At 41.1% G+C, this 144179-nt stretch overlaps 2 protein-coding genes across 2 annotated transcripts; both read right to left on the bottom strand.

Moving 5' to 3' along the window:
* Positions 1-32568: 32568 nt before the first annotated feature.
* Positions 32569-33240, bottom strand: NOG (noggin; the record flags this gene model as incomplete). The annotated part of the gene is made up of 1 exon (XM_082294186.1): positions 32569-33240. The coding sequence occupies one exon, from the start codon at positions 33238-33240 to the stop codon at positions 32569-32571; it is 672 nt and encodes a 223-aa protein (XP_082150312.1).
* Positions 33241-59578: 26338 nt separating this feature from the next.
* Positions 59579-118397, bottom strand: ANKFN1 (ankyrin repeat and fibronectin type III domain containing 1; the record flags this gene model as incomplete). Its single annotated transcript, XM_082293967.1, has 17 exons — positions 59579-60375; positions 62536-62755; positions 65963-66129; positions 69534-69702; positions 71491-71641; positions 73063-73229; positions 75308-75523; positions 78759-78875; positions 79509-79641; positions 80789-80888; positions 86696-86803; positions 90089-90179; positions 90815-90912; positions 104734-104847; positions 106353-106547; positions 110970-111180; positions 118212-118397. 17 exons carry the CDS (start codon positions 118395-118397, stop codon positions 59579-59581), a joined length of 3240 nt encoding a protein of 1079 aa, XP_082150093.1.
* Positions 118398-144179: the final 25782 nt, after the last annotated feature.

Raw genomic sequence — 144179 nt, 5'->3', positions numbered from 1 at the left:
TTTTTTAAATTCAATTTTCTACTGAATAACAGTTTTGGCAAAATATTGGTGAGACATATTGCCTTTCCAAGGTGCTGCGCTCGCCCATGCCCAGCGACGCCCATGCCCAGCCCTCGAGAGAAACCCCGAACACTCGGGGCCGGTGCCTCGGGGCCGCTGCGCGAACACCGGGGACCCTGGGCCGGGGGGAAAGCGGGCGGCCGCGGGCGGGAGCGGCCGCGCGGGGCCGGCACCGCTAGAGGGCAGCGGCGGAGCGGCCACGGGGCAGCGCCGAGCGGGGCCCGCGCCTCGGCACGGCCCGGCTCGGGTGGGACCAGGTTGGCCCGGCTCGGGTTGGGCCGTGTCGGCTCGGTTAGGCTCGGCACGGCACGGCAGGGCAGGGGATGGCACAGCCCGGCTCGGCGGGGTCCCGGGCATATCCACCGCCTTGGCGCTGTCAGAGGGTTCCGCTGCCGCGGGGACACCGCGCGTTCTTCGCGAGCCCCGCGCCGGGGATGCGGTGGGAGCGAGTCCCGACCGCTCCCGGCGCCGCTCCCACTGCTCTCGCGGTGGCGATGCGGTCCCAACGCCTCTTTTCCACCCGCCAGCTCCGCTGATGAAAGCACAGTGCTTCGGTCACTACTGATCTCCCTGAAGGAATCGCTACTCTCAGGCTGGCTCCTGGCTACTCACGCACGCCTATTCCCATCGAAGTTAACAGGGAGAGAATTAGCCCGGCACCAGCCTAAGTGCCGGGATGACTGATGTAATGAGCCGCTGATGTGAATAAGGCATTCACAATCCAGTGTCGAATTGTAAGATGCTTGGCTACTTGGGAAGAAAAGGAACAAGATTCCTCTGGTCAGGAGAGAAAGTCTGCTTAGTTCCAGGGTGTTCTCTGCCATTCTTCACAGAATAGCAAAGAAGACAGAAAGATTTTGCCAAAGTCTTTCTTAAGTATGGACAGGGACTTTTAACTGATAGTCAAGGGAAAAGAAAAATAAACCCCAAACTACCTGATACTAAATGCAGTATTTTAGAACCTTATATTCATAAATACATATTCAAGTTCAGCGAAGCCAATCAGAGCACGGTGGGCTGTTACAAACTCTGCTGCACAGGTAAAGGCCAAACTGAAGCCTGTGAGCTGTGCACTTCAGGCAAGCAGAGCCTGAGCCCAAGCACAAGGGCCACAGCTTTTACCTTATGGCTGTTCCAGTGCCAGAGTCTCCCAGGCACTGCCTGGGGAGCTGTAGCAGTGACTGGATTGTGTGTCTGCTGTGGTCCATGTTCTTTCCTGGTGCTGATCCACCAAATTCAATTCACGAGCAGCACTGATTTGTATACTCCAGCACAGAGCATGTAACTGACCTTCCTCTCCCTGCTCAGGTGGCTCAACATTATCCAGCCAAACTAAAGCCAGCAACAACATCCATTCCCTCCCAAAGATAGGGCATTGTGAAGCACTGAGATCCTGGAACAGACATGGCCAAACACACGCACAATACACTTGACATGAAACAGGTGGAGTCATGTTCCACCAGGCCTGTTGTCCACCACTGGCAAACCCAGCCAGATGACTGGAATGTGGATGTGGTGCACAAGACTGTGGCATGTACACAGTGTGGTGGCTGTCACTCCTTCTTGCCACTTCAGGAGCCTGGCACAAGGCAATTACCACTACGGCTCATTTGAATAATTCCCACATACATTCCAGATGTTGACCACATGGCTTGTCTTCTTAGGGCTTCAGAATAAGGAAGGGGGGAAAGGAAAAGGGTGAAGTATTTTTTTTTCCTTCAGTGTCCATATTTGTTTTCTACATAGATGTTTGTAGTTTTACACAGTAAATAAGCGTAAATCAGCCCCCCCTCCCCCTTTTTTTTTTTTTAAGTTCACTATATGATTCATATTTATGGAATGTGCATGGAACTCAGTGGAGCTGACAGACCTAAGCTGTGGGCTGTTGACCATTTACTGTCCTATAAAAAAGGACTATATACTGGTTTTAGGGACATGAAAATCTTAAAATAACCCCACTGATCAAAAGTACAAACATCAGTGTTGCTGCTCTACTCACCCCTTTTCACACAGTGGGCCTGACCCTGGCAGCTTCTCTTCCCGCACTCTGAGCAAGGTGTCTCTCTTTCCTGGGGTGGGATTGTGTTGGGTGTTAGGGCACCAGGAGCAGCCCTGCATGGACAGCAGGCAGAGGTGTGAGGGCTGGACCCTTTCCCTGTGCACAGCTCATGCTTCAGGAGGTGAGTCCAGGCTGGACGTGTTGCTGCAGGACTGCACAGCAAGTGCTCGAGATGAGGTGGCTTTGGGTGGGTGGGTGAATTTCTGTTCTCCCAGGAGCTGGGACAGGTCTTTAGTGCTGCTGCCAAAGACTGGCTGTTAACAGAATAAATAAGCTCAGCTCAAATAAAGACAAGCTATGGGCTCCCTTGTTTCAGAGTTTTGTCTTTTCCTGCCCAATTCAAGGTTTTTGTAAGTCAAATATGCAAGCCAGGGGAAAGGTTTAAGACCGTGGAGGGGAAATAATTTCCTTCCAGACTGCAATTCTGCATCTTAACCTGGAGAGGGTGGAGTGGAATATGACAAGATCATGAAACGTCACCACCCCAGAAGTTCTGTCTCTTCAACACTTACAGTACAGGAACCCCCAAATGGTCTTCTCAGTAATGCACTCAGTAATTGCTGTGTATCAGTCTTTCACAGTCCAGCAGTGTAACAAACATGCTTTGGCCTCAGGAGAAGCAGCTTTCAGGGGAAATCCTTTTTCTCCACAGCACTGACTGAGCCAGCAGCAGCTGACAGAAACAGGGGCAGGGACCTACCTAAACACAACACTGGAGCCATTCTCTGGATTTCTCCTGAAGTAATGTGACTTTTATGCTGAGCTGTAGCTGTTGAGGGCAGAAAATGGATTAGGTAACAGTGCCATTAAGGTGAAGGCTGGAGGCGCTGCACCATGTCAGCCCCTCCACCATGGGCAAGTCAATGCCCACAGGGCTCACAGTCAGTGGCCAGATTGCCACTCTCATTCTTTTAGGGATCCATGAGGTTCCAACACTAACAGCAAGCAGCCAACACTATGAGAAAGACCACAGTATTTTTACTAAAAAAAATTCTCTGTTTTGTTAAAAGTACAACGTGTTGTTGACCAAAGTATAACACATTGCTGAACAGCTAGAGAAGACGTTAAGCTCTCACCTCATTTCTCTCTGCTACTTAATTAATTTGCTTTGAAAGCAGAAGAGGTTAAGGTGATGCTACTGAGACTTGGATTGTGTGTCCTGTGCAGGCTTAGAAAAGCCAACACCTATGCTGCTAATGCAGCCTTTCAGTCCTGCTGAGCCCAGCAAATAAGCTACGCCTAGTCATCCTAACTGTGAGAGTCCTCTTTTGCATAACAACATCAACCACAACTTCTCTCAAGATGTTTTACTAGGGGGAAACTACAAAATACAACCAAGACCACAACTTCTGTCAGCACATTAGGAAATAAAGGTCATAACATGGGTGATTTTTAAAATACGTGAATCATAGACTTAAGGTTTTTCCATGAATCACAACAGAAATGTGAAGAGTGGGATAGCATATTAAAAACAGAAAAAAAGAAGAGGTATATAAAAGAAGAGGTATATTTTTAGTTACTGCTGGTTTATATGATGAATAAACTTTAGAAGGTCCCAATGTCTCAATCCAGAACTAACACCTAAATGCGTAAGGGGTCAGAAAGATTTCCTGAGGTGCTCAGTGTGGTGTATGGAGCAGTAGGACCAAGGGAAGGGGTTGTCAGACAGGCCTTTCTCTAGACTGAGAGCTGTTGTCTCCCATTTGCCATAGATAGAGCCTTGAGAGATGCAGTCAGGCCTGGAAAATACAGTGTCAACATGAGGCTGATACATGGGAATAAACCTCTGCTGATAAATGGATAGCACTAAACATAGTTCTTCATTCACTCATTGCGGGTTTCTGCTATAACTGGCACTCAGCTGTACCTAAATTAACCTAACCAAGCTCCTTAGCCTGCGTTTGAAGCATGTCTGACAAGGGCTTTAGAAAAAAAAATAAATTAAGCATCTTCCACCGAAAGTTTCAGGAATCCTTATTCCTCAAAAGTGTCCTCTGCTCAAGGCTGTCTTGTACTACTCACATTCACCATCCAGACTCTGGGATCAGCATTCACGTTACTCAATCCAGCACCAATCCCAGCTCAGATCCATGCTCATCATGTAGGGAATATTGTACCTTTAGGCACAGCCTCCAACAAGGGGTTGAGTGTTAATCACACTGTCTTGAAGATAAAACCCAGGGTGTTCACCCCAGGCACACAGACACACCTCTGAGTCACTACGGTCATTACTTTCTCTCAGGGGTAGAAAGTTACTGGTGATTTACACCAGCAGCAAATTACAACATCTTCCTGCTATGCTGACCTTGCTGTTTTGGCTACTGACTCTTAAAATAGAACCAACATTCCTTCCTCGCTCTACCTACTGGAATAAGGAAGTCACTTGATGAGTGAATCCTCTTCATCCCATCACACCCAGATCTGAAGCTGAAGGGTAAATTTTCTGAGTAGCCCAATTCATGGCAATGGAATTATCTGTTGAGTGATGCAATACCCAGTCAGAGGCAGGACGGCAAAATGCAGTTTATAGCTTGAGATCATGGAATGAGATGACAGGAAAAGCACTTTAGTGTTGCCAGATAGAATGAAGGCCTATCATAGAAATAGACCTAGAAAAAGTTGGGTAAAAAAACCCCATTGAATCCTTTGGTTTGCAGCTCACATTGGCTATAGGAAGAACTATCAATCATTACATCAGTTGAAAGTAAGTTTCTGGCTGTCATTCTCTCCTGAAACAGCTGAAATCCAGAGTAGCTCAAAATGACAGGAATCCTCACTAGATCTGAGATCAGATCTCCATCAGGTACCAGTCTCTTAATACCCAGAGTTTAATCTTATTTAGCCAGGACTGAGAGCAAAAAGACATCTTCTATGTCACAGAATATCACCACTTTAGCAGATGCCACTGAATCTATTTCCTTCAAAGTAATGAAGTAAGATTGTTTATGTGAATGTTTTCAAAGAGCTGAACCTGCAAGGTCCTGCTCACAGTTCAGGAAATGGCAGAATATAAATCTGTCCAAATTAGCCAAGCTCCTACAAAATTCAATACTGCAATGCAGCGACAGCAGCAACATCTTGTTCTTTTAGTGTAATGACTGTTGATGCTGGGACTTAGGAGGATTATGTTGATCTAGGAAAAAGTGGGGAATATTAATATACAAAATTGTTAAATGTCAAATCAAATCCTTTAATAACCTGTGTGTCTGGCTGAGGACGGGAGTGCTTTCAAAACTAGCTACAAATATTCAAGAAATCCATTTGGCAAGTTCAAACAAATAGCCTGAATCAATTACACACGCAGTATTCTTTAGGGGGCACATTTTCAGCATAGTCTGTAGAGAATTAAGCTCTCTGCTCCCATTATTGTTAATGGGATTGGCACACCCAATTCCTCATACACATGGTTGTGAAAGCCAACAGATAAAATAAGACTTTGAAAGAATAAGAACATTTATATATTATCTAGTCTTTCCTGTATAGTGTAACTTCTGTGTTTGCTAAGAAATCTCAGTTCATACAAGTAGGGCTCCTTGGCCTTACACATACTCAAAGCTGAAACTGGGATGGAAGAGTGAAGAAACCCTTCTGGACAGCTATGTGAGAGCTTCAGACAGAAGTCCAGGTTAGGAAATAAGAACTGTACTTTGTAGGAATTGCTAAATAATAGCAGTTACTCTCAAGCCTTTCCTGAAACACAAAAATAACTCCATCTGAATTCTCATGCCCAAAAATCAGAGAAGAAGCTGAAGAGGTAACAATTCCAGAGTAATAATTAGTGTTCAGCTGCTGTATAAGCTTTAAATCTCTGAATCAGAGGGACTAGAAGCCAGTCAAGTCATGTTCCAAGTAACTGTCCCAGTTACCACCTTCCTCTCTGTTTTGAAAAGGGTGGATGTAACAGCTCCTTTCACTCTTTGTTTTTCTCTGATTTTGTTCCAAATTTCTTCCTAAATATCAGAATGTTGAATTAAAATTAAAAATCTGCTTTGATAAACTGGTGTTTTTCCATGGAAAAATAATAGGACAGTTGCAGTTAGTGCTTGTCACTGCCTATTTTCCAAAGCACCAGTGTCACACACTGCGTAAGGAACCCCTGAAATCTTTCCACTGACTGTAGCTCACTCTGTTGTGTGCCCCTTTCTATGGGCTAAAAACACCTTAAGTGTAGCTAGAGATCCTTATCACAGCAATGCTTGGGCAAAATTAAGACTTGAACTCTCGAAATTTAGTTTTAAAATAAGCAGATTTGGAATGCTCTCATCTGCCCCACTGCAATTACTGGTAAGAAGATGGATTAAATTCTCCTGACCAGAATCTGGTGAAGTTCAGCAACATAGTCACCAACAGTTACCACAACTCTCTAATACTTCCAGTTGCTGTGTGTTGGACAGCTGCAGTTCTTTGCACTAATAGCCATGTATTTGTCTAGAGTTTTTCTCTGTAGGTGCACAATTGCTCAAGGGATAAAGAGGAATTGTCTGTATCTAGAGGCTGGAGCCAGTTAACTTCAAAGTTAAGTACTCTACATGCAAAGGACTCCAGAAGTGCTCTGTGAACTTGGTGAAAGAGCCCTTCAAATTCCAACAACAAAGTTTTGCTCCTGATATTCTGGCTAGCTCTCCTATGCTGAGTTTCCATTGATTTAGTTTACAACTGAATTCAGCTTCTGAATTACATCCGTGTAGTCCAGTGGACAGGGCACTAAGAGAATGCTGGAAAACCTAAGTGCTGTTTCTGGCTTTAGAGTTTACTTGCTCTGTGCTGCTGTATTCCTTACTCCCTCCTCTTTCTTCATTAGGTGTGGTCTTCAGCAAAGATTCTCATTTTTTTGTAGCCAGGTGGGTGACATTGCTCCTGATTTTCCCTGGCGTTAACCAGCAGCAGACTGGGCCTTGACAAAAAATGCTGTATGTAGACAGGAGTTACTGAAACAGCCATGACTCCCTTCTGATGCATGAATTATCATATTGAACACATCTTCTGGAGCTCATAATGATGAAAGGGAAGGGCAAAACAAGGATATCTTGGATATGGATCCAGAAGCACATCCAGAAATTACTTAAATTCCATGAACCCTTGTACTTTGGTTCTGACTCAGAATGTTTAAGAACAGGGTGTAAAACTAAGGACTGGTTCCACAGCTGGCGTAAATTGGCATAAATCCATTTACTTTAATCTGAAATGTGTTTCTTAAAGGTCACAATACCTGGGGAGTGTAAATAATTAGGTCTGCGGGTCAACAAAACCTGCCGGCTTGAATTAGGTGTTGGGCCACTTGAGTTTAAGCCAAACATTGACTATTCATTGGAAAATGCTCTTCACAGTTACTGAGACATCAACGCAGGTAAATATTTTCTCTGCAAAGTCCAATCTGATGGTCACTCCTTACACTTTCCCAAGGAGCAAGTGTTAAATTCTTTTGTGAAGATCCTTCTTTGTTTACCAGGTTTTAGATTGGAGTGAAAGCCAGGAGGAGGAGCAATGGAAAGTTCTTTATGGAGCGCTGCAACAAGTGTACCTACAATTCAGTGCAGACAGCATGATTTTAACCAGGAAAAAACCCATTATATGATCAATAAAGCTTTTTCTTTTTTTTTTTTACTTAATCATACTTTTACATAATATATTCAACTGGCATTTAATTTGCCTACTGGAACATTCTTCATAAGCAATTTCCATAATGACAGCCTTGCAGAACATGGTGTGAATAAATTAAAGACAATGTGTAATAAAGTTTCATCATCATGAGATAGATTATTTCAAGCACTATATGAAAGTCATTTATATAAGATCCTAGAAATAAAAATCCTGTTTGGTATCCTGGGTTTATAAGGCTAGATTTTTGAAAAGGGAAAGAAAATGTGGGTGCAATGTACACACATTTATTTATTTATAAAATATGCACTTATGGTAGCCACTTTGCTACTTACTGCAGATACCTACTTGGCCTAACATTAACTGTTTGTGGTCAGGAAGACATTGCTGTATTTTCCACATCTAAGTAGCCACTTCCCTATGATACAGCCTAAAATCTGTGCCGAAAATAATGCAGGAAGCACATCCCAGAGTGTACCAGGGGTCCAATGGAGTCTTTCAATCCAAGAGCCTCTGTTCAGTTTTAGGAGTGTAGGTGCAGTCCATACTTCAAATTCCATCATCACCCTGCAGAAGCTGATTCCATGAGCAACCTCCAGCTGCACCAGCATTGATTCTGGTGTCCAGGGAATACCTATCAATTATTCCAATGTTATTGGATCAACTGCTGTTTTCTAAAAACTTCTCAGCAACCATTCCTGGTCTCACCACACAGAATTAACCAGCATACTTTAAATCTGTGCTGACTCTCATTAGTCTTACATTAGACTTTTCATTAGATTCTTCTGGACTGCCAGAACTCTCTCTGGGAGAAAAATTCAAACCACAAATAGCATTATCAGATGAGTTGTGTGAGGCTTGGCTAATTCTGGTCAAGCGGCACAGGCATTATTTACACACTGCAGTTAATTACTCTTCATATAACTGTATCATCATTTCATTCTGTCCAGAGCCCTTCTTGCCTCCTGATGGTAATTCATATCTATTACAACATTAAAAAGTGTGTGAAGAAATTATTTAGCAGACGCAGAATTATAATGGATTTTTTAGAAAACAAATCAACTCTTATGACAGTTTGTAAATATTTATTGGCCTCTATTTGCCTTCTTGTCCTAAGAAAAGTGTCCAAACTGCACAACCACAGTAGTGAGAGATATATATTTTAAGTATAAAACTTGACAATTATTATTCTAATGTCTTCATGCAAATCCCAAAGCCAAGTCTTTATAAATGCTAAGTATTAAGTGGGCTGGGAACACTGTTAATAGAAAGTACGCGGTGAAGACAGGGCCTATTCTATAAAAATGTAACAGGCATGTAAAGAGAATATGATAAAGACTGTCAGAGTTAAAGTGTATTTGAAAGAAATGTTTAAAGCATTGGACTAAACTCTTGCTACTGGAAATGTACATTTAACTAACAGTGCTACTTGAGATTGTATCAGCTGAGGGATGATGTCTAAAAATAGGAAAAGAAAGACTGGAACAGCTGTCACAGAGAATTCTGCTTTCTAGAAGTGCTCTTTTGTGACAATCATTGTAAAGGTAAGATTCCTTTCCAGAGGAATAAAAGGGCTTCTGTGAGACAGCAAGTATCAAAGAAGAAGTAATGCTCAAGACTATGTTCTCAAAAATCCTGCTGAGTAAAGCTCAGACCTGTACCTTTCAGAGCTGGTATAACTTCACATTTTCAGTATCAACAAGACTTGTGAAGAGTTGTGAAAGAATTGTATTATAGCCATGCAAATCTATGTGCATTTCAGGACTGGGAAGGATTTTCTGGTAAACCCACTGGGCATTACAAGCTTTTGGAAATGGAGCTATTCCTACAGTTACTTCAGGTCATGTTGCCATAGATGCCTAGTACTTGCTTGAGTTCCTCGGAACGCACAAAAAATATGGGATTTGCAAGGAATAGTGGGTAAGGACTAACAAGGGAATCTTGTTTATTAACTGCCTAAATCATGCCTTAATATAGACAGATTAGTGATATGCTGATTTCTAGTTTGTTAGGCCTTTATCTCAAGCCTTTGTCATTCTTACCTCCCCTGTCTTACTGTTTCTGCTGGTTTTAGACCTTCACAGGAAAGAAATTACTTCAGCATGTGCTTGACTTCAAGAAGATGACTCTCCTCTTAAAGACAGTAAGTATTTACATCCTTGAAATTATTCAGGTCCTGAAGTTTCAGCCCCTCTCCAAGGGACAGGAATGTTGGTCTCCTCTGTGCTTCCATGGGAGTCAAGCACAAAGCTCCTAGCTGGGTTCTCCTGTTGTTGCCCGTGTCTGCACCACGGATGTCAGTGGCAGAAACTACAGGACCATGCCAGCCACTGATACTCCAGAGGAAAATTCTTCCTTGGTGGCATGTGATGAAAAAGCCATGCCATGTGCCCCAACTATCACACAACTGGCCAGCCCCACTCTCCAGGGTAAAAGTGGTCCAGACCAAGATGCTCTGGCAGAGCCATGAAGGGACGTTTGCACAATGCCTACCCCACTAAGTCTGACCTGAGCCACTATTATTAATCATTCGCTTTCATGAGCAGTAAATTCATCTGACACAGATCTGTGCCACAAATCAAATCTCTCCTGATGGGAGAGGGTGTTTTAAAAGTCCTTGCAATGGAGACTTTCCTGGAGTTTCACTGCTGCTAGATAGCTGTTTATTAAGTCTTATCAGAGAAACAGAGTCACCAGCGTGACCCAGGCATAACACAGAGCAGAGAATGCAGGAGAAAAGTCTAATTATCAAGATTCACACAGCCTTTTGAAGATGATTTAACCAATGGTTACTAAAAATGTGTATTATTTTCACTTTCCTACCAATTATTCAGTAACATGGCCAGGAACTGCGGAATTTTTTGTCCGATCATCCCAAATTACTTTTACTGCAGAATATGGAGTAGTAGAAGAAGAAGAAGGTTTGGAGAACAACAATCCTCCATTTTGATGGTTTTTGCTCTTATCTCTTTATTACAAAGAGAAGCCTAAAACCTCTAAATTTTTCACCCTGTGACAATCTTACCTAGTAGTCTATCAACTAATTCACACCATTTTATTTTCTAGTTCTTTTCTGATCGTTGGCAATTTTTTCCAAGGTTGGAGGTCAAAACAGTGTTGTTCAAAGGGGTAAAACCCCTTCAAAACAGGCAGAGAAATATTCTCGGCACTCTGGGTTCCTACATTCATCCATAAAATTTAATTAGAAAGAAATTTGTAAATGCATTTTAAAAATACGGCATAAAATAGAAATGCCCATTAAAGGAGTGACATAAACACCCACTCGGTGCTTTACTGGGGAGCCACAGAGGAGGGTTTCTTTCTTGTTGTTGTTGTTCTGTAGTAAATTTTAAAATACAATAAAAAAATAAGCATCAAGAAGCATTGTCTTGAAGGGGTGCATTACACACCTTCTGAATGAGATCTCTGTCAGCTCAGTACCCAAAATTGCACATGCTGTTAGCAGATAAAACAGTAGCACAACATAACTTTGTATCACTGGAGACCTCCCATATATTTGCCTAGAAGGGAATACTCTGCGTTGACTAAGCCTTTTTCCTTCTGTGCTAAATGATAATTACATTTCTAGAAGAATTCAGCCCCAAATATTAAGCATTCCTGCCAGTCTTTCCAAAAGCAGAGGGAGCAGTTGTTAATCTATAAATACTGCTGCACTCAGCAGAGGTGAGCTCTGCAAGAGTCACTCTGCACTGATGACAACCCTCTGCAGATCACTGCTGGCAGGAAGGGAATAATTTGGGATTGTGTCAGAGTCCTGTAACGGAGTGCTGCTGTGACAAGGATGAAGCATGTCAAGAGACCTTTTTGGCCAACTTGCCGCCCACCCCCAAATCACTGAACTTTGTATTGCTTGTTTGTACTGCTCAAGGCGTTTGCAAAATAAACTTTTTCATAGATGATTTATATGCAGAGATGCTAAAAACAAACTGACCTTTCTCACCCATCAAATAGACCAAGCTTGTTCTTGTATCTGATTGCCTACTTAAAGCATTTGAGATTGCTCTTTGTAACGCATAGGTCTGCTTTTGTGTGTGTCCCCTTGTAGGAGTCCTGGGAGGGAAAGGAGTGAGGGGATGTTAGTCCGTTTACCAGATGGAACTGCTGAGAAAAATCACTACTTATTTTTTCTGAAAAACAATGTTACATAAGCACTTCTGTAACTTTTTCTGTTTCATAAGTAACCTGGCAAGTTGAGTAATTCACATTCTGGGTATCATTCTAAAGAAATATTTCTAATAATCCTCTCTGTGTACAAAGCAGTATTGCCTCATCCTGCTTTGGCATTTAATCTACAAGTTACTATTTTCAGAAAGGCTATTTCCCAATTCAAATAAAAACAACAATCTCACACTTATATAGTGCCTTTCATCCCAGAAGATTCCAAAGAGCTCTGCAGAATTACAACAAAACACACATGTTGGACACAGGGTGGCTTCATTCATCACGGAAATGCAGCCAGTTCTGGGGTGAAGCGTGTTCAGCAGCAGCAGTAGCCTGGAGCTACACTGTAGAGCAACTTCCAATAGGGAGCATGCAGAGCCTCATTCTCTTCTGCCCTATCTTATTGCAGTTAGTGGGAATTCTGTGCTGTTATTTGTGATTTACGCATGACGTTAAGCATTCTAGGCTGTAGCTCAATAGGGAACAGAAGGAAAACTCAGCCACCTGCTCCCTTGCCATCTCAAGAGCCAGGGATGTGACTGTGTTAAAAGACTGTAAGAGGTGGAGAAGGGGGAGAACAGCAGTGACTCAGCAGGCTCCCCAAAAAAAGGATGGAATGTAGGTATCAGTGCCATGAAAGTCCCATACAAAATAAAATTTCACCCAGCCTGCATCCTCTTTTCCAAACATCTGAAGGCCAGAACTGGGAAAGATCTACTGAGCCCAGAGCCAATACAACAACTGTACAGCTGCATCTTCAGCTGGATCAGAAATCTCTGGGATAGTCCTTGAAAGCTCCTTGTTATGGGAGCAGCGTGGGAGTGTTTGTGAGGCAGCCACCCTTGATGGTCACCACAGGTTTAGTGCAGCCTGCTGAGATTTCCCCTCAGCACCTGCAGAGCCAGCTGGAGCACCAGGAATACCTGCTCTGGAACAGCCTTTTGTAACGTGGAGGCGAAGGTCCATTTTCTCTCCTGCCCTGCACGCGCACACACACACACACACACACACACACTTACCAACTTGATATGAAATATTCTGTAAAGTTTTTTTTTCCCAGGCTGTTTTTCTGCTGCCTCCAAGTGTCACAGCATAATTCAGTCAGGCTGTACCAGGATCCAGAGCTGGCCATATTATAATCTCATTTAAAGATACGAAGCGATAATTAGTGAACTCTGAATAACCATTCTGTATTATGATGTCTAATACTTGTCTTGGCTAATGCAAATACAGGGGAAAAGGTATAATCTTATTTATATGTATCAATGTACTGAATATATGTCTTTACAAAACTCCTGCAGTACTTTTGCCTAAACAATTTAATCTGTGGCACTGAAGTTGCATATTAACTCCTTACACTAACTTGTGCCTTGATTTAAAAAAAACCCGAAGGGAAGGGAAGCAAAGCACCAACCTTGTTAACCCTCTTACAAGGCTAATACTTCATTGAAAATCCCCTTGGTTGTAATGGATTTTTCTTTTTATACATACTTTATACAGCACTGTATTAAAGTGGCTTTTTATAAACACAACACATGAGGTTAATAGCTGTAGCCTGGGTTAGGGGTTTTTTGTACCCTAAATCTCTACCAAGACTGTTATATAAATGCTACTATTCTAAAAATAACTCCCCAAATAAGCAGGGAAATGTTACATTATTACTCCCCATATCAGGCTCCCCATATCAGGCTACTAATGATGGCAAATCAGGGCAGGCTATTCATGGATGAAATAAAACTGTTACAAAAAGAATCCATCCTCACCTGCTCAGAACTACCTACCTGAGTACAGGAAATCTTTGAAGGGCATCCTAAAATACAGGCTGGTTGCATCGACAGGTCTTAAAGGTTATACATTTAAAAAAATGGACTGACTAAATGGAATATCTGCTATTTTACAATAATGCCTGCACTATACTGTCTCCAAGAAAGGAAGCAAAGAGAGATTGGTATGTTTCTTGCAGATTTTTAGGCCAGAAGATTTTTTAAAATCTCATCTACTTTTAAACCACAGTCCAAATGACTGAAAAGGCATTAGCAGTGTTTGTAGAAGCCTCAAGGATATTTTACTGTTTCTGATGTAGAACTCCTGGTGTATCCTTCAAAAGAAGCTGCTTACCCTCCCCCACCCCATTTTATGGACATTTGCTTGGGCACTGTTTTGTCAGGTACTTAGAGTAATTGTGATGGGAAAAAAGGTGTAATTTAGAGCTATAAAATCAAACATCATAAACTAGTGCACCTTGATCTGCATTTCATCACTTAAAATGAGTGCGTTGGCCCCAGGCTTTGACCTTCAGGAAGTGCAAAGGAGCAGCCAGAGGCTCCTTTTCTCTCCTGTGTGATCACCGTTGATCCAGAGGATCCTTCCCATGGTGGAACAGCTGCTCTGGGCCAGGATGCTTTGCTGTCCTCTGACCTGGCACTGCTTTGCAATGCAGGGACTGACAGCAGGGTCTGTGCAACTCCTGTTTTTACTGTGAAAATATTGCACTGCATTGCATCCTACAGGGCAAAGCCAAAGGGTTTCTATGCTCTTGGTACAGCTTTTCTGAGGTGTGTACCCAGACCAGGATTTACCCAGAAAATTTACAGCTCACTGTGCTGGCTTTGTTTGGGTCACACATTAGATTTTACTGGCTTTCAGCAAAGTTTTGCATGAATACATAGGAACACATATTGTAACGTACCCCAAACTGTTGGGTATAAATTGTGTCCTAGTTGCTTTTTAATAAATGAAGGATATGATTTCAATCCTTACATATGATGTAGTCTTCAGCACTTCTGGACTGGCACCTCACTCAGAGTACTTGTGAATAAAGACTATTGCAGTACACAAATTCGTCTGAGTTTTGGAGACTGAAGAGTTCTGGTTTGTCTTGTTGATATCTGTCACAAGCAGCTTCATAATCTCTCTTCAGCATGGTGAAGTGGATATTTTCACTTCAGAGTGCGATGTGGTTCAATGGGAAGAGCATCTATTCTGGCCTTTCCTTGCTCTGTAACCTCTGACTGACAACAGGCTTTGGTATCTTAGTGAACCCTCTGCAAATGTCTAGAATTATGTCTGCTTTAATAATAGTAACATGATCAGGAATTTCAAAACCTCCATTCAACTTCAGCCCAAGATTTTCAGAGCTTTTCCCTACTACTTGATTTTGCAACTTTACCACTCAACACGCTACGACTAGAACACTGCATTCCACGGAAATAATTTAATTGTATCAGTTAGTGATCAATAGGCTCTGTGTTCAGTCCCACCAAAGACTCAAATTCCCATTTGACTGGGCACTTTTTGAAAACACAGTACGAGGCCTGACCATTTCAGATGAAAGGAGAGTTGCCCAAGGAAGCTTGTGGCAGAGATGAAAATTTAACTGAGCTCTCCCCAAAGCCCAGGATCCTATTTCTGATGGAAAATCATGTCCCTTCCCATCAGTGCCACGTCTGATAGCACAGGCCCATCTGCAGTGGGATCTGAGTGCCAGCTCCTAACTGCTCTGGGAACTGATAGACCACAGCTGGTGATTTCCTCATTTTATGAGAAATAAGAAATATTTTCAGTGCTTGTGGATCTTTCCACAGGCTGAGATATTCTATCTAGACAGCTTTTATTCTAGTAGAAAATACTCTAGGCATTTTCTTAATAATTTTAGCATTGCTTACTCATTTTTCTTTTTTCTCTCTTCAATTCCTCTCTGTCATGAGAATAAAAAAGAAAAATTCCATTTGAAATGGAACATTTTCCTTAATCCTATAAAGAAAGAGTATAATTGATTCAACTATAAAATTTATAAGCATGGAATCAATGCTTATTATAGTCAAAACATGCCAGGTCACTTCTTTGTGGCTGGTTTAAAGCTGTTCCGTTAAGTATAATGTTAAATGAAAGTGCTTTAGTCTAAACATGAAAAGGTTAGATTGTGTTACATCTGCACAGCTCTGTGTGCCTGTTAGGATCTGATTTCAGGGTTTCACGCAGAAGACCTTCCATTGTTTCCTTTGTACCTTCTCTCTGGAGTAAAACTAATTTTTGACAGTCACAGTAGTAGCTGCTATAACGTAGATATTAATTTAATCTGGAGCTGCATCAGTCCTTAAATAGTTAAGACTTTGCCTCTATGTTTTTGGGGTCTGGAAAACACTGAGAAATTGAATATGAATGGGGCTTAATCACAGCATTGATGGTGAATCTTTTCAGTCTCTTAATTTTTCTGTTCTCAGACATCTACCTTCAGGGCTAATTGAAAAGAAGCAAGTGCTACGCAGGCACAGTCACTCCGACAGCTCTACTCTTCTGGCTATTAAACATTTCTACACACTTTGCAATTAAGCTACTAAACTTTTCAGCAGATGTTTTTTTCTAAGCAGCAAAGTGTTTCTAACTTTTCTGTTGGCACAGAACAATGCCATCACAGAGATCTAATGCTGGAACATTTAGGGAGTGTATTTATTAGGGCTGGATCCAGTCAAACTGACTGGAGAACCTCAGATTGAGCAGATTTCCCATTTTTTTACTACTTTGTAATTTCATCTTCTTGGTGTGCCTGGTGTTGATGCAGTATTTCTGAGACAAGACAGTGCTGAGGCTGCGATTGCTCGGGGTGGCTGTCCCCCAATGCAGCAGCATCTTTCAGTTGCAATTCCTGGGCCAAAGTTTGCCTTTGGCTGAACAGGTGTAATTCCTGTTGAACCAAGCAGGAATTCCAGTTTTAAATAAAAACAGCTCTTGGCCCATTATCCACTTACACGCACTGTGCCCAGGGGCCAAGATACACAGCATTGACAAGTGATTGGGGGCTCCTCAAGAGCTTGAAGCTTTACTACACAGGGCTCAAACAAAGCAGTGTTTCAGACAGCAGGGAGCACATGCCAGTTTCATGTGTCTGAATTTCGTCACTCAGAATAAAGGCCTTTAAAATCACCAGTCACTTTCCAAAAATCCAACCCCCCCCTCGCCCCCCCCCCAGTTATAAATTCTGACAGTGTAAAAGACTAAATAAATACATACAGCAGCTGCCAGGATCCTGGATGTCAGTTTTCAAGGCATATATTGCCCCAGACTAGCCTGTAAATAATTTTTATTTTTATTCATGACTTTAAAACCACATCACTAGTGGGCTGGACTTGTGGTTCTTCATTTGCATAGTATATGTTTTGACCTAAACTGAGTTAAATGCAGAGGGAGAAGAAATGAGTGTCAAATTTCATCAACAAAATAAAGCAGCTCATGTGAAATCAACATCTAGTGATGGAAAAATATGCAACTGAACTGAGCCCTTCACTCGTTATTTAACCAAAACAAGGTCTCTGTAATGACAAACACTCCCATCTTCAACTGCATCACAGACACTAACAGAAAAACTTGGCATCTCTCATTGTATGGGAATATGAGGCAGAACTGGTGAGGACTTTTTCCTGCCATCCCCTGGCCAACTGTACATTCCATCTGACTGAGGATTACTGATAATTTTTGGCACCTTTGTGGCTACAGAGAACTCTTCTGTACAGTATTTATTTATCCAGGACTTCAGGAATTTATTTTTAACAGAACTTTTAAAAATGCTGTAAACACAAAATATGGTAATTGTATTAACAAAAGGATTCCTACACCACAAGTTTACTTTTTTCCCCCTAAGCACACTCTGGAGCCAAGCTCCTCAGCTGGTGTAAGTTGGTAGAGCTGCTGTCACTTTGGTGGACACCTTCCAAATTTAAAATAGTTGAAGATCTTTCCCAGTAAAGCAAAATGCTTATAAAAATCTGAATAAAAGGGAGTATTTAGATATATATTGTTTCCTTAGCAGTACTACCAGGAGCCTTCAGCAGCCATGTCTCTGCAGCTACAAACGGGACTTCATTTGCCAAGAGACACGGACCCCGTCAGAGAGCACCAACACACTAAGGAGAGAAAAGAGGTCAAGGATATTATTCCCATTTTACAGAAGAAAAAGTGAGACAGAAAAGCATTAAGTGACTATTTTCTACCAAACTAGACATAACTGACTCCAGCAGAGCCCTGGGTCACCTCTATCAGGGCATGTGGACATACCCAAAGAGACTGTCAGAAATCTCTGACAAAGCTGAGAACTGGCCTTCTCTGTCCCCATCAAGAGCACAGCTTGCTATTCCCAAAATGTCCTGGAAAACCTCAGAACTAGATTAGAAACTATTACTTTCACCACAAAAAATTCAATGACAACTTTTTGGTTTTCAGTGACAGAAAGCTGAAATGTTTTAGTTTTGAACAAAGTTCTTCCCCTCTGCTTTTGGGCACTGAAAGCCAAAGAATTTTTACAAGCAAACCTGACTTTTTCCTGGTTTTAAAAATAATTTTCTACCCAATCAAAGCCTTGCATTTTTTTCAGAACCTGAACTTGAACATTTTGAGATGCATTCGCCAAAGGAAAAAATAACCCAATTTTTTGACAAGACCGACTTTCCATTAAAAATCACAGTACAAGGGGGAATTTTCTACATTTTCTTCCTCTTCTTCTTCCTTATCTTTCACAGACTCCTGAGCTGCTTTTGCTGTTATTATAATGCCTGTGTGAAAATTCTGACCGTGCTTTAGAGCAAATAAGGCACTAAATAGGCTGAGAACTGTGCTCTGCCTCTCTGAATGCTCCACTGGAACCCAAGACACAAACTGCTAACTTAGGAATCTAACTCACGTACCTGGCACAACTAAAGCTGGGCAGTAGCTGGCTTTGGATTAAACCTTCTGTGCTTGGTTTTCTGGCTAAGTCAGCATTACCTTGCCTTGAATTAAGAGTACCTGCACAGGCCCTGGCCAAAGCCAGGCACAGTATCTCACTGAGCTCCAGCTCATGCCTCAGGGCTGAGCAGCACTGAGGATAGCTCACAAGAAGCTGGGGAGCTCTGAAGGAGGGACAGCATTATTTGACAAAAAAAAGGGAAAGAGAAAATTTCTGCTTTAAAAGATTTAATTATTTTTAAATGTAAAATAAAATATCCATAAAGTAATGCAAAGAAGTTAAACGTTCCCTTCGAGGGAAATTTTCTCTTTTTAAAATTATTCCTTTTTCTAATAAACTAGTAATTTATGTAATCCATCTAAAACCACTAACACTCTTTCTTCTATTTTTAAGTAACACTGGAGAGCTTTCCCAAGGCTTATTTTATTTTTATGAGAAGGATTAGAAATTGTGATGGTCCAGATCCTTCCACACTTCTATCTGCTGACAAGCACCACACTCCTGCCATAACCCCAGTGAGAGCAGCTGGGGATGTGTCGTGTGGAATTTGCAGCACTCCACTGGCGTCAGTGGAGCAATGCCAGGCTGACAGATTCACTGCTCTGAATGCAACACCATCTGATTTGGAGCTTGTTGAACAAGTCATAAATCAAGTGACCTTTATGTTTCTAGACAAACATTTCAAGGAAAACAAGGATAAAGGGTCTCTATATGGAGCTACTTGTTCTATCTAGCCTCTTATCCAGCTTAGTATTTTTGTTGCTTCACAACGAGCATATTGTGACTTGCCTGGGCTGCACAGGAGGATGCTTTATCCTTTCAGAGTAACTCCAGGCTGTATCCCTGTTTTTCACCAAGAAGAGGACCACAGGAAGAAACTGCAGCTGAGCCACCATCCTTCCTTGGGCTCGCTCTGCTGGGGATGCTGCTCCAGCCCAGACCTAAAACATGCAGAAATAGTATCTTACTCTTAAGTAAGGCATGGTGCTTTAGTTTTGGATCCAGTTTCATGCTAGACATGGCACAGTACCTCAGATGGCACCGCAGACACAGCCTGAGGGGATACACATTCCCCTCACCACTCAAAGGAGCATGGGGTGAAGTCTATGCAAAGAAAATCCTGCCTGCTCTCTCATACCTCCCCTCTACCTGCTATTTCTCTCTCAAATAATTCAGATGCTTTAGCCCTTCCAGACAAAAACTGGAGCTTTAAATTAAAATGTCATCTGTTAGTAAAGAAACTAAGCTATGTTTTTCATTCCTGAGAAAGGACTCACTTATGCTTATAAGTTGCTAGTGATTAAGCAACTGGTATATTTTCACACTCATTAAAAGAAACATGGTGTGTTCGCCTTTCTAAGAAAAGGCATCTTGTTTGTAATACTGTAATACATTGGGAACACCTTCTAATTGGCTTCTAGTGCCTCTTGCCAAAATTCAGACACAAGTTTGTTTATTTACACAAGGAAAAAAATAAAACATTGTATAATTAGTCGAGTAATGGACTCCTAAATTCAGAAACTCAGAGGTATGCAAAACTGACAAACTTTTTAAGATTCCATTTTGGTTTATGAAATATCTCAATAGGTAGCTCAGACTGCATCATGGCTATTGTAGCAATGTGCTGCTCAATGTGGTGTTTGTGTTGAGATGGAAAACTTTGACATGTTTGATTTTTATGCAAGTCAATTAACCTGTTTTTTAAAACTGTAACGGCATGCTTTGCAAATAAGATTACTTACTATAAATTATGAGAACATAGGGCTCCATTCAGACAAAAATGTTACACACCCCTTACACATGCATAAGTCTGCAGAATATAGTTCTGCACCCTGACAACTTATTCAGCTAGGGGTAGGAGCTTATTTTGGTCTATTCCATGGGGGCTTTCCTAAAAAGATATGAACAAAAGGGGATAGAGACTTAATTAGAATGTCTCTCTACACCCCACCTTCCTTTGCACCACCCAGGCAATTCCAACAGGCCAAAACCTCACCTTATGTGGTGAGGGAAGAATTCCTTTTTTCAGTTAAGTCAGCCCAGAGCAGAATTAGCAATGGTATGTCCCCCTAACCACAGTACAGACAGACATTTGGCCATTCCCACCTGCGAGTTCTGCTCTCAGCACTCACACTCAGGCACGCTCTACTGACTCCAGGCCTGTCCATCTGTTAACACAACGTTCATTGTGCTTGGCCGCAGCTCAGGTGGGACCCTCACTCCAGGACTTCAGGGTGAAGCTCTCCTGGAAAAAATGACACTGAACACGAGAAATGACACACCACCAGCACAAAGGAAGATGGCAGGGGCATTGCAGTCAGTACAAATCATTTTCCTTTCATGCAACAGACATTTGGTCAAGACTTCTTGCTTCTAAAAGGCAGATCCTTCGATGGGTGCATGAGAAATGCAGGATGTCTGTTTGGCACTCAAAATGCAACCTAAAGAACTGCAGAGATGTATGTGGGGCTTGGACAGTGCCAATAGACACACAAATCCAGAGACAAGTATGAGTCAGAGAAAGAAAAACTGTGGGATTTTGTCCAGGTCCTTTCTACTTTTACACATGCAGAGAAACTTTACCTAAGCAAACCATCCCATTGATTACATATGTGAGCAAGAATTGCTCGCATGAAGAAATGTCACTGGATCTTGTCCCTGCTTTATGCACATTGTGATATAAAGACAATTCTTACTAAGTCCACGACTTGTTAGGTTAAGGCACAAGGGACCACAACAGAGCATTTTGTCTTCCTTGCCAGCTTCAGTCTATGTAATGAAGTCATTCTTATTTGACATTAGATTGTTGGTTCTGATCTGAAGTCTGCAGCAGAGATAGTCTGTATTGCAGATTACTCATTTCTTGAGATGTATTTTACTTAGACAGAAAGGTTAAAACAGGGAGAGATGACTGAGAAGATTAAGGGACAAACTGCTTTCCTTGTCCCTTGGACAATCTCTTCCACAGACTATTTGCTACCCAGAACTAACTTTCAGCTTGGAGCAGCAAACTCATACTTGTGGAAATAGTTACAGACGTGCAGAGAAACGTGTACCCTGGCACATTCATATAAGGCATTTCAGGCAAAAGACCCTCCAGAGTAAGATTTCACTGTGTTCAGAATAAGGGAAGATGTCAGTGTGACCAGAACTCAGCCACACCATTTACCAGAAATGACCTGCCACGTGTGGAAAGACACCTCCCATTCCTCAGGAGAACCAGTGTGGCTTCGTGTCCCCTAGCAGCCTCACAATGCCAGGTCAACTGTTGTTCCTGGCAAGACGCTGCTGTGGAGAGCCTGCAACAGAATCAGGGACTCATCACTACCAGTATGGGTTGCTATGGACACCACTGACGAAAAGCAAAATCATTTCAGAAGGAAATAAAAGACTCTTTTCCACCAATTGTGACAGACACTCCAATAGGTTAGTGATCCTGGTGGAATGCTAATCAACAGCACATAGAAAGACTTGGAAGTTATGCAACTTTTAATATTCCTACTGAATAGGAGTGTGGAAGAGAATTCATGTAATACTGGCCCTGCACACAGAATGTACACCAACACTTAGTACTGAAACACTGGCATCACACATTAATGCTACAGATAAGTCAGACAATACTTCTGTCTTGCAAGTCTTTCCTCTCAAGATCTCAGCTCCAAGCCATAGGCATCTGAAGAGTCCATCTACACATTCCTACTGAGCCAAATATTTAAATGGAGATGGATTCCTTCCTGGCATAAAACCACCCAGCTAACCCGACATCAGCACAGCTATGCTGATTTACTGCAGCCATGGATCTGGCATCAGATTTGAGCTCTGAGACAATCTAATTTTTCCATTCCTCACAGCTCTGGTGAATAATTTAAATATATGCTCTGAGCTCACCAAAAATAATACATTTTCAAAATTTTTGGTGAGCTGAAAGTAAGAAATACTGGCTCAGAATCACACAAAATGCTCTGTTTAGTCTTACAGAGTATAATTTTGATTGAAATGGGATTTCAGTTTACGCAGGCTAAAAAGGAATGGATTTTTGTGACAGAATGGAATGAGGACTTCTAAAATGAAAAAAACCACTACGTTAAAAAATCAACAGGTATTACCCTGAAAAGATCAGAACAAAACATTTTATTTAAAAAAAAATAGTTTACTGCTTTCAATGCTCAAAGTGGCCACATTTTTCAGCTGATGGGAATCTATAAAATGTTACACTGCCACTGAGTCACCATTTTTGCCCCAGAAAAACTGCTAAAATATTTTCCTCAGCTGTACCAGTAGATAAATTTACTGACCTTAGTAAGACAATTTGCACAGGTAGGGCCAGGAGCATTTACTGTTTTAACAGAACCTAAACTATTCTGAGCAATTTAGAGCAGAAACACTCATATGAATCCAAAATACTAAGAGGAGGGACGAGGGTTACAGAATAAACTATAGAATTGCTCAGTAAGGCTGGAAGGCATACTTTGAAATAAATAACGTATTTGACTCACACATTTCAAGTGGCATTGCAGAAATGATGCTCAAGAGCATCTGAGGAAGGAAGAGATTTGGGGATGATTTGTAATAGGACTATTTAATACTCACAGTAGAGCTACTCATGATTCAGATCCATCATTCAGTGCTACAGCAATTTTTTTTATCATATTTTGTTTCCAGTTGAAATTAGGGGGATTGGACCATGCTGTCTGTATGGTGGACTGTATTAATCTATATGCTCTCCCAGTTATGAATATTAAAGTCCATATTGCTACATTTTTACAGAAAGCAAAAGAAAGTCCACAAAGTTAAACTCGCAAGACAAAATGTGCAATTTCACAGAATACCTACTATTTAGTAAAAAAATATTTTAATTGCAATATTAGGACAACCTTCAGGGAAAATAGAACAGGCAAAGAGAAACTTCAGTGGCAAGTAATTGCTGTACCAAAGACAGAAAGAATCCAGGCAATAAGAAATAGAAAAAGAGATCTCTGAAAATACTTCATCTTTTTAAAAGCAGATGAAGATCTTTGATTAGCATAAAATAACGGTATTGAAGTCAATATGTTATCCATGACATATGCAGGGGCTATGTAGAGCTGAAATGAAGGAGGGAGGGGACTCAACCCCTCCTTCAGCATGTGACAACATCACCCACGCTGGTGGAAAGCAGGAGGAGGGAAAAAAGTGAAGAGAGGGTAATGCTGCCTTAGCTCTTCCTCCCCTATCCTCCCTTTGCCCCTACAAATCCACCCTGGCAGAAGGTATGGCTTAGAATCCAATTATTTTGCGTTAGGATTTCTCTTGTCTATGAGAAACTCTAAGTCCCCCTCTTTTTCTCATTACTTTAGAGTGAGAAGATTTGGAAATGGGGTTTTATGCAGCTCCTAGAAACATTTTTTACCTAAATGCCCCATTTTTAAAAATGTGCATCTATTAGCTCTTTTGAAAAAAAAAAACAAAAACAAAAACAAAGCCCCCAAAAAATTCACCCTATCAGATAGAATCTTGTATGTATCAGTAAAGCTACATCTGCTATTTTCCACTGCTATTGTGGTGTATTATCGTGGTCTCCTACTGAGAGCAGTGAATTTCTGCATCCAAAAACTCAAACCATAGGTTTTTTTCCCCCCATAGATGTCTTCTTACTGAACAAGATGCCTAATCTCAGGCACCCAGGACTGAAAATGTTAACCTTAAAGTCTGTTGGCATCTCTCAGAAGCTTAGGAGTAAGAGGAACCTAGTCTGGCTGTCTGAAAAATTTCATTCAGATCGCTTTAAATATTTTGCGGATGATTACAGTCTGAACATTTGACTACATGCCACTTCATTAGACTTTCTCATTTTTTTGTTCGTACCATAGATGGGAAATTAAAAGTGATCTCTGATATTTGATTTCCCATAAGATATGAGAGATTTTCAGGGCAGTGTCTGGAAAAAAATTAGGATAATAAGGTGTATAAATCTCTGCTTCATTTGAAACAACGCATAAAAGCCAACCCCACATTAATTTTTTTGCTGAAAGAACTTCAATAAGTTTTAAAGTAAGTGTTTCATTTACTGCCACATGCCACACATACATGGCAAACAGTTTATACAAACCACAACACTCAGCTGTTCCTGGTTAGGTAGAACAGCCCTCCCCTGCACACCCAAGCTGCTCCCGGTTCCCTCGGGACTCCGGTACAGGGTGCTGTCGGTTTCAGCTGGTCCAAGAGAGAACTTACGGACACGTGGGGTGAGCAGTCAGTCCTTCTGAGGATGTGCTCATGAAGCCTTGGTTGAGTTGTGTTTAAGGTTTTGCGGGCTCAGAGCAGAATGCTCTGCACTTTTGAAGACAGCTTAAGTGGTGGTCCAGCCTTAATGCCTTCTTCATGTAGCGCTCAGGGAGCTTTATTAGACTTCCCAGCTCACTAGAAACTCCACTGTGCACACACACAACGGTGCTGGCTTTGCGTGGCCACGTTTGGGCGGGGGTGGGGCTACAGGGTTGCCTTCAGTGAGAAGAGCCCACGGAGCCAACTCCAGCCGGCTGCAAGGTGGACCAAGGCCGAGCCCATCAGCCGTGATGGGAGACCCTCTGGTATTTACAAATGGAAACAAAAAATCCAGCTACTTCAGCCAGAGAGAGGAGTGAGAATATTGGAGAGAAACAACTCTGCAGACACCCAGGTCAGCGCAGAAGGAGAGGGAGGAGGTGCTCCAGGCACCTCCAGGAGCAGGGATTCCCCTGCAGCCCCTGGTGAAGACCATGGTGAGGAAGGCTGTCCCTATGGGAAGCTCGTGCTGGAGCTGGCAGGACCTTCGGCCCCATGGAAAGAGGAGCCCACACTGGAGCAGGGAGGAGTGTGAGGAATTCTCTCCCTCAGGAGGAGGAACAGCAGAGATGACGTGTGATGAACTGACCCCAGCCCCCATTTCTGACCCCCTGTGCTGCTGGTGGGGAGGAAGCAGAGAAAATCAGGAGAGCATTTAAGCCTGGAAAGAAGGGAGGGGTGGAGGGGAGGTGTTTTAAGATTTGGTTTTACTTCTCAGTACCCTGATTTGATTGGTTATAAATAAATTCCCCCAAGCTCAGTCTGTTTTGCCTGTTATGGTAATTGGTGAGTGATTTCTCCCTGCCTTTATTTTGACCCAAGAACCTCTTGTTGTATTTCCTCCCCCCATCCAGCTGAGAAGTGATAGAACAGCTTTGGTGGGCAACTGGAGTCTGCCAGTATCAACCCACCACAGACCCAGTGAAGTGCTGGGTGAGAAGGGGCTCTTAACACCCTCATGCAGCCAGGAGCAGATACAATGAGAGAGAGGAGAGATACCTGGGTATTTCTAAGGCCACCACTGAGACTTAATTTAGGCATTGGTTCTAACTGAGGGTTATTACAACAGCTTCAAGGTTAAGGTCAATGACCTCATTTATTGTGTAACTATTACCTACAAAACAAAATTTTATCCACTTATTCCAAAAGGACATTATGAATTTGGAAGTCCACTTGATTTTAAAAGATAATATTTCAGCTCGTCTCACTGGGTTCTAAAATCTCCATACTAATTTATGCATGTTTACAATAATATCTGTGCAATATTACTCAACATTCTGTTGCTGTGTGAAAGCAATGAAATGCCCTTGGAGGAACAAAGCCACACAAAAGGCAAAATAAACCTGGCTAGATATGCCAGGTCTAAATGTCCAAAGCAAACTAGGAGAGGGAGTGAGGGAAAATTATTTTCCGTCCATTTTTCACTCCCAGACAATATTATGAAGTGCTTGGAATACCAGAAGGTTAATTTTAAAACAGAGGAGTGATGTTTACACTGGCCCTTATATAAATATGTATTAGTTTTATGTACGTATTTTTCCTAATACTTCAAGTTAAACTCAGCTTATTTATTGCTGAGAAAGGTGCTGGATTTTTTTATTGCACAGGTACAACACAGCAGCCTGGCAAGGATATTCTGAATTTGTTCAGAGAAATGTGTGCTCAGAGCTGTGTGATTGGGAATCCTATGGAAGGGGAACCTCTAACTGAGCCCTGGAAACTTGTACTGCTGTAAATTAGGTATTTGCACTGGTAGGTGTAAGATGCACTTATTATGAAGTTACTTGCACCACTCAGTGCAGGAGGCACTTCAATTAATGCAGCAGTGGCTGGCCCTTCTGTTTGCTGCATCTTCCTCTGGACCACAGTTTTGCAGCCAAGCCAGGTGGTAAGCTGCCAGGTGTAGGCCAAAAATAAAGATATTATTATGGCAGAAGGAAAATACTATTAGGGTTGTGTCAATACAAGGGGTTATACTGGTTATTTTCTCCTGTATTAGTCCCTCCCCTACACAACAAAAAATACCCAACAACAATATACTTTTCACAATCACAAACTGCTAAGCTACTAACCACAAACACAGATCAAACATCCTCATTCCTGTTTCATTCTGCACTTTGGATTGAGAAGCCCTGCAAGCATGACAGTTCTGGTGGTGGCTTTGTGATCTGGATCCTGCTTGGTAGGATCTATGCAGAGACCAACAACTCATTCTACAGAGCCCACTCTGCAGGCATCAGATGACTGTGGCTTTCAGTTACTACCTCTGGATCAGAGCCAGAAGCCTAATGGTGAAAAGCTCTTTATACCATTACCAATCCCTCGAGCCACCCAGTCCTCCTCCATTGCATACAGGTTTTTAGTGTTGTGCCTTAAGATCTGTTCTGGTTCTGAGTAACGTTCTTTGTGATGGGAGCCTTGCCACTCCCCCTCTCATGAGGGAAAAAAAACAAGGAGGGAGTGTGAAACCTATTTTCAAACTCTGCTACGATTATCTGATGCAGTGACTACTCTGGGATTCTCCACAGGAGAGACCTGAGTGCTGGGCAGGGTCTATCTTAGGTGAAGAGCAGACTCCAGACTAGTCAGTGCCAGCATCTGTGTGCCTTCAGTTGGCGCTGCTGCCTTCAGCTGGGTGGTAGCTCTCAGGAGCACCCACAGAGCCCACAGAGCCAGCCCAAAGGGATGGCTCCAAAGCTTTCCAGGACATCCACAGGCTGACAGGGACTCAGTGCACATACATGCTGGTCTGGCCTTGAGTGCTGACTCAGAACGATGCTCGATGGCAGCATGAATATACCCCTGGAGAGGGCAGAACTACAACCAGTGAGCTCCCAGAGCTGGTTTCCATCTAAGCCATCCACCAGAAGAATCAGACGCTAAATTGTGGCATTTCTGCACTCCTGTCCCACAGTTCAGCAGGGAAAAGTGACTCCCTGTGATGTTACATCGATGCAGGTTTCTCTGCAGTAGCTTTTCTTCCAGACTCTTCAAAAGCACATCACACAGAGCAGCTGCTTTCCCCACAAGCTGCAGGGGACTTAGCAGTAATACACTGGTACCCAGGCTTCACGAAGAGGGCTGTAAGCTGCTGATCCTGCAATAACACCTCCAAGGATTTAGAGTCTTTAATGTTGATTGCTGAATATTTCTGTTCCCGTCTGAACCATTCCAACAGTTGTTTCAAGTGAATTCCCTTCCTTTTAACCACTAGAGCTTCTTGCTTGGTCTGGGAGCAGGGAAGAGGGAATGAAAGGGTCTCTTCAAATTTCCTGGAGCTGCTCTCTCAAAAGAGAGCATTGACACAGATTCTGCAGCTCCCACGTGCAGCAGGGCTCCCACAGGACCTGCAGGCACAGAGAGACTGCAGGATCCTTGTGGGCACTCCAGGAAGTGTGGCTGTTCTCCTTCCTGCTGGATGAGAGTATTGTATCTATTCCTAGCATGGATCTACCAGGTGGCAACTTCCCCCTGCCAGCATACCGTTGGGTTTGGCTCACCTTGAAAGCTATGATGTTGTATTATATGATGATGTCATTATATTTATTTCAACTTTCAGTGAAGATTCCTGGCAAATCTCCGAGCTGGAATATCTTCTCTTTAATGTGTCCAAGATCCAGCCAATGTGGTGCAGATTACATTTATATAACACAGCACAGTGAGGTGAACTGCTGGGAATTTTTTTCAAGGTGTTGATGTTACTAAATTATTTCTCTATTAAAACTATGGAAGAGGAAAAACTTGTCCAGTATTTATCCAAATACTACCACTCTAATTTCTAGCTGTGGTTATTTTGGTAATGACTCCATCGTGCCCTCATGCAATCTCAAGAACTCATCTTTGTGGTGGTATTTTGAAAATGATAAAAGGAATCAAATATATTTTTCAATTAAGTACATATGTGACAACACAACATTTTAAGGTGTAATGTTTCCTAGCTGGTTCATTTTCTTCACACTATCTGAACTAATTTTGAATGAATTTTGGCTTATTACAAACGTTTGGACAAGTTACTCTAGTTTACTTTTTTCTGCTTTTATTGACTGTGTTCCTCTTAGCACTTTCAAATTAGCCTCCATCATCACAACTTTGGTTAAAAGCCACGTATTTTTCCTGATAATCAGAAGTATAAAGCATTTGAGAATAATACATAGGATACTGCTCTACACTGACAAAAACAATGGGTTGGATGCTAAATGCAATATCATTGAGGAACCTTCCTTTAACACTGGGCCTTAACTTCACTAGATTTTGAATAAACACGTGGTGTGAGAGAAAAAATTATTCTGATAAAGACTGACTACAGTGACAAAGAAGATGAAGTTCTGTGCTCCTCACAAGGAACTGCAACACACAGGTTAGATGACTCAGCTGAGCCTATGGCAGACACAGAAATGAATAGAAATTCCCATATTATGATGCTTTAAGACACTAAAATTGCAAAAGAAGAAACTGCAGAGTAACTAAAAGCAAACTTTAAACTTTTCCCTTATTTCTTCCCCACAGTGGTCTTTGTGCAGTCTTATGATGCCACTACAAAGATCAGCAAAGGAAAACTGGCTGTGTTATGAATTGATTTCTATTTAAGAGAGCTATAATTCAATTTTGCTATAAAAACGTATTACAAAATCTAATATTAAATAGATTTGCATAGAAACATTCATCAGAAAGATATTTGTTTGGCTTGAAACACTTCCACTACAAGCCAAACATTTCAACACTAGGGCAGGAGGACCAGAAAGTGGACCTGACCAGAAACAACAGTGAAAACTACTAGTTTGTTTTTGCTCCGAAAACTTAGCTATTTGTTTAAAAAAAAATCATGGTCCTTATGGATGGTGAAATTTGATTTTTTAAAACCCAAAATATTCTTGTAAATTTATTAACAGGGTGTTATTGGTTGAGAAAACATGTATGTACACATGTCTCTCTGATGACAATAACCCTTTGATTAAAATTACGATGGATATGGTGACGGATATTTAGACTACATTAACAGCACACTTCTTTTATACTCACATAACCATCACCAATACACACTCAGCACACATAAAAATTTTTAAACCTTGAAGCCAGCAGTCAGAGGTGGTTTCCAGATGAAGTCTCTGTTTGCCCCATTGCTGGGATCACAGACAGATAAATCACTGAGTGAGCCCCCCTCACTAAGTAGTGGGAATATTACTTTAGTAAAGTTTGCTAATGGGGCAAAGGACCTTGTATTGTAATCCAGTGACATTTTCAACCTTCGGAGAACTTTTGTTGACATTCCCGAGTCCCTGGCTGCCATCCCAGCATGAAATAGTTTCTGTTCACATAATTCTCGTGTTTACCAGTCATGAAAAACTCTTGCTTTTTTTTTTTAAATAAACTTTTTTTTTTGCAAGTGAAACTCTGTCTAAAAAAATATTGGCCCCAGGCATACAAGGTTTTGCATAAATTCATATGTGATGAATAGCTGATTTTAATGTTATTTGGGTATTTGTCAGAACCTAACAAATATACATGGTAATGGTGGTTCATAAACTTAAACATCTCAATATACCCTTTCTTCTGGAAATAAATTACGTTTGTTTGCCCTGCCTGGAGTCCTAAGGTAGCCGACATTAGGAATATTTTAAATGTGATCATCCATCCAGCATGTCTTTCAGGCGCCACGAAGATTAAATGAAAGAATCATAAGATGAAGGTCTTTAACTTTTAATCCTTTTACAATGAACCCTTAGATAGACATGGGGGCAGGGTGCCTTCTATGTGAGTAATAATGCCTCTGTTCCTCTTCACTAGGTTAATGAATACCCTAAATGTCCCAAGATCTGATTTTCTCCCCCCCTCCCAAAACTATTGAAAGTAGAGCAAAGAGACGGGCGGTAAAACGCACTGAGACACTGAGCGAGGGAATGAATATGCATTCGGAGATACCAAACTAAGCGTTAGAGAAAGCAGGGCTGGCTTGTCTCAATGAAAGACCCACGGGTTTAAAATGATTAGCATAGATTCCCTCCGAGTTTTGGAGGAGACATTTAAAAAAAGAATTTTTTGACACCCGAGATAAATAAGGAGAAGGCTTCCTGCACTGTCAGGGACCCTTTGAAGAACACGTGGAGGGTTTGTTTTCGCAGTTGGTATCTATGAGATACGAACCGTCGGCTCTCCCGGCACGTAAAAGTCAAACACGTCGCTAATTGGGCCGGGTCCCGACGGAGCCGCGGGACAGTTGCGTAGCCCCGCGGGCCGGGCCGGGTCGTTCCGCAGCACCGCGGGGAGCAGGGACAGGGGAGAAGAGAGCGGAGAGCGGGGGGCGGGCGGGGACGGCCCCGGGGGGCGGGCTAGGAGCGGGCGGCGGCGGGGCTCGGGCAGCTCGCGGCAGCACGGGCGGCACAGCCCGGTGCGCCCCCGGCTGCAGAGCTCGGCGTTCCCCGGCTGCAGGGCATGGTCCTCCCCGGGCTGCCTGGAGAGAGCAGGCTCGGGGGAGGGGGTTCAGTCTCCGAGCCCCGCTGCCCCGGGCAGCCCGTCAGGGTGGCGATGGCCCGGGGCGGGCGGGAGCCCAAAGAGTTAACCGGGTCGGGCCCGGCGGTGTGCGGGGCTGTCACAGGATCAGGCTAATAACGTGCCTGCGCTGAAACCCCTCAAAGCCCAGGGGTCAAGTTTCAGCAGTGTCCCACCACAATGGTAGGTGTGAAAGACACGTGTCCCGTTGTAAATGAAATGTCAAGCGGTTAAAAGAAAAATCCCCAAGCAGCTGCCACCGAGCTCACCGGGGCTGCGCGGTCGCGGCTCCGCGAGGAACAGCGCAGCGCGGAGCGGAGGGAACCCCCGCCGGCCGCCCTCCATCCTGCGGGGCCGGAGCCCGCGGCACTACGACGGTGTAGGTGCCGCAGAGCCCCTCTAACAGAGTCGTGAGCAGGTTCCCACCTCCCCCTGCCACCACGAAACGTCCTGCTGAGCGTGGAGAACGAGGAGGAGACAGAAGAAAGCCCCCCCGACGGCGGCCAAACCAAAAAGCAAACAGAATCCAAACGGCTCGTGTTTTAGTGGTTGACTTTAATTCTGCACTGCACTTTTTACTACAAGGATATAAAGAATAAATAGCAGATACTCTTCATTTACATAGGATTAAGTCATTCAAACTGTTCTCTCTATTTACAATAACATTGTGCTCTAGGCGTTTATTCATTTTTATTTTAAATCTAAAGTCCGTAAGGAAAAAAAAAAACAACCCTCACACACACGCTTTCCGAATAATGGAAAATACCTTTAAACGTTTTCTTATCAAAAAGTTTGGTTTGTATTTTTTAAACCTTTTATTAAAAAAAGCCCACCCAACAGAAAAACCTACTTCGCCAAAGCGAAGCAACTTCTCTCTGGAATATAAATACCAAAAAAAAAAAAAAAAAAAAAAAAAAAAAAAGATACATTAGCAACGATCAGGGTAATAGTCTTGAAAATACAGTAGACGCTGATTATTTCACGTATAATACTGACCTTTTAATAGTGTATTAAACCGGTGCCATATATACACACAATATACATTCTCCTACACGTTACAGTGCATTACAACGTTAACCAGAAAGCAAATGTCTTTTATTTCTGTTGCAGCAAAGGTCCACGTGAGTCCGCTGGAGAAGGGGCGCGAAGGGAAGTGCCAGCCCTAGCAGGAGCATTTACACTCCGAAATGATGGGGTACTGGATGGGTATCCATGTGCATCTCTGCCCGCCCCGGCGCTGGCACCTCCACCTCAGGATCGTTAAATGCACGGACTTGGCAGGTTTGCAAACCATGCCTTCGGGGACTGAACAAGACCTTTTACTGTAGCAGCTGCCCACTTTGACATACCGGGGCCAAAAGCGGCTGCCGAGATCGTTCCACGTGTATAGAACCGGGCAGAAGGTCTGGGACCAAAGCCACATCTGCAGCTTCCTGCGCAGCTTCTTGCTTAGCCTATGCTTCTTGCCCGGCTGCAGCCCGTCGTAGAACTCCAACCCTTTGATTTCGCTGGGCATCGCTCCCGAGGGTCTCTGCCTGAGCAGCAAGTCCAGCTCAGCTAGATCGTCCACTCCGAGCCGGTCCTCGGGCAGGGAAACAGCCATGAAGTTGGCGTCGAAGTGTCCGCCCATGAGGTTCCTTAGCAAGGTCTCGTTAAGATCCTTCTCTTTGGGGTCAAAGATAGGGTCCGGGTGCTCGATTAGATCCACCAAGGGCAAGTTGTCGCTGGGAGCCGGTCGGATGTGCAGATAGTGCTGGCAGGCGCCCTGCTCTAGCCGGAGACCCAGCAGAACCACCAAGGCGTATATAGTCACAAGGCACTGGGAATGATCCATCCTTGGGAGACCGGTGGGGGGGGGGAGGGGGGGGAAAGGGGGGCTGGATTCACCAAACAGCAGGGGAAGAAGGTGCAAGCAAATACATCAGAAAACTTGTACGGGGATATCCAAAATAGCTCGTCTTTGAGGGGGATCACCTCCACTCGCCGCACCACCAGCAAAGACAGCCCCCTGATAAGCCCGGAGAACAAGCCCCCTGCAAACACGCTGTCTTGCAGGCTTCTCTATAAAATTTCTCCTGGTGGAGCCGCTCCAAAATTCTGCTGCTGTTGCTTTTTCTCGCCCTTCCCGGGAACGGGAGATGCCTCTTTTTGTTGCGAGTTCTGCTTGCTGCTGCTGCTGCTCCTCGTTGTCTGCCCGTGCGTGTGGAAGAAGTTGCTGCCGATTCTTCCTCCCCGCTTCTCTCCGCCGTTTGCAAAGCAGCCTCCTCAGCAGCAACAGCAGCCACGCACGTTGGCACCAGTTTGTCTGCTTTGCAAGGACCCAAAGCCTTTAAATTTCCTGCACTTTCAGCTTCATCTCCATGGAAACCACAGACTCTCTCCTAACCCACCCCACCCCCCTTAAAAAAACCCCACACACACAACACAACCCCCACTCCCACAAAAGTCCAGGAGAGCGCGGCTTCCCCCTTCCCACCGGCAGGCACCCTCTGCTGGGGAAGGCTGAGGCGGGAGCCGCCGCCTCCCCCCGCCCTCCGCACACCGCCGCTCACGCGAGCCGCCGCGCCCCGGGAGATGCTGCCCTGCCCGGGGCAGCCGTTGGCAGCTTCGCCCGGTCGGGCGCCCGTTCCTCGGGCCGCCGCCGCCGGCTCCGGGCTCGGCCTCGCCCCGCCGCTCTTCCCGTGGGCGCGGAGCGCGGCCTCTCCCGCCCGCCCGGCGTAGGAGCGCGGCCCGGCCGCCTGCGGAGGGTGGCGGCTTTCCCGGCGCTCCGCGGGCTGCCCGCGCCGTCCCGCCCCGGCCTGCGCTGCGCGGCCGCCGGGGGCCGCCTGCCCAGGCGCGCACATGGGCGCGGCGCGCGTTGCCCGCCCGCGGGGCCGCTGCGGACTCTTTGCCCGCGGCCCCGGCGCCGCCGGGCGCCTTCCCGGGCGGAGCGAGCCCTCTGCTGGTGGCGCCGCGCCGGGCCGGGGACTGCCCGCGGGCGGGCGGGGGGCACCGGGACAGCGCGGAGCGGCGGGATGCCCTCGGCGCCGGAGAAACTCGGGAAGAGCCTCCCGCGCCGCGCGGGCGAGCGCGGGCAGCGGCAGCGGCGGGCAGAGCCCTGGGGTGCTACGGATGGAAGGAGGTGGCTCCCGCGGACTCCGCGCGCACCTCGGGGCCTACGGCCGGGTGGGACCCCGCGTACAGACCTGCGGTCCCCCGAGAGGAGCCCGGGAGCTCGGCTCTCATGGCGGGTGGTCCGGGAGACTGCCCGGCCCCGCTGCCCCCCGAAGCACTTGCTTGGCGATTTTCTATGGAGTTCGCTAAGACTTCTCAGTCAGAAACGCAATTTCCCGTTACACCCTCAATCCATACAGGAAAGATGGAAAGTGCCTAAATGGCAAATACATAAAACAATTTGATACTAAATGCCACTTCCATGGCAGAATTGCTGTCTCGCAAAGAGCACTTACATGGTGTGGCAGGCAGCACGGCTGTAAGGGTCTATTATGGTTTGAATAAAATTTCCTGATGTGCTTGAATCCCATTCCTGCAGGCTATTTAGGCACTTAGGAGCCTAAGTTTAATGGGACTGAAGCTAAGCCATTTCACCTAAATTATTTATGCATTTGTTTAAATCTTAACCTTCAAATTTAGGTTCGTTATGAAAGTAAGACATAGATCATATTAGCAAGATTGGGTGTTTTTTTATAAAAATTACATTTTTTCAACTATTTTCACTCCCAATTTTCAATTTAAAAGAACTCTTAACTTTGCTTTATTCCAGAACATGTAGGACATTTTATAAATAACAGATAACTGAAAAAAATTACATGAAAAAGATGGCAAAATGACCTAAGGTCAACACTGTGGAAGAGCCTCACAGTGACACTTGCTGCTACAATGTCAGTCAAAGATCTGCTGGAGTTTTATTACAATTTTTTTTCCATCTGCAAGTTGAGGTGTCTACCTTCACCCAGAACGTGATAAACTTCCATTGCTGAAATTTGGTACAAAAGTTGTCCCTGGATGTGAGAAGCCACACCTCAGAAACAGAACAGAACCAAAAATTCAGAAGTTACATCTAATGGCTTGTACTTATTTTTTAATAATAAATTCAGTTTTACCCAGCTGGTATTTGAAACCAATTCTTTAACTACCCGTCTCTTAAATCTAAAAAGCAAAGCTGATAAGGCCTATGTTCCATCTATTCCATGCCAGATGTTTAAGATTCCACATTCAAAACTGTGACCCTAAGCAAGGACTGGAAGACAAAACCTTTTCCTTCTCAACTGAGTTACCTGTACGACTAAATGTTTCTGGAATGAGGCTCTTTAAGCCTCTCTGTCCCTCGTTAAGCCCCAGATCTGCTCTGAGCAGAGCAAGCTGGGGCTCAGTAATTCCTCAAGTGCGGGTGTCTGCCTCACCCCAGGTGCACTGGGCTCCTGGAGAGGCCATGAAAGCTCGATGGATGTAGAAGTGACAGAAGTCACTTGTGGCTGAAGAATTTCTTGGTGGAATGGCTGACAGCAGGACTGGGGAAGAGCTACCAGTAACTCTGCCAGAGGCCTCTAAGTCAGAAGGAAAAGAAACGGGTGTATTCCAAGGCTTGCTGAAAACAGCAGTAAATGAAACCTGGAGGTAAAGGGCGTGATCCAGGGTCTGTGTATGATGCCAGCCCTTCCTGGGATAGGGAGAGAGGCCAGCAGCTCATAGAGGTCTTAGCTGGTCGTTCTGCTGGGAGTGGTGCATGAAGCAGAGTAGAACAACTCCCTTTGCCTCAGTTGTCTTGGTTCTGAAGTGCTGTCAGTAGTAAAAATGTGTTTTTTCAGTAGACAAAGCAAATACAACTTTCAAGGCACACAGGAAGCCAATGTGGGCAAGAGTAAGATGCCACTTTTTTGGGGTCACACTGCTGATGAGGAGAGAAGAGGAATGCAGCCTGCACGGCTCTGGAGGCACACCTCTGAAAACATATAATGTAAGCAGCTGACTTCAGTCCACAGCAGCAAGGATGGACAGAAACAATTCAGAATAGATCAGTTTCCTGTTAAATCTACTAACAGAAAATGGCCTGACCTACTTCACCCAACCCAGGGCTCAGGGACATCCCTCTGAATTCAGCCCATGGTGTCAAATTAGCCTGGTCTGCAAGCAATGATCTCAGGCATGATGCATGCACCACTCTAAAACACGGAGGGAATCTCAAAGAAAGTAATAAAACACTACAGAACTGGGATGAGGAAGAACTAAGCCAGGTGTGCTTGGGAAAGCTGTGCCTTCCTTAGGAGTGGAGGCTTCCATACAACTATTCTTGCTTCCCTTACGCTTAAAGATTATTTAAATCATGCTCTCATTGCCTTTTGCTTATAGTTTTAAAAAATTCAGTGGCATTAAATGACTGCTAAGGAAAGGAAGGGAAAACCAGCAACATAACCAAATGAGTCCTCTGCTCAACTGTCATGCGAATTTCTCATATGGCTTTGGGCAGGACATTTCATAGCTCGGCCTTTCCTTATCTGTAGAGCAGGAATGCTAATCCTTTTCTCTTTCATGGAGGTGTTGGAGAGTTTGATTCGATGCTACCAGTATCAATGTAACAATGCAGAGGGAAGAGTCTCCTGTTTTACTAAAATTGTAGAGGAAACCTGTGTTTGAAAGAGCAGACAACTGAATTAAAATCACTTCAATTTTAGTCTTACGTCCTAGCAAGCTGCTAGACCAATGTCCTCCTCCTTTATACACCTGTATAAATTTTGTAAGGAACTCCTTTTCTATTCTTTTTTTAAAACTGTGAATCCCTAAAGAAATTCTAAAGGAGATGCACAGCTTGCAGCCATTTTACATAGTCCAAATATATCAGATGACAAATCTACATTATGAGCTATCAAGGGCCATGTATGACCTTCCCAGGAATCCATGTACCACTGGTAGAAAATCACCATTCTACTACTTTGAAACTACATTCTTTAGTATGGAAAGATTCAGGGAGATCTTTGAAATGTCTCTGTCTCAAGGTACCTCATCCATTTCCCTGCCCCTTTCCTGATACACAGAATAAGGACTGTCCTAAGGATGATGACGTTAGCAGGTGATCAGCTGCTCTGAAGGAAAATAGTTTTGAATCAAAAACTTTGGAAGGTAAAACATATTTTGAGAGAGCAAAGTTCTACCTTGAAATCCCAACAGAATGGAGACAGGGAAGGATATATTTGGCCAAGAACCTGTATCTGCAGTGATAAATAATATATAAATAATATATTTTGAAAACAAGCTCTGGGATGAATGTTTTATAGTGGAGTAAATCCTAAGATGGCTAATGCATTAAAGCAATGAAGATAAAAACAACAACAAAAAAGGAGACCCCACAAATAAAAAAAGTTATTTCTTAGTCTTTTAAGTACAGCTATACATAGATGTATCCATCGCCTTAAAAAAAAAGTCCCTAAAAATTGCTGGTTTTTTCTCATTACATCCTTGTGTACTGTGCCTCCTTGATTCTCAACCCACTTGCTTCTGCATTTTTCCTGAGGTATAGACCTTTGTCTTTAGACCAGAGCTTGTGCATTCATCTGCTGATAAACTGTTTATCTTAGCTTTTATGAGGGCGCCTTGCTGCAAGCCAGCCAGAGACAGGATCCTGGGTGTTTGTCTTTTTTTTAAAAGAGGGTCCGGGAAGTGACGGGTATTTATACCTCCCTTGGCTCTATATATCATGGGAGGTGGAACTCCACTGTCTCTGTTTCTTGCTTTTTCTCTCAGCAGTGTCTTCTGCCGTAAATCTGAATCTCTCAGAACAGAGTTTTCTTGGCTACAACTCCACTTGGAGGAATTAAGTTTTATTTATTTGTGCAAAAGGCTTGCAACAGAGGAAACCCAAAGTTCTTCTAAATCCTCCCCCTCCTCTACCTCACCTAAAGATCCTACTTTCTGTGCCAAATCCTAACATCTCAGCAGTCAAGAGAAGAGACCAGCGTCTCACAGTGTGCAGACCAATTCATTACTGAGAGGGAGGCCAGTGGGAGAATTGGAAACGATGAAACAGAAACCAAGGTAATTTTTATATTAAAAAATGACACTTATATTTACAAGGAATGGCTCCTGATGGGAATCTGAATTTCCACACAGGTGACATTGTTTATCCAAACAAACTCCCTGTGGCAGCATATATTACATATATACACACACGGCAAGTAGGAATGTATTTATTCTTTTTAGCCAGACGGTCATTAAGATAAACATTTATTGAAATAAGCCAGGTTTTTACTAATTTTTTTTATAGAATACTAAAGACAACTGAGGGACAAAGATTCAATGAAGCGAAAAATACAGCAACCCTCCCCTCAATCAAGCCCTGTGTGCATGGGAGTGATTCATTGATGCCAGCTACTGAATAACCCTGATACATAACATTTCTCACCTCTGATATTTAAAAAGACCCTCTTGCCCTTTTAGCACCAATGGAGCCCTTCAAATGTTTTATTGCTAATTGTCTAATGCTACGTGATGAATGACTGCTTGACTGAAAATGACAACCCCTTTTCTCTCAACTACTTCATTTTCCTGGCTCCAGTGGGGGTGAAGAGGAAAAAATAAATCCGATTACATCATATTTAGCCTGTTGGTTATGAATGAAGGAAAACTGAAACTTGCTTTAAAAGTACTTCTATCAACTCAGTCCTGAGCCCCCAGGTCCCCTGCATTCAGTAAATGTCGCCTCAGATTCTGGTGTAAAATGTTCCAAGAGACTTAGGGGTTTTGTGGAAGTACAAAGTCCAAGGGGCAGGGTCTAATCCTGATCAGAGAGCTGGGGAAACAGGATCCCAAATGTATCCGACTCAGAAATCCTGGACTACATGTAGAATGGCTGCACTTTCTGCTCACAAAAAGTATCTTGGCTACAGTGTAATAAAAGAGCAGAATTTAGCCTGTTACATAAAACAACTCCTGACTAGGGCTTTCCCTTGAGAATTAGTGCAGCAGCAGAAGGTCCCACAAATTCAGAACCACTGCCTTATGAGAAATTCTTTAAATTTGCTCCGGCTAGAAAATGCACAAGGATGAAGGAGCTTTAGTAACTAGAAAAAGATTAAACTGCATGTCATTCCCGAGCATTTTGTATTATCACTCCTTTCCAGCTTCTTACGCTTTATCCCTTCAGGGAATCTGATCTCTTCAAAAAGAAGTAGATGACAATGATCAGCCAGAGTTGTGTGCATAGCATTATCTCTGCAGCCACTACAAAATGTCCCAAGATACAAACTCACAGTGGCTGGGCTGGCTGTGAAAAGCTCTATGTTCAATAGGATACTTTTCAAAGAAACTTGTACCTTTAGTGGCACACGGAATGATTTCCCCTTTCTCTCACAAATGATGAAACAGGCACACTCATGGGGGTATGGGATTAATTCAGTTACAGAAACAGACACAAAGGAGACTGATTCCAAACCTGCTCATGTTCAGTAGGAATCTCTGGGATGTGTTTTTTTGGCTTGGGAGTTTCAAGTCTTTGCGTCTGAAGGCAAAGGGACCCAGGCGAGTAAAATAATGAATCTAGGCTTCCCAGACACAGATCTGACATTTGCTCTCTCCCTCTGACTCAGGCTTTGACTGGGTTCAGGGATTAATTAGGCCATGCAAACGAGTTAGGTTCTCTCTTCTGGCAACCTGGTCACGTAGGGAACCCCCACCCCTCCCCTTCCCCACACTCTCCTTGCCCATAATGAAGCATGACTGTAGTAAAACAAGTCTTTTGATGGTGCCTCTTCTCATCACTTTCAAGACAAACAATGTCTCAGAAGCCCCCCAGCTGCTTTTATTTTTCTTATATCTACAGTTACATCTTGGATGTGTTTACTCATCCTCATTAAATATATTGTTCCCCCCACACCCCTTTTTTAAAAATATCCTTCCTTCATTGCAGTTTACACAAAACATCAATTACACAATAGAGTTAAAAGCTTTTGGGTATTGAGCAACATCCCACAACACCACAGTCTCTAAAAAAGAATTGACATGGGGTATAGGAGGATACAGCAGGAATATGACACAAAAAACCCCACAGCACACAGAGAAGTCACAAATTACTGCTTTGCTCACAGCACAGCTTTGCTTATGTACAATCAAGTTCCTCTGATAAGCGTGAATAAACACTTTGTGTTTTTCTTTCAAATAGAAAATATTAACAAGTGACTGTTATCCTCCTCTTTTGAACACAGAAACTTGGAAAGACTAGGATGCTACAGGAAGAAAAAACAACCCATCACAGGACTAACAACCAGCTAGGCTTTCCCACATAGACATTGGTCAGGATGATTTTCTTTCAAGCAACACTGAAATAATAACACTTCAGCTGAGTATCTTTGCTGCCTAGCATGTGTCCTGAAGCCACATCACTCTCTGAAGTACTTGTTCTCATAATAAACACATCAGCAGTTCAATAACATGCCAGACACAATGGCATATATTTTGACTATTTGTTCTCTTTACGTGTGTGTCTATGCATGTGCAACTGCTCCCATGCAGGAACAGCCTTCCCATTTCTCCCATTCTTGACAGAGTAGTGTTCCAAAGACACATGATCCTGTTCTGATTGACAAAAAGATCAAAATCAAACAAAAAAGAGCATTGCACTGACCAGTCTGGAAGTGCCACAAGAGTTCTCTCTACTTTGAACATGAAGGCTAACTTTGGTCAGCAAAATGAGCGTTTCAACTCAAATACGAGGTTTTGAAACAGGCTGAGATAAGGGATTCAAAGAAGAGAGATGCCTTTGTAGCAGAAAAAGAAGCAAAAGGAAGAATGCTGCATTTAAAGCGTCTCATGGCAGGGATGGCTTTTTATGCCGCTTTCACTTAAGATCTCCCCACTTTTCTGATCAAAAAAGAAGGTAGGAATAACCTTGCTCTGCAGACCATAACCTAAACTACTCTCCCTAGGGAGACAGATAGTGGAGTTTGCCTGTCATCATTCTTGTGTGAGATCCCTTGAATAAATAAATAAATAAATAAATAAATAGCAGCCTTCCCTGATGAGCCGAAGAGGGCCCTGGTGTGCCTAGGCTTAGGTCCTGCCTGGTGCTTACTGCTGCAGGACCTGAAGGGAGCAGGGAGGGGGGCGAGGTGGGGGCAATCACCCTCCAACACCGGGAACTGTTTGTAAATTACCCTAAGCTTCCCTTAGTCATTATTCCATTAACTGCCTCTTGGTAGATCTGTCAGTAACTAAGCTGGGACTTATTTGTAGAGAATCAGAGGCTATTTGCTGTACTAAGTGAGCCATGAGAGCGAAAGGGTTTGGGATTTATTTGTAATTACAGTCGGGATTTTTTTCTTCTCCTTCTTGCCTGGACCCCACTGGTACTTTCATTCACATTCCCTAAGCTGAAGCTGGCGCCAGGATCACAGGCTGGCCCTGTGTTTATGTCATTGAGACTAGGACAATATTTCAGTGTGGAGCCAGACCGCAGGGATCCACTCTATAAAACCCTCACTAAAAATAGACAGCCGCCCTGCCCCCAGGCTCGCGGACCGCCGGCTCCCTGCGTGGAGCACAGCCCTGGGCCGGACCCGGCTCAGCCCTGCCGGCCCCCGGCTCTGTCAGCCCCCGGCCCACCCTGCCCTTCCCCTGGACGTGGTCCCTCTGAGCAGCTCCTGGAGCCGGCGGAGCCGCTCGGGCCACAGCCGGCAGCATCCTGAGGGATCCTCTGCTCCCTGACTGCTCCTTGAGAGTGGATGTGGTACCTCGAGGCGCTCGGCCTCCCCCTGCCCCGAGACCTGCTCTGCAGCAATCCCTGACCAGCCCTGCAACACCTCTGCTCAGGCTGCAGCACCGAGCCATGAGTTACCCTAAAATCCCACCGGCTGTAACTGGGAGAATAAGAGATACCTGAAAATATCAGTGCTTAGGACCCTCCCCTTCCCTCCACAGCTTGTACAGAGAGACCCCAATAGGACAAAACTGGGTGAAAGACTTCACCTCTGTCTGATAAATCTTTCCTGCAGCAAATTAAAACACGAGCTGAACGCTTCCATCTCCTAGCTGTCAGTTTTATTCAGAAGTATGACAGGGAAAATAATTCAGCCTTTTCAATGCTAGTGGCGCATGATCTCTCAGCTTGGAAGGATAAATGTAAATAGTAAAATGTTTATTGATTAGTTCAACAGCTATACCAGATAAGATACAAGGCATTTAATGCACAGATTTTAAAGGTAAGAGCCTGAACCTGCAGCTTAGATCCTGACATTGGAAGGGGTTTAATTCAAGAAGCCTGTGAAGTGACAGAAAAACCTCACATGCATTTTAATGGGCAACAGAGCCTTCCAAAAGACAGCAACAAAGAGCAATCTAGCCTCTTGATTCCCTGAGATCCTTGTTTGCTTAGCTGATGAAAAAGCAGCAGATGGGAGTGTGCATGATTGCACACACAGGTATCCTGAGCAGGGATGCTGCCAATAAATGTCCAAGAGGAGCAAACCCCTCAGAACAGGTTCCTGTCACTGAATCATTGTCCTGGCATAGGTCCTGTTTATCAAGTCAGTAGGACCCTGATGTGCTCAACCAGTGGCAAACCTACTGAGGTAGGTCTCTGAAGAGACAGATTTGGCTGGCTAGAGGCCTCTCTCCCAAGGCCCAGGACAGCCTGACTATTCTCCACCTGGGCTGCATGGCACATTTTTGACAGGGGTGCAGCCAGTCACCACCTGAACAGAGATGGTTGCACAAATCCATGATAGAACTGAAAACTGAGCTCTGAAATCCCAGTCAGTGCTTTAAAATCCTGCAGTGCCACATGCGACATGCTGCTCATAATGAAGGGTGACTTTGATTGGCTTAAATTAAATCATTCACTAGCCATTTTGTACAAGGAGATAAGACTATTATAATATGGACTGAGAATGTTGGAAAAGGCTGCTTTGAAAATTTTCAAAACATCGAGAACATGTATACAGCAGTATACAAGGACAGCTGTAGTGTTGCAAAGAGATTTATTATCAGATCCATCAGTAAGATAATCCAACAGACTTCATACAAACCAGTCTGTTTTCTGTACCATGCTATGGGTACTCAGTGTTTGCTCAGTGATTTTTCTGTTGAGTTCAGCTCCTTTCGGTCCTTCTGCCACTGTGCTCTTTCAATGAAATGTATCAGGTGAATGTCAGTGCAGTGTCACCAGGATCCTTCTGCAGTGGCTGTTGGGCATGTGTTTAACAGCAGGTCAGGGTGTGAATTTTTGATCATCTCTACAGATACCACAGACAAAACTTGAGAAGATAAAAGCAAGTACAGTAGCAAATCAGCTTGCCCAAGGTCACAAACCAGCAAAACCAAGAAGAGGACCAGTTCCTGTCTTTTGTAGAGTATCATGTTGGTAGAGATAGACCACAGGGCCTCATGGATTTTATAGCATGTTCTGATTTCATTACAGTGGAAGTAACTCTTCAATAACTGTTGCCTTTGTAATGCTTCTCACTGTTTTATCTCTGCTTTGCAAATACCCACCCTGGGGATAGAGGACCTTCAACTACCTTTAGTCAAAAGTGTGATATACAAAGCAATGAAGCTGAACTGTCTCATTGTGGAGGAAACACATTTTTGATACTGGACCATGTTCTATCATGTGCCATTATTGTCTGAGAAGCAGCCCTGAATTGTTCTCACACTTCATGCTACAGCTTTTCATTATTTGAGCAATTTGTTCCCCACATTTCTTTCTCCAGTCAGTGTGTGGACTTCCTTTTTCACTTCCGCGCTGGGGCTGGTGCACCTGACAATGGATATACAGTGAAAGGAAACTGTAGCAGAAACAGGATTCCCTGATCTGTTACAGTAATTAGATTATCTGACCCAAGCAGAAGACTGCAGGAAGATAAAGGCAGCACTTGCAGGAAGTGAACATCATCTCAGAAAAATGAATTCTCTCCCTGGGTTCTGCCATGAATCCCAGTGCAGTAGCATGAAAGCAACTGAAAACTCCACAGGTGGCCACTTAATGTCTATGTGTCATTTTCAACAACACTTAAGTTATGCAGCCTCACTTGGGCTCCATTCATAGCAGGTTGTGCATTCACAACAGCTGCAATGCAGACCAACTGGAACTGGGCTTTGAACACATGAAGTCCCAGTATGAAATACCAGCTCTTAGGTGGTTTAAATAAGCACAGCCACAATTAGGGTATACTTGATAACTTTGACCGGAGACCATCTGTGTCTTGGTTCTCCAGCTGATAAAACGACATCACACCCATGATGATCACAGGAGTATAAAACAAAGATATAATTTGAAAGATTTATTATTTATTTTATCATAGTACCTAAAAGCTTGGATGTGGACCAGCCATGTTTGGTGTTGTACAAATGTATAAGAAAAAGGCATCCTTGCTCCCTCAAAAATTTATAGCATAAGTTAAACCTTTGAGGTAACAGATGGCAGGACAGAAGACAGAGAATGAAACAGAACCATCTTCTGGTTTGCCTCAGCACACCTGTACCTCAGCACCCTATGCTCAATTTTTTTCTTTTTCCAGATAAAACAGAAAAAAAGCCTTTAAAAAGAAGGCTTAAAAGCATCACATTCTGTGATATGAGCCAGGAGAAACTTCTGCACAGCCTCTGCACAAGGCTACACAGACTGTGCTCCCTACATTTTGATGAACACAGTCTCTTTCAGAAAGCTAATGCTGTGAACTGTCAGAGAATTAAAATGTTTTAAATAATGCTGAGAGCTAGAGGAGTTGTCTCCACACAGAAATGGTACATAGTAAGAGGTAAAAAAAACCTCTCTACACATTTTATAGAAAGACACAGTGATTTGAGTTTTCCACATAACCCCAAACAAAGTCTCTATTATAGTTATTTGTTTACTCTTTGTCTGCTGCCTGGCCACCCTAGTCAGATGTCAGAGCCCACTATCTCTCTGGCCCTAAGCACAGGGATTGCTCCCATCGCAATCACTTTATTATGTGATGGCTTTCCCAGCTAATTTGAAAGGCAATCATTTATCTTTATCTTAAAAGAAAGGTTGTTCTGAATCTTCAGATCTCTGCAAAGGGTACAAGAAGACCAGGGAACTTAGAAATGATCTGGATTTTGTACATATTTTCAGTATTGCAGGTATCTGTTGTGGGAGCAATCTGTGGATTCCCTTGGAAAGTTTATGGGAATGTATTCTTTCAAATCATTACCCAGCCTTTCTCCCTGCCCTCTACTACTTCAGGACAGGAGTACATATACAGGTCTCTCTTTTCCTTGGCATCTGGACAACTCTTCTACTGTCAGTGCCCTGTAGTCCTCAGCTGGCATAAGAATTCCAAAATAAATTGGAGCGTGTTGTAATCAGGAGAAAAATACAGTGTCCTTGTGGTGTTGATGTTTTTGCAGCTCAGCTTCTCAATGGCTACCACAAGTTGAGCTGCATATTTCTTTACAAAAATATGCCTGCACTAATAATTTGGCAGGCCACTCTTTGAATAGACATTTAGCTACTTAACTGCTCACTGTTGCCAACAATGTTCAGTTGATGAACCAGGGAAGAAGGGGCACTTTGACAAGCAGCACATGATGGCAGCAGGAGGGGGGGCTTTATGGCCAGCAGACCTTTACTGCAGATCTGCTGGTCAAGAGGCTTTTAAGAGGTTCTGTAAAACCCCAAAACTAATATACGAGTAACATATTATAGCAGAACGTCTTTAAAGAGGCAAAGACACCGACTAAATATCTCCTAAGTTTAAGCATATTTCAAGAAACCACATAGATGAAATAAGCCTCAGCACATAATTTATAAATCTGCCCACAGGCAACTGAAGAAGAGCATGAGCCAATACTCAAACCCAGCACGGAAGTACTTAAAGGTGTGTTGCTGTGTACAGTCACACAGCCCGAGGAAACGCATTACCCAGAGAACTCAAAGGGCAAGGATGGGATTTTTAAAGAGCTCCCTGTTGGCTCAGCTCTGCCAACTTTCACTCCTGCCAAGCTGCATCCAAAAAGGCAGGTCTAACCTTTGCTCATCTCCCAGAACCAACACTCTTACTGGAGCCACTTGACTTCCAGTGTCTGTCACATCTTCCAAATAGTGAAGTTCTGTCCCAATTTTCAGTAGAACTGGATGCAAAAAGTCCCAATTTATTTATTCTGTAGCCTCAGTGTTCCTACATGTATTTTTGCCTGCCCCCATCAATTCACACCAAAACAACCTTCACAGTGTGTTAATTTGCACTTTCAATCTGTGCCTTCTTGCCAGCCTTGAGGGCACAGGGTAGAAGTAGAGCTATGTATTTGTCAGGCTGGAAGATTTAAGACATTATCACACTTCCAATAGTTTTCCAATGTCCTTTTCAGAAGTCTCAGTGGATTGACCAATCAAAAATGGGAAAAGTTAGCATGCAGAGCTGGAGGAGATGCTCCCTCACCTGGGTGGGCACTGCACAGACAGCAAGGTCACCATCTGGGCAACTGTCCCTGCTGAGCGATGACAACCTGACTGAGCAGAGAACCCCCTCGTGCCCCAAACTGGGGTAGGAGCAGAAAGGTATTGGTGCACTACTCCAGGATCTCTGCACCCTCCAGAGGGTTCTGCAGATCAGGACAGGGACACAAACACCACAGAGGAAGAGCTGCAGCCCAACTAAACCATTTTTTCCACAGCTGTCGATTTTTATTACAAAAGGGCAGTGACTGTGTGTTATCAAAGTCCACAGAATACCAAGCTAATAATGAATTGCAAAGCATCACATGGAAGCTAAAACTATGCCTCACTTTGGTGGTTTCTAACATGCAGGGTATTCAGACTGGGTAACAGTGTAGACCAAAATGATTCCTGTATGGATTAAAGCACAGGAGATATTAACTGTCACACCAGCAGCACTGGCTAAATTGTGCTGAAAACATGTACCCAAATGTACAGCAGGATGGGGACACTTAGTTCTTTCCACATGAATTTCACATTGAAGAGTGCAAATGACAAATCAGTCTTCAGCAGGTTTCTCCAAAAGTTAACTGTACTCCCTATTTCACTCCAAAGTGCTCCAGTACCCTGACACTGGGTTTCAGACAGGAATTTCTTGTCCGTGTCAGGACATCTCTATGATCCAAACCCACCTTCTCATGAACTGAGCAAGATGTGAACTAATAGCTCTTAGTCACTTTTTGGTTAAGTGAACTAGAAAGAGTTACCTAACTATCTTGCTCTAAGGTATAGTTTCCAACCCTTGAATCATTCTTATGAATCCCTACGGATCCTTTCCAAAGTCTAACTTCCAGAACAGGATGAAATACTTTACTACTTGCATTAATATGCATTAATAGGGATCTGTATGTGGTAAATCTAGTAATTTGGCAAAGAATTAAAGTTAAAATAATTGGTTAAACCACAAATGGTGGAGACATCTAGCAAGAAAAATACCAGGAAAAGACATTAGTTTCACACTTCAAATGAGATTTTTAACGTGAAAGCGGAAAACTAGATTATTGTCTACTTGGACTGTAATCAGGTGGCTGAGGCTCATGACAGCTGCACTCTCTCACTGAAATGAATCTTCAGTTTGTTTTTAAAATTAATTGCCAAAACTAAAATATCTTTCCTGCAGCATTGGTTGAACTGGTTTTTCTGTAAATTGATTTAGCAAATATTGTAGAGCAGGTTGAAAGTGAAATAAAAAGCTGTCACAGAAACAATGGGTCTCCCATCAGCTTGCACATCCCAACAGCACGGATCCTATTTACTCCATACTTGCTCCAAAGTGAAAGCTATCATCACATGGTAAAGGATATTCTATCTATAAATGGTAAATATGGCACCTTAAATGTAATTTTATGAAATTTTTTTAACAATGCAATACTGGATGCTGGGTGCAGTCTCTGCAGGATGCAGAACACTGGTACATGAGATAATTTCCTTTTGAGTTTCCCCCTTTTTCTGATATTATGGGAGTTTACAGATTGATTTTAAGGATAAAAAGCCTAGCTGAGGGAATTTGCTTTCAAAAGTATGTTGCAATAAGCCTTTTATTTTACCAACATTGTTACTCAAGTCCTCCCTTGACAGATGCAGATACAAGAACTGTGGTCTTTGAGTAAGTCCAGAACTGTATGCATTGATGCCAATATAAATTTGAACAAGCAGTACAGTTTCAGCAGTATCGTCCTTTGAAAACCTTGGGACCCAAAGCCAGCACAAAGCTCAATCAGAAATCGTTACCATCTGAGCTTACGCAGCTCCATCTCTTTTCAAGTACCATGGATTAATGTTGGGGGAAAGTCAATAGTGCTAAATTCACCCTGAATGTTAAACCCATGGATTGCCATGGCATTAAGGGCCAGGGATGAGCTTGGCCTGCTGTGGCTATGGCCATCTAATTCAATGAACATTTATGTTCTAAAAAAACCTGCCCCATTTGCAAGTCCTAAGTAATATGGTGAATATGGAACAACTTATCAGCAACAGTAGGGGAGATTTAAAATATGCATCTCGAGTTTGGAGTCACTCAGGAACCTGTGGTGATGCAATCACTCAAACGGAGCAATCTTTATGAGTTTAGCTTTACCAAGTATCCCTGTGCTAGCCATCTTCCCGAGTCCGGGTGACACACAGCTGCCAAAATGCCTCATCCACCAGGAACAACGCCTGCAATTTTTCTCACATCAGTTGTTTCGCAGTGACTTAGAGTGGTGTTTTCGGACTGCTTTTTATCGGAAAGCCTTTTTCAGCCCAAGGCAGCACACAGAGTCCTGTACCGTGAGTTGAAGGCTGGTGGTGATGGCTGCAAGTTCTGGGGGGTTCAGGCCTGTGTTTGACGCTGTGTGTGGAGCCCAAGGCTGCTGTCCCACCCCACCGGTGCCATGGCCATCGCTCACCTCAGAGTCCCGAGCGCCAACACCTGCGACGTGGAGGCCGCCGATGGCGAACGAGAGGCCGCGATGCCCGCGGGATGAGCCTCAGCACAGCTGGGGTAGGGACCTGCCGGGCCTCGGGCCGGGCTGCGGGAAGCACCGGTGGGGGTTTGGATCCCATTCGCCTTTGGGGTTTTTGGGGGATTCCCCCTTCACGCGCTCCCCTGAGGGCGGCACCTCTCCCGCGGGGCCGCCACTGTCCAGCGCTGGCCAGGAGGGGGCGCGGCGGCGCCTGCGGGACGCCATGTTGGGCGGGCGTGAGGGGACACGGCGGGGACGGGCCGCCGGCACCGGGGACAGTCGGGCCGTGACCCTCGAGCTATCCCCACACCGGGCATGGCTCAGGCAGCGACCCCCGGGCTGTCCCCACACCAGTCACACAGCACACCGCGGTACCGGGCATGGCACAGGCAGTGACACCACGCCAATCACAGAGCACACCCCGTCCTGCTGCCACCCCCGCCACGGAGCACACCCCGGGCTGTCCCCACACCGGGCACGGCACAGGCAGTGACCCCCGCGCTGTCCCACGCCAGTCACAGAGCACGCCCCGCGCTGTGCCACACCGGACACAGGCGGGACATCGGCGCAGCGAAGGGCAGGCTCAGCCCGTGTCCGGTACCGAGCCCCACCGAGCCTCCTCAGGACAAAGCTTTGCCCCCTGCCGCAGGCTCGGTCACCGCAGCGGCATCAGAGGCTCCGGGCTGCTGAGGTGTAAATCTCGTGTAAAGCTGTGCAGCTCTAGAGCTGACCCGGCGGGCGTCAGTGAAGTTAATAAAGACACACTGACTTAGGCTGGTAAAATACATTTCTCTTTCAATGAAAAGTAAGTGTCGCGTGGGGTGTCACGTTGGCACAGAGGGTGATGTGGTGATTTATGATAAGCCAGGATGGACTGGTGTCTTGCACTCCGGGCAAACCAGGAGTAAGTCAGGAGGACAGCGCTGCTGTACTTTGCTGCCCGTGTTGGAGGACAGGTCTGCAGTGCTGAGCATCAGAGCTGGGCGTCACCCTGCCAGGGTCTTTGTAAAATTCCCTTCTCTGGGTATCTAGGAGAGGGTAAGACATGCTGGGCTTTGCAGTTATGTACGGGCTTTGGCCCACGGCACAGCCAGGTCTCTCGTCACTGCCTATGGGGCTGAGCTGTGGAGTCAATATGACAGGACTGTGGATATGAAGCCAAGCTGCAGAGCCAGCTGCAGGGCACAGACTCAGGCTAGGACCACAAACACGCGTGAAATGCTGGCTTGCATCCTCCCAAATTAAAGCTCAAAAAGCGTGCGGGGATGCATCCAGGTCTCTAAGACAGGACGAGCAGTCGGCGTCGCTCCTGTGGCTGCTTTACAACGTACCTGAAACAGCCCCTGCAGCTGAGTCTGGATTTACGCTCGGTGCATCTTACATCTGGAGACAAGAAGCGTGCTGCTCGTGTGCTGGAGCCGGGCCAGGGTTAAGCCCCAGTAGTCGGAGCTGGATCCCTGGTAGCACTCGTGATGGGAGGTCAGGCGCAATGAAAGAGCCCTAGTAGTTTGAGAAGGAGCACACCAGCACCTCTCCTGATGGGAGGTCAGGCACAGTGAGCAGGAGGGCCCCCCTCGTGCTGGCAGCTCCGTTCCAGTGTTTGGCTGGGCTCCAGAAGATTAAAATAGAGCCTTAGACTGTCCCCTCGGCAGCACTGCCAGCCACAGCCCTGACAATCCTGGGGTTGTACTCAAACGTGAGTCCCTCGGGAGCGTGGGCTTTACCCTAACAGCTGAGGCACTGAGTAGGCTGGAGCAGGCAGGATTGTTGCTCTTGTGACTCAGACTCGAGGAAGAGAGGGATCAGGATGGAGCCACGAGAGAGCAGGGGATCAGGACCAAAGTACAAGGCACAGAAGGGGGAAAGAAGCAAGTGTGCCCCAGAAGAAAGTTTGAAAAAAAAAATCCTTGTTCTGCTGTGGCTGGGTTCAAAGCACGTGTAGCCATGCGAATCGGGCATTCCACTGTTCCAGCTCGATTTCTGAATTAGCTCCTTTCTGTGACCATTTCAGGAAAAGAGAAGATAAGTGAAAAAACAAAGCAAAACAACATTTTCCTTTCTCGAACACCTTAAAAAGCAATATGGGAAAAGACAAAGGCCATGCAGCTTCCTGTGAAGAACCTCCACATAGGTGGAAAAATCTTCTGTGGTCCAGAAATGATCACAGCTGAGGGGAACAGGAGCCATCATTCCTGTGTGATGAAGGGCTTCAATGAAATGCCCAATTTTCAGAAGTGTGGGGCACTCCCAAGTACCACTAAAATCAGCAGCAGTGGCAGATGTTGGTGTTTCTTACAGAGGGTGTTTCAACTCTTACTGAATTATTTATCACCACTTAAGGCATCCATACTTGAAATATTTTACTTCAGGATTTTCTGAAAGTGATAACAAACAGTGCCAGACAAAACATTTTGGCATTGCCTTTTTCCCCCCTGAGAAATAAAATTTGGTTGAAATTTTGAAAGAATCTATTTTGAAAATATCACATTGATTCAGTAAAAAAAAATGCAGACATTTCCAAATTCAGTGATTTTGATATTTCAAGAAAGAGCATGTATATTTACTGGTATAAAAGGCTGTTTGTCTTTAAATTTATTTAATATTAGTTTATAAGGCTTAAAAGTTGCTGCTCCATTTATTATTTCTGTAACTGAGTGTGTGTGTGAGCAGAGAGTGGATGATTCTAACTGATTGTTTTTGGTATAATAAAGATGAACTGGCCAGTCAGAATAAAAAGATGTTATTCTCACAGGCAAGAAAAAGAAGTCCTACTGATTAATTAGGACCAATTAATTAATATTTATTAATTTAAAACTTTAAGAAAATAGAAACATTTTAATAGCCTTTTCTAAAATATATATATTTGTTTGAAGAGAGAGATTGAAAAAAGCAGTCTGGGGGGGAGAAGAGCAGCCTGGGAAAGAGAACAGTGGAGCTTATTAATAAAGATTTTTTTGTGTGTTTTCAAAACAAACAAAAAACCCCAAATCAATCCCAAAGCTTTTATTTAAAGACAGAATGAAAAAATAAGTTAATAGTTTGCTCAGAGAGATAAGATTTTATATAGCTCAATACACTGGAGTGGAACAGTGAAATGGGTATCTTTTGCTGTCAGAAGAGCGAGTCAGAAACATGCCTAGAAAAGTTTGTAACTTCTTCCCAGTTGGTTTAAAAGCATTTCAGTAAAACAGCAGAGAACACAGAGGCAAGTACAGAACAGCACTGTCCTTCATGGCAGACGTGTTGGAAGTGTCTGGGAGAATTGCACTGCTCACTCACTGATCTTCTGAGAGAAAGAAGAAATCTCAGCTCAGGGCAAGCAAAATATACAAACAACCAGGCTCCAAAAATGCATGGTACATGCAAAATGCACCAGAAGAACTGAAATACATGCACACAAAAATCCTGCTTTGTCCTGCAGTGTTTTCCCCAGTTAATTTCTTAGGTCACTGTACATGACTAATTATTTGCATTTGGGTTTTTTTTCTTCTACTAACATAGTAAATGCGCTACCAATCTTAATGTTTTGAAATTAAAAATCAAGGTAGTGGAAATGACTGACATGTTTTATCTTACATTTTGAGAATTATTTTGCTCTGCTGCTTAACTCCACTTCGGCTGTGTTTTGGTTAAAATATTTTCCATGAGTGAAAATATCCAATATTATTCCAGAGACATGCTGTTAATTTTGAAGTTTGTATTGGATTGGGATGTCACAGCTGAAATACACATCATGGTCACCAGGAACATTGCCACATGTACCTGTGCAGAAGCTATGGATGATGATGCTGGGAGGATGCTAACCAGGAAATTGTGTCCCTGCTCTGCCACAAGCTGTCTGTGTGACCTTGGCTATGTCACTTACTCCAGTTATGGCATCATCTGATTGTTAAAACACATTTAGCAACCTGTCCGGCTGTGAAAGCAGGTGAACTGTGACCCAGAGCAGAACCCTTCCAGTTTCACCTCAGCATTCAAAATAGAGTTGTTCTTATTTCTCTTTCTTACATACTGTAATACAGTTCCACACTGCATTAGAAGTGTCTTGCTTTGCTTTTTTTGTGTACAAGAATATGTAAAAAAAAATCAGTTTAAGTTGTCTTTTATGGGAGGGTATTTTCACCCACAAACCTGGAAGCCATGCCTATTTCATTCAGGTTTCTGAATTAAAATAAAGATTTAGAAACCAGATTTGAAAGCTTGGCTTTAGAAAAAGTCACTTTCCAATAAACATAAAGGATTTCAGGGAAAAACACAAACTACATTCAGATTTCCGGGGATTGTAAAGTTCACATATGGGGATACCTGATGATGGTCTAACAGAGTATTTTTCAAGAAATACTGTTCAAAGATTATGCACAAGTGCATGTTGTATTTAGGATCATGTGAGTGTACACAACAGCATTCCTTTGTTAATGCGGGAGAAGACTTGAAGTGCGTAATTTTAGCAGATCACAGGAGTCGTAAGAATGCAAGAGCAATTCAAGTCTTCTAAACCTTGAGAGAGCTGAGTTTCTATGCTATTAGATCAAACAAAAAAATCTATGTTAAGAACATTTTATGACAATGATTCACTCAAATAAATGTAAGATTTCTTTTACCAACTGATCTTTTTTTTTCTAAAATAGTATTTAATATCTGAAGTTATAAAAAATATTTGTAGTCCTGAAAATTATTTTTATTGTCTATTTTATGTACTATACATGCCTCTTTCAGGAATTATTAAAGAAGCGTGAGTCATACGGCACTCATTTACTCTTGGCTCGTGGCCATCCTCAATATATATTTTGCTTTTTTCAAGCCATTCACAGGTACATATGCATGAAAATATTGTTGTGTCAAGTCCCAAGCTCACAGTTAGCACAGCATACATTGTTCATCAAGATATTTACAAAATTCTAGAGCACATAAAATTGTGCATTATTTTGTACCAAAGTTTAAAATTTAATGTACGCTCGGTTGCATATATAGAAACAAGTTACAATAAAAATCTGAACAAAGACAACCAATAAACAGCCAAATTGCTATGTACAAACAAGGCAGGAAGCAATTAAACACTGCCTCACACATTTCACTTAAATTACTTTTTCTTCCAGGGGAAAAAACAAACAACCCCTCTTCCCCTCTTCCAAGTCCCCAATAACCCTATTAAGTCTTCCTTTTTATCAGCAAAATGACTGGAACGCCCATTGCATTCAGAAGTGGATTCATTTGCATAACATGGGAGAGAAGTTTGGCCCCTATTATAAGGAGCAATAATGAATTATGCAGTGTGGGCTTCCCCCAGTACAACTGGTGCCACAACAGCATGGTGGGCTCACTCTCTGAGCTCAGCTCCAGTGGTCCCTGTGACCTCCAGGGGAATATTTTATGAGATAAAGCCCCTTTTGTCTTCCTTACACACATCATTTTTACACCAGCATAAATGTGTTGTTTTCATGATGACTCCACTGGTCTGGGTCTCAGGTGACATGGAACTGTGAGTCAGGCTGTGCTGGTATGTACATGTTCTGTACCTGACCCAGCTTCAGTGGAACTACTCTTCATTTACACTGGTGCAAAAGAACCTGGGGTGAGGTCCAAGGACAACAGGACTGGGCCCAAACGGACCTTTACATAAAGAAAACCACAAAAAATCTGTGCATTCAGCTTCAAATCTGCTTAATAAATTACTACAGTTCACAGTAATAAGGTAGATCAGTGCCACACCAGCTTCTCCAGTGTCAGATCGGTTTCACATAGCTTTTCCAAGAAAGATAATTAAAATAACAGTAAACATAAAAAGTCTGTTCCTAGTTTTTTGACAAGGTACATAGGTGGTTTTCTGTAGCCTAGTGACAGCCAAGCTCAGTAACACATTCTCCTGTTTTGGGATGACTGGTGTAAAGGCTGAATCTTGCCCAGGATGCTGTGGTGTGAAAAGATGGAGGAAGGCATTCCAGCCTGGCTCGTATTCACCCCAAAACCCAGACTGAGAACCAGCTGCTGGATCAGAGCTCACAGATGCCGGCACTGAGGAGAGGTGATCTCTGAGCTGGTGGGATCTCTACAGCATCCAGCAATGATGGATGGGCTGCTCCAGAACCTGATCAGATGAAGACAACTCCTCCTGGCTTTTCAGAGCTATCTGATCCAAAGGGTGGGCTCTGGGGGCTGCTCCAGGGAGGGTGGGTGGCCTGCTGGCCAGTCCCTGCTGCCAGCTCCAGCATGCCAGGGTCCACCTCAGGGAATGCTCCACTGCCTTTCTGCAAAGAATATATGGGGCCAACAGCTCCCCTTTCTCACTTCTGGGCATGATTCAGCCTTATAAATTCTACTTCATGCAATCAAAAGATAAATTATACTTACAAATAAAGCATTCTAGTTATTTTATGTTTTTCTGTCATGGAAAAATCAAAGACCCAACCTGATGAAATCTCCATTGTCTGAAAATTCAGGGCCTGTTTACTAAAAATACTTTTTGCTGATGGCAAAGTTCAACACCTTAGAGAAATTCAGAGTAAGTTTCCAAGCTGTGTACCCTATTTTCAAGTACACTATACCCTTGTTGTTTGTAAGGCTGTATTGAAATTTTACAAAACAGTCATGAGCCGTGCATTTAAACACCTTAAAAGAGTTGACCAGCAACTTAATGCATTTCTTTATACCCTAGAGAATTTAAAGATGCACTGTCTCTTTCCAAAACACATAAATTTTCAGGATAAAATATTCCATGTCCCATCTCCCCCTTTAATGTCTGTATTTAAAAGAAGTGTTTTATAGATTTCTTTGTCTTACTATGTAGAAAATCCAATTGTTAATTAGTCTCAAAAACCAAGTAAAAAATACAAGGATGGGAAATAAATGCTTGAGCTACAGGTGTCTTGAGACAAACTGTCCATGTACAAACTTGTCTTCCTGTGGATGCAAGGAATTTTGAGTGTAAAACTTGCAGTTTACCTATATCTCACTTCCTACCAACAGAAACAAGAAAGTTTGAGACCACTAAAGAGGGGGATATGCTCCACATTGAGTTTTTGCTTTCTGTGGAGTCATAATATTAAAACACTATATTCTTCTCTAGCCAGTCCAAGTCACTGCTAGAAATAGGAGGGACTGGGTTCAACCCAGGAGAAGATATACTCCCTGGAAAATGCAGGACAAAAGTTCTGGTGCAAGATGGATGAGTAAGAGAGACCCAGAAGTTGCAAAGCCCAAGTACCCTTTAGAGAGGAGAGCTTCAGCTGATACAAAGTGGGCACAGGCTCCTTTGAATGAACTGTCTGCTGGCCACTGAAACTGATGTGGTGCAGGCTCTGAACCGTGGCACTGCCCATCTCTGTGCAAGAATCCTTGGAGGGGCACTCAAGCTCAGCCTGGAGAAAGGGTTCCCAGTAATTAAAGATCTTGATTCTTAATTTTAATTTGATTCTGGACTGTGAGCATATACTCAGCTCTGCTCAGAAGAGTCACTGGTGGAGTCCTCTATGGAGTGGGGCTAACAGTGCTGTGCTGTGCATTTTCCAGGATTCTTTTCAGTTGCTGAAGTTGCTTGTGAAATGTGTGTGTGATGTTCCTAAGAGAACTGCAGAATAATTGTGATTTGTATTATGGCAGTACTTGAAAGGCGCTGCTTTCTACTATTTATTTATCTCTGGGTGTTCATTGCTGTTCTTTTAAGGAGAGTCAAAATAGGTGGGGATAGCAATTTTGAACAAAGAACACGTATTTTTACCAAAAGATAAGTCAGTGCTTTATAACCAGAAGTATTTAAGCCCATAACTATCAATTAGTACTTTGACTATTAAAGTTTGTGGAAGAACCTCAATTTAGAGGCAGTAGATCAAGGAAACACATCCCATTGGCATCACCTAAACACTACTTCCACAGCAAGATTAAAATCAAGACAGAGTAGATTTTGGCTGGTATTTGCACTTCCAGAGTCAAATTTCATCTCAGCACAGAAGATTATGTTGAAGTCAAGCCCTTCCTACGAGTAAAGAATCCAGTCCTTTATTAGCTACATGACTGCTTCTGGAAAAGTCCAGCAGCAGGAGCAGATAAGAGATTTTTACAGCCTTATCTCATCAGTAGTGTATGCCTCTCTGCTGGAGATTTTGCTCCTTCTTGCCCTCATTGTTCCCGATGAGCCAAAGCAAAGTGACGTGGATTTCATTTAGGAACATCTTGTTTTATCTCATCACTTTCTGCAAAAACATATGGCCTCAGTGTATGGTTATTTTATTCTTTAATAGTTTTATGGCAGTTTTCCTTAGAGGCGAAACAGATTAGGGGAGCCCAGGCGAGGTGCTTAACACTGAAAAACGGTGTCATTTATTTTGGTTCTGCACAGAAGCATTACATTGCTTGTCTCTCCCTGGTGAAAAGCCTTCTGCTAATAAACAGAATCTAAAGTAACCAGCTGTGAGTGCCCTCAGTGACAGTCAGACATCTCTGCTTGGCTCTGTGGTGAGTCAGGCTTTCCCCATCCCCAGTTCCATACAATGTGTGCCCCTCTAGCTGCAAATGGGCACTGACACTGCTGCTCCCCCTGCATCTTCTCACCCACAGGAATTTTTGCTGTGGGTCTCATCCAAACCCTGTGGGAGTGAATGGAAATCTTTCCATCCTCACTTTGGATCAGGTAATGAATGAGTATTTTTGGTGCAAAAAGTTAACTTCCCGCTCCCGAAAAGAGAAATTACAAATGTAAATCCCTTATAGAAAGTTTTTGCCCTTCCTATCACTGCAAAGACTCTTCGTGGCTTCCACATACTGACCAAGCATAAAATAGTGAATAACATTTATTTTTGAATTTATGGATTGAGTTCACAGGGATTTTAATAGCACTGGGGTTATGGAAGTGCTATTTTAATAAGGACCACAGATCATGGGCCCAAATCCTTACCTTTACCTCAAGGACTTGTAAACTCAACTGTTTAACTCAAATCTCTTTATTGGGGGCCTTAGAATGTATCCACCTGGAGGCTGGAAAACCAAAAGGTAGAAGGCTACACAAACACGGAGTGAGGGAATTTAACCAGCAGGAATGTGGCCTATAAAATTAAACTTCAAGAACTGTTTAAGAAAATTAAAGCTTGTGCAACAGCTGGGGTTTCTCTACACATTAGTTCATTTCTTAGTGACTCCAGTGTTATGGTTCTTATTAATATAGATTTCATTTTTGAGATGATCTTCTGTAGTGCTCCAAGGCTTATTGTGGCTGCAAAGGACAAAATCCTGACTCACTGTGATTTGCCTTTACACAATACAGCAAGATGCCAACCTCCTTATCATATTAGTATTTATTTGGGGCCCAAAGAAAAAAATCTTAGATTCAAACTGCACCCCAAACTTCCCTAATCTGAATTGCCAGAATATACCAGCTTCAGACATGGTGATCAAATACCCCTGGAATTTATGGTGAATATTCAGGAACAAAAAAAGGGGTGTTTCTTTCCAATAGGTGTGTGAGAGTGATGCCAACACACAACAAAATGTGCTCGTGTGTGGCGGGGAGAAGAAAAGAAAAACTTTGCTTCAATCTCACATAGACCCTGCATATTATTCCACTAGAACCTGGCCTCATTCTGCCTGCTCTTTACATCAAAGGTTAATCTCCTAAGCTTTTAAAATAACTTGCTACTTAAATAATTTGAAATCTAACCTCCTGAAAAAAACCCAATTGTGATAATTGTGTCAGGCTCTGACAGCATTCAGAGATGGTGTTGACTGCATTTTCTAGATACTGAAAGAATTTTCACTTCTTTAAGTGGCTAGAAACTCTGGGTTATCTGTGTTACTAGACCAGTTAGTGTTTCAGCTATATCCAACCTAAATCCATTCAAGAAAAGCTGAAAAGTAGAAAAAATTGCAGGAGATGGTGAAAAACAAGTTAATAGAAGTTTAGGACACAGTCCTAACATAAGGACACCAAGGATGTTACAGCTTCTGCTAACTTGCAGGCAGAATCACTCATGCTTAAAATTTTGCATGCTCAGAGAAACACAGAAATGAAGAGACCTGCAAAACCTGATTACTCAATTGCAGATTGTTATGTGGTGACTGTTATGACTGTACCTGCAAACCTGCAGATGCCAGTAATAATAATTCTCACATCATGACAGATGATACCTTTGTGAGACCAGAAATCTGGTGATGAAGTCCAAAGATTAGGATTCTTTAGAGTGGCATGAGTTTCCATTTCAGGAGCTGGATTTTTACCAGTGGTTTTGAAAGTATGGCCCTTATGATCACAACGCTCATATCTCATGTGGAGTGATGGGAAGCAGTGGAGGATTCTGGGGTTAAAGGGTGCTGCTGAAAACTTCTGGGACAGCAGAACCCAACTGCTCATCTGGACTTGTGATCTGTTGCATAGCACTGTGCACATCCGTGTTTTCTACAGACTCCATGCTCATTGCCCAGGACTTGCCCTCTTCATCCACAAATGTTGTTTCATAAGGCTCCACATGTGTCCTATGGGCATCCTGCCTTGGTTCCTCATACTTGCCTTTCCCTTCCTCTGGAAGGCTGGATGCATGAGGTACGAAAGTGCTCCGAGACCCCTCGATGGGAATCTTCACCTGCTCACCGGAGGTAGGTTCTTGAGACAAATCTGGAGATCTCATGAGATGCTGGGTGTAGACACCTTCCGACAGAGAGCCCGACTGAGTCTCGCTGTACACGCGCAGCCAGCGATGCTGCCGGCTGAAGTAGTTGTAATGTTGGTGTTTGCCCAACTTTTTTTTCCCTAAAAAGCCCAGTGGCTGCTTGGAACTGGAGGACTTGTCCGTGCTTTTCGGTGTAAGCCCTGACATTGTCAGACTGCTCATCTGCTCTGTGCAACATTCAGCACTGGTGTCCAAGGTACCACACTCTGTCAAGCCTTCTCTCAGTGCCAGGCAGGGCTTCATGTCATGGGCTTGGAGCACATTGGGTGCGCTGCCACTCAGGCCACTGCCAGCCTGCTGGGAGATGTCCTGGGACGAGGAGTAAATCAGGTCTAACTCCCTTGGGCTCAATGCATCGCTGGAGTCGTAGTCGCTGTCAGTTGGGAGGAACACCTCGGAGCAGCCTTCTTCATCTGAGCAGGGCTGGGAGTCTGCAAGGAAAACTGGTTAACACTAACAAGAAAAGTTCAGCAGAGAAATGGCTTAACTGTCGTTTATGTGGTTTTTGTCTTAATTTTAAATTTACAGTGCTGGAAATGTATGTGTGTTTCCTCTGTGGAATTGCCCTGGGCTGAGGTGACGGCAAAGGCAGTCAGGGAGGATTTATCAGGGAGGAGTTACAGATGTGTTAGACAGGTGGTGGCAGAATTGGGAAAACCAGAAAGAATTAATTTATTATGTTAAGGACAGGAAAAAAATTGAATTTGAATTGGGAATAAGTTCTGAGATGATCTGTTTTCTTTTATCTTGCTTTCACTAAATTTCATAGACATGGAGATTTGTGAGAGAAAAAATCTCTAATCCAGTTTCTGTTTTTATTAAAGATGTTGGTTGACTTATTCTAGATTTATATCTCTGTAATGGTGAGCAGGGTGCAATTATAAGTGTGGTATGAGGCTCAAGGCACAACGTGGAGATCGAGAAATAAAAAACTGCCCTTTTGGCCATCAGGTGCATTATGAGTGTTCAAATCCAAAACAGACACACATAATTCAACTGCAAATTTTTGGACCAAATCCTACACTGGCACTGAAATCGCTGCTGTCTTTTGGCTTCAGCAGGATCAATAATATAATAAATGGTGGCATACGTGATAGAATAGATTGATGCTCCATTGCCCTGGATAGTTTATCTTAGATTCCAGGAATTAAACATAGATTTTATACAGTGCTGACTGTTCACTTGGAGCTCATGTAAATTGTCATAGAGCCCAGCACTAACGAATCCAGGGTGTGCAGGACAAGATAAGGCTGCAGTTTGCACTGTGCCAGAGCTAAGGATTATTCTGCACTCATGATCTGTAATACAGGGGAAACATAGCTGAGGGAGGGGTGCTGAGAAAGAACACTACTGTATAATGAAGTGGAGCAAAGCACCAGCCTTTTCTGGTTTCTTTTCTTTTAACCTCATGAAATCTAATCAGAAGAGATTTATTAATTTTCCTTAAATGTATAAAATGGCCAAATTGAAAAAAACCCAAATAATGATTACTGTAATGGTCATGGCAGTTGTTTAATGCAGCATCTGTTGCTTTTGTTTCTACTGTTTCATTTACTTGTTGCTTAAAGACAGTTCAGCAGGATGGTTTATTTTTTCCTCCAAAGTCCTTATTCTGTTAGCAAGATGGGTGTTGCTGTTTAATTTGCTCCATCTTTATTTGCTGTGATCCATTTCTTTAATCAGTTTAATTTTCTGGCTATGCAGAGAAGCAGTAATGATCCCAGTGAGGTGGGTGCTTATTTGTGTAATTTGTGTAATTCAAAATGCTTGTCTAAAACACTGGGAATCCTGAGAGGTATGTGAAAACAGCTGTTAAACTGGACTATTGGCACTAAAATTTGCTCTATCAAAACAAAGCAAGAGGGGCATAAGAAATAATTGCTGCAAAGCAGAGAAACACTCAAAGCCTGGAAAGAAAATGGCTGTAATACCAGAGAAACAGAAGGTGGCAAATGGAAACTATGGAAAAATCTAAGTTAGATTCTGTCAAATTAATGAAAACTATGGGGAGAAATAATAGATACATGATTGATGAGAATGGATAAATAACTTTTGCTTAGCAACTGTCTCATCAGTCTAATAAAACTCTGAACATGTGCACAATTAATACACAGCTGTCGTCAGAGCTCTGAAGAGCTTTTGATAATGTTCTTTACCACAGGCTCTGCAGCTGTAATTGGGATGAAGAGAAAGCTTCCTCCATATAAAATATCAGATTGTTGGTGTAGGCAAAAAATGAAGCTGTCAGTTTTCACTGTGGATGGATTTTACTGGAATTCTGGACATCATGGAGAAGCCAGTGATAGCATTTGTCCCTTCCAACCTGTTCATTAAGTGATCTGAAACAGCGAGGTGACAAAGTTGGCTGATGATAAACAGTTATTTTGAGTATCTGAAAGTAAAATATGATTGTAAAGATTGTAGAAGGATCTCAGGATACTGAGTGGCAAATTACTGGTAAAATGATTGTTAAGATACATTGGCAGATATGGGAAAAAATTGACTCCTTTTATAAAAAGACATACAAGAGCTGTTATAATTAAAAGTGAGTTCAAAGAGTGTGCTTGGTGAACAAAGAAAAGTTCTCTTACCATTCACAGCTTTTCTCCTCTGGATTCTAGGCTCAGGGGAAGGGGGAGGTGAAGGAAGACAATCTAGATGTGAAGAGGTGGAGCTCATTTTCTTTTGAGAGTGTTCTTCTGAAAGATCCACAAGCTTCTTTATGGGCAGGCCTGCTGCTGGCTGCTTGTATCTTGCATACTGCAATGCTTCTGTGATCCATCTCATGTCCCTCCAGATCTCATCAATTTGCTGTGGAGGAAAAAATAGGGACAAAATATGGTTAAGTCTGAGTATTAATTCTACCTAAGTGTGTACTTTTTTCAAGAGCCCAAGTAAGTCTGTAGTCCCTGCCAAGAGAGAGCAGCAGGATCCCCTGAAAGAACATTCAGATTGAGGTGGTCTGAACTGATTTTGGTTAAGAGGTACCTCAATTAAGAATGTGTTAGGAGGGGTGAATCCAGACCTGAAGTCTGACATAGAAAGAAAATGAAAATTGTATTTTGAATGAGTAAAAACTTGATCAGTTTGTAGCGCACCTGGAAGTTGGTTTGATACTGTACTGGAATAAAAGTGAGACTTCTGGAGCATCTTTGCAAACCCAAGTCAAAGCAATTGCTCAGGTCAGACCTAGTTTTTAACAAAGAACATACACGTGTTGATACATAAATGGAGGGCAGAAGCACAGCTATGAGCCAAACTGCAGTTTCTCCCTAACCATTTTAGTCTGCGTACATTTTAAAACTATGAATCTACACAACAGCAGTTCTAACACATGCCTGTTGATGGCAATAAGAGACAAGTGCCTAAATCAATAGCAGGATGTAGCTTTAAGTATCTCTGCAGAGAGGAAAGATGCTGTTTAATGTGGGTCTGAAGAGTCTTTTGATAATGGAACACTTTCAACATCTTTTAACATCATCTTCAAGCCCCTCAAGATCTTTGATGGCTGAGCAAATGTTGCAACCATCAAATGACAGTATCTGTGAGTAAATACCCTCCTGCTGCAGTATCTTTTCTAGAACTTCCCTCATACTTTTCCTACAGGAGGTTCTGAATTTCAAGTGAGCCTTCCTATTAATATTGCAGTGTTTGAGGGAAGCTGCTTTGCGCACAAGCTACATTCTGTAAGAATGGAGTGAGAGTTCTGGGTCAGTAATGGAGAGGCAAAAGTGAGGGGTACTCTGTGCAGTGACAATTGTCAAATAGGGGAGTGACAGAGGGATCAGAGAGTGACAGAGGGTTCAGAGAGCCTGCAGACTGGTATTCGAAGATAACTTCTCTTAGCTGGAGATACTTCACAAAATGCACATTCAAAGTGTGAAATTTACTCCCAAGGGATACTGTAGATGCCAGATTTGCTGGGGGAGCTCCTGATAAGCCATGTTGGAGATAGTATAGCTGGATAGCTGGATCTTGGTTTTGACCTAGTATGGCCATTTTTATGTAAAGGTGAAATCCTGACTCCAGTGATGCCAGTGCAAGCCTTGCCACTGAGTTAATTTGAGCTAAGAATATATATCAATAAGAATAGCAAATAGTTCAGAGATTAATTCATAATCTTGCATAATTTCAAGACTTCTGTATAGCTCCATGAAACGAATTCCAGTTAGCAAACATCTCACCTATTTGATTTTAGAGATTTTATACATCTTTTCTGTGATCCTCCCTCTCAACCCCAAACAACAACCATCCTGCATGCAGTTTCTTAAAATGCAAAACCTGTTGGTTTTCCCCCTGATGCTGTTCTGCAGGACATTGTAATGAACTGTGGTTCTTTCACAATTTAGGAACATTTGAAGCACTAAATGATATCAATTACAGCTTAACTTCAGTTTTAGTTTCAATGTGTACAGATTTCTTTCCTTTCTCTGTAACCTTCTGGTAAAGACTCCAAGTACCTTATATTTTGGTTAGTTGGGGTTTTTTCTTCTTCCCTTTTTTTTAAAATCATTTTTTATTTTCAGTTGCCCTCTGACTCCTTTTCAGAACTGCATTTATATAGACTCCCTTGCTCTTTACAATGTTTGGTTTGTGTAGTGACTTCAACACTGTCTTAGATCTGGGATCACACAAATGCTCTTGCGGTTTCGTGGTCACCACTGAAGATTGCGGTATGTGGTGGGCTGAGATATTTTTGCCAATAGGTGGAATACAGATGTTTTTCATTTAAGAGGAAACCTGACAAGCCTAATACACTGTCACAATAATTCAGCACAAAACACTGAAGTTTAAAATGTTCTCCCATATCTTCCCAGTATAGATATGTAACTCAAGCACTTTGGAGAAGAGGAACACAGAACTGTCTATACAGTACCTGCATATGAATATACAAATGCTTGGGTTTGATGTGAAGGATAAAATTTATCCAAATTCTCCTGCACACTGCAAGAAAGCTAGATTTTCTGAGTGTGAGAATGGGAGGGGATTGAGAGTGAAAGTACAATGGATCTTCCCTCTCTGCCCTGCTACAGGTTGCCAAAAAGTCTTGGACAAGGCAAAGGGGGTCTGAATGCAGAACAAAGGGAAATAGAAATACTGTCCTCTTGTTCATAACTATAGACGGTCAAGCATCTTGTCAAAGGGACAAATGGTTGTCTTGGCCCCTATTCCAACAGAAGATAGCTTGAATATTAAGAATCTAGAGGCGCAAATTTGCACCTCTCTTGTAGAAAGATGGGTCAACCATACCCATAGATATACTCTGCAAAAGTCATGAGCTTTATCTATAAATAACCAATTACCAAAATGGTTTGCAAAAGGACAGGCTTTGCTATGGTGCACAATGAGATGTAGTTCAAAGAGCCCTGAGTTGAGTAGGTAAAGTCTTGATTTGGGAACAGTACAGGAAAATCAGGATGAAAGACAGAGAATAAGCAAATTAGACAAGTATGGTAACAGTGGTGATCCTCCTGCACTGGGGGACTGAAGCAGTGCCACTGCATGGTGCTGGCCATGTTCACAGCTGCTTTTGGGGTCAGCTTGACATATGAAATGCAGAGCTGTGTTCTTGAGTGTGATATTGTTGGTGGAGATTGTCTCCACAATCTAGTCTGAATTTTCATTTAAATTTTTTAAAGTGCCACATTATCACAGTGAAAAATGTCCCCAGTTCATACAAAGAAAAACTCTTATACAAATGAATGCCCAGACATGGTGCTAGCTTACCTCAGGTTAGATGGGAGGGAGTTTTACAAGCAGACTGACACATTTCTTTATAACAGTCTAGTATAACTGTCATTTGATTTTACCCATAAAAATCCTTCTATAAAAGCAACAACTAAGGAAAGCATGTTCTGGGTTTGAATTTCATAAAAACAGAATTGCACTTTTGATACAACTGCTCTTTTTATGATGTCTGTGAATAGTTCTCCATTTAGATTTCAAATTACAGCCCCATGCAATTTTTAAGAAAGCCACCTTAAAATCTCCTTGGAATAGTCAGAAACAGACTATTACCTGTATGTAGTTTATAACTTGCTGGTGTCTTTGTTTGGCTGCAGCGACTTCACTGTCTGAAATTGCTTCCCTCAGGGATTGCTGGGTTTTCAGAGAGTCCAGCTCTATGACAGCAGAAAGGCGGCAATACAGGCTTATAAATTTTTCCTTGTAACAGCAAAAATGAACTGTGAAAAGACCAAGTGCAAAGGAAAATTCTTACATACTGGTTATGAAATATGAAATCCTTAGCTTTCAGAACACAAATTTTATTAAATATAGTAACTAACTCTGGATGGGTTACAGGCTTCAGTTCTCCTCTCATTTACCCTGGATTTATTCTCTAACTTCACTGATTTCAAAAGAGTAATTTCTAATTTTATATAAGTGAAGGGATAATCAGGTCCTTAGTATGCAGCTCCAGAGGCTGTCTTGCCCTTGATAGTTTTAATCAGAAAGGCTGTTTCTGAGGCTTTTCTAGCTTATCATTTCTTTGATCAAGAAAGTAGTAACATGACTGGAAAATGAAACTTTTTTTTTTTTTTAATTGAGTGTTTCAGAAAGAAAGGATCATTTCGAAGGCTGATAACTTTCTCTGGGGCTAAGCTGGTTTAAATCAGGAACTTCAACGTAAATTTCTCAGCAGGAAAAGCCTTGCAGTGATATCACAGTTTGGGAGAAACAATTAAAACTGTTTTAGGTGTTACCACACATCATTCTCTGAACACTCCTGCAGAAGGGCAACACAGAAAGTTCAGATATGACCTCTTGTTTTGTGTAATTTGACTTTGGAATAGCACAGAACTATTCAGGCTGTACCAGAGGTAACAAGAGACAGAACGCTACAGTGCCATGGAACTTTGCAAATGTTAATTCACCTGGTGTGTTAAAGCTACATTATTCCAGAACCTGCTGCTGCGCAGGCAAAACTGAGCAGTTACCTCTCCAAATGGCAGTGCAGACATACTGAAACTTGCTGAGGGAGAACAAGTTTTCAGAAATACTTCCCCATTCATTGGTGCTGCAGTAAATGCAAACATACAGCATGATCTTGTTAGAGCAGTGAGTGCCAGTTGGATTTACTGCCGCTGCTCTTCTGGACTGGGGCATGGCATTTTTCAGGGTGTTCCAAGTGTAAAATGCACATATTATTCTCATTGCAAATATTAAAAAGAAGAGAAAACAGTCCCATGTCTACTTACCCCTTACAAACAACATGATTGAGAAGAATTTGTTGAACTAAGAGATCCAATCACAGAAACTTTGTTAGTATTAACAATAAAGGCCTAATCTGAACATAGAAATCTCACAAAAAAGAGTGAAAGAATGAATTCTACCTTCTGGTTTCAGCAATGCCTAGATATTGCAGGGATCCAGTGTGAATAGTGTGTGGTCTTACAGTACATATGCCATATGTGGTGGACTCTTGAGTGAATTACAGCCGCGGTTTCGGCTCCAGTGCTGAAGTTTTGAGCCTTTGTGGTTTTAAGTCAGACCCTTTAATGTTACTTTAACAAATGTTACTTCAACATAGTCTTTTGTGGTTATGCAATTATATAGTTGGTAGCCACCAGTTAATGGGGAATGGAAGCTTCTAATATTTGAGATGTGAATCACAGTCACTTTATAGAACATCAGGGATACATATATAATAAGTCATATTGAAATGTCATCTGCCTTTGGCCAGAGGATTGCTTACTTAAAAAAATACTCAAAAGTGAAATTCAGCTCTCCATACTGTTTTCTCTACCATGAACTGCTTCCCCACTGCAGCAACATCCCTGAACAGAGAGGGCTGCACCTGGAATGCCTTTTGGGAGATGGCTCTGTTGCATGTTTACCAGTGCCACACCATCCCATGCAGGCTCTATTGATTTGTCAGACCCATGCAGGCTGTGTCCCTGAAATGAGAGGCACTCCTGGCCCTGGCCTGTGTCCCACCTAATGAGTATCAAATAGTCTGCCCAACCTCTAGTGAGGAGATTAATTGCGTCAGAGATTAATATGATTCACGCATTAATTTGCATAGCAAGGCAGCAGGCCTCTCTCACCGGGAGAAATGATTCGCTCCGCTCTGCTCAGTACTCAGAGGCCAATTGGTGGCTTCAGGGTGGCACATCAGAAGATAAAAGTCTGGCTTTAGGGCACTGCAGCCATGTGACCCAAAGCACTGTGCTAACTCTTCTCATTCAATTACATTAGCTTTCCTTTGAAGGGGTAACTTTTCCTTGGCAGACTACACCATGTATTGTGTGGCTGTTGCACTCATAATTGTATGGCAGCTCAGCTGGCATCTGTCCTTCCACGGCCAGCAGAAACCCCCAGAGCTGTCACAGGCACCACAGTGTGCTGTGGCTGATGTGGCATAAATACAGTGCTGTATTCCTGCCTGATCCAAATGAAATTTGTGTTGCTGGGTGATGATAGGTCATGGATGAGTTGTGACTGCAGATACACAGTCAAGGCAAGACACTCCATTAATATCTACTCTCTTACATAAGTGATTTGAACAGCACTTGGCACTGATACACAGGAGATAGGAAGGTAATGGTGTCACATAAACACCTGAGAGGGACATCAATAGGGACAGAGTTGCCACTAGAGACCTTTCCTGCAGTGGCTCCTGGTGTACTGACTCGATCAGTTTTGGCACATATCTTTCTCTCTTCTCCAAGGCAGAGGAAAGAAAGATCCCCAGTTTTACAGGCTAGAAGGAAACAGAGCAGACTGATGTGTAAGGCTCAGCAGCCCCCACACTTTAATATTCTTTCTAAAAAGAACTATTAAGTCTTTATGAGCTGCTTTTATGTGGAACCTTTTCTTTTCTCTGTGGACCAAAGAAGAAGAAATGAGAAATAGAGGACCTTGAAGCTAAAGCATCTTATGCCTTTTGTGAAACAGCTGGAAAACTCTGTTTTGGGAAATTCTTACCCAGTCAGCAATGCAATGCAATGGAAGAAGAGAGCTGAATCTGCTACAGCGCAAGATGTGCTCCCCAAAGAAAGAGATTCAAGTCCAGTACTTTGGCATTTTTCATAACAGGTTTTTGCTGCACCATAGCAATAGAACAGTCTCCAGCATTTTTCCAGGTATCAAAGGGAACAAGATGTCTGTCGTGTGGGAAAATCTATTCAGATCTTTCACAAAGCTTTGAAGGAATCAGACCTTGAGTAGGACCATCTGCAATCAGGATCTGCAAAAATCCCTACTACAAAACCAGCAATTATCCTTGTGACAACTTAGAGAGATGTTTTTTGCATCCCCTGTCACACTCCAGCCTTGCTGTGTCGTATGTGATTTCTCTTGGTTCTGTGTTTTAAAGAGCATCATCTTGCAAAGAAGCTTATAGACATATAGTGGATAACTGTGGGCCTTGCTCTCTGCTTTGCATTTCAATAACGATGGCTACAGTATATGCTTTAACCACCCTGCTCCCTCTGTAACTTGTACACCGTTATAGGGAGTGTTGTTGCCAAAGCCATCATGTGATTTATTGACTCTCCACTGGGACAAGGGGGAAAACAGATACAACTTTGTGATTTTATTATAAGGAGACTGGGTTAATATTTCTAGGTGAAGCAAGCTACTATACCGAGTTCAAACATCTGAAGAGGGAGGTTAAGAAATCCTGAGTGTGGGGTGTAAGGATTATTCTGTCCTGGGGCAGTGCAGACGTCGTCTGAGGCGGGGAGCAGGAGAAGAAAGGAGACATTGTGACCCAGTTCCAACACCTCCTGTGTGTACAGACGGAAGTGCTTAGCCTGTACAGGGACACGCGCGGGGGAAGGAATAGGAGAGAATTACAACATGGCACTTATATAAACAACACCCCAAATGATATAAAACATTAAAGAAAATTTGCACAACATCAAGCTCGGAATTTTTATAAAACGTAAATATTTGGGGCGGGGGGTGGTGGTGGCTAAATGTGGGTTCATGTCACTACATAAAATAAAGATTTAAAGCTGCAATGTTCCACATTAAAACAACACACACAGGCACAACCCCCCTGAAAACAACATTTATGTTTCTTATTAGGCAGAAAATGATCACATGCCATGTGCTTTTCAAGATTATGATTGCATAATTATGTGAAAACATGAAAATGGATTCAATTAAAAACCTTTAAGATTCAATTTAGGGTTGGTTAAGAGAAATATGCAGCTCTCCCTCAACACAGCACTGAAAAGGTTTAACAAGTGCTACAGCAAGAGAAAATGGCCCAGGCAGGAGTGGCCTGAGGCTGCTCAGAGCTGCTGTGTGCAGCAAGCACTGCCTTCTGCCCTGGCTGTGTCCCAGTGCCACTGTCCCTGCTCCTGGTCACCACAAAAATAATAAAAATACATAAGTAAATCTGTGGAATTAAAAATTCAGTTCATTAACATAAAAGTTTGGTCCTGAGCCATCAGACCATTTGCATCTGTGTTTAACTGTAAGGTCATGTTGATGTCTATCTCTCAGGCACAACAGATGAGCTCAGATGCTTGGCTGAGCTGCAGCCTCAGGAACATATTGCACAGTGATTTCAATATTTTAGTCCTTAACTCTAAAAGAAAAAAAACAGTTGCACAAAAGCTATAACCTCCAAGCAAATGCAGTAACATAGAGACCTGTACAGAGCCCTATTGAATTAGAGTAACTGACCACAAGGCAGCACACCATCTGTCTTAATTCTGGATTTACTTGAGTCTTACTTGGCTCTTCTCAGGCTAGAAGGTGCAGCACTGATGGATTCCTTTTTAAAAGCAAAGCTTAAACCTTTCAAAATCAAGAAATGTAGAACCAGATTAATTTATTTTAAGGCCACATCTTTCTAGCTGCACAAATAGACCTTGAGGTGAATATAAAGATGATTTACTTCTACTTTAAGACCTCTTTACCCTTGCAGACCAAAATAAAATGGAATTAATGTAAACAAGAAACAAACTTCTTAGCTTATTTTTTCATGGATCTCTCACATCATAGATTATTCTCCTTGACTTTATTTATTCACATATGCATTTCTTGTACCTAAATGTAAAGCCAGAAGCCAGACACCTCTCCTCACCCACAGCAATCTGGAGGTCTGGGACTGCATGTTTTAGAAGGGGTACATTCATCTGTGTGCAAAAGAACAGCGAAATGCTGTGTCATTACCAGGCCTTTCCTACATCCTCACTCAAAGCCTCCCAAAAGACAGTCACTTGCTGTGCTTGCCTGGAAAAATGCCTCTTTTTCTTTGTCAGCTTGGTAAAGGTGCTCAAAACTACTGCTTTCATGCAAAAGTGTTTATTTGCACCTGCCTGAAGTTGCACAAATAAGCTAAAAGATGCAAAAAAAGCAGGTAGTTGAAATTTGTCTCCTAATCCTTGAATGTTCACGTCCAGGACAAGAACTGTTTTACTGAAGATGTTCCCCCTTAGAATAATGGAATACAAAACTTCTCTGCTCTGTTTTTCTTGCAACCTGGACATCAAATCCCTACTTATGAGTGACACGGTTTGTAGCTTTTCGTTGTGTTCTTAAGAATGGGGTTTTAAAAAGGTGAGAAATCCCACAAAGGCAAATACCTGATGCAGAGGTAGATTGATCTGTTTGAGGAGAGCTTTCACTGCTGTCTGGAGCTCATACAAGAACAATTGAGTAGGGCAGTCTGAAGTCTGATCCATACTTTCCACAGATCCTGAGCCAGAAAGTGTTTGGATCCATTCCCACTCATCTCTGTATGTTGAGTCAAGTTAAAATTAGATATATAATAACAGTTCAGTGCCCAAGCAGGAATTTGGTGTATGTGCATTTGGGATCTGTTGATCGTTTAATCCTCATATACCAAAACAATCTAAACTTGTGCAATCTTGATTGAACTCTAACTTTGAAAAGTTTTCTTTTTCTAGCATGTGCACATCAGGCTGAACATTCCTCTGGAAGTCCAACTACCTTTGAAATATTTCAGTAAGGCTTTTCACTTCAGATTTTCTCTTTCACATTCTTCATTCCCTATCTACCACAGTATTTTAAAAAACATGCATTAGAAATTGCTACAATTAGCAGGAAGTTTGATCTCTGTGAAGGACTATCTTCTACTCACTGCAGCCAAAGAAATTCCTGCTTTCCTCCACACATCTCTATTTGAGACCTGATAAACATGGGAATCAGAGTTCTGGATCCAATCCCTAATTCACCCTGCCCAGTACTCAGTCTTGAACAGCAGCCAGCATCAAACATTAAAAAAAAGAATGTACAGGAAACCTCACTACAAGACAAGTAATAGTTGTGGTATAATCTGTTCCTAAATAAAGATCTGATCTTAAACTTCAAGAGTCAGGGATTGCTATAAACTCTGAAACCTTAGGCTTTATATTCCTTCCAACATTATTGTTAGTATTCACTACTACATTCTGGTTATCCTTGTTATCTATGTAGATATCCAGTTCCTTTTTCCTCATGCAAAATTCTCAGCTGGTTGATGAAATGATATGGGATTAAAAAGCTCCAGAAAAAGGTCAATAAAATGTGTTGCCCACTAGGCAAGGACCAGGCAGTACAAAGAGTGCCCTTGCCAATGGATAAGGGAAGCAGTGGACAAGGGGAAAATGGCTTTCCCAGAGCACAGGAGTTTGCTGTCTGGTTGCATTTATAAATATGGTTTCCAATTGCTATGTGTTTGTTATGGTTTAGGGTGACAAATCAAAGATATCACACAAGAGAATAAACAGAAAAATCCCCCACACCAACAACCCATAGTCAGCGAAAATCCACGGAAAGTGTGGCACTGAATCCACTGAAGGCTGTGTTAGGGCTGCAGGCTATGATCTTCTGAACAGGTCATTACCCCTGTGCAGAGCTGGAATAATCATGGAATACCATCCTTAGAAACCAATGGGCCCCTATCCACGTGTTCTGGATAGGCCTTCAGACTGTTGGGAAAACTCAGGTGCACCTGTTTAGCTCAGCACAGATCTCTGGGATGGCACACACTGGAGCCAAACGCTTCTGCCACACACCAGGGCCAAACCTTGCTGCCACCTACAGTTTTGCAACAGCAGAATTGCCTTGACATTAACGCTTGATCAATTGTTTCAAACTTAACTGTTCTCTCTCTTGCTCTGTGTGTGTGTAACCATATCTATATATTCACTTACTCGGAGACGTTGCTGTTGTCTCGGATTTTGACGTGACACAGGACATTGGGCAGCTTCTGCAACACAAGCACTTTGATCTGATCCACAGAACTGCAGAGTTTTAGGTAACCCAGATACAAGCCGGGAGGGAGGCGCTGCTGACTTCGTTTGTGATAGGAAAGTATGTCCTGTTTTAAGGGAAACGGTCCTACATAAAAATCTCATATTTTTTCCACACAAGCAAAAGAGTTTGGGAGAAAAAAGCAACAAAATTTTTTACAGCCCTCAAATTCAAAAATTTAAATTCAAAGAGCATTTAAGCACATGCTTAAGTGTATGAATAATCGCTGGTAGTTTGGGTGCACTTGGACAACTTCTCACTTAAAGCCATACACAGGATCTCTAAGGTCTCCATGTCATGCAGGAATTGGCTCTGACAACCTGAGGTTTCAATCTTCTGCAACTGTGGTGTTTAAACTGGCTTAAATAACCCCCACCTCTGCCTCCTGTCTGATCATTTCAGTGGTGAGCTGGGTCAGGGAACAGATTCCTCTGAAAAACAACTTGGGAAAAGGAGCAGTTGTTTTTCAGCTGAACAGTTCCCTGGTTCAGGTTTGGTTCGTGGCTACACAGAGGGAGCAGAGCAGCACTGGGGAAGAGCTGGGAGAGAGGGGCTGCAGGAGCCAGGACTGTCCCCAAGGAAATCCTAGCCTACATCTCTCCAAAACCTGCTCTGTATCACCTGCTGTCAACAGGAAGATCTCTGTCAGCACCGGGTTTGGTAGTTTGCAAAATTGAATTAGTGGCAGCGTTTTCTGAACAAATATCTTTATCAACAAATAGAGCTTAGAAGAAATTAGTATTGATGGTGAATTTCCTGAGACTGGGAGACATTTTTAGAGCTATGTATAGCAGTCCTCCAAAACTACCTGAAAAATGGTGTCTGCTGCCATCCATCCTGAGAAATGTGTGCTTCTGCAGTGGGTGAGGATTAAGACACCTGGCCCTATGCCTTTACTCTTGGAACCATCAAATTATCTGCCAGTGCTATGCTTGGCTCTGACCAGTGCAATTAGACCCTCATTTTCACAAGCACTTCATGAACAAAATACCCACTCAGTGATTAAACAAGTAATAGAAGAAAGGGTGGGCATTAGATAGGAATGTGTAAACCATTAGGGGAACATTTTTTCCACTAGGATCTCTGTGGAAATCTGATCAGGCCTGTATTTTGCTTTTTCTAGTATAAAACTTTTGCCCAGATTGACAATTTTCTGCACCTTTAACACACTATAATACATTAAATCTAGCATAGATCAGGTAAGTTTTATTGTCTTTTGGAAATTTTTTAACATTCCTAAAACCTGGTAACATATGTTTTGATTGCCTGTCACTTCCTGGTATGAAAAGCAGAGTGTCTGCCGAAGAAAGTGCCTCTAATTCAAAAATTAACCACAGCAGCCATCATCTCATGGACGGTGCTAAAGAAGGGACTAAGACAATGACTTATCTTGTGTTTTGGGTAACTGTGCAAGAGTTTTAGGGAGATTGGCTGCTGTTGTCTACAGAAAATATGTATTAATCTTAACATGAACTGTCTCTGTTTAATATGAGTTCAGAGATAATTCTTGAAGGGCTGAACCCCCACGTCTCTCAGTGATGGTAGCTGAGCTGAGTGTGCCAAGCAGCTTCTGAGATCAATCCTTACCTTGGCATTTTTCTAATTGCAGGTCTAGGAGCATGTGATGTAGAAATTAAAGGAGGGTTATGATCAGTAAAGAATTCTTTAGTGACTATACCAGGCTCCAAGGAACCCTGAATCCCCCAGAACAAGTTTATTAAGTAGAACAGTAAAGTTTAAAACCTAGATTTAGTTTTCAGGGTTGGATGGAAAAATCTTACGGAGTGTAGAAATTTTAAGTGTCTGTAGAGGTGCTTAAGAACATCCCAGAGAATTTTAAAGCTTTTTATATCCCTTGCTACAGAATTCCATAGCCTGGTTTCCCGAAATTGATAGAAACAACTATTCTCTGCTAGGACTTTGAAGTAATTTCTTTAGAATCTCATGGATATTTTGCATATTAAGGATGTGATCCCAGACCCACTGGAAGTAATATAAGTCTTTACTCTCAATGAGAGCCTTGCCATTAATTTTATTGGGCACTGGACTAAGGCCTAAAATTCTACGAGACCCTTCCAAAAATCAGGACTCTGGCACAGGCTTTACAAAAGCAAATAACACACAGTAAGAGAAGCAAAGCACTACCTGGATTGTTATAAGCAAGATGTCTAATGCAGTTGGCTCCTCTGGAGTTGAAAGGGATTTCCTCTGGCTCTGTAGTTTGGATACCTGCATCCATTTGCCATTAAAAAATGAGTACAGACTCTCCACTTCTCTTACAGTAACTATCACCATATTGCCATGTCGATCCTTGATTGGCTCATAAAAAACTCTGCCTAAATTGTGAGTTCCCAGCAAATTCTAGAAAACAAATATAAAATGAAAGTTATTTATCACATATCAGGAGAGTGTTGTTTGATATGTAACTTGGTGCTCATTGACATCAGTCCTACTGACTTCACTAAAATTGAGACACATTGTGTTTCTCAAACCCTTGCCTTACAGTCATATCATTTCGTGGCTAAAGGAGAAGTTTTTCCTTAGGTTGTGTTTGTGGATTGACCTGTGGATCCTCTGATGCATTTGGTCCAGTAGTGTTTAGTCCAATGTTTAATGGAGAACATCAGAAAGACTATTATGACCTAATGCCTTTGTAAAAGACTTATTTACTGCAAAGAAATTCACTTATTTGGGCCAAACTTCCTAGTTTTGCCCAGTCATGTAGAGATGAAGGATGCAATTTTTGAAAGCACTCATTGTTGGTCTGCTGGTGATTCCTTTGATTTGGACTTACTTAAGAGCTGGGTGCTTATCTGAACCTTCCCAGAACTAAATGTCAGAGATATAAAATTCTTCTTCTTTCCCTGAATCATTCGTAACAGATACTTTAAATGTTTTTTTGCTATGTTCATTAACTATAATCTCCATTCTCTGTTCCCCGTTTTAAAATTATTCAGACTGTTTTCAGCAACAAAAGCAAGAGACCCTCATGTTTGTGCTGTATGCAAATAGTTCTGGAGCTAAACTGTGGAGTGTGTTTGTGAAGAAGCACAGGATCTGAAGAGACACGGACCCTTTTACTTCAAATACCAAGAATGTGCTAGACAAAACAGCCAGAAACTAACAAAACTACCGGGGAAAAGCTCTCCAGGAAAATATGTGAGGATTAAAGAAAAGTAATTTTACAAGACTCCACATAAAATACATATTTTGGTTAAAATCCCTTTCCTCACACAGTAAGGCATCTGCTTATAGGTGCAAACACACTCAATCCAGTGACTGGATCACTGAAGAGATTCCCAGATGTCTTAAAGAAAAATGCCTAACATTTAAAATATGCTCATTACTTTGTGATTTTTCAAGACATCTACAGTAAGCTGGATAGGGAGAAGGGTAGTTTAAAATGAAAACTTGAATTCACAATGAAGCACATTGTATCTTTAGGGAAGTGCTGTACATTAACTTAATGATGTAAACTGACAGATTATTCTGAAATTAATTATCTGTACTTAGCAGGCAATATTTACTTATCAACTTTAATATTATAAAAATGTTTATAAAATCTTAGTATTCAGCACAGTGACTGGGTTTGGGTAGCATAACTTGTCTGTTTTAGCTTTGTACATCCCCTTCCAGTTCAGATTGTTGGTGTCTACATAGCACCTCTCCTCTGCCTTTTTTAACTGTTCTGCCTTTTGGGGTTTGTCTCCTTCTCTGTCTAACTCTGGGTGTCTTGAGTGTACATTTTGTGCTAATCCCTGTGTCTCCAGCTGGGGCATATCCTGGCAGTTGTCCTTAGCCATCTAATAGTCATCATTGCAGCATGTGAATGTGCCCAGACGAAAACAAAGAGTTCTTTACTGTCACTATGTTGTGAATGACATTCCAGCACAGGGAATGGGGGACCTACTAATAGCAATATGGGATCGATTCATACCCTAAAAAAAGTTTTGTGTCTGCTTAGCTTGTTACCCCATCACTTGTGCTTTGTTTGCTTTAGTTGTCTAGGGTGACAACAGGCAAAGTTGCAGTCCCTGTTGTCTCTGAATCTACTGATCTAGTCCCTGAGCAGCTGCGTTATCACTGATCTTTTCCATCCTGTCCTAAATTCCTGTGGAGTCAGTCTATTAACTGCCTCAATAAAAAGTATTCAACCATATAAACTTTACTGAGATCCTTCCACTGGCGGATCCCATTAGGCCACACACCATTAGAGGTTGGCAGTTGGATGACAATCCCTGTGGTCTTCAGGGACCAAGCAAACAGAACAGACATTTAGAGCAATAAATTTGGCAAAACTTCATCAGAGAAATACACCACATGGGCACATTTGCTGTGTCTGTTTTTCAAGCTCTGCATTTTGTATCTCTGGTAGCAAAGAAAACCACAATGCACTGGGAATGTTGGGTATCTCCCAGTGCAGTATCTGTTAAGGGGATCTGCACAGGGTGGATGGACCTGAGCTAACCAAAGGAATATGTGCTACCTGAGCTGAGCCAACCGCACCAGGGGAATATGCAGCAGATATAATTAAAACTTTCTCTAGTGACAGCTTAAAGGACTGACAAGCAGCTGCTGCTTAACACAGGTGGTCCTCCAATAAATGTGCAGCAGGCTGGCATTGATATATTTTGGGACACTTTGGGGAAATCAGTCCAGACAGGTGGTTGCCCAGGAAGGCTGCTCTCCTGCACAGCATGCTCTGCCAAAAGGTGTGAAACAAACCTCACATGCACGTTGTAAATAATGGCCCCACAGCATGTGGCTCTCGCAGCTGCTGCAAACCAGGTTATTGTGCTGACACGACCTGTGGGATGACATGTGGCCAACACAGTGCCCAGCAATTAGGATCTTCAGTAATGCCATGAGTGTACCACAGATTTTCTGGGAAGCTTTGGTGACCTCAACAAAAGGTAGAAGAAGTGAGGCCTGGATATACTTTTTCGGTAACAACAATGCACACAGCTTTTTGAAAATGTATTTTCCCACAAAAGTAACTATTTTAATGAACGTGTCTGCCTGCCATCTAGAGATTTCATGTTGTTGTGAAACCCAGCTTCAAAGCTTTACAATAAAGGTAGAAATGTTCTGCTGGAGAAAGTGTAATTTCAATTTGCATAACAAGTAGTGAATTGAGACACAGAAGGATTTAAGTGACCTGTTCAGTACCACTCAGGTTGCATCTGTAGCAGAGGCTGGAATAGAACAGAGTTTAAATGCTTCATTAATAGATTAATACTTAATAATGAATAAGCCTATAAGAGGCTTTTGAGCAGCAAATATTAGGATTATAACTCTTGAATTCCCAATGTGCAAACTCACAGGCTTCTCTGTAGTCATTATTTACTGATTCATATCTGTTTGGTTTTTTGTCTGTTTCTTTTGTTCTTTCTTTCTATTGTTTCTTTCCTTTGTTATTCCTACTCTTTACTTTTAATGTAACTCCTTCCCTCCTGGCAGGAGAGGCTCAGTGCTTCATTTCACTGGAGATGATAATGCTGCTCCAAAGAACAGTCCAAGGGACAGCAGGCAGCTCTGTCCCTTGGAGACTGGAAAGCCACTGAGCTAAGAGCCAGAAATATGCCATGGGACCCACCTGTAGCTGTGCTGCTGCTGAAAGCATCTTCTGCCTGGCCTGGAGTGCTGTGGATGAGGACACGGACACAGCCATGTTCTGCCTCAGCCACCTGATGTCATCCCACATGCAAGACAACTGCAAAAACAGATCCACTTCAACCAGTTCTTGTTCTCAGCATTTGCAAAAGCAGAAATGATATTAAAATGCATTTTGGACTTGGAAAAATCAGTAGATATTGCACATTTTGTGTTTCTGCAGATGGCAATCAACTGCCTGGATAAACATGACGCAGATACTGACTCAGACACAGAAGGTGTTCTGTAAACATCATGAACCTGTTTCAGTTGATTTTGGACTATTGTGCAAAACTGATTTACTGTTCTTTGTGGTATAAAAAAGTAATGTGAAGATAACTTCAGTGATGGCACAACCACAATACCAAAGTTAAAACCCCTGGTTTTTTCTTTAGGCTCTTGCTCTAAATGTCCCTAAAACCTTTGTGTACCCACATAAAAGTCACTCATATAGGATCATACATTAAGAGTTAATTGTGTCACTATCAGTGGCCCAGTCAGGATTTAATCCACATGAATGGTTTGTGGAAATTGCATTTAACATGATAAATTTAAATGATAAATTAAGTGATAAAGCACTTAATCATTCAGCTTTTTAATGACATAATTTCATACATTCAGAGTGATGAGCAAAACCTATGCATTGCTAGCAACAAATTCGCAGAAGCAATAGATGAAATTAGACTCCCATTACCTTTGTGAACCACAGGAAATCCTGCATAACTGAACTACTGTGAGAGTCATCGATTTCCACAATTGGGATTTGATCTTCATTGGTAACTAACAAATTGTCTTTGTAAAAAAGTATAACAGATAAGTAGAGTCCCCTAAAGAGAGAAGGAAATACTATCAAACACCTTTCATGTCTATTCACATCCATGCCAAATTTAGTCAAAGAATCATAGATGTTAAGTTCTGAGGAGACAAAGTAAATCATCTTGTCTAAAGTTCTGTGTAACATAGGTGCAACTTCAGTCAGTGAGTTCTGAAAAATATATGGGAAGTTTATCACTTTAGATGATGTGAGACTACATGAATCTAAGAGATTATGGATCTGTGCAAGTCATGGACATCAGTTTTAGTGAGAATTTTGCCAGAGTACACAGTACACAATGGAGGCTTTATGCCCTTTAGAAATCAGAAATTTTACTAAAACTTACCATTAACGTGCTTAGTTCTGCCCTCCTTTACTTCAGAGCAAATCTGAGGTAACTCGATTGAAATCAGGTGGATTATTATGGATTTACATTGGTATAATTGAGTGTAATCTGGCCAACATATCTGCAAACCTATTTATAGAGATCATTCCTTTCAATATTTACCCCCGCAATTAGTTACATATGTTAAGTAGTTACTGCAGGGAATTTAAAGACTCTGGAAAGCTCTTCTGAAAGAATTAAACTCTTACCAAAATACAAAGAAGAAAAAGCAAACTGAACACTCCTGGCAATGAAAGAAGAAATAATCCAGAATAAGCAACTTCCATTTGCTAAAACAAATTGTCAGGGCTGAGGGTTGGGTTACAGTGGGCTGCAAACCCAGCTGAGGATGGGAGAGAGTTCTCTGTGTGGGGCTTGTTGCCAGTGGACTATTCAAATGTTATCTGAGCTCTGTGCTTTATATTATGAATGAATAAATGTTGTAGTTTCATTAATGAGCAGCAACAGAGGTGGTGCTTTCAAACAGCTCAGTAGATGCACTTTGGGTTTGCGCAGAATATTTCACTCTGTTACAATTTGAATCCATTTCCAAAAGTAACATGGAAAAAATTCTATTGATTTCAGTAGGAGCTGGAGCATTATTTTCCTGTCAGCTGCACCATCTTACACATCTGTGATTTTATCAGTTCATTCTGACCAATTGCTGTCTCATCAGTAGTGACATATTCACACATATTGCTAAGGTGCTTTTCTCTAATACAGAACAACAACTGCTGAAATTCAGAATATCTTGAACATAGAAGGAATGACAAACCTTTTCAGAGTCTTCACAAACTTGTTTGATGAATGGAAAAGGTGCTTCAGGCTTCTGGAAACCGATTGCTTGCGACCAGCATTTTGTAATTTAGAACTTTCTGAAATGGCAAAAAGAATCAAACCAAAACCAGGTCTTAAATTTCAGTTAGTGTCTCATAAAAAAACCTGTGTTTCTTGAACCACAGTACTAAATTTCAGTCAGTGCCCATTACATTCCTTTCAAAAGACAACATTTAGAAAGATGCTCAAATGCAACCCTTTGATGGTGTTTTCATTAACTTATTGATACATAGCAGCAGACAATTTCCTTACTTGCTGCAAACTCAGACAAGATAAAGCTGTTTTGCTCCGAGGCAAACTTGAACCAGCACTACACACTCTTAATGCTCAGAATGGATGGGAGTTTTGCAAGTGGTCTCAAAAGCCCAAGAAGGGATTTGAATCATCAGCCAACATTTGAAGGTATTGTAAGTTCTAAATTTCTTACCACAGGTAGCTTCAGCTTCTAAGAAGTGAATAATTGGTGCCCTGGCTGTCACTGACATCCCAGCATCACCAGTGTAACCTAAGGAAAAGCTTTAAGGAGACAAGATTGACCCTCATCTTTCTCTGTGTCACATTAAATGCATTTGATTTTGCTTGGAATTTTTTTCTCCATCACAATAAATTCCACTCATGTATTGCCTTAGAGCTTTCACAATTACCTTTGCTCCATAGTAATCTGGAGTCCAAGGAAGAGGTGTTAAACTCTTTTGCTCACTTCATGTCAAAGCTGAGACCTGCTGTGTGCCTGCCAGCATCTCTGGGCCAGCTCTTCAATAGAAGAATTTTATAAATTCAAATATTGTCCCAATGTTCTAAGAAAATATTGTTAAATTTTTATACGTTGCATTCTCTTTCACACTGATGAATTTGACTTAATATCTTTCTTTCTCTCATGCATGGTCTTGTGAGCCAAGGAAATATCTTCACATGGGAATTGAAAGCCATGAGTTCTGTGTAACAGCTGTGAACACCTGTGTGCCTGTGAGCAGGTTTGGAGGGGACACCAAGAGATGGCAATCAGGGACATGCAGGACTTTATAATGTACTGGCAGTTGTTCACATCTGGATTTGAAAGCAATGGGCACTTAACACTGTTTGGGTTTGGTTTTGTTTTTTGCAATGTCTGTCCTGTTTCATGCTGTTGTAAGAGAAACAGCAGAAATACTTAGTTTGAAAAATAGAGTTAATTCTTCAGATATTTCCTGTGACACAAAAAGAAAGACAAAATGAAAATGTAACTGCACAAGTGCATCTCAGTTTTCCAGGATGTGACTGTTTATTTGGGTGAAGCATCGATCCCCATCCAGACTGAAGTGTAAAACATTTTGAGGGACACCCTTCTCCAGTAGGAAAAAAACATGACTCATGAAGAGCCTCTTACTGAAAGCTGCTGATCGTCTGCTTAGGTGTTCTCAGAGTATTTCCCACTTATCTCTGGTGCAGAATAGGAGGAGCCTGTCTGTGTCTCCCTAGTGAGTTCTAATGCTGAACATCTGAAGAACATCTAAATTTGCTGTTGTCAAAAATCCCATCTGTGGAAGTGCTCGGCATATCTTTAAATGCTGAATAAATTCGCACCATGATTGGCACATTGAAAGCCCCAGCAAGCAGACACATTGTTAGCAATAATTACTGCTCTGTGGAACAGTGAGTACAAAGAGAGCAAGGTTCTTTTGGGGGTGAAATCATACAGTTCAGATGTATGAGACTTATTAGATCATCAAATCCATTGTCTTTCCAGTGCAAACTTGTTCTCCATGGCATATTCTCCAATGCACTCTTCAGCTTAAACAGACTCATGCAAATCCATGATTCCTCCTTTGCTTTCTTTTCCTTCTAAAAATATTCATTTGTATTTCTATCCATATCTCCTCAGATAACTGTTATTTTACTGTGAACCTTTTTCAGTGTATTGTAGTAATGTCAACCAAATGCTACATGAAAGCTCCTGACTTACTGTTTCCTTTTTCCAAGGTTAAGACCAATTTAGGAATATAAATTTCATTCTAATTATTTTCTTCTGTATTTCCTCCATCTATACAGAGGGAATGGAGGAGGAAATTGCTGAAGGCAAAGCAACATAATTCTGTATAAAACACCCAGAGACTGCAGCATTAAAATAAGAGGGCACATTACAAGTGAAATGTATGTTATTGGTCTATTCAGTGGTTTGGGTTTAGTCCACAGATTTGCAGAACCCAACAGCAAAAGAAGTAATGTACAACTAGATGAAGATTGTGAACTCCCCTACATTGCTATTTGCTTTTGGTTTACAGTATTGTGTATCTAGAAGCCAGAAAACATGGAGCTGAAATTAGAGGATAATTTGGATCTGCAGGAAATGGAACTTTGTCTGTTACTTAATTAACTAATAAATAACATAGAGTAACTTTCATGGAAAAGCACCAGTAGCAACACAGTGAGTTTATATTAACAAATGATAACTGAGCTGTGAGCTCTTTTAATAGAAGCCTGGGAGTGAACACATAGCAGCCAAGATAGGAGAATTTCCAGTGTTTAGATTTAGATTAGAAGCATTCAAACCTGGACTGAAATAGGCAATTAAATAGAAAGGTGTATTTATGACACTGTCAACCTTTCTCTTCAAAGGTAGAGGGTTTGTAAATATTTCTTTGCAGTTTTTAACGTAAATACAACCCATACTTAAAAGCAACCTCTTGGAAGAACAAGAACCAAGTTTCCCCCTCAAGCTCGTGTGCATCTGGGGTCTCTTCTTAAATTCCCAACCTGAACTTCTCAGTCTATAGCTTGGTTCTCAAGTCTACTTTTGTATTGTATTCTCACAAAGATTTATAAGTTAAACATCTTAAATGCCCTATGGAATCAGTGATCCCTCTCTTTGCTAAATGCAATTAAAACTATATGCTCTGCTTGTGAATCAAACTAAAATGAGAACATTTTTATTTCACCTCTGACTTGTCTGGTAAAATACATTTCAACTGAATTTCAGAAGGAAAATATCTGGTAAGAATTCTACTGAAGAGTTGGGTTCATTTCTTAATGAAGCATCACACAATTACTTAATCCACTCTGAATTGTTTAGAAAGAGAGATCTACAAGAAAAAAATACTTTAAAATATGTATTTGAAGTGTTGCCAGGACACGCAATTGTAGTAACTCAGTTATGATAGTCTGTAGCGTGGTATTATGAAGACAAATGGATGACTGTTATTTGTAATCATCAGGGTTTTCCAGAAGATTAAACATATGAAAGCAAAGCTTCCTAAGTAATTCCCAACGAGATTTCATCATATCGCAGAGCAGGTTCAAAAGCAACAGCTGATCTAATTCCAAAAGCTCTTAAACTCACTGTACATTCCAGTGTATTCTTCCTGGTATTTTTGTAAGCTTGTTTTCTCCAGCCCCTGCAATGCAAAGCACAGGGCGAAAGGCAGAGCCTGAATGAACAGACTTGGGCAAAGGATCTGCCTGGAATGTGGGCAATGTCCCCTCCCAGATCCCGCAGGAGTGCAACAGCCTTGCTCCTCCAGCCCCTCTCAGTTCTGAGGCTTTTGCCTGCTTTGTTCAGGTAATCTCAGACCTTTTAGATTGATTACCCTCAGTTTTTTTCACCTTCCTTTCACTTGTCCTGCACTCTGCTTGAGCCAGCCTGAGCAGCTTGAGCGGGACATCCCATATAAGAGCCACTGTGGGAACGGTCAAGGTGCCTGGACACCAGGTTTGATCCCAGCTCTGTTCTCACTGAGCTCTAATTCCTGCAGAGCCTGATTCTGCTCTCACAGCTCATCAGTGGTTGTAGGCAGATTCAAGGATCTTCCTCAATGTTTAGCTGTTTACTCTACAACAAATGGAACAAACAGAGGTCACAAGATTGGCATTAACCAGTGTGGTAAAGGGAATCATGGCAAAGAACAGAAAAATCCCTGGGCAGGTCCTCAGTCTGTGTGTAACAGCAGGGCCATGCTGATTTCCATCCTGTCAGTCAATCATGCTAATTTACATTAATAAAGAATAGAGATCAAGCCTCTGTATTACATGAAGTGAAAGCTGTTACTTAAGGTTTTCATATACAGCAGCTTATCTCAGATCCTTGATCAAACTCCTCAGATTCCACTGAGGTTGATAAATATCAGAATAAAATTTCTGAGCCGAAGTGATGTCATAATTCTTACTTTTCCTGCAAATTTTGTTTTGATTCCTTACCAAATTAGTGAAATAAAAGGGATTGACATAATCATATATTTAAGGCAAGTTCCAAAAGTTCTCCTGTGATGATGCCATCCTGATTTATCCAAAATATACTACTGTGTAATGCTAGCATTACAAGCAATTATGAGATTTTTATTTGGTTGGAGGCAAGGGTGTTGCTCAGGCTGACTCCACAGTGTGATACTGCCCCATGTGAGGTCCCACAGCCTTTCAGGCATAGAAGAAAATGTTCTGAGCTAAACACATTTTCTGTATTGTTGTTATTTATTATTCAAGGAAAAGGTATTAGGAAATCAACAATGGAGTTGTCTGTGCTCAGTTTTGAGACTGGGGTTAATTTAAGGAGAAGTGGAATTTTATAAGAACCAGGCACTGGTGTCAGATTCTCAAAAGGAGGGATTTTCTGCATGATGTTTATAACTACTTCTGTTCTGGACTGCTATGTCAGTAAAACAATTTATACTAAGAATATTTTCAGATGTTCCATCACTTACTTCCTGTTGACTGGGAAGGTGGCCTGAAAGACCTGAGATAGGCACTAACTCCAGAAAGAAAAAACTGTACCACAAAAAAAGCCTTCTTTAATAGCACGAAAAGCCATGTAAGAGATAGAATACATCATCTGTATTTTCAGTATCAAGACCACCTGCAAGTGATAATGCTTGCATGAATTTTAATTAGAGAAACAACATTTTCTTGCAGTATCTCCTTTCCCTTTCCAAGCACCATAGAGGAATAGTTTAAGTTGCTATGGTTACAATGAGTTGTGGCAGACCGTGGATCATTGTGATGGTGACAAATATGCATGTAAGGAACAAAGGCTGCATCTTTTCATTTCAGCCAGATGATTTTAGCTCTAAGTATTTCTATGATTTTAAATCAATTGATGCAACTTGACATAGCAGTCAAACTAGGTGAAGAAAAATGAAAACTTCATGATAGTTTAACTTTTCAGTTTAAAATAAGTCCCTTTGCAATGAAGCATTATTCCAGTTAGAAGTTTATTTTAAGAAAATAAATAGTACTTTTCAACAACCCATATAGAACAGGAGTTTTTATGTATGCTCCAAAAAGAATGCCAAGCTGTTGCCTTGGCTCTTGAGCTATTAAAGGCACAGTCTGTTTCTCATGAATGAAGATTGGCTGAGATTTGAACTCTCTCCCAGTTTTGATCCATTCTGTTTTGAAATGTAGCAATCTTATCTTCCCACTGCATTGTGCAAGTATTTTTCATTATGGATTGGCATGACATCCACTTAGTGTCTTCCATTTGGAGGCAGCCAATCCCCTCTTTTGATCCAAACCAGTTGTTAACTGTCTAAAGTATTTCTTTATATGAAAAATTAAAAAAAAAAAATCCTTGAAACATTTTAGTGGAATCCTGTGTGAAACTAATTTGTAGGGAAAAACAAATCAATAGGTGTGTAGGGTATGGAGGGAGAAAGACTGTGCCTGTCTGTGTGCACATTGTAGCTTTCAGATGTTTTCATCCAACTAATTTCAAGGGTTAAGAGCAAGATAGTGTGCTAAAGTGATTCCAGATGGGCCAATATTAATATCTTTCTTTTCCTGATGAATGAGAAGGTATGACCTAGTTAGAAAACTGCTAAAATTACAGGCGCCACAGAGGTTTCAGCTGGTGCCCTACCACATAGATATTTATCCTTACCTCTGCAATTATAGTGCTGATGAGCTGCTCGAACCTGCTGAAGGAGGCGTTCCAGGGCCTCAGTGTGTCCCCTGTGCCGAGGCTCTCTTCCACTGCAGTCTTTCCAGTCTATTGAACAAAGGAAATAACAGAAATGAAACACAAAGGTGCAGGAGAGGGTCTAAAAATATTTTCTTGCCTCTGGTACTTCTCGGCTCTAGAGGAGTTTTACATCTCGGCAGGCAGGAGCCGTTTTTAAGTCTGTTGTTACTTGTACATTGAGTTTTCTTTGCCTTGTGCCAGCTGGGTAATTAATCATCATGATTATTAACAAAGCTGACAACCAGCTCTGAGAAGCTCCTGTAGTGACTGCCTTGACAATGGCTGTTTCTCTTCATGAATGGGCTCTGGTGCTGCAGTCAGGGCTGCTCTCAGCCTGTCCTGACACTCAGCCTCTCACCAAGATCCCACAATGCTCCTTCTGCCACTCCTTCCAACACCAGGAGGCTCCACAACTTGCCTGCAGTTCTGCAAAGCAGAAAATGAACATCTTCCTACACCCAGAGCTTGCCCTATAGCCACAGAAACATACTTGGAGTAAAATCACTTCTGGAGATCTGCTCCCAGCAGAGGCCTGAACAACTCTGGCAGTTCCTGCGCTGGAGTCCACGGGCTGCTCAGCACTGCACTCCTGAGGCAAAAACCTGCTGTGTCTGTCCCACACATCTTCAGCCTCCAAAAGGCTTTGTTTTCACTCACTTGCTGCTAATGACAATCTCAGCCTTCATTTTAGAAAAACAAACTCATCACAAATAGGAAGAAGAAACTGTGTGTATCAGAAAGGAGCTCTTTAATTCCAGACTTGGCTATTTTCATATTTTGATTATAATGAGAGAAGCGCATTGCGCCCGTTTCCTGGCCCAAAGGAATGGTGGATCAAGGTATTAAGAGATCTGTCTGCACAGGAGACATGCTCCCATCTTGCTGGCACGGAGGCCGTGTATGTACTCACAGCCACCAGCAGTTTGCTCACTCACTAAATATACAGATCCAGTTTCTAGTGCAAGTTTGGAGACAAGCATTCCTTCCAATGGGCTCACTACGCCAGGGATATAAATACCTGTTTATTTACATTTAGTGTAGCTGCCAGAGTAAGCCCCATGAAAGGCTGGAAAGAGAAGTCATTTGGTATCCTGGTAGCCTGTGGTCAGTGTGACAGCTGCAGAGGGGCTGTCCGGTGTGCTTTGTTCTAATGCAGACATCAGGGCCAGCTGCATTTACTGCTCTCTGTGGGGAAAATGTCCTTAGATCTCCTGTGAGCAGCCAGGAGGGACCAACTGGAACTCACCAAAGTGCTTTGGTGTTTTCAGGTAGAGTTTCAAACAACCTCGTGATTTCTCTATCCCAGTGTTTCCAAACATTTTGAACCTCCAGATTGCTGACTACCTTAAAAATGACAGAGAAACCAGACCAGTTTCCCTCATTGTCCATCACTCACCTGCTAATGAATAAACCTAGAAATGTTTCTGTCTGCTGGGATTTCACAGAGCAGTTGCACAACGTTGGCCACCACTTTCCAGGCTGCTGCTGTGTGCGGGGGAAACAGGAGGATACTGGCAAGTGCTCACTGTCATCATACACAGACACATCTCCAAGGGTGTCACCAACCTTTGATGCTCTGGGATTGGACTGTATCAGCATCAGGCCCTGAATCTTTCCTTTCCCTTGCATATTCTTCTGGCTGCTGTTACAGACAACTGTAGAGCATTAATGTATTCCCATTTAAGTTTTAGCTTAGGGCCATATTTTGTTTTACAACACTGGTGTAATGTCAGCTTGCTGCCTCCCTGCCAAGCACAAATCTGCTAGTTTTCCAAAGCAGTGGTGAAGGCAGTCATGTGAATAAGGGAGTTCTGCCTCCAGTAACTGCAATGGTAAATAACATCTTGTCTCTCTAATGTGAGTATTATTTAATGAAAAGGTTTGCATTTAGGCTCTGCTGGTCTTACTGTAAAGCTTAAGCACATGACCCTAGACCCAGCAATTCCAGAACCTTCTGTACTCTAACACCCTGAGACACTGTACAAGGGGAATGAACAGAATTCTCTCCACAGCTTTTGTGCTGATCCACTGAAATCTGCAGGAAGATTTCCCTCACACCCCAAAACTTTGGAACTGGCACATAATGTCAGATGTTAGGAGGTTAGTAGCAGGGGGCTATAAAAAGGGAAGAGAATGCAATATGCTCAAAGCAAAATTCACATCATACAAAGCTGCAGTCTTAAATACCACCTGTCTTGCCAGGAGTGCTCCTTCTTTGGGGATTTTTGGCTGAATAACTGGCAGCTACTGTGAAAGAATCTTTCCCCCAGCTGATGTAAATTTTGGGTTTGTGAGACCAAGTTCTGTGTAGTTACACCTGGCTATAGTCAAGGTAATTGCACATCACCAAGTTACTCAGTTATCCACAGTATCTTTTTCCCATGATTGTAGCCCATTTTTGTTCTATAGCAGAATATTTCTTTAGCCTAGTTCCGGTATTGTTCTGGAGAAAACACAAGAAAAAAATTGAAGCAAAATGGGACAATGGTAATGCAAGAGCCTTATTTATCCAACCCTCTCCATTATGACTACTGAGAGTAGGTACAGCTTGTTATATTTTCTCACATTAGCATGAAAGGTTATTAAATTGCTACATTAGCTTAATAAAAACTAGTGTTAATGCAATAAAAAGAAGAGTCCCACTTTACTGTGTTAATCAATACAAGGGGAGCTGTAATACACTGAACCACTTTGGCAGGCAACACTAAGTCTGGAAAAGAATTAACAATACAATGTGATTGTAATAGATTAAAAATTACAAATGACAGATCATAGCCCTAATGGAGTCTGAGAAAACCTGTCAGAGGTTGGAAAAGGAAGAAAGGCTTTTGGACATTTCTGGAACATTTATAGGCTACATCCTACCACCATGTGTGTCCACACTGGAGTATTTTATGTACAGAATGCTGTAAGAATGGTCCAGTGAATGGGATCTGTAGTGCTACAAGGTAAAGCATAAAATGACATGAGATGCATGTAAGTGTTTTGCTTCTAGCAGCTCAGAATTAGGTTTTGATCCATTCATGTACCGAAAAAGGAAGTTCCATATATCAGAACTCTCCTAAGAGAAATGAAGATTAAAATATTTCTCATTTTTTTAAGTGTTAATGGCTAGACAACAATGTTCTGTCAAAGGACTGGAGAAGAATAAAAGCTGAGACATAAATACACATATATTGTAATTTTGCTTTTTTGGGGGGCATCGGAAGGAGTTGAGTTTTATTATTAATTTCACTCCTAGATGGCGTGACAATTACTTCATGAACTCCAACATCACTAAGCAAACTGGGAGGGCAGGCAAACCCAACCTACTTGAAGGAGAAGCATATTCAGGAGTAGAATTGCGTGGAGGTCCCCATCCTCTCATGTTGTATGCTGAGACACGGACATAATACCTCTGGCCCTGCAAATGGAAACAACTGGAGTCAAAACTATCACTGGATTCAAAATCTTGGCTGTAACAACTGCAAAGCAGTCCCTCACAAAGATTTTTTTCAGTGAGAAACTTAAATAGCTTTAATAATTTAAATGCACCATGATAGATTGAAACATACTACAAAGATTTAAGGACAAAGTTTGAGACCCAGTTCTGTTTGGTATAAAAGAGATATACAAAGAGATATAAATAAATAAGAGATATAAACAAAAATGAGAATGATCGATATCCACATGTACATTCCTGGAAGAAGGAGAATAGACAGAGTTGTTAATTGAGGGATGGGTCATCAGAGTCAGGTCTAGATTTCTCAAGAGCCTATGATCTGCACTGATTATCCCATGATCCAGAAAACAGCAGTTTTTGCTCCAGTCTTTCCCAATTTCCCCTGAGAATGGTAACTCAAAAAATGGTTCATGCTGTCTATTCCTTTGTGACTTTTGGATTATGGCTACCAGACACATCACGCTCAATCACTGGAACATGCTGCTACAAGACAGGCTCTGCAGTGATTTCCAAGGGGCGCTGATGCAAATTCTCGTGTCTTTGTATCACTGCGGGGACTAGGCCATCAAGGTCTAAATGAGTCCTCTGGCACTCACCGTCCTGAGACCTGTGATGGAGCACCTCAAAGAGTGAAGATTATCCATAATTATTTCACCAGCCAAAGGAGAAAAGTCTTCTGCAGAGCTCCATTCCACTAGGGAACAAATAGCATGAGAAAATCAAGTCAAGTACCAGTCCAAGCAAAGAAGTCAAAGGACTTGAATCACTCACAGGTTAACTTTTCTCCTAGCAGTTTCCCAGTCCATGTGGATAATAAAAGTCACATTTAACAGTAATGTTTCGCAAATACACAGTAATTAAATTATATCTCTGTGTATGGGAGACAAAACCAAAATATTGTTCAAAAGCTTTTCAGGAAAGAATGCTTAAAAATAGACTGCAATACAAATTCCTTTGAGTCACCATTGCCCTCATTTAAACAATTTCCTTTTAAAGAAAGAGAAGTAGTGGAAAAGAGAAGGTGAAGGAATTGGACCTGTTAATGCCATTTGGCAGTTTATACATCCTAACCAACGAAAAGCACTGGCTTGCATTGGATCTGCATAGGTGGGCATGGGCAGAGTCCTTTTGGCTCCTCAGGCCCACAAAACTTTCATCACCTACCCTTGGCTAATTTGGATAGAAATATTCTCTTTGGACCAGGCACTCACTGGAGCCTCATGGTTGGTTTCAGTGGGTTCTGGCTCTCCCGGCCAGGCCTGCTGTTGCTGTGGTCATGGCAATTACAGAGCTCCACCAGGACCTGTTAAGCTGAATCCACTTTTGGATGGATTTAAGTGCTGCTGGGCTGACAGACACGTCAGCCCAGCACTCCCATCTTTCCTTCAGCCCAAATTGTGATGGGCACCTTCACCAAAGTGCTCAATGTCACTCCTATTCCTGTTGAGCACAGGGGTTATGTAATCAGCAGTCCTGCTGTCCATATTCCTCCTCAGTACTTGCAAAAATTATTGTGCACATAAAATAGTATTGAGCAGACCATGAAAAACTACTGGATGATTATAAAAAGGAATATATGCAAGTGAGGAACAGATGGCTGCAGGTAGGAAACTAGCCTTTTTTCTTAAATTATTCCTTATTAATGGAGGGTGCCATCCTGGTTAATCCTGGAGTCCTGCCTCTGGGATTTAGTGACTTGTACCTTCAGATTCAAACTTCCAGGAAAATCTATAAAACCATAGTGAAATTAATCTATTGAATTATTCCACAGTAGAAACTGGGAAATCTCATCAATTTCCTGGATTTGCACCAAAGACTTCAATATAAAGCTTTCCTTTATTTCCTAAAAACCATTCACAGAATAGTTTTTAGACACTTTGTTTGTATATTCATTAGTATTGGAGTTGATAATTTAGAAGAGATCAGAGGATATAGGTATCCTAATTTCAGCATGTAGAATTTTCATCTTCTGGCAGTGTCATACTGGTATTTTCACATTAAAAGAAAATGGCTTCAGAGAATTTCTTTCTCAGCATATACAACATTTAACTGACAACATATTTTTCTAAAACAGCATGATACCAAGTATCAATACCATAACTCATTTTCCCCTTCTCCCCTAATCGCTCCTTTTCTATGATTGCATTTTGTGAATGCACAGCATGTTCTGCAACATTTTTGTGTTTGCTCCAATGAAAAGAAGATTGGTTTTTTATATTCTCGTTGAATTTTTTCACGGTGTATTTTTCTAGTTTTCCACGGGTTTTAAATACCTAATTACTGCCACCTTTAGTGGAAGCTATCTCTACACATTAGTAGGAAAATGTAGAGACTGTTGCAGTACCATATTGTAGGGTTTTGTTGACAGTTTAATTATGGGAATACTTAAAAGTAACATTGAACTTGATGGCCTGTCAGAGTGTCCATTGTAAACCATGATTTTCAAGGTTTCTAGCTCCACTTGTGTTAAATCACTGCAGACACTGTACACGTGCTGAACACTTAGATGTGTTTTCTGTTTTCCAGAAGGAGAAACCAGGAGAAACCCTGTCCAAACTGCTGAACACGTTGTTGACAGGCTTGCAGCCATTTTAGACACCATTTTTCTTTTCAAGGATTCATGTCAAGCTAGAAAGTGTCCCTCAGGACAGATTCTGCCAGCAAATCCTGCCTTCTTTGGAATCCCCAGGCATGCCTGAGTGTCCTGGTCCAAGAGAGGGGAAGTGGTTGGGTCACACTTCAGGCAGCATAAAGCAAAAGCCAAGGGTGAGAGAAGTAGCTCTAAGCTGCTTTTGAGCTTCCCAAATTTTTAACTGTTCTATGGACTGGAGGCTGCCCAGACATAAACTGGTACTTCAAGAGGCATATTTAAATTTGGGTAGCTTACACAAATAAACATTGCAGCCCCGTCCTTGATGTGGGTCCCCTTCCACTTGCATTTGGCATTTAGGGGAGCACTCCCAATATTTAGAGATGCTGGCACACTGTCTGAAGAGGAGTTAATGCCTTAATCTGAGCAGGATTGCAATCCTACCTGTCTGCAAGCCTGTGGCCAGCAGGAACACCACAATACTGGTGGTTGTGACATAGCAACAGCATGGCAGCTTGTTCTCAGAAATAATCAAAGGCTGCTGAATTCAGAGAGAGATGCTGAGTTTCTGAGGGGAGAACAGGCTGACATGGCCCTCAAAGCCATCTCAGGAGCAGCAGGGAAGTTTGTGAGGTTTTGTGATAATAAATCACAGGGCTTTGCTCTGATCTTCCAGGGCAAACTGCTGCCCCAGCTCATGTCAGTGAACTCCTGTGTGCTGGGTGACACTGAGATGTCCCAGCCCCTTGAGGGACAGCAACTCCCTTGGGAGAGTGACTGAGTGCTCATCCTGTCACGAGGTGCCGAGGGTGCACCCCTGGGTGCCCCCTGGTCCCCCCACGGTCCCATCCTTCACTGGCTGCCAGGCTTAGGCTCAACTGTGCTTCTCCTTATGCAGCCACCAATGACAGCATTTTGCTTTTTTTTGGCTTAGCCGGTGGTGGCTGAGCCTCATGGAATTGAAAACACAGAATATGATATTAGCCTGTGGATTAGGTTATGGTTATCATGGTTGAGAATCCCCCTATTAAAGGATATTTATTTAACAAGATGGTGTATCCAAAGTTACTCAAAACTTAATTTTCAAATATATTTATTTAAAAACCTCACTTTTGGAAAAAAACCCGTCCCCCAGTTTCAATAAAAATTTCCATAACTGAAAAATAAATATTTTTTCAACAGCTGTGTTGGAATAGTGCCTTCTTTTTCCCCTCATTTCAAAGTATATCTGTCATAAAGAAACTTATAACAAGTTTTGGAATTTTCTTGCTTACTTATAATTTTAACAAACGTTTTTTCTCCCATGATTTTACCAACTCAAGTGAGAAGAAGACGACATGATACAGCTTTAAATATATGCAAATCAATGGAAATAATTTATCACTTAGGTTTATATCTCCTGCTCTGCATTTCCAGATTTCAGCTCTCTACTGTAATGGTCATCTAAAAGTAATACATAATATTCTGCTATACTGATTAATTGGGTTAGAAATCTCCTAGGAGGATGTGGATACCAGTTTTTCTCTTTTATAGATGTGAAAATGAAGTAAGGAGAGGTAGAGCACCTTGTTCAGTCAACAGGCCCCAAAACAAGGGGCAAAATCCATGTATTAGGCTGGTGTTGCTCCCACTGCCTGGTTTGTGGGATATCTGCAGCTCTTCCTGGTACCAGTACAAAGCTACTCACCCACAGTGTTTCCCTGGTGATCAGCCTGGACCTAAAAATTATGTAATTTGTGCATGAGCAACCCATCATGAAGATCTAGCTAAATCTTTGCCTCCATTGTGAGAGAGACAGTGCTGGAAGAGAGCAGACAGAAATTACCAATCATTTGTGTCATGCTGAAGTCCTTGCGACTTTAAGAAAGAACAAAAGGCTGCCTCACCTCAGCACGTAAATGCTGAATTATAAACACGCTCAAGTATAGAAAGCTGAGGATGAAGAGGGTCCTTTATAAGAACCCAGGAACAGGAGCTGGTCTTGTAGACTGAACCAACTGTGCTGTAAAGGACCTGAAAGCTGTTGGGTGAATTAAGGATGGAGCATGTTCCAGTCCTGTTCTGAACACCCCAAAGGGCTGCTTTGTTGTGAACGCTGAATGTCTTTGCTGTTGCGGCTTTCCATCTGACACTTCATGTTATGTCAGAGCAGGGCTTTTTTGTGTGTTTAATATATTGGTGACTATGTGTTTTAATGAAGGTGCCCTGTATTCCAGAGCTAGCAAATGCACGATGTGTTGCTGCGGTCGCCAAGATAAGTAGTAATTTTTAAATAAACAGCAGTATAAACAGTTACATAAAACTCATGTAAATTGCTGGCACATAATTTTAGACTGGCTTAAGTTATGTAACTTACTTGTGGCCAAGTTGGTTTTTTTTTTTATTTTTAAATACTCAATTCACGCACTTTAAAATAAAGGGAGAAGTTTATTTTCACCTGTTTCTTTTCCACTCACAACCTTTCTGTTATACTGAGCATGCCTTTAACAGCTTATCAGAGAGATGGACGGACAGATAAAAGTCAAAGGGAAGGCACAAAACACCTCCTGACCCTATTACAGATTCATTCAGGAAAGCACCATCTCCTGAGTCAAGTAAATAGCCTGAGCCACAGTAGAATTTGTCTCTTCTCTTGACATTTGTTTTTGCTTGCATTTAAATTACTCTCTGAATTGCTGAGTAGATTAATTACACCGAGGGAGAGGAGTTCTGTTTCTGCTTGTTGGGGTCTGCAGAGTAGTGTATGGAGCTGGAATTCTGGATTTCATTCCTGCATGTGCTACTGACTTGCTGAGTGACCTTGGGCAGTGCATTCTGCCACTCTGGCTTTTAAGGCAGGCTTGACCAGCAAAGGTTCTGTCTCATTCCCTTCCTCCCATGTCCAGGGCCTGGGCTGATGGTGGTCTTATCTTATGTTTCCAAGGGCCTCCAAACAAATAACTGTGTTATTTATTAGCTTCCTTTGAATTATAAAACTGACAGAGAGAACATCCAGAAACCACTTCACGCCATTCTTTTCTGCTTACTGATCTTGATGAAAAAATTTTACTGATTTACTCCCATAATGCCTTAGCATTTAAGGACATTAAGCACTGCCATTCATATGAATAAAATCAGGATGAAAGACCCTAAACAAGTATTTATAAAACAAGTGAAGAGACCCAAACAGTAGTGAAAAGCTGGAATCTGTTGGTGTAGAGCGTCACCAGCTCTGATGGACAACACTGTTTGCAGTATTTGGTCAGCTCCTCCTTGCTGTCTTCAACTGTTCTTTCCAGCCTGATTTAAGAAAGGAACCCAATTTTTTCAGACTTTCAGTTCAGGCTGTGTTCATGCCTCTCTCATGTTTGGATATCATCCAAGAAATCATAGGAGAAAGACAAGTTATACCAGCTGTAGGGACTACTGATAGCATAATGCTTCCATTAGGAGAAAAACAAATGTTTGCCACTGAGCAGTTTGTACAAACACAGAAGTTAGAACACAGTCATGGCCTGGGACTTGGATTTCTAGGTACAACTTAAATTAAAACCTGAGCTCCAAATACTAGTGTTCATTATTTTGGATCTTATCTATAATTTCAGCTTTTTCTGTAAACTTATCCGGGGCTCTTTGTACTGGGTTAGTAGAAGCATTAATAAAGCTGAAGAGGAATGAAAAAAGATGCAAACATACAGCTCTGTGCCCGCCTGAGGCAAACAAAGTACTGCTGTGGTGTGGTGGGAAGGAGCTGCAGGGGGGCTTAAGGGCCTCTCAACAGAACAAGACGGAACAGTGCAAGACAGAGTACCAAGAAAAGCATCTCTAGACTATTGCTAGAGAGCACATCTTCATTTGAAACTTCCATGGCTATAAATCTTCATGATACTTATTTCAGAGGTTTTTTTTTTTAATAATCAAATACTTTATTTGCAGTAAATCTTCTTCCCAACAGCTCTGGGCTCCTTTGCATTTTTCGCCTGCTAATAATAACCAATGATGTTAAATAACCTTTCTTGTGGCCCTGTTTCTGCATGTTCCTTTGACCCAGGCCAGAATACTCTATTTTATGTCTTGACATTTATGGGAACCATTATGACAGCAGGCTGGGTGCCAAAGACACATCTTTGCTTGATCATGGTTTCACTAGTTCATTTTAAAGCAAATCTGCATTATATAAATGATTTATAAGATACTATTTTTATTGAATTTTAATAAAATTCTCACCAAGAGAATATAAAAAAAATTGATCTTTTTTTCTCAAGTATTTGGTTAGCATTTTCTGATCCCAGCAATTCTTTATCTGTTTGCAATAAGGCCAGCTATTCCAGTACAAGAAGGAAATTTTTTCCTCTCTGTTAGTGAAAATGACATTTCTTACTAACACTTTATAAATAACTAAGAAAATGTGCCATGTGGGTGCACATTCAGCCTTCCAATGTGGGCCAGTGGTTAGAAAGCTACAATGGATTATAATAACAGCCAAGATTTGTTTCTCAGCCCTGAAATGACAAAACATATCCCACTCTGGACGCGGAAAGAAAAGTAGGAGAGAGCGTGTATTAGAACTCTGAGAGGGGATTGGAGAATAAATGGGGTTCTTATGCAAAGGCTTCACATCCTAGAAAAGCTTGGCTTGGATTCTGCAAGTTTCCCCTCCCAGTGGGCCCGTTTGACTCCTGTAATCTGTGCAGTGAGAGCCGGGGGGAAGCTCCCGCATGCAAGGACCGATCGTTTGTGCAAAGCATGCACGGGGCAGGCTCAGCTTCATCCGAAAACATGACATTAAAGTCTAATTAATAATGAGCAGCTGGGAAAATGCAAACAAAAAAGTAATCTATCTCAGTGTAGGAGGCAAACCAGAGCAGTGCCCAGCATGGGGAACAAAGGAAGGAAATACACAGACACTAATTCAAGTAATCTGTTTAATGGGATTCCGCTCCTTGTCCTCTAGTTCTCCTGTGATATAAAGAGGGACTTTGCTGCATCAATGTTGATTAACCATATTTAAGGCTTTTATTTCTTTATAAACTAATCCCTACAGTAGCTTAAAGAGCTTTCACCTTCCCTAGAAATGCAGACAGGTGTTGCAGGCAAAACAGCCTTGATTTGGTGATCTTTTACTTAATTTAATTTATCGCCAATTAACACAAATTTCTAATAATTTGTTCAGAGTGAGAAGAAAGTAAATATAATTAAAAAACCATTTAAGTGAACACCTTTTCACCATCTTTCCCAGACTGAACTTAATCCAAACACTTATCCTCCCCCTTTCCTACTGTCAGCTTCCCTTCTCTCCACCATGGCTTTCGCTCAGTGATGGTTTTCCATCACACTGAGGCATAGCCAGGCCAGGTGAGAGCAGCACCTGACCTCTCCTGAACTCCTCCCACTCCTTCAGTGGCCCCTGGCTAATGGAAACTGCCATCCATGCCCAGCACTGTGCTCAGGAGTGAGCCAACTGGGTGCTCAGGTGTGAACTGACTGAACTCAGACATGGGTTAAGAGGGGGCTCATGGGTGAGTCAGCTGGGTGTTCATTAGTAAATTAACTGGGTGCTCATGCACAAACTGATGGGGTGTTCATGCCTGAACTAACTGGGCACTCATGCATGGAAGCAGGAAACACTGCAGTTTATGCTCAATACACGAGGTAGGAGCTTGCAGCAGATGCCAAGGCCTGATTCCAAATTTACAGACACGTATCAGTTCTGGGGGTCAGATCTGATTACTAGAACAGGATCAGGCTTTGGTCAGGGAGGCAAACTAAGACCTAGACCTTTGATACTTGTAAATGATCCAGGAAAGTCCATGATGGGCCAGAGATGAAGGTGTGAGCAGGGAAACTTTGACATAAACCCTTGGAAGACATTCTGGTTTTAAGTCTTCAGTGAGTCTTCATTCCCAAATCCATTCATCAAAATATCTGCCAAATCAGGAACCTCCTTGAAGACAGAAGCTGAAGGTCTTGAGTCCCAGTCCTGACACTGACTATAAGGAATTCACCTCTTCTATGCCATACCTATGAACTGGAAGCTGTAACAGTCACATGCAAACAGTTAAAAGAAGAAACTTATTAATTTTGGTAAGTAAAAGCTAATGTAAAAGGCAAAACAGTGTCTAAAATTCAACAACATCATGATACGAGCCTTTTTTGTTAGAAACCAAGGCAGACAAAAGTAGAGCCTATATGTCTGGGTTTTCTCAGAGCTATTCATCCTGAGCTGCTGTTCAAAATCCTTATAAACCACAAAGCGGGAGGAAAGAATGATTCAGCTGAGTAACCAGTGTTTGATTAGCTACATTAGTTAATTACACCATCACTTAGTACGTGATTCATGTTCAAAGCTGATTTTAAATCCATAGCGAACTTAAATAATAGAAATTCTTAAAGTTTATATTAAGTCCAGCACATACTACAGACATTGACAGGAGCTAGAAATAGAAAGGTTTGTTTTAACTTTTATACATTTCTGTACTGGCTAGGCATAAAAATAGAAGTCAAATTGCACAGTCCTGTTAGCTACCAAAATGTAACGTGCAAATAAAGTGCCCAGGAGACCTAATAAAATGCCATAAATGAACTACTGTAAGAAATATCAGACCACACCTATTCAGCAGGATAAATTCAAATGTCTTACAAAGAAATGTATTCTCTTTTCTTTTCATGGAGCAAGAACTGTTTTGAGAAAAGATAGAACGAGTTTCAAAATATATAAAGAAACTCTGAATAATAAGTGGAAAGGGTTTCAAGACCAAGTGCAGAATGCTGCTCAATTCCACTATGGACTGGACCAGAATCAAGCAGTGACACAGCACCTACTTTAGAAAGACAGAGGTATTGTTATTAAAGCACTACATTTCCATAAGATTCACTTCAACAAGCATTCATTTTCACAACCAGGGTTCTTCTAGAAGTCAAAGACAGCACAGGCTTGCTGCTTTCTACTCAGACACTGCTATGTGAGCAGATAGTCGCCACCAAAGTGGAGAGAGATAGAGATATAAATAAATATATATTTAGGTCTTTGAGGATCACTGCAGGGAGCCTGCTGTGGAACAAATCCAAACTTGGTCAAACATGGAAGGCCAACTTTTGATAGACAAATAAAATATAATTTTAAAATGTGGTATCTGCTGTTTGTATGTGCTCATGGGGACAAGCAGAAGCCCACACAAAATGATGAGATTATTTGGTTGTGAAAGTATTACCCCCAAGAATAAAACAGGCAGAATCACACAAAATTTATAGATTGTTCCTGTAAAATCTTTGAGGTTTTTTACACTGGAATCTTCAATGTAAATTTTCCATCGACCTGGTGAGAAGCCAGCTGACAAGCTAGCTGAGAATCCCAGATCCAGGTTTCCTTTGAGCTCCAGGGCAGGTCTCAAACAGGCCTAGCCTGGCAGGCTCCTCATTCCTGAGCACAGGTGCTGACCCTGAGCGCAAAGGCAGCTCCATCCATCCCTTAGATGAGACTCACAATGACAACAGCAAATTGTCTGGTCTGTTCTGGGCTAGAACTGACCCATTTCACATGGCTATGTGACAGCAGCATCCTGTGGCTAGTGCATATCCATCCAGGACTGCAACAGTGACTTAGAGACAGTTTAAACTATTCTCATTCAAAAAAAATTCTGAAGTGGACCACAAATTGCTTTGGAAGAAAGGAGGAAGGGAACAACCTTTTCTCAAAATTTAAGCAAAACGTAACTCCTTCTTTCCTGATATAAGCCAACCTGTTTAGTTTTGTTTTGTTTTGTGTTTTAAAGAGCTACACCAACTGAAAATAAAAATCTTCTCTCCATCCAAAAGAAATCTGAGAAGGCAGCTGGGAAGTTCTGACAAACATGAAATACTCTGCTAAAATACCAAATTAAACAAAAAGGTAACCAGGGCTAAAGTGGCCTAGACAGCTCAGCACCACTATCTGGAAAATAACTTGGCATCCACAGCTACAACCAAACAGAGAAGATTAGCTTTGTTTGCTACATCAAACATGTCTTTCTTCCTCTCTCTTCAAACATAAATAGTTCCAGGCTCTAAAATAAATTAGCTCAACTGGGGTTATACAAGCTGTTTCATTTTTTTTTCTTCAAAAGGGAGTATAGATGTTTGTTTAAAAATTGTAAATAAAATATAAACAGAGATTTTTCATTGCATGGTGATCCTTTCCAGTAGGTAATGATCAGCACTATGTCCATTTTTCTTCCTTATCCTATACTTTGGGATCACAGCGTTGTTATGACTACTTCTGTTGGGAAATGGATGAAAAAAATCATGCAGTAAGAGGAGGTTTATCTGTACTTATTCACTGTAAAAGCAAAATAATAATCAGGTTTAAAATCCACAGAAAATAAATATGACAAAATTACTTAAACCTTACTTATAACTTTTTTCATTGAAAAAACCTGCTTTCTTTATGTGTATGTGTTGGATGAAACATGTGAACCCTAGAAGGGCTGATTAATGAAAGAAAACAGTTCTTAAAAAGCCCAGCAAGCACTTGCTGCTTGTCTCTAGGGGGATGTTCCCGGGAGCTGAGTGCTGTCTGTCTGGACTGTGCTGCTGTGGGGTATTTTTCATCGAGATGGTTGCAGAGGTGCAGCTCTGGGATAACAAAACATCCTGCAGTACCAGTGTGGTGGTGTAAACAGAAAGCTCTCCCTGGCTTCCAACTGGGGCAAGTTGTTTTGTATGTCAACGTGGAACGCTTTGATTGTGTTTTCAAAGATGTAAAACTAAAGCAGGTCCTAAGTACTTCCATGGTGGGATGTGAAGTTTGGCTCTAGGGCACAATTAACCAAGGGCAGGGTTTTTTTTTCTCAATATTACAGTGATGTTTCACATCCTTCCTAAAACTGGCTGGGATGAGGTGTCTCTGGCTTTGAGTCTTTCTCTAGCATGGAGCAGATTATTACTTTTATTATTGATTTATGTCATGCCTGTCTGCTTCCAGCCTCAAAACACTTTACTAAGTTACAATGTACTTAGGAATCATTTCACATCAGCCACCACCACGCTGCAGCCTTCTCCAGAGGGAAACTGAAGGGAGCCATTAGGATGGTGCCTGCAACATTAAACAACAATCCGGAGAGGAAGTAAAGAATACTCTGGCTCCTTAAAGCAATGGCTGAACAGAACGCAGTCACTGAGCTGCCATCCAGCTGGGACACCAAAGTCAATACCCATTCACCGTGTGTGGTTAAAATTAAATCTCCTAATGAAGTGAGATGGTTTTAGTGGTTAGAGAGTGAGTGCAAAGTATTATTCTCCTGTATGATTATTTGTAAGTTATACAGCTAACAAGGGAAAAGGTCACACAGGAAAACAGCAGACAGTTAGATAATGTTCCAAGCCCAGTTTCTAAAAGACATTTGGGCAAATAAAGCTTTGGAAAAAATATATTAAAAAAGAAAAAAGAAAAAGAAGAAGAAAAAAGAAAGATGACACAGGAAAAATGGAATTGGCAGTTTTTCACTGTTTTTAGGGAACTAAACTAAACTGAACAGAATTGATGTCAGTTTTTATCCCCTATAGTTCAGGTCTAGAGAAAAGAACATTATTAGTTTTTGTTAATGAGCAGGTATTCCCTAAACATTGCTGCAAATGCTCCTGAATTTTAATTTGCTTAGAAAAAGAAATGGTAAAATATTGAGGGGGAAAAAACCCCACCCTAACAGCCTTTTTTTTGTTGTTCCTGAATTAGCAAAATGCTTCGATGGTTTTCTGGACAGGAGGTTTATATATCTGACTAAAAAGATCTTCACACTTTGTTATCAAGCTCTCTTTTCAGGGCTAGTAATTGCTAGCTGGTTCTAACCATTCTTGCAAGTGATCATTCGAAAGGTTCATTTTATGACCCCTCAAAGTAGCACAAAGAATCTCACTCTATAATGTAATAAACAATTCTACAAACAGTGCTTAATTAATTCCCGAAAGTCACCAAAAGGAGCTATTAATGATCTTTCTTTTTATCTAACTGTAAATATGCAAGTCTCCTGGGACAAAGGATTTAAAAAGAACATTCTGGCAAGAGTAATGGTCAACATGATAAAGCATAAAAGATCACCTGTGAGGGTAATTCAGAATACAGGGCAGTGCTACCTGGTCCGATCAGAAAGTTAGGTCAGGTTGGATTAAATTTCTTTGAATTCTGTGTTTACCGAAAACAGGACACCACTGACATGGTATAAACCAGGCTCAACCCAAATGAGCCTGGTTAGCCAAGAGAAAAGTACTACGACCTTTACAAAATTATTTTTAAAAATTAGCTCTGTTTGGGAATTTGCTTTCCTGTGAAAATACCAAGAATCATTATAAATAGAGGGTGAACAATGTTTCAAGGTTATTTAAAATACAAATATTACAAAGAACAGTCTGATATTTTCTAGAGAACTTTGGTGTTTTAGGAGCCCAAGTATTTTCACAAGTAAATCAGGCAGTGGGAAGCTCTTAAATGAAATTTAGTTTCCTGGCAACATAACCCATTGCCAAAAATTAGATTTAGGCTTCTAAAGGGCTTTGATGTTTTTGAAAATCACGCTTCCTGCAGCACTGCACAGCTGACTAGGTGTAATACAGTAATTTGCCTTCTACTGAGGCTATCAGGGCATTATCACTTTGATGGCCTCAGTGGTGTCTGGGAGGCTGGGGGGTTTTTTTCATAGAATGTAAAAAATTATTTTGCTGGGCACAGCCAGTGATGAGTGGAATCTGTGACCAGAAGCAGGAGGAGGAAAGAAAGAGAGAATCTGCCTTTTCCAAAATAAGCTCCTGTAGTGCTTTGGGAGCTTGTGCTGATGCCAGTGGAGCCTGTGCACTGGTATGTCCCACCTTTGGAAGGGATCCATGAGCTGTTGGACCCTCAATGGACGGGGTCTTTCTGAATCTCTCCTGTTGAAACCATCCCTGGAACACCCACCCGTGGAAATATGAAACAGACTCCCTACCACACAGCCAGGATGATTCTGGCTGTGAGTATGGAAATTTTAGATTTAGGCACCTCTGAAAGGAGTTTTCAATGATTAATACAAAGAAACAAACACAGCAGGAAGCATTAAGAGAGAAACTGGGAGAAATAACTAAGAGGACTTTCAGGCTCCCACACCCTGACTCCCCTGGTCAGGGCCAAGGAGGCTTCAGGTCCCCAGTCCCTTGACCTGTGGGAGGATTCATGCTCCCACTGGCAGCTGGAGGCTGTGGATTACTGTGCTTAACACTGAAGAACTTACTGTCCCAAACATTGTAGAAAACCAGAAAGTCCCTTTAAACAGGAAATTTTAAAAATTCTCATTTTTGTTCTAATCTTCAATAAAACTTGCTTTTTTTCTTAATGTTGGAATTTCCTGTGGAACCGAAATTTGGTTTTAAAACCATCTCTATTCAACAGGGCTATTCAGATGGAAGCATTTTCTTATTCATTCCACTTTGCAACTAACTGGTGCCACCCGAATGTATCACTCTTCCAAGAATGATGTGGCAGCCCTGGAATAGCAAATTAATTGGGCTGTATGATGCCTCTGCCAGAAGTTTCAGCTTCCAGAGGCATTCCTTTAAGGAATGCTGGTGTGGGTTTGGCTTTTACAAGGATACACATGGTTTCAGGAGCCCACAGGCACCAAAAGTTAGTTTGTGTTTTGTAACTGCTCATCTCAACCCAGTCATTGAGCTGATGTCTTAACCACAGTGAGTCAAGCAAACTTCTTCAAAGCACTCATGGAGAAAGCTTTTGGTTAATTTATTTTTCTTTTTTTTTAATAAAAAATTTGTCCTTGGGTAATCTTTCAAGAAAATTCCACTTCTGTGGCTGTTTACCGGGAAAATAATTACATTTAAACACTACTTGCATCATAACATAATTTCTTGTAGATAAATACCTTTGCCACTTAGCCCTCAAATTTTTGTACATTGTTAAGGGGAATGAAAGATGTCTAAATCCGGTACCTTTATACTTGGTCACCACAGCTGAGTTGACACTGAGGGGTTCTTGGAAGGTGACAGTGAGTGATGTACTGCTTGTTACCATGAGACAGACATTGGTTGGCGCCTCGGGGGCTCCTGGGAGAGAAGAGAAAACATCAGCTCTTCAGCACAACAAATCCTATTCAAACAATGTTTCTGAGTCTTCAAAGAACCCACTGAAAATCACCCTGCAATTGTGAGCTTTGGGTTGTAGGTGTTTGTGTTTTCTGCCTTTTGAGCATTTTAATTAGTGCCCCTGCTAACAATATCCTGCAGACACCATTTGTTTCTATCAGGGTTTTTGGCTCCTTTTTGGTTAAAAATATCTTCCTGCATATATGTAACCCCATAAAAGAGATTAATGCTAATTATGTCAATGAAAAGCCCCTATAAATCTCTTGGGGTGGATAGGAGGAGAGAGAAAGGACAAAACCACAAAGAGCTAATGAAACCTTTATTGTTTCACTAACAAACTCAAACTTATCGAAAACCAGAAAACATTTTTACATTATTGTGATTCAAAAATTGCAAATTCCACAATTGTTTTGGTGTAATAGTTCCAAAATACAGTTGTCAATTGGGGCCTAACATTTTTGTTTAAAAAAAGAAAAGGAAAAAAAAAAAGCTTAATTTGCAGAATATCAATCAGGCTCAATTCAGAAATCAAACACAAAATGTCATGACTTACTGCTGGGATTGATTTAAAAAATCAGTATATTAACTTTCACTACTTCTGTATTTCCTTATTTAGTATCTTAAGAGAAGGAGCACTACATCTGTCTTGAAGAAATAACTTTAGCCTACAAAAAATTGAGAAAATTATTTGTAAGTACATTTATATAAAGATGGTTGTAAAAATGTGAATGGCAATGATTGTATTTCATCATGTAGGATTCAGCTAAAAATCCATGTGTCTAGAAACAATTCAGACCTGTTTACTCCTTCATTTGGGCCAAAATAATTTAATTTGGGTACAGACTCACTTGTACCACTGTTTAAGGTGACTCAATTTGTGGCTGTGGTGATGAAATGGATACCAAGATTAAGATTAGTGCTTACCAAAAATAAGTTTAAATTTTCACAATAGGTATGTGTAAAATGAAATGTCACTGCTTGATCAAACATTTAGAACAATCCCATTCCAAAATAATAAGATTTTTTTTAAAAATAATCAAATTTCAAGAGAGAAAAGACCAATGTCCCCATCCCTCTTCCTGCCTATTCATATGCTGTTTTATAGCATCCTGTTTTAAATTCTGAACATGTTAAATGAGATCCAGGAGTAAATGTGAAAGAAGATAACCAGGGCAGAATCACTGCATCCTGAATGAAAAGAGTTTGGATGCTGGATGTCTTATTAATTTTGTGCAGCCTAAGGAGCCATGTGCTTGTTGCTCTCAGATATTTGGTCCTTTATTGTTCTAACGTCCATTTCCTTCTCCCTCTTGGAAAGGCCATTTCACCACTGTGCCTCCATTTCCCCACCCCAACCTTCTCCTGCTCCACAGCGGTGCCGTGAGGATCAGCCAGTGGGAGCATCTTTGGAAAGGGTTCTCAGCTGCAGATTCCTGCCTGGAATGTGGCTCTTTCCCTGTACTCACGGGCATGCTCGTAGCCGTCCTTCATGCGCTGGTAGAGCCTGGCCCTCCACTCCCAGCCCTTGAGCTGCTTTTCCTTCTCGGCGCTCTCCGTGCCCAGCCCTTCACTCACCACTTGTGCGGATAATTCCGTCACTCTCTGCTGGGCCTCCTGCACCAGCTTGCTCAGGTGCACAGACCTGCTCTCCACGTTCACAACTGCCAGGAAAAGGGGGAAATAGGAAGTGCTTGGCAAAATTTCAGCCTTGCTCAAAACACATGTAAGGTCAAACCCTCGCACACTCTGCCTTCCAGTCATTATCTTGTTTTCAAGTGCGTTACAGCAATGCCACTTAAAGATCTGGCCACTTAAATGACATGAACAACATGAATAAATTTACCACATTTTTTCCTCTGTTATTTCTCATATGCTTAAAAATGTCATAATTAGACTGAAATTGCATATCTGTTTTAAGTTGGAATATAAAAACTAAGCTAAAAATAATAAACTCTCTCTCTAACCTCTGCTTTGGTATAATATCATAAACTTACATTAAAAAAAAAAGATTGTACTGGTTACAAACACACACAATATATAAACTTCTACAAACAAGGAGAGATCCAACTGGCAAAATTAAGAATTTTTTGTGCCTAAGGTCCATGGCCAGTAGAGAATGGATCTCTTTCCAGCTTTTTGTGCCACAGTTTTATCTGTGTGAGACTTAATCAGTCCTTTGACAGGCAGTGAGCAGCTTGACACATGGAGATTTTTTTCCTCCTGTGCTCAGAATAATTTTAATTTGATGTTTAGCAGTTCAGATTTTCTGTGTGAACTACTGTGGGCTACATCAAGGTGAAAATGAAGATCACATAGGTTACAAACTAAAATAGGTTTGATTTTAGCCCAAATCCACAAGCTCTAAGTAGTCCACAAGACTACCCTAAACAAGTCCCTTGATTATATAATGAAATGTGGTGAATCAAGTCCTATTTTCAGAGTTGCTCTTAGCCTAAAATTGTTCAACCTGCAGTTTAGAAAGTAGGACTTGTAAAGATGTTTAATTTGAAAAGAAATGCAAGTACTGATTCTGGTGTTCAATATGCGGGAAATCGTGTACAAGAGAAGGAACTCTGAAAACACAGAAAATAAGCTTGGTGTCTGGAATTTTTGCAGAATAGCTCTGAGATAGCCTTAATTTAAAGAGTCTCTTTCTACCAAAATCTGTGCCCTGGCACATGTAGTTTTTCTTAGCAATAGTGGGGAATTGCTAAGTAGGGACAGGCAGGCTCTTGATTGCCCCAAGTCTTTTACAGGAACAGCAGGAATCTTACATAGACTGAACCCATCATTCATTTGCACAAGTCAGGAGCAGCAGACATTCCTGAAAACATCAAACTGTACCATATAAAATACCAAGACTCTGACAGGTTTTTGATACCAAAACACCACAGGAGTGAATACATATGTGGATATGAATGTGTTATTTCTAAACTGGGATCATATGGGACAAATTAGACTGGAAAGGACCTTCACTAGACCAATCCTCTTCCAAATAGGCTCAGCAAAGAGGTCAGACCAAGTTACTGAAGGCATTATCCAGTCTGGCCTTGAAAACTTCCCAGGATGAATGGAGATTATTCTACTTCTTCACTGTCCTTACAGTGAAAAAGGTGCTTGTTTTATCTAGCCGGAACCTCTCATTTTAACTTTTGCCTCTGTCTCTCACAACACTATAACAGCCAGCGTTTAGCAGAGTCTAAGAATAACCCTACTGATGTGAAAAGTGCCCTGGGATCTTTACAGCCACAGGAAAGTAAAGAATTACTCAACACCTCTGACATCCAAAGGGTTGTTTTTGAAGAATGTTTGTCTCTAAGACTTTGCTTTCAGAAGTTGGCTTGAAGCCATCCTTATTAAGTTTGATCATTCTTCATATGGACATCAGGGACATATGGCCAAGCTCCCTGGAATCTGCTGGTATCCTCAGAACTGTTGTTTACTGGGAGGCCAGAGGTGATAGGGTTTCCTGGATCCATGCCTACAATAAACATGCAACACATCTGATAGCACAACAGGACTGAGGAAGGAGATTTTATGTGCCAGAGCTTCAGGTGGTTAAGAACTGGCATTGGTTCAAGTTCTCACTAAGGATCTGGCTCTATCTGTTTAATCAAGATTCAGATCCACATTTGTTGGGTCTTGGAAACGTGTCCAATCAGCCAGTGGGAATTTTAATCTTATTTTTATTTGGGTTCACATGAACAAGCCAAACCATGAGTATATGATGAATAATAGTAACTGAAAAGATAGTAACTTCGTCTTCTCCCCAACTAAATTAATATTTTAAATGCTGTACTCTCTGATCTTAGTTACTTTGTTTTTAAAAGATGTTGGGTTCCCGTTGAGATTTATACAATCTGAGCTCCACGTGGAGATGAAGATCATAGTTTTACTTTCTATTGCTTTATCTGCTGCTGTTTCAGGCAGAAATCCAGGTGATACAGATGGAAGCTATCTGTCCTCCAGATCTTCTTTTCTACAGAGTTAGGTTAGGGGCTATAATGAGATTTCAGCTGGATCACTACAGCTAAAATATACAGTGGAAGAACAAAGGTTTTCTGTGAAGGAAGCTTTTTGTGTACACCTGGAATGAGGAATTCCTCTATTTCACCTTCTCCCAGCTCTGTGCATCTGTCTTGTACACTTCTAATCACATTAAGAGTTGCTGTGTCCAGTCCCAAAACTGGGTGAGTCAGGATTTTACCCTCCCATTCAGCCTGGGGAAGTCGTGCTCAATTGCCCACCATAGAGAAATGAAAATGTTCCTGCTGGGTGCTGGATCATGTTCTTGCAGCCCTGAGATGATACAAACAGGATTTAATTTGAACAGGGTTGGTTGAGTACAGAAAGCAGAGCAGAAAGTCTGGAGAAAATAGAAAGTGACTGCCATCAGTTCCACAAGACTGGAGCCATGTACAAGGATGCTGTGAACCTTTGTTTTGAGGGGTGAAAATAACTTTTTGCATTTCGCTCTCAAATAGCCACTGCACACCCTTCAGGTAAAACACCCAAACAAAATGATCATTTGCTTTTTACTGAGAATGCTTCATCCATTATTTCAATCAGAAAAACTAAAAATCAAGATAAGTGAAGTGGAAATTTGGTGGGTATATTTTGAAATGGAAATGAGGTGGTTATATATTCATATTCCCTGTATTCATAGGCATGTTTGCATTAATTACAGGAAATGAATACTAATTTATGATTGCCCCTGCTCGCCATCAGACTGCATTTATTTACAGATGAGGTCAATGAAAAATTAGTTTAGTCTTTTTTACTGCTGTTTAGAACACTCAAGACTGTGTTTTCCTCTAGATTTGTCATGGTTAATGAATGTTGCTTCAGCAGTCAATCATGTACTCTAAATGCTGTCACACTTTTTTTTTAAAGCCTCAGTCATGAACCATGACAGAAAAATAAACAAATAAATATAAAACTAAAAAACTCTTTTCACTGAGCAGCTACACTATGCAAAAATCTCCAGGGAAGGTTAAAGGAGGCCAGAATAAATGATAATATAAGTGCTGTGGATATAGAAAAGCAATAAAGGTGTACCAACACTGAGGGTCTGGCAAAAAAACTCAACATGCACATGCACACACACTCTCCAGTGAAAAAACTGGCAATGTTAGTAGCCTCAAGGTGCAATTTCCTGGAGCACTGAGATTGACATGCCAGCACTAAATGTTGTTAATTTAACTAACTTCAAATTAATGGCAGAGTCTGCAGTGGCCGAACCCCTCAAACACAGTCTCATTATAGCCTTGCTGGGAATGTCCTAAATATAGGCATTGACAGTTTAAAACAAATTCTCTTACATCGGGGTATTTTTAGACCCACGTAAGGCGTCAGAGTTTGTGTCATGGTATATGGTTGATTAATTGGGTTGGTAAGTAACCCTCCAACCCACAAATTGGGCATAAAAAGACCCATGAAGGAATACAACGAAGTTTTATAACTACAATATGTAGTTATAAGCAATATTGGTATTCCAGTAAAGTGAGAAGGTCTGTTTTGTGTTTAGGTTTTTTCTGGTTCTGTAGAACTTTGAAATTCTCATTTAAGTGGGATTTTAGGCCATTTGAAGACCAGGAGTGAGGGGTCTGTGGGTAATTGAAGTGATAGATTTCAATACAATTGGCCTCCTGAAGGCAGCATAGCCAAAATAAAAAGGATAATCAAAGTAAAGCAAAGTCTAGACAACCCATCATCCTATCATTTTTGATGACAAACTCTACATTTCAGACCATGATTTTTCAATCATTCAGTTCCTGTTTCCATATTTTTAAAGATTTTTTCTCAAAATTGCTATTAACCCAGCTGCCCCAGTGTTAATCACATTAGAAGCTCAACTTGATTCATTAGTTGGTGTATCTGAGATAGAGAACAAAAAAGATCTACTGAACACATACTCAATGAGCAGATATTGCTGCAAATATCCTCCAGCACTCTTGTTGTTATAATCATGCTTATGATAAAACCAGGCAATTTTTGTGTGTCATGTAATTGGTTTTCCCTGACAACAGCAGAATTGATCTCATACAAGCAATTCTCTAAGTCAATTTGTGTTCTTTACTTACAGTGTGGGCTTTCCTTTGCCCCAACGTGTAGAAGGGTCCTGGCAATGGGGATGTTGTTTGTCAAAATGGCAATATCCAAAGGAGTGAGTCCCTCACTGTTTGGTGTGTTCAGGTCCAGTGCCTCCAGTGTGTATTGATAAAGAAGAATCTGAACAGCATCCAGGTCCTGCTGCTCTACGGCCTCAAACATAGCTTCATTGCACTGGAAGTTCTGTGTGTCAATAAAAACAGAAATTCAGTGAAACTTTTCCTATGTAAGTGCTTTAAAAATAGAGAAAAATTGTTTTGTGAGATTGCTATAAAGTATTGCTCCTCCAGCCCCAACTTAGGCTCAGCTTGAAGCATGGCAAATGTTTGCAGCAGAATTGAGCTTGATCTACCCCTGGACTGGAGTGCTTGAAATTGCCTCAGGTCTGTGGGAAGATTCAAGTGAGATTCAAACCCATTATGTTTGCAGCGTGAAACTGGATGATACACTAAAATTTTTGGCAGAGTCTTGGACTACTGACTTTTTCAAACTCAAATTTCAAGTAGAAAATTACAGTCAGGTGATGAAAATCCAAATCAAATGAGCTCTTCTGCAGGTAAACCTTCCCAGTTCCAGTGTGAACCAGTGTGTTCATTCTACCACCTCAGTTATTTCCAGGTGCCCTTATTATTGCATTTAAGTTGTAACTAGAAGAAAATTTGAAATTTATAGGCCTTAAAAACAGAAGTAGAAATGGGACTGAAGAAATGGACTGTCCAGTGTGCATGTCTGAGCAGCAGACAGCACAAGCAAAAAACCTCAAGAACTTTCATGGTGCCAACTCTCAGGCAGGAAGAACCACTGAACCTTTTCCTTACCAGTGTCAAGGAGATAAAAGAATGGCACAATACAAAGGCCCCTACTGTTTCTTAATTGAGCTGGGGAGAAGCAGGTGCAGTAGACTAGCAGGGCATGCAGGTTTCTTTTATGAGAACATCCTTCTGCAGCCTGCAGTAGTGACAATTTATTTGCCAAGATTCTTTAAATTCTCTCCCAGTGTCCCATTGCCATACTTACCTGATAGGGTTTTTCCCTCTTTGGAGTGAATTAGCAAGAGGCCCAGCAAGGCAAGGAGGGCTCAGAGTACAGATTCAGATACACAGTGTAAACCAGCTCCCTGTGTCCCAATACCACATGGAGGGAGCACTGAGAAAATTGTTATCACAGAATGCATTCTTTATTCTATGAAATAAATATTGAATTGAAACCATCTTCTACTGTGATTAAAAGTTAGCTCTTCAACCACACTAAAATGTCATTTTCTTTTTAAAATTGATATAGTTCTATTTGGCATATCTGTGTCCAAGTTTGCTGCCAGTGAAACAACACTGAACTGCTGGAACATCTTTCCTCTCCTCATAAAACAGATGGACTAAGGGTTTTCAAGCAGTTTCTGGGAACTACAGTCCACAGCTCCACCTTGGAATTTGATCAGTTCTACAGGGGCCTTTTTTCAGTGTGCTTGAAGTTAAAAGTGTCTTCAGAAAATTTCAGGCCTGACAGGGATCTTCTGGTCTACTCTTTGCATGTGAAATATTGGTAGCACACTAAGAAATTGCAAAGGTGATGTTACCTAAAAGTTTTAGCATGGGACCCACCTGTGCTGAATATTGGGGATCAGCAGAACAGGAGGAAAAATGTACATAAGATGCCCTTTACCCCAAATTGCGAATATAAAGAAATAAGATACTTATGTTAACATGACAATCTAAGGATGAGATGAGCTATGCAGCAATAAATCTGGGAGAGTAGTGCTGACTTGGGGATCTACCTTCTAGACACTGGGGTACAGAACAGCTCATGCTGGAGAAATATTTTTTCTGTAGATTTCCATGCAGAATAAAAGATGGTACTTAAACATCAGTGCTGATCATGGGGCTCTGTCACATCTTCTCTAGATGGTAAAGATTCAGGTTTAATTTTATAATCAAATACTTAGGCCACACTCCAGGGTTGGTATAAGATAAAAATCTCAGAAAAAGGGACAGTTGAATGGCAAGCATTGCCATGAGAGCACATGTACAGAAAATTTTAGAAAAGAAGACAGCACATATTTCTCTTGTTATAAGATAAAACTTAAAAAATGTCAGAAATTTTTACTGCAATGAAGCAATATTTTTTATCATTCCAGTAGTTCCACACATCTGCTGTCCTGCTTATGTAACACTCTTATAATCTTGATATCAGAGATCTTACTCTTGTTCTGGTGTTTTGCCCATACCCTGAAGGGATGGAGTGCTCTTGCTAGAAATTAAAAGAATTTTAAGCAATTATAATTACAAAATATTTTAATTAATGGTATGATTCTGATACTTCTGTATGTCTTCAGCTCCCACTCAATGGTTATATTGATTTAACAGCTGTATGTCACTGTATTGTGTACTCAAAATTAACATACAGAGAGCACTGATGTTTGAAGTACAGATGAAAAAGAAAGCTGTGATCTTCACTCTATGAAAATCCATTATTATCAATGCAGAATCGTGAACTGATAGACCTTTTGTCATATAAATTATTAGAAATGTAAAATCAGAAAATCACAGAATGGTTTGGGCTGGAAGGGACCTTTAAAGATCAGCTTGTGCCAACAACCTGCCATGGACAGAGACACCTTCCATTAGAAATACATTCACCAATTCTTCTATATTGGCATTCTAAAAAGAATTAATTTAATCGCTGGTAATGTCCATTTCAATTTATTTTTCTACTGTTATTGGAACTTTCTCTACAGTGTTGTTTATGGGAATACAGGATAATTACCAGAATCATCTGCATTTTGATCCAGTCAGAAAACAAGCAAAAGCATATTCCTCTTGTAACTGATCACAGCTATGAAAATCTACTTATTAGGCAGTGAATTAGTCAAGAGCATATTACAAAGGGAATTGGTTGAAGGAAACTGAATGACTGCATTGGTCTGCATTTCTTTTAGTTAAGTTTATTTTTGGAAACATTCTGGGAGCAGAACAAAAAGGTAAAGCTGATGATATTACTGCGTGAAAGGCTGTGCTGCTCACTCAGGACAGGAAAGTAGTTATTTCTCTCTTCACATATTCCCTTCTGTGGCACTGGGTACACACATGGTTTTTCCTTTTTTAAAAACCAGAATAAGTAATTCTCTTTTAATTGGCTTTACATATGTGCACAAAAGTTAAATGACTTAGCATTTGTAGAGTGTTACCCTAACTTCTCAGTATCATTATTTCATTATTTGGCTTTAATTCCAATTTTGTATGACGCTCAGGGAAGCTTGTACTACATCTCAGAAGTTTCTTCCATTATATAAATCAAAAATTCACTATTACATGATAATAAAAGAGAGATGGCTAACTTCACTAGTATAGCTGAAATGAACCCAAGCTATGGCTGACAAAAGCATTTGGTCCTTTTTAAATATATACACACACCCCCCTCCCCCCCAACAGATTTTACCTACCTGTCAGATTGCTGTAGAATTATTTTAAGAACTTTGATTTAAACCGGGTTTTTTTGATTCAGTTATCACCATTTAGACCTGCCTGTGTGCCCTTGAAAATGCATCTTTGGACTTTTTCTTGCCAAATGAAATACCTGAAGTGTTTGTGAAATTTTGGCCCTAAGTAAGTTGTTGAGCAGAATCTAAGCACATGTTTAAGTTAATTTGTCGTAAATACTCTTGCCAACTGACCTGTTGGCAAGAATGTTTCACCAAAAGGGAAAAAATAAAAGCAAATTTCTATTTCTTCATTTCATTAGAAATCTGATTGAAAAAGCTGCACTGATTTAAATGAGAAACAGAGAATGAATATTATAAGCTACTTCATCCAATCCAAACAATTACGAGACCAAATTGCAAATATCAGGTTTTCCAAATGAGCAATTCAGACACAAGCAATAGGCTGAAATACATTGGCAAGTCTTGTAACTTCAAAGAGTGTAAAATCATGGGAACTGATGTGGCCTTTCTAATTGGGCATGTGTGCATCCCTCATCCATAGCAGAGCACATCAAACTGCTAGACAGTCAAAAAACATCCTGGAGAGGCAGCAAAATATCTATTACATCTTCACTCATGCTAGTGAACTGCCCCATTTGGAAGTCTGCATCCACCCCAGCTCTCCAAGTCCAGAAAAACATTCTACATTTCTGACCAGCTTTTCCCCAACTATGTGCTTTCACACAGAAAACAGAAATATATTTGAAAATTATACAGTTTTCTGCAAAAAGCTTATCACGTTCCATATAGAAGATCCTCTACTATTGCAGCATTTTTCAGACATCTGCAGCCCAGGGATAAGAAATCCAAACAGGTATAAGAAGTAATGTCTTTAGACCCAAGTGCTCAATTTTAGTCCAGCTGGTGTTGTCACAAATACCAACAAAAGCCTTCTGATTTCTGCCATCATTTACCTTTACTAGATAACTTTCTTCTACTCTGAAAGGACAAAAGCATTAAATTCAAAGAGAAACTGAATCAAGTTTAAAAGTGATTGGGTGAAGTTTAGCAGCAGTTTTTACATTGCTTTTCCCTTGACTCAGTCCTGCAGCCTCTAATCATTAGCTGGACAGCTGTGCTATGTGATTAATTTATTTAGGTGTTACTGTGATGCACAAATGTATATACTGAAAAGAACTACAGTATTGCTTTGCAGTAAGTAATAACCACGTTCCAGTAAGTGATTCAGTGCCAGAGTCTTTAGAAATGCGATCTTATGCAGCTTAATTAAAATGAAGTGCCCCTTTCAAGGTATTTGCTCTAATTCTGACTGAAAAAGTCCACTATGCGCTACTGGAGTTGGAAAAAGTGGTAAAGTAGTTTCTGCAAAGACTTGTTTTGATAAACATGAGTTCAAGAATAAAGCTATTTTGGGACATTGCTATGTCTGCAGCAAGACAACAATTTACTGAATGGAAAGTGTTGCACACCAAGAGAGAGTGGAAAGAAAACTCTTCACTTGCCAAAGCTGAAAGAAAACAAATTCTAACAAATGCTGTTCACTTGTCTGGAGACATGATTTTACTCCTTGACTTTGCTCAGTGGCACAGAAACTCAATGATTAGAAAATACATGAGCTAGCATCTTGACCCGGAATATTTCCACCCCTTCAGTAATGGTTTCCTTGCTGTTTATTTCTGGGGAAAACTGGGAAAACAACAAGCAGAATGGATAGAATGGGATCCAAAGCCTCTTGAGTTTAGTGAGAGTCTATTCATTGCTGGCTGTGGACACCAGCTCGGACCCCAGACTGGTGATACCTACAGGTTCCTCTGCTGGGTGTTTGTCAGTGACAAAATCTGACACTCCCATGACACTGTAGGGGGCCGGGGCAACAAAGTTAGCACAGGAATGTCTGCATCCCATTAAATCCACATCCACTCAACATAAAATGAAGGCTCCTAATGATGATGACTGATGGAATAGGCACTCCCACTGCCTGACAGATCCAGAATGAAAAGGGACAGAACTCAGGCTGTAAGTTACTGGCTCAGGGTTAGCAGAGGACTTGGCCCTCAGCAGCAGTGCCCTGCTCCTCAATCCTTTGGCTCAGCTCATTGGCAATTTCTCTTCTTATTAGTTAAGTATGACAGAAGAGCCCGTGTTTGAAGGAATATGTAATCTGAAATGTGTATTTAGATAAACCCTGGTCAGAAGATATGCTCACAGCCTGGCTTTCATTCAGCCTACATGTCAGTCTGCTCTGACATGTCCCCAGCACTCGTTCATCCTCCTCCTTCACTCCCTCAGTCACACTCAAGCTTGCAATTGAAAAAAAAAAAAAAAAAAAAGGCAAGAAAAGATAGTGGCTAAAAAATAAGTCTAAATAATCTTTCCCCATAGTTCATACTTTGAGACCTCAATTCAAATCAGCACTACAAACTGAAAAGCATCTGGAAAGCCATGGCCTCAAAAGCACAGCCATTGGCTACCATGCAAAGGTTGTTTTCCAGCTCTCAAGCCCTGTTTGAATTTCAGGCTTCTCTTGTGAAGCAAGAATCTATTGGCTCTGGAAGAGCTGAGAGGAAGCAGCCATGGTCCCCCGCTTTTGTCAGGTTGTGGTCTTTTTCCATAGGAGAGAGACAACAGTCTCCACGGGTCATGCAAGGGTCCTCTGATTTCAGGAAAGCACGATCCTAGGGGACAGCATCAGCTAATTGAATTAAAAATAATTTCAAATTATTGCACTGATTCATATAATATGTCTCTTACATAATGAAATTTTTGAGTGTTAAAGGAGTCTAGAGTGTCCTTTTTCCTTCTGACAAAATGTAACATTTTTGTTATCTGGCCCAGCCATACTCTGAGTTTAGTCCTGCATTGCACTAAGCATCTGATCTAGTGCAGCAGAGTACTGGTTGCAAGAGGCATCTCCTGGTGCTTTCACAGACACTGTCATTAGTCTCTGCTCTTCAGAAGTGGAGACGAACTCTTCAAAATAATTCAGAGGAGACACTGAAGAACATGTCTGTTCTTCCTACTTATGGAAAAGTGGAATTCATTTTGTTTTGGCGATATCAACAAGCAGGTTCATCTTCTTCCAGCAAATATAAAAGATTCTTTTGTACACAGAACTTCCATTGGGCTATTATTTCTGGGACAGAGTCCATTCTCCAAAATGTATGCACTGGGGTTTGTGTAACTTCACCAGCACTGGCAGCAGGAGCCCTTGTGAGGATTAATTCCAGCAGGTGTTTCTATATTTTACTGTGCTGGTACCAGAGTGCTCAGCTGGGATTTGGTTGGGGTACCCAGGCTAGACTGCCTCACATGTGATCTCTTTCTTCCATAGTCTTATCTACTGGCCATCACCACAGTCCGGGAAAAGCCTTGCATTTATTTATCTGTCATGCCTGAAAGTTCCATTTGTTCTGTTATTTGGAAAAATGGGAACTTCTACTAAAGCCATCTTCACTTTCCTCAAAATACTTTTTATTCTTTTCTTGTAAGAGAAACACTTGCATCTGTATATTTAATTCACATTTTGTCATGTAAGTGACAAGTTACAACCTTACTCCTAAAATAAAGCATCATCACGTGATTAGGTAGCCTGTCTCTACCCTTCAAGGAGGTCAAACTCTATTTTCACAAAGGATCATAAATGGTAAGGCTGAGAAGCACATACAGCAGTGGGCAGGGAACAAAGGGAGATGATGAGAATTGTACAGATTATAAACCTGCTGATTAGGGAGATTAATAGGAAAGTAAATTGGCAGCTTGATAGGGATCAGGTAATTACCATGGAGGCCTTGCGGAGGCTGAGGCGGTCGGAGCGAGCTCTGAAATAGGCTTCATCAAAGGACGTGTGGCTGCCCTTCAGCTTCTCCGACAGGTTCCGGTAGAGCCGCTTGGCAGCGCTGGGGGACGATGGCATGCTGTGCTTTTTGTTCTGCAGGAGACTTAGGTTATGCATTTGCTGGGTCATTTTCAGCCAGGGGTTTCTAGAAGGAAAACAGCAGCCATTTAGTGAGGTTTTGCTACACCACCATCACTGATCAGAAGTGTGTCACTGAAACACACAGTGCGAGGCTGCTGTGGCCAAAATCACTGTCACACACGGCTTCTGGACACATGGACACACGTTTTGGGCTTTTTCAATGGCAAATTGCTCTTTATGGAATTAGAGCCATGGATATCTATGAAGACAGAGAATTAAAGATGGAAAAATAAAACAGACCACCCCAGAATTATTTGCTAATTTGTATAAGGAGGAAGGGTTTCAATTGATAAGGGAAGCAACTTTTTGACAGAGTGAGTTCTGGTAATAGAGGTGTCGGAAAAAATGACACCCAAAAGTAAATGTTGCTGTGGACAGTTTCATACTGAGTGGCTCCTTCCTCAGGTAGTGGGCAGGCACTGGTTTTGTCTATATATTGTATCACCTTATCCTGCTCTGTGTTTGCCCTGTCCATTTAGAGTACAAACCCTTCCAAGCGGGACTGCTGCCTCTCTCTGACTGCTTCACCTAACTGGATTTACATATTATCTCACAATTAAACAATACTTTCTATGCTCTATCATCACAGCAATTTTTCTGTATTAGGAAAAATTGAATTAATATTTAACTCTGGAATTACATTATGTGGGAATAATTTTGCCCTTCTGAAGGGAAGATAAGAATCAGATTTGACCCAACTGCAGGCATAGGAAGCTATCCTCATGGATTTCTAAGTGAAAAGGTGACAAAAATGCACCATTTCTTCACACTTCCTTTTTCCCTGACAAGAATGTGTACACATCTCTAAGGCAGAATGTCTCTCTAGGAGACTTCACAGTTGTAACAGTAAACCTGGCTAGCCTTTCAGACTATCTTTTCTGGAAATAATCTTTAGGTTTTTTGTACTATGATACAAATTCTTTCTGTTCTCATGGTCTCAGCCTTCTTTTAAGCAAACTGGATGGCAGGACCAGACTTTAATGACTATTTCCAGTAAAAGCATTCTTTACTAAACACTCACCCTGCTGTTGAGGCTGGTTTTGGCAGGTATTTGTCCTTAAGATTAAAGACGCCACCCAGGTCTCCTAAGCTTTCTACATCTTCCATTCTCAATGCACACTGTGGTGAGCAGACATCCTGCGCATAAAAGTATCTTATTACAAATAATTTCACATATTCTCCATGCTCCTGGGTTATTGAAGAGAGACCAAGTCTCTGAATGAAGAGAGAGAGAGTCAACACAATTGTCATATGTGATGAAAAGGCTGTTACATTAGAACAACAGTGTGTGCAATCAGAAGGGAATTATGTGAGCTGCATCACTGAAATGAATGTGCAAGTGTGGAGATGATCAGCAGCTCTCTGGGTCTCAGGAGGCAGCAACACTGCAAAGATTTTTGATTGATTTTCTCTGAGTTTATAGAGTAAACTGATTATCCACCTTCCATTTTTCTATGTTACTAGTATTTTAAAGAAACTCAGCAATTTTCCAAATTTAATAATAATTTAATTCTCAGTTACTTAGAGTAACACTTCCAGTTTCTGTTAGTACATAGTGCTACAGATTGTCCCACATAAATTTTTCCTCTTACCTCTGTTCTCAAGAGTTTCTTCTTTTCATCAATAAAGTATGGGTCAAAACACAGACCCAAATAGTAAGTAAAACTAGGGCAGTAAGTGCTATAGGCATGTTGGTAGAGGAAGTTTCAATTTCTCAAAATAATTTGATTCCAAGACTACAAGTTTCGAATACCAAATACCACATAGTTAACAGTGAACTCAGGACAGAAAGAACAGTTTGCATTTGCCACACGAACCTAACCACCCTCAAGATGAGGGCAAAGAAGAATAGACCCAACCAATTCTTAATTCAAAGGCAACTCAGCACACTCACTGTGTCTGCTTTGGGATTATGGCTTTTTATTTGAAAAGCAACAGGCTCAGTACATCTGAGTGGCACAGGAGAGGTTACAAGCTTCATGAAGCCAATGTAGGAATTTACTGAGGAGCTGTGTAGATACTTGATAAGTTTACATTAAAAAAATTAGGAACATCTACTTAGTAGGACTTCTACCTATTGTGGTATTATTAAACAAAACAAGAATGCCTGGTATTAAAGATAACAAAGCTTATGCCTCTGTAAGTGTTCTCTAGGCTGATAAAGTCCTCCCTCTGTCTCACTAGACCAAACTACCTGCTTGCTGACTTTAATACTCTCAAGGATTTAAATAATTACCAAAAAAAGGTATTTTGCCAGCCTGACTCCCCAAAAGCCCTATCTATTCTCCAGCCTTCACTAATGCACGAAGTGTATTTGTCTCCATCTCCTTAAACTCAGTTGCCCTGATGTTTGTCACAGAATCTCTTCAAAGTCATCAAGTTCAAGCTTTTCTTGAGAAGCAGAGAAGTTTCAAGAATCCCAAATTTTTACAGAGAACAACTTGACAGCAGCATTTTCTTTTATAAGAAAATACTAACCTGAGCAAGTAAAGGAGAAGCACCTGTCAGTTTTTGGACAGTTTTCCAGGAAATCTGAGTCTTTGGGAGAAGTGTTCTAGTGACACCTCTCCCAATCCAGATTCAAAACTCTGGTAGTTGGCAGGGCTGTTTTCTCTGTTCCAATGTGTACACTGTAAAAAGAAACTGGAGTCTCTAAGTATGTTACAGCATTCTAGAATGCTGGTGTAGGCTTTGAACCAAAGCAAATTTATGCATCACTGGGGTGCTAATCTGTGTCACCAACCCAGAAAAGTCTCAGAGCAGTTAAGTAACAAGTCTGTTTCCCATGGCATGGGTTAAAGTTCTCATGGACTGTGACTAAACATAGTTTGACTCCAGATATTACAGTTCCTTGGAGTTGCTGGAGCCCTTCCCACCCTGATCTGGTCAATGAACCACCTAAACAATGACTTCCAAGGATGGTAACTGCAGTGTGCTCTTGTCAACATGGACACTTTGTCAGTAAAGAGCCAGAGCAGATCCCACCCAAGTCTGACACTGATGGAAGAAGAGAACAGAATCTTTTATAATGCCATCAATGTTTCTACGAAGTCAAGAGCAGGTGAATCTATAGAGAAGCTAAGTAAACACTCTTGAAAGTGCAGCTATTCAACAATAAAACAGATGGCATCTTTGCTATCCACACAGAATTGGTGAATCACAAATGACTTGAAACATAGACATGTTCCCTGTTTGCTCACCATCAATATCCCAAACAAGCTCAGGGAATTAATGTGGAACTATAAAGCAATAGCTGGAATGACATGATGCAAATGAGCTGCATTTTTTCACCAGTGTACTGAAACAGTAAGGTGTAAAATGCTACTGCAGATGATCATACTTAACATCCTTCCTAGTCACACACAAGGTATGAAATGAAAAAAAAAAAAGAAAAAAAAGGCAAGTTGCGTATTCTGGAAAACTTTCTGGAAATGGGATCTTATTAGGCTGAAGAAATTACTCACAGTAGAGCAATGGGAATGAGATTGGGCAAAATCATGGGTAAAAATCATAATAAGAAATAAGAAAAAGAGCTCGATTCACATGATTCTGTGATGGAAAGCACAGGGGTTTTTGGATGTTGGCACTTTTTTCATTTCATGAAAGAAGTTTTAGGCTCGTTTTAAAAGTTATTATTTTGATTTCTTCTACAACCATATCCTTGCCTCAACAATCAGGTGAAGACCTGAAATGTGCATTGTCTTGATCGAAACAACAAATCCCCCAGCTGAAATGCACTTAGCCTAAGGATATATCATTGTCAGAACTAAAATTGTTACAGCACATTGAAGACTAATAATTTAGAAAAAGGAGATGTGCAGAACAGACCCATTTGAGATTTTCACCTATGGAAGCCTCTGCACAAAGCTGACATTGGTCAGGATGACATAAGAACATCTCTGTATGGTTTGGAGTAGCCCTGTGTGATCTAACTTGCATCCCCACAGCAAGGTGAGCACTGCAACAGGCAGCACAGTACCAGGTTTTACTGAGAAGGGCAGGACTAGACAAAATAACAACAGCAGCTCCCCTTACAACCAGTGATAATTAACAGCAGTTTGTATTTCCAAGAATTAAAGAACACAAAAGTCTTGCAGCAGATCTCTGGGGAAACAGTTACTGCCCTACCCTGGAAATACCCCTCAAACCAGTCTGTGTGACTGTCACTTTGCTACAGCATGAACCAAACCAGGGACCAAGGTCTCCCAAAACACATTTCATGCTGCACATCCTGCAGCTTCATCTTTGTGATCAGATGTCTACTTGCACCTAAGCACTGCAGTAACCATTTTATTCCCCATCACCAGGGTCCTTTAAAAGCCAAATTCAAATACAAATGAATATAAAATAGTTACCTTTATAAAAGCTTAATGTTTTTTTCCTTTCTAGCTGTCAAATCCTGACCTAATATTCATGTATCTTAAAAACATATTGCAGAGAAAGAAAAATAAATACCTAAATTATAGATCACTCTCTGTTGTCTGTGGCACATATATGCTACACTCTATAGACAGGTGCACTGGTAGGGCACAGCATAGCTGTAAAAGCATTCTCTTAGGATTTTAGGAAAACACAACAGCAGAGAAACCACTCAACGCTCTATGTTTATGAATCAATCTTACACTTGAAACTAATAATTAAGAATATATGCATTAAAGTGTTAAATTTGACTTACCAGCTTAGGATATCCAAGGCAAAACGTGAACAAGTTGCTGGTAATTGTCCACTGTCTTCCTTCAGTGAATCACATTAGCTTTGCTGTCTCTGCTGGCTCAGCCTCTGGGCAGAATGAGTAAATCTCTTCCTTACACTGCATGAATGATCAGATATGAAAAAGCCTATTACTAGTAATTACTGAAGTCCAAGATTGCTGCTAAAGCCTCAGAGCCAAACAGTATTTAAAGCAAGTAGTGTTGTATCACAGGTAGAATGTTTGGTGCCTCAACTCTGCCCCAGTTACCTGTGCAGCTGTAGGAGTGACTAACATGTGAAGCCTCCATGTGAGAGATGCCATGACTTCTTTGTGCTTTTAGCTGTTGTAGCCTTTAAAATTGATCAGCAGCACAGTGTGCAAATAGAAAAAATAATTACAGCCAGAGTAAACAAAACTGTGATTGTAATTAATTTGCCATGAAGTATGAGCAAAAAGACGTTAATGCAGCCATCCTCAAGCAGCTGGTTTTATGCTAAAACAGTAAAAGGAGGGGGGGGAAATTCACAGTGCAGTAGTGCTTGTTGCATGTGATGTATTGTTTCTTCTTTCTCCAAGCAAGCTACCACTACAGCTGTCTGCAATCATAGCAACAAAAGCAGCAACCATAGCTGTGGGACATCTGCAACATCACTGGAAAGCTCCCAGCCTGAACAGGTTAAGCCTCAAAAAGATTATTAAATGGATAACAAAAACACACTCTATGGATGTTTCAGCTAAAGCAGATCCTGTAATGTCTGCATTTAGAGCTTCCAAAATAGTAGAACAGTGATATTTCAAAATCTTTATTTTTTTTTTACTATTGGGCAAAAAAAAAAAAAAAAAAAAAAAAAAGCAAATGCTGGAACCCACAGAAACCCACAAAAATGTTACAAAGTCAAATATGGAATATTTGAAATACCCATACACAGAATTCTAAAAACAGTGAAGGTGAGAATCAAAGATAAACAACAATCTAGAAAATGGTTATCTTTCTAGACAGTCCACTGGGTTAAATTCATGCAAATTCAATGCTGCAGTGCAACATCTGATAATAGAAAAGAACCAAAACACACCAGTTCCTGGGTCTATCATAGCCAGTGACCATTAATATCTACAGAAAAAGTATTTTTGATTGCTTTTAAGGAGATACCAGAGCTACTCTTACAATCTGCTGAAATTTTTTCCCTGGATTTATTCAGACATGATGCTTGATTTTTGGAAAATGTTGGAAACATCCCAAAATCTGTTGATCAGCCTGATTCTCCCACACTTCAAATCTCAGCTAAGGATGCTGTGCCTCATACCCAAGTGCATCCGCTTGCTCAAGTAGCTGAAGCTAAAATGTAGTCCTGGGCCTGATGTTTGTATGTCATGGAACATGAAGTTAATCTGTATTTTTTAAATCAATCTGGATATGGATCAAACCATTCTTTGGGGGGTTTTCCACAGGCACACATGCATGCCTATACACATGTGTGTAAACATACACACAGATGTATTTCCAGGGCATAATGAGAATATCAAATGCAAATAGTTACATGCTTTGCTGCAGCAGAGAATTGCAAAGTGCTATTACGATATCCTATGCACGACATTCCTTCTCCTGTTCCATGAAAATCACAGGCCATCTGTGTACAGGATTCCCTCTTTTGTTCAGCTCCTTCCAAGGATCATTAGCAGAGAGCTGACTGAGGTCACTGCTCCTTGCCAACAGAAGGAAATTGGAAATCTTTCGAAAACCACCAAATACCTCTTTACCACTGAGATACTATCTAGAAATAAGCATGCTGAAAATCTGAAATGTCTAAATCAGTTAAAAATAAATGTAAGCCTAAGAATTCCATTTTCAGTGGTGTGTTAAATAGGGATGATTCTTCTGAGTCAAAATCCCCAATTAAGGTTTTTTTGGTCTGTACAGACCTCATCTAAGGAACTCACTTGTAAAGGAATTCTCAATTTCCAACTGTTTTCAAGAGGAAAATCTAAAGTGAATTTGCAGAAATTAGTCTATTCTTAAACATTTTCTAGCAATTTCTCTTTGTGGTTCAATACTTCTTCTCTCTTCCTCTTTCTCCCTTCAGCTTGGTGGAAAGCAGCCCTTTTACAATTGCCATTTCAAATATTTAAATGCTTAGGCCTTTTGCTACCCAAATGGTATTTAGTAGATAGTAAAAGTCAGGAATTTTTCTTGCCCAAGCCTAGTTCTGTGAAATACAATTAGTTTTTCTGTATCAAGTAAATACATTTATAATCTTCTTGACCTATTCATTAACTTGCTCAAAAGCCTGAAGACACAAAACAATGCTCAGTAAGGTAAAAGAAGTAATCATACATTTAGCAAATGATAAAAAATGAAATTATTAAAAATTATTACAGAATGTTTGTAAATAAGCGTGAGAGGCACCTACACCCACTTCTGGAAATGAAGAAGACTAAAAGACCTACAGAAACAACCCCCTGGGTTTATGATAAAACACGTGGAAGCAGATCCTTTAGTCTGGTCTCCTGCAGAAACCTGCCCATCCTCAGCCTTTGATGCTTCCATTAGAGGACAGAGAAGTCATCCAGTTATTATTGCCCTTGCATTCCACTCTTCAGAGTTGCACAGAGTATTTTGCTGGCTGTACTTACACTGTTGACTTAACCTATTGCAACAAGTTTTCCTTCCATGATTGATGAGTCTGAAAGTTCCCTACATGCAGCACACAACGAGAGCTGATCCCACAAGCTGCTATTGTTACTGCTGCTAAAGCTGCACATTTTTGTGAAGATGTACATTTAGTGGTACATTTTGTTTAAAGAGGCCACCCAAATTGGCGGATTCATTGACAGTCACCCAAACCTTCACCCTGTGCTGTTCTCAGCTTTGCACTCCACAGGTGTTTTTAGCGTTATGTTGGCCATTAACTACATTTAGCGAATTCTGTTTGTTCCTCCCTGACACTGGGACATTTAACGATGAGGGAGGGAGGCGAGGGATGAGGAGCGCTGTGTAAGGTCTCGGGCTTTCGCGTCCTCCATCCATCGATAGGTGGCAGCGTCCACCCAGTTCTCCAACATCCTGGAATGGTCCCTGGAGCGGCGGCCACACAGGGACCGCCTTGTCGCCAGGACCCGAGGTCCTTGCAGACGGCATTCCAGTAGGTAGCACGTCCTCCATCCCCAAAAACCAGCGTTCCCGTGTTTTATATTGCATGCGCCGTGCTTGTGAACAACATTTGGTTTTTCCCACTAGAAACAGGGTGGGAAGTTTGGAGCGAAGAAACTCACATGGAGCCCGACTTTATTTGCAAATAAGTCAATAGCAAAGCTGCTGCCATCATAAGAGACAAAGCTGTATTTTACACTGTTCATAATCACACTAAAAGAACAAATATTGCTCAAATATCAGCTCTCCGTGTGCTGTCGGAGCAACGGAGCTGGGCAGATTGGATACCTGGGAATGGGATCTCCACCCCCCTCCCAAAGTAACGTGGTCAGGCTAACTCTGGCATCTGTGTGCGGTCTCATTTTTAAAATCCATTACTAGAAACGTAGTTAAAGAGATTCTTCTCCTTGAAACAAAATAATGGGGTGGGTTTTTTTTCATACAGTCAAAAGTATTCAGTGGGAAAGGTAAAATAAAAACAAAACAACTCCCCCAAACAACCGTATAAAAGCCTATCTTTCTTTGTCCCCACACTCATTCTTTCTTGCACATTTTTATACATATAAGGTACTGTAGTAAATTCCAACTCTGGTTTTGGCAATTCCTGCCTCTCTGGCTCCTTGTTTACCTATCATCTTTCACACATACCCCCTTGCCAATTTGTTAATTTTCTGTCCTATTCCCTGGTTTCTTGTGTTTCTTCAAGGACATTGATCTGAGTCTTACTGTTTCACTAGTTACTTTAGCCAATGTTCTTGATCCAAATCCACAGCAAATAACCTATTATCCAGAGAGACACAGAAGTATTCAGTATGCTTATAAAAAAGACAATTATTTCCCAGTTCATCAGTCACAGACGTGATCAAACTTGAAAAATTCTGAAATTGTGAGTGAAGAAAAAATAATTGCATTTGGACTAAGTTTAGTAAAGAATTTTCCCAAGTGTTCTGAAATATTTGAGGCACCCGTGGTGTAAGTGAGCAAATGGAACTGGGCTTGGCAGCCCTGGCTCCCCCAGGCTTCCTCTGTAGCCATGGCTCCCAACCCACGGTTCTGTCAGCCCAGCCTGGAATCCGGCACACCCAGGCTCTGCTGCAGGGCTGAAGTTGGCAGATGCACCAGTGCCTGGGGCTTACAGGCTCCCACTTCCCGAGGATGGATGCAGGGGGGAATTCTCCATCTTTGTGGCAGCTATGGACTTGTGGCTTGTATTTCACAATATAATTTTAGATGAACTAGCAGAAACTCAGAACTGTTTGGTCAGAATTCTTTAAAGATGGCATGTCTTTCATACAGTCACAGTGGCTTTTTTAACCCTGATAGTTTTTTTACTTGGAAAATTCCTGAGAATAATAATACCTGGCTGCAGTGGAATAGGATCAGGCCTGAGCTGCCAGAGCCACAAAACTACTGAGTCATTTGGGATCTTTTGGAGTGTTAGTTACGGTAAACAGAAATAAAATAATATAACAAGGCCATCAGATCCTCAAAGCCCTTCCTGTTTGAATCAAGGAATCAAAGAGCAGCTGCTGTTACCTATCAAGAGGCGTGCTTGATGGGAATGCTGCTCTACTGCAAAACCAATGCTGAGCAGAGCTCTTTGCTGATGGTTCCTCCAGTTGTTCCCCAGATTAGGAAAAATCCCTAAATCTGTGCAAACACATCCTGCTTCAGGAAGCCTATAAAAGTACATAAGGCCATTGGACATGTCTGAAGATATTGCTGTTCCTCAGAAACAAATCACCCAGCTGAACATCATGGGAATAATGAAGTTGTCAGCGACAACAGGCGGCTGTGATGTTTTGTCAGCCTCCTGTTGATTATGTTATCTAGTCAGACACTCCAGACAGAGATAATTTATGCCATGTATTGTTTAGCCATGACTACTCCCAGCTGCACTGCATTTAATTCAAGTTACAGCAGAACATTTTACAAACAGAAATTAACAGGCTTTTCATAGCTGGCAATTTCTAGATTAGGAAAGAATAAAGAAAAAACCAGAATGTAGTGAAGTTGAGCATGGAACAAAGCTGAACAGAGGCAGACACACACCATCCCAGAGAAGCACCTTCTTTTTTAAGCTAAAGACATTTCTAGACTTGTGACACAGTCTTTAAAAAGAACAAAAAGACCATATAGATATATAGATAGGTGTCATTGCAACTTTTGTATGGTTGCAGTAAGTAGCAGTGTACTTATTAATATAAGGCCTATTTCCAAGATTGATCACCCTTTTCTTCAAAACCTGTTGTATAAGAGCATCTATTATAAAGTACTACATAAGTGTCATTATTTTTCATACTGAATACAGGAACAACTTAGGTAATAGAACAACAACTTCCTGCTGTTCTGTGATCCCCAAGCACTGTTTATTTCACTATAAATGCACAGTATTTCAGATACTCCTTAAAGAGAAGATTGTTTGCCCTGATAAAAGCAGAAGTCTGTTTATGGGCAATGATTTTAACATATTAAAAACAGACATTTAAAAAGAAACACATACGCAAAACCAACAGCAACAACAAATCCCCCACCAAACAAACCACAAAAAACCCCAGAGTAAGGTACCATTTCAGGAAAACTTTGCTGCTGAGGACAAAGAGTGGGAAGAGAGGGGCTATTTTCAAAGGGTAACATTTACCTGGGGAGAATAATTTGTTCAGATCCTGATGGAGACAGATTGTTCTAGACAAGAACAATTCAAACTAAGAGCTCATTTGTCTGCATTATCAGAGGAAGAGCCACAAAGAGATCTGTCTGCCTGGACCAGCTTTTGTGAATAGCCCTATAGGTTATCTTTGCAATAGGGAAGCATCCCCCTGCCTGGCTGTGAGCATTTTCCACAGGCTGGAATTCATACTGCAGTCATTTGGTCTTTTGTGGCTGTTCATTTACATTTGAGTTTAAATGAAAATAACTCCGAGGAATTCCAAACCAATGTCTCACAAGGAGCAATGCAAAGTCCTAAACAGAATAGAAGTGATTGCTGTGAAGTAATTCTAGATTTGCCAGTGGCACTCTTTTTCACAATGGGCTCAAATGAACATTTAAACAATCATTTTTTGCTGAGTAGTTATGATAGCTTCAAATAATGAAGATCCAAGGTTTACTGCAGAGGCAGTGCACATGGACATAACAGTTTTTATTGAAACCTTTTTATAATTTAGACAGACAAGGACATATGATTGTTTATCTTTTACAAGGGGAGTGGGGCACAGCAAAATCAGTGCCAAAATTCAAAATATGGGTTTGTTCTTTCCTCAAGTACAGCATTTCAATAAAAGTGAAATTAAAAGGCAGGAAGTGCAACCAAATATTTTCTGTTTAGAACATAGCAGATCTGTAAAATACTTTGCCAAAATTCATTCCTTTTATATTGTAGTGGAGGCTTTTAAAAACTGGAGTGGTGAGAATAGCAGTTCATGAAAATATCTTCTCATCACTTTTCTTAAGCTCTAAACCTGATGAATCTGTTCCTTCCAGTTAGTCATGTCAGCCTCTCACTGAGCAATAAACATCAGTTCTTGGCCTTGCTGTGTGGCCATGAGTCCCATCCCCACCACACAAACAATATCAGAATACAAAGTGATAATTGCTCCCTAATGAGCACACACTTTTTGGATGGATTTAGTTCACAGCCTCTTTTCCCATTTCCCTCTCTTCATCACATCCAAACTAATGCATCAACCAACTCCAAAGGTGAGAAATTAATCTTAAATAAACTCCTACTTTTCATGGCTGGTTGCAGCATGCCTTACTCTGCTTTCCAACAGGTCAAAGAGAATCTGATTCAGACTATAAAATGGTTGGTTTTATCTCCCATATTCAAACTCTGACTTAGCAAAGTCCTTGGAAAACAGCCTTCAGGCCAATTCTTCAGGAGGGGTTGTGGTATAGGCTGAATCCTGATGTGTTAGCAAAAGTCTGTGAACTTCCATCCTGTTCATAGCCCCTCTGGGACATGCTTTACTCCTTCTCACCCACCCTCAAATCAGAAAGAACAATGCTGGTTAATCTTGGGGCAGGAGGTGCTTAGAGTGCACAACAGGATTCTGGCAAGTGCCCAGATCCACTGTGGGTGGGAAAACCAAGGCCAGAGCTGGTTTAGTCTCAGGACCTTTTGTTCTTTAAATCATGGTAAAGCACTTGTTAGTCCTAGAATAGAGACATTGGCTGGGAAAACCTTTGAGATATCATGCTCACTTGCCCTAAAAGTTTCCTGTATCAAGAATGTTTGGTTATCAGATGTTCACTTATGCTTCTGTTACATGCAGCAAATTGAAAATATTAAAAATTAACTTCAAAAACTATAAAACCCCAACTCCCCAACATCTTATTATAAATAACTACTACCTATATTTTATAAATTAGGTACTTCAAAAGTGTTTGTACATCACCATCCAGTTATTACATTCATTAGTGTTGTCACAGCTGACAGATGTGAAATATAATTTGCTGCTGTGTTAAAAGACTGAATATGGATTTGGAAATGAGGACTTGTGGTCCAATGAAACAACACTCTCTGCAGCCAGAACTGCTGATCTGATTTCATCTGAATTGTGTTAATAAATATTTGCAAAGCCAGGCAGCTTAGGTGGCTTAATTAAGAAAACACTTGCTTTTCACCTTTAGTAATTAATTTCCTTCAGGGTCAGCATTTGGTGGTCTTACAGCTATTGCCCAAACTTCTACACACTTTGGGATGATTAATGATCTCTGTTCTGGAAAATTATGAGGTGCTATAAGGAAAAATTAACAGAATTCACACAATGTGAAACCTCTCCCTGAGTACCTTTTCTCTGCACTTTTTTCTTAAAAGGGGCATGGTCTGTATGAATGTGTGTCATAGAAAACTTGTAATGAGTACCCCACAAACCTGCACGGAATTCTCTCACGTGGTAATGCAGCCAGTCAGTCTCTGCTATAGGCAACATTGAGCCCAAGTGAAATCTTACAGATATTCTTACAGATAGTGCTGGCAGAGAATTACCCCTCAAATAGCACTGGTCAATGTGATACCTGAGCCTTGGGACCGAAAGAAATGTTCAGGGTTTTACTTCAGATGCTCTTCTTGGTTTCAGCATCAACCATCCTCCCAAAAACACCCCCTCACACATACACACTAAGCACAAACACAAAAGTGTGCATATTTTTCACACCAATTTTAATATCTGTTTTGTGACTTCTTAAAAACAGGAAAATAATATGCTTTAGGTCATATTCTGCAGCATTTCACTCTATGCAGGTCTTTTGAATGATTGCAACTGAGAATATATTTTGCCTCTTTGCAGACACCATTCTGGGAGAAGTCATTCTGAGCCTCTCTCCACTTTTCCAAACAGGCACAATTGCAACAGATTCCATACAACATCCAGCTTTCCTACTCAGCTGGAAATAAAGCCATGGATTTGCAAGGAGGTGGACGATAGTTTATTATATACAATCATCTAACAGAAAGTCTTGTGCTCCATTTTGGAATTGGAAGCTCCTGATCTGTTCTCTTGCCTGTACTTTCTAATAAAACTGTGTAGTTTGGTTTTAATTAGGGGCCAAAATTAGTAAGAAGTTGAAAATTAGCCACTATCAGTATGCAGGGTGAATTTGTTGTCTGGCTTCATCTTTTATCTAAATTGGTTGAAAAACAGAAGGTTAATTTGGTTATTCCAGCTGCACTTGAGAAGAAGCAGAGTTAAACATGAGTCACTGGGTTTGTTCTAAGAATTGCTGGTGCAGATGGCTCTGTTGCCAGCTGCTCAATACAAATAAGGTGACTTTTCTTGAAAGAAATATTGAACTACAGAGAGGGAGAAAAAAAGCCAAGCTGGTATGAACAACTTCAACTTTGAATCATAGATAAAGAGGAACCATGAAAAAAATATAAAAACCATACATTTTAAAATTTTAACAAAGCAGCTTTCAGTGACAGAGTAATCCTTTTTACAATATTCTGCCAGAAGACTAAGATACATTTTCACACTGACTTCAGTACAGAGATGGGTGTTTTGTACTGGAATTACTGCTCTAAGTACAAACACTCAAAAGTTCCGTGGATTGCAAATAGACAGAACAGGAAAATGAAAGTAGGGAGAGTGTAGGGAGAGTTTATCTAATGGTTACTCAGTATACTTGTGAGAGAGCTGGAATTGGACATTAATATTGTTCCAGTGCCTATTTATCCCTCATGATATGGCTTAACAGAAATGTTGGAATTTTGTCCAATTTTGGCTCATTTGACTTTTATTTTACACCCTCCCCCCTTCAAGAATTTTCAAATTATTGACATGCTACATTGATACTTTTGTTTGAAAAGCCCACAGATTAGATTACATGATGTTAGAACAGAATAAAGCTGGTGGCCAGTGAATGATTCCATCATTTTTCTTTAAATGAGTCTATGTTGAAAGCCAGCTTAACACTAAGAAATGAATCTGTACTTCAGCAAAAGCTAGAGTATTAGTATTGTAGTATCATAGGAAAGTTTGATTACTGAGCCCATTATTATATCACAATTTCACAGTTTAAATACAACTGTGAGACTGTGATATTTTTTTATAATACAGTTCTTCAGATTTTCTGAAGAACACCCAGACACTCAAAAAAAATTGCTCAAAGAGGTGCAGTCCTTAAAGAATGATTTTTTAGAAGCGTGAGAAATTCAAGACTAACTACCAGCCTCTCCTGAAAATAGGCATCTAAAACTGAATGCTCTGATATATCAGCACACAAGCTGTGCTGGGAGAATACGAAATGGTGAGACACACAAAAAGACAAGTGAAGCAGTTGTGTTTTCTAACACCAGAAGAAGCATAGATTCAAGCTTAATAGTACCAGTCCACCACCACAAAGATTGCACAGAATTCTCTCTATTTATACCAGAATTTAGCTTTTAAATATAAGTAGTAGAAAAAACTGATTTATAGAATTCCAAATAATTTTAATATGAGTTTAAAGAAATACTGTTGAAACCAGAAATTTTGGTCAGAATTTTTTCACAAACAATGAATGACGGAATGGCATTTTAATATGCAGCATTTTGTTCAGTAGGCTTTTGAGAATATTATAGAGAATACAACTGGTACTTTCGGCCAGAATCATTTATAGAGCCCTCATGAAAAATAAGGAGTTTAGGCTTAAAAGTACAATGAATCTTCTCTAATTTTATGTGAAATTCCACAACTCCATGTAATATGATCTTCATTCCATAATGGGGACTTCTATTTTGTTAGCAAATAATAACAACCCTTCTAAATTACTGCCCTTTTCCTATCTCCTACAGATCTGGTGGCTCAGATCCGGTTTGGTCAGGGACTATCTCCCAGTGGGTGACAGATATGAAACCTCACTGCACATGAGAAACACCTACATTCATCTCCTTCTTCAACCCTAGATTCACCTATCTGAAACAAAATCACAACACAAACACCAGCCCTAACAAACCTTGGCAGTACCAAGCTACTGCTTTTCTGTGTTAGTCAGCTGTCAATATGTTAAAGAAAACTATTTCTAAGTTCAGACAGTATCTCCAACTGTGCACATGGTGCTCACAGTAGATGACAGTGCAAGAATTGAATGTCACTTACATAACAGAAATACGTTGGAAACATGAAGTGGGAAATAAAGGAGTGATCACAATTATACAAGAAAATCCAATAGGATTGCAGTGGCAAGCTTTGAATTTGCAGTGAAAATTGTCTTCCTGCAAGATATGTTTTTATCAGTGCATGCTGCAAAGCAGAGTCAGTTCCTTTTAATTTACTTCATCTAGCTGCCTAGACAAAACAGCAGCTGAACTGTATTTCCAAGCAAACAATTATATAAAACTAGGTGTCTTCCCAGAATTTTTCCTCTCCTTGAAAAGCAATGCAGAAAATTAAGGAATTACTGTACTGAGAATTAATACATCCATATGTGTCTATTTTAAAAAAAGCAACTGAGAGTTAGAATACATTAAAAAAGGAAATATTAGATACCCACAAGCAGTTTTCAGACATTATTAGAGAGCAGTTCCTGAAGTATAACTACCAGGTAAATAATTTTCTGTAAATAGCACTTTTGAGAAAACTGATTGCAGATGATTTCCAAATTAAAAAAAAGGTAAAATTCACTGTAGCAATTGCTTCAAATTATACAACCAACTAATTATGAAGTAGTCTCTTTCAATATGAAATAATTAATACAGATGATTAGCATACACAGATGGGTGAGAAAATTAAGCTTATGAGTGAAATTTGAAAGTAATGAAAATCTGAAAGTAATGACAATGGAATTTTCCCCCATTTTCTCACTATAAAGAGTATGTTATATAAGTTCTATATAAACTCATTTTCACCTCTGTCTCTGAGAAGACAAGCAGAACACTGCTATACAATATCAACTATTTCAAATAACACCAGATTTAACACTTTTGTTAATCCAGGAACAACTGGACAAGGAAATATAAAACCCCAAACTGTGTTTCTTTACAATTGACAGGTCGTGATTAAAAAAGGTCAAAAAAGGACATTTGCATTATCTGTCTTGTTCTGAAAATAGTACTGTATTAAGAACAAATGATACAAAAATATAGTCAAAAAACTTCCAGAAATGAGAAATGAATACAATCAGTCAAGGATCAGAAATTCCCATCCAAAGCTACTGAGCACTAACTACAAAAGGCCAGGCAATTTTGATTGGTTTAACTCTTTTGCTGGACAGCACAGAAGATGTGGAAGATTTTCTTAGCCACAGGCTGAACATTCCGCAACTTTTTGCTACTATCCACCATTCAACCGTCTTTGCTCTTTATTGGCACCTTGTATGAAATCTGAACAGCCAAGCAGAAAGTCTCTTTAACCTTCACTGATACCATCACAGCAGCTGTCAGAGAATCCAAATGTGGAGCATCCACCTATCACTTGTTTGGAAATAGATTATTTAAAAAAAAAAAAACCTGAAACACATTTTCTTTAAAAATTGCAAAGGCTTAGCAATAGTGATTTCATAAGGGAAATCACTCTTGCATCCACAACTTCTTCCAAGATAAAGCTCAAGGCAGGAAGAGATGGTGAAAATTGAATCAGTACCAAAAGACAGACAAAGGATAGATTATACAGAAACCAAAACAGATGGTAGTTTAAGTTCAGTGATGAAAAAATTCGATAAATAAATCTCATCCGTTAAAACAGATACAATTTCAGTCAGTAGAAGAAAGCGAGGTGCTGTTTTAGTAAATCATTTTGAAAGTCCCTGTAGATGCATATCTTGATCATTCAATGAGAAAACTTCAAAACAAATGGTGCAGGATGTGTTAAGACATCTTTAGAATGGATTTGTGACAGGATCTGGGAAAGGAAAACATACAGGGGACTTCTAAGAGCAACTTCTGAACATAGTTCTTCAATTACTGCAGCAGTTCAGAAACAGCTGAAAAAATAGGACACCTCTGTTAGGTGTATTCTGTGCCAGAGAAAATAGGAATCTTCTTTTCCAAAAGCTAAATGAAGCACAACTACATGGACTCTGCATTACAATGAAGGCAACACTCTAATTTACTGGATCTTGAAAATATAAACAAACAATCTAGGATCTCTCCTTGATTGTGGGTATATATGTATTTAACTCAAACTTTTTGTCTTTCTGAAAAGCCTCCACACTCTCAGTCATTTAGATGAAGTATTATACAGGGAAATATAAACAATACCAACTTATAAAAGAGTTGGATAAAGAGCTGTCCAGGAGATTTTAAGTAACAAAAAGGTAATTTATAGTAAGAAATCTGTGTAACTGTTCAACTTGCAGCTTTCTGCTGCATTTCAGCAGCTGTTTATTACAATCTGAAGATGCTTCAATTATCACCTCTGTGCTGTCTGGTTATAACGTCATAGAAGAGAAGACTAGACTCTTTCTTGAAAGTTGCATCAAGTTTCCTAAAGCAAATATTTAGATAACTGTTAGATTGTGTCACTCTCTCAGAAAACCAGGATCTTGATCTTCTCCCTGTTTTGATGGTCATCCTTGTGACAATATTCCTGTGAAATACAGTCCTTCAGAGAGGGATTTGGGATAGACTGCTCTGGGAGCTCTTCCTTTTATTTATGCTTTCTACTGAAAGATCAGAAGCGTGGTGCATTCAGCAGGAGTTGTCAGTGCCTTCAACTTGTGCAAGCTATTATTCAGCAAAGCTGGCTGTCGCCCAGAAAGACACTGCACTGTCAATTTGCAAGCAGGTTAAAGCAAAACAATTTAGTGATAACTTATACCCAGAAATTTATTGCTATGATGAAATTGCTTTCTTTCATTTGGAATTATAAAAAAGCATTTTTCAAAATTATAGGAAAACATTAAAAAGTCTTCTTTCACACTACCACTGACCATAAAAGTAGGAATTTGGAGGACTTGTGAAATAGTGGAATGATAGCTTGGATCAAGCTTCAAAGTGCTGGTTAATATCTCATTAACTTTGCTAGTGAAGGAATCAACCCTTTTTGATTGATGTCTTAATTATATCCTAAATAAACCATAACGTAGTAATTTCATAAGCACTGGTACATTTCCCTTCCCTCACAGCAGCAAAGAAAAACTGTTCTCTTACACATGTTCCTTACTCTGTAAATTAAAAGGGAAAAGATATTTGCTTGATAAAGGTAAGAGACACATCCATGATAAAATATACAAAATTATCAGCAGAAATATGTTCCACATAAATGGTGTCCTAAAGTAACCTTCTGTGAAGCTTGAATAACTGGGTGACATAGAACTTCTTCAAAGATGAGGTAACTGAACATATTTTTGATATGTTTTGATATGTTTGATAAAAAGTTTTTAGTGCAATTCCAAGCAAGTCTGCTAGATTATTAAACAGTGAATTTAATAATTAACAGACACTCCTTTAAGTTTCTAATGTAGGTGAAATAACTTCCATCCTATAAAAAAAATTAATAGAATGAATCCTGCTTTAATCTACATTTTCAGGCTATTATTAAAGTTGTGCTTTTAATACTTCTTCTAGCTGCCTTCAGCCTGTAATGGCAAATAGACCTATAGGCCCAGTACCACCAAATAGTGTGAGGCTTTACATACATTGAGGCTCACTGATTTCTCAGGCTAAATTATATTAAAGCACCTACACAGTCATTAAACCTCACGTTCCTTCCCCGGAGCCACTTCAGTAGTGACTGTGGGAAGAAACTGTTCTTTGATGACCTCCCTAGTGAATGAATAATTTTAGACTTTCCTTTATGATTACTCTTGTTTTGCCCACCCACTTACAGCATCAACTATAATAAGGCTATTTATGGTAACTACTACTAGATAAATTAAATCCACATTTGTGATTCACGTACACAAACGCGGCGCTCCACTCAACAGAGCAAAAACCTTTGTGCCTCAGGAGGGCACTGACTGATGTGTGACTGAGAAATGCAGTTCTGCCATTTTAATATGTCCCTCTACAACCTATTTTTGGGATTTTTTGAGCCCCACAGCACATGGCATTAAGCAGCAGCAGCATCCACACAGCTGCTCTTTGGTATCAAGATCAATGAACCTGTCAAAATAATCAAAGATGCCCCCTTGGTTATGCAAAATACTGAGATTTATAAGCATGGATGTGACACCAGGATTCACAGTGCTGTCCTGGAGCCTGGTACAACTCCAGCCACATTCATAGTAGCAGTCTTTTCACTGAATTTCCTACCAAAATACACCTCCATTCGTTCAGGCCTCAAGAAGGCAGTCACTTCATTCAACACTGCTGGTGCTACTGGATTTATAAGGATGTGTTTTTGAAAATATTGGGAAAAACTAGTTTGAGGTTACAAGTGGTACCTCAGAAAGTTCTTCTCTGAGTTGACAAACAATTGTTTAAAACAAGGGGAGTATTTCTGTCAGACTGGACTGACTCTGGTGTTGCAGTTAGATCACTAACCTGGTAAGAAGGAAGCTCAGTCCCTCCCCTCCACGCCACTCTGCAGCCTGTGAGTTTCTAGTTACTGCTTGATCTGCCTTTTTCAGAGAAGAAATGCAAGTATGGATTGGAAAATTACAAAAGCAATTTTCAATGGTCAAAGTTTCCAGTTCTCACAACCCTTAGTCAGAAATTCATCCCTAAGCCTCAGAAAATTAATAATTTTGATGTAATTGTGTTTTGAGAAAATCTTCAATTTTTATAAAGATCTTTCAGTGAAAACAGTACAGTAAGAATACATAATTAACTCCTATTTAGTGTGATGTGAATGCACTATAATGACCACCTCCGCTTTGTGCATGAAACCAGCTGAAAGAAACTCCATACAGGAAATAGAGAAGCTTGGAACATTCTGCAGTGTGCACAGTGGTTTGAAACAGAAAAAAAAAAATGCTGCTGAAATCTTTACAGTATTAAGATGCGAATAATGAAGATAAACACATACTATGTGGTGAGTAATAAGCACAAAGCTTTAATATTTCTTCACGAGAAATCCTATGGAAGGTGAATAAACCCTTAGAGACCATTGTAGGAAGCTGTATCATACCATTTGAGAAAGCTTTCTTTTATCCCAATAGCTGGCAATAAAGTATATGCATTTACAACAGATTTCTTTTTTTTCCTTTTAATCTGCAGCTAACTGCAGTTTTAAAGCCTCTCATTTGTTTAACTACCAGGCTGAACAAGGAAAGTTGGCATTTAGAAAAAGAAAATAAATCAAAATCCAGTTAAATTTGGCACCTTCCTTGTTCGTTCTTCCCCAACAGTCCTGACTTATGAGTGGTTATTCTCCCTTCTCTTCAGATCCTTCTCTAAGCTCTCTCACCAGGATTTCAAAGTTAAATGATCAAATGTACAAGAGAGGCACCTAATTTCTCACAGGCACTTCTGAAAACTCCTGACTAGGTCTACAGTGAACAATTTTCTTTCTCTCCCCCTGCCCCCACCTTTTTTTTCTGGCCTTTGATCTTTAGAAAGCACAAATGCCATTACAGTGAATAAAGTCATAGCCCACAGAGTCAATCCCTACTATTTACCTCTCCCCCTCCCTGAGCCAGCCTCCAGCCCGGCCAGGCTGGTTCGGTTGGGCTCAGGGACAGCAGCAGGTATCATCAGCACTGTGACGAATGAGAATGCGTGTCAGGGGAGACTGTTCAAACAAACAGTTGGATGCTTGGGGACACAGACAGAAGACCTAAGATTTAGCTCTTTTTTTCTTTCTTTTCTTTTCATTTCTCCCTCTACCTTCAAAACAGAAGATTAAGTTTGCTGTGAACATGAGCTGATGAAAAGAATTCAAATAGTGCTTTGAATAGTGCCACTGGGAGCGTCACAGGAGAATTACAAATTGCTGCTGGAGACACCAGTCTCCCTTTACAGAAAGTTAACATAAAAGTACACATATCTTCTTTCTATAAGGTACTAACTTGTAAATTAACCTTTAATGGAGTATAAATGATGTCCTGAAAGAACTGCTTATGCAGCTATATTTATGATCTAGAAAATTGCAAATATTTACAAGATTATAGGTGTTAATGGTCTGTCAAAAATGTTTGTATATTGTACATACATTAAACCTCAGTTTAAGACCACCCTGCTATAAAGACCACCCCATTTCTTGTCCCATATAGAATTTCGCTTTGATTCCATATATTCCATTCCTAATAACGAGGCTAGGCCCCAGCATGCACCCAAACCATTTCAGACAGGGAACTGCTCCTCTGTAGGATCCACTATGAAGGAGAACATGTTCTCCGTTCCCAGATTCCCTGTGCAGCTCCCCACCAGCCAGGGTTATCTTTGTCATTCACTCTCAGTAAGAGACTGAAGAACGGCTCCTGACGCTCTCCAAGGGCAAAGCAGAGCTGGAGGGGGAGCCACACACAGACTCAGGAGGACTGAGCAGTGTTTCACTGCCCTACGAGGAACAACTCCACCTCTCAGCATTCCTGCCTCAGTTTCCCCGCTGGGTACGCGCCAGTCGCGCATTTTAGCGAAACGCCCTCAGCGCCACTGTGTCCTCCGCTACGGAACGGGCCTGCTGCTCCACACGGGCCAGCGAGAAGGGAAACAGCTAAAGCCCAGCCAGCTGGCTGCTCTCTGCTCCGGGGTTTGTGCCGCTGTCCCCACAGCAGGTGGGCCCAGCCCTGCCTTTCATCCGGCGGGGAGAGCAGCGCCGTTCCCGTTCCCGGCCCTGCCGCCGCTCCCGCAGCCCTCCCGGCGCTCCGCCGCCGGCTCTTTTATCTCCCCACCTGCGTGCAGCTCGTTAATCACATCTGGGGCCGCACACCCAGTGCCTTCATACAATGCTCTCTCGCTCCGCCGCAGCTCAACTGCACCTTTTCATTTTCTACATTCAGGTCTCACGTCTGAGCTTTTTCTTTTTTTCTTTTTCTTTTTCTTTTTTCCTTCCTTTCCTTCCTTTCCTTCCTTTCCTTCCTTTCCTTCCTTTCCTTCCTTTCCTTCCTTTCCTTCCTTTCCTTCCTTTCCTTCCTTTCCTTCCTTTCCTTCCTTTCCTTCCTTTCCTTCCTTTCCTTCCTTTCCTTCCTTTCCTTCCTTTCCTTCCTCTTTCTCTCTTTCTTTCCCTCTTTCCCTCTCCTTCCTTCTCTCTTTCTTTCTTTCCTTCTTTCCTTCCTTCTCTCTCTCTCTTTCTTTTTCTCACTATTGAAACTATAATTTTCCTTAAAACAATTTGTATTTGAGGCTTTCTACAAGTGCTACAGTGAAATAAAAAGAAAACATCCCCTCTTTGAGTTAATTCTATATTTGTCTCTGACTGAATTTTTGCTTTGTAAATAATTATTAATTTATCTTTTCTGGGCATAAGTTATAGCAACAATAATTTCAATACAAGCCAAAATGTATTTGCTACTCAAAGTGAGAGAATAACTTGTTCTCTGATCTATTACAGTTTCTTTTCTGAGCAATTGAGTAATTTTCTGTGTTAGAAATTTGATCCAAACTTCTGAATTGAAGTTTCTTTTTCTGAAAACATTGCAAAATAAAAAAAACAATTGGACCTTGTCAGTTGTGATAATGAAATTTCAGAAAGGTCAAAGTTTGAATTTTGAAAGAGGAAAGACCTTTTTTTGAAACATGCATAACTCAAAATGTTACAATTTCTAATACTTATTTTACAAACATCATTGAATTCACGCATAAATACAGCTGGGGAAAAATAAATACTTTGGGAACAAGTACTTGGGGCTCTGCCCAGGTTTTATTGCAACAGATTATTTTCTTTTGTAATTTATCATTTGCTGTACATTATCTTGCTTGATGACTGAAAAAAACCCAACTTTCTTCTTTAGGATAAAAAGTCAAAGGAAAACTTGAAAAGGCTCTGTCCTCCCTGACCTCATGCACATTTTTATTGATATCAAATTGCTCATATTTTTTGCCTTGCCATTTTCATTTTTATACCTGCTGGGTCAGATCTTCAAATGATGTAAACTGGCATTGGCCTAATGGTTTCCATGAAAGTATCAGAGCTGAGGATCTGGCATTAATTATTGAGGATTGTCTGTTATCCAGTGAAATAATGTAAAAGCAGTTCCTCTCTGAGGTTGAAAGAGAGCATTCTGTAAGTTAAGTACAGAGATACGGCTTAAGAGAGGTGATTTTAGGGAAAATTAACTTCTGAGATTTTACACAGCTCTTCAAATGATCTAATTATTTTATGCCATACTCTGTGTCATGAGAATAACCAAAGCGAAGCTTTTCACAAATATGAAACATTTGATTTTCTCAAAAATACAAGATTTGTTTGGATAGCTCAATGAAATGATGCCATTTGGAATCTCGTGTTGTTTAACACAGAATGAGCTGGCTTACATCAGTTTGCCTGCTAACAATTGGCGGAGCAAAACCCAAAGATTTTATATAAGTTTTGGTTTTCAAGCACTGGTTTTTTTGGCAGGCATAACCAGACACATTACCAGGTTTCCAAATATTCCTCTCATTTTGAGTGCTTAGTTTTAATGAGTCTTCTTGCAGTCTTCTTCTAAGATTATTCAATCAAAAGGGCTTTTTATACAAGTACCTAGAAAAACTTCAGGATTTTAGTTTTATTAGGTTATCTCCTGGTGTGGGGGATATCAGAAAGGAGAGATCCAAAGGCCAAGATCTCCCTCAGATAAATGAGAGGTTTTGTTACAGGCAAACACTGCACATGTCACATTTTCTGTGCTTCCAAAGGGTATTTCCCAGTAAACCAAAGCATTATAAACTGTGTATTTATAACTTTACTGTAGAACAAACAAAATTACCACACCATGATAAGTCTGGGTCAACCAACATTGAAGGCACTACCATCAGCTTCAAGGATGAACACAATGACCTGAGATGCCTCCTAATTTTCTCTGACCATCAGGGCACTGAACTGGAAATGTATACATTTCCATTAATATAATTTGGTTTTTTGCTGCCAATACTCCCACTGGAAGAGTCTTTTCCACCAGCAGATGGTCACGTCATGATTTACCTTATGTAAATCTACGCATTTGGTGGTAGTTTATATTATGTTAATTTTTTTTCCAGTACGTTTGTTTGGACATGTATATCTAACTTAGGTGTCTTCCCTCTTGTTTCTTATACACAGAGTGATTGTGGACTTTGAATGAATTAGTTGATTTCAACAGAAGTGAAATGTCTTTGGGTCCTTCAAGTTTTTCCTCTGTAAAAGGAAAGAAAACCTCCTTCCTTTCCTCTCCTTTCCTCTCTATGTTCACTTTCAGACTGTAAATTCTTCCTGACAAGAATTCTGTTAATCAGTAGTGGGCTAGCTTAGTGCCCACTACAATGGGTATCTGCTCACAGTGGGGTGGGTACTGCTATGCTACAGGAAAAAAGTAAATATTACTGATGGTAAAAATACAGCTCATCGACTAAAGGTGCATGAAAAGAATTTTGTCCTGTAGGACATCAAAGTTCTTAAAAATTCATATGTCAAGTATTTCCATCTGAACTAAATTAGTTTTGTAGAACTAAGATTTCATGGCAAATAAAAATAGTATATCATCTTAATAAAAGCATCATGTGCAAAGGGAAAATAAAAGCAAGAAAGATATAATTTTATAGTACTTGCACAGTTCTTCTTACTCTGCACTGAAATTCAAAACTACCAAAGAAGCAGCCATCAACAGCCACATAATCAATCTCCTGCAAAGCTGGTGCTGGTCTCCAACTTATTTGATACAAAGGACAGTGGAAACAATAGGAAAGTTTTCAGGAGTGTAGTAAATAACTCTAATGCTTTGAATTGCAAAGGGTAAGCATCCTACCAAAAGTATTTATCAAAGTCATATTGGGGGAAGAAACATCACCAAACAGAACAGTGCAAGCCAGATGCTTGGAGATTAAATGGGGTCAAAAATGCAACCCTAATTTTCATAACATCCTCATAAAAATTCACAGGAAACTGCTTTCTGAACCTGTTTTGGAAGAGATTTTTTTGAAAGTTAAAGGGGAGTTACAGATTGAGATTCTACAGAATGAGGTCAGAGGAAGAGAAAAATAATCTGTTCATGAAATAAAAATAAGAACATAAAAATCAATACAGAGGAATGGCTAAAAGTAGCTGACAGTTATGTCTAGACTTGCGAGATCAGATTTACTTCTTACAATTTGCACTCGTGTTGAAGGTTCAGATCAGTCAGATCTTTAACCCCTTCAATGAGGGAACCAACCCACTTGACTTTTGTAGACTCCCCAGACTTGTCCCTAAATATTAATATAAAATAAAGTTAAAAAAATAAAAGGCTTCACTAATATTTTCAGCTCCTTTCAATCCTAGTGTCTCTCCCCTTTATATACACACACTGTGCTTCTGCCTCATCCTTTAGTTCTTTAATCTAAACCCAGGTGTAAAGAGTAGGAGCAATGCACACACTCTACAACACTTCACTTTTTTATGTATATAAACCCAAACTTAAAGGTCATTGAATATAATGGAAGATGACCTAGACTGGCAAAAGACACAACATC

The sequence above is a fragment of the Coloeus monedula genome, assembly GCF_965178545.1.
Source record: "Coloeus monedula genome assembly, chromosome: 19".
Lineage (NCBI taxonomy): Eukaryota > Metazoa > Chordata > Aves > Passeriformes > Corvidae > Coloeus > Coloeus monedula.
The sequence above is the reverse complement of the archived record's forward strand: the minus strand, read 5'-3'. Positions and strand labels throughout refer to the sequence as shown.